General features: G+C 38.8%; 2 protein-coding genes across 6 annotated transcripts; one reads left to right on the top strand and one right to left on the bottom strand.

Moving 5' to 3' along the window:
• Positions 1–23,304: 23,304 nt before the first annotated feature.
• On the bottom strand, positions 23,305–37,580 carry BLVRA (biliverdin reductase A). The gene is made up of 7 exons (XM_075212526.1): positions 37,500–37,580; positions 33,027–33,154; positions 31,606–31,725; positions 30,220–30,317; positions 27,895–28,002; positions 27,128–27,299; positions 23,305–26,039 (listed from the first exon to the last, which is right to left on the bottom strand). Exons 2-7 carry the CDS (start codon positions 33,143–33,145, stop codon positions 25,784–25,786), a joined length of 873 nt encoding a protein of 290 aa, XP_075068627.1. The 5' UTR covers positions 33,146–33,154; positions 37,500–37,580; the 3' UTR covers positions 23,305–25,783.
• Positions 37,581–37,680: 100 nt separating this feature from the next.
• On the top strand, positions 37,681–119,931 carry COA1 (cytochrome c oxidase assembly factor 1). Of its 5 annotated transcripts, none has more exons than XM_075212528.1 (7): positions 37,681–37,822; positions 44,284–44,355; positions 110,846–110,946; positions 111,633–111,731; positions 113,089–113,240; positions 113,972–114,048; positions 119,581–119,931. In XM_075212528.1, exons 4-7 carry the CDS (start codon positions 111,638–111,640, stop codon positions 119,696–119,698), a joined length of 441 nt encoding a protein of 146 aa, XP_075068629.1. In that variant the 5' UTR covers positions 37,681–37,822; positions 44,284–44,355; positions 110,846–110,946; positions 111,633–111,637; the 3' UTR covers positions 119,699–119,931. The 5 variants fall into 5 exon arrangements, with proteins under 5 accessions (XP_075068629.1, XP_075068628.1, XP_075068630.1 ...); XM_075212532.1 differs by having other exon boundaries at positions 37,706–37,732; XM_075212527.1 differs by lacking the exon at positions 110,846–110,946.
• The last annotated feature ends 1,965 nt before the right edge of the window (positions 119,932–121,896 follow it).

A 121,896-nucleotide genomic window follows, 5' to 3' on the forward strand; every position in this document is an offset into this window, starting at 1 on the left:
ATTCTGTTCACTTGCTATTCAGTTATATACTGGAAGCTAGTTTTAACTCATTGCACTCAGTGGGCTGATCACAGAGACTTGAGATCTAAACTGTTAAAAGGAAAACCAAAATGATGAACAAAGTTTAACATTGAAGTGTACTAATGACAACTTTCTCTGTGTGCTCCCTTTACTCTACCTTGTTTACATGGCAGGGTTAGAAGTACAAATATCCAACCACTTTCATCTGAATTTTACTGAATGAAAATTGGTGAACATACTGAAATAGTACCAAGCTTCCAGTGTTGTGCATAATTAAACTGATAACAAATGAATTAGCCATTTAATTAATGACTACTGAATGTCTATTAATGGTGCTGGGTGCTCTGCAGACATGGATAAATAAAACATTGGCAACTGGAATTTTCCTGGCAACTCAAAAGGGGTTTTTAAATATCAGACTATTCTATATGTAGAATGCTTGGCTAGTAATGAAAAACTCCATAGACAGAGCTTCTCCCAGTCATTTCAATGCATTCAATTACTTCAACTATGTGGAAACACCATTGAAATTAATGGACACATTGAAATGAATGGGAAAAGCTCTGAGATCTTTAAACTTGGATGGTGAATTCACATTTTTATAAATCTTTGAAAAAGCTAAAAATTGCTGCTTCATTTATTAGAGCATTGTAATAATGAATTGTCTGTTTTTTTAGTGATTTATATCGATTTTGATTGAGCTAAAAAAAGGTTGTAAAATTGACCTTTAGCAGATCCCCCTTAGTGTGTCTAAGCCTGCGACTTGTGAGTTGGAGCAATATAACCATGTTACCTGAATACAATACAAACACGTTTACCACATTTACTAAATTTGATTAAAATGTACATTTTGAATCAATAAATACTTATTAAGAATGGATGGTAATATGAATCTAACATGCAGAAACACATACGTATATTGTACTGTGCAGTTGGACAGTACTGAAAAGCAGCAATATTGCAGGGAAAAATCTTTGAAACTTTGGAATGTTCCTGGAAATTAGGGACAGTTGGCAACCATAATATATGTGTGTGGTACAGTGTAAGGTTAATTACTGTGTTTTTGACCTGGGCGTATCTTAATTTTCTTGGCAGTATGTACCCTGTTTATTACCCAATCAAAAACTGGAGAGGAAAGAACAAAGGGAGTTGTAGCTAGAGGAGCAAGGGCACTCTGGTTTCCAAAGAAAATTAATTATAATGAAATTATCATATGTAATGGGGCCATAGCCTTTACTAAGCCAATTTAATGATACCTGGGGAAATATAGAGTTAAAAACAGATAGAAAAGATAGAGAAAGCAAATTAAAAATTGAATAAGCCCTTCAGTGATCACCGCTAAAGTAACTTGATAATTCTTAGATGGTTGATAAATAGTGGGATAAATAGAGCTGATATAGTATATTGTAGGATATGTGATCATCATAATTGGATCACTCTTATTTCTGTAGCTAATGCTACAACATAATATCTATCCGATATAGCTCTATTATGGTGTTGTATAATAGTCAAAAATAGTCAATCTAACACCATTCCTCTTATCCCCTAGAGCTAGAGCTTAGTGAAGCCTATTGTGTAAACCTATTAAGATCACCAAGTAAATCAAATGCAATGTAGAAGTATATTTATATATCTACAGGAGGTTTCTTACAGTGTTTTTCTGAATACGGTATCATTGGATCTCTATTATTTTTTATTTATCTTCTACCCTTTGATTTACACTGCTAAATCTACATAAGACACATTACTTTGGTATATGCTTCACTAAGCTCTAGCTCTAGGGGATAAAAGGAATGGTGTTAGATTGACTATTTTTGACTATTATACAACACCATAATAGAGCTATATCGGATATATATCATGTTGTAGCATTAGCTACAGAAATAAGAATGATCCAATTATGATGTTCACATATCCTACAATATACTATATCAGCTCTATTTATCCCACTATTTATCAACCATCTAAGAATTATCAAGTTACTTTAGCGGTGATCACTGAAGGTCTTATTCAATTTTTAATTTGCTTTCTCTATCTTTTCTATCTGTTTTTAACTCTATATTTTGCCAAGTATCATCATATGGCTTAATAAAGGCTATGGCCCCGTTACATATGATATATTCATTATAATTAATTTTCTTTGGAAACCAGAGTGCCCTTGCTCCTTTAGCCACAACTCCCTTTGTTCTTTCCTCTCCAGTTTTTGATCCTTCATCTGAGTCGTTGGTGCACCCCTCTAGATATTAAAATTCTATTTGTGATGATAATTAGGGATGTGCACCAGCCACTTTTGGTGTCTCCTGTTTTGGATTCGGATTTGCTTGAGGTTTTGGGTTCGGATTTGTTTCACAAAACACCTGACGAAAGGTTTTGGTTCGGATTTAAGGTTTTGGATTCGGATTTATTTTGAAAAAAACTTAAAAAGTGTTAAAAACAAGTTTTTTGGTTTATTTTCACTCCTACGCTATTATTAACCTCAATAACATTCAATAACAATCATTTCCACTAATTCCCAGTCTATTCTGAACACCTCACACCTCACAATATTGTTTTTAGTCCAAAACGTTTAATCGAGGTAGCTTTCTGGACTGCATAGTGCAGTGGTCCCGGTACACAATTTGGTACCGGGGCCACAATACCTCCGCCTTCAAATGGTCTGAATTCCACTGCACAGCTGCCTGCTCCTACATCCTCTGCAGCATATACAGGGTGTAGTTCGAGCGTGTCAATGCCTCTTGTTTTTGACGATGACAGGTCATTTTCATTAATTTATGATTTGGCAGCAACAGTCAACGTTGTTTAATATCTGATATGCCTCTATCGGGACTGCATAGTGGAGTGGCCCCGATACCCAATTTGGTACCGGGGCCACAATACCTCCTCCAACTTTCAAGTGTAGTGTTTATAATTTATAAAAACTACAGTAGTTATAGCACGTCAATAACTCTTGTTTTAGACGACCATGGTACAGAGCATTCATCATTGAGATCCCATCAAGTATGTGAAAGACAGACAGCGTCGAAGTGTTATTTGCTGACTTTGTTAACCAAAAAATTGTTGCTGTTACAAATATTCGTGCAATGAAGAGTGACTTTTTCATTTAAAGGCTCAAGCTTTCAAGTGTAGTGTTTATAACTTATAAACACTACAGTAGTTCAAGCACGTCAATACCTCTTGTTTTTGATTATAATAGGGCATTTTACTTTTGGTTTAATTTATTGAATTTGTTTTAATTTTGTTTTACTTTGTGCTCATGGCAAACGACTGTTGAATGGTCACATAATGGCAATAAAAGAGTTGCAAGATGGAATTGTCCTTGGGCCCTCCCACCCACCCTTATGTTGTTGAAATAGGACATGCACACTTTAACAAACCAATCATTTCAGCGACAGGGCCTACCAAACAACTGTGGCTGAAATGATTGGTTTGTTTGGACCCCACACCAAAAAAGCTATTCATCTCTCCCTGTACAAACTAAACAGGCTCTACTGAGGCAAGATGTCGTCCTCATCCTCAACCCCTGATTCCTCTCCCCCTACAGTGTGTACTTCCTCCTCCTCACACATTATCAATTCGTCCCCGCTGGACTCCACAACCACAGGTCCCTCTGTACTATCTGGAGGGCAGTGCTGTACTTGATTGAGGAATTGATAATTCATTTTTATGAACATCATTTTTTCAACGTTCTGAGGAAGCAACCTCCTTCGCCGCTCACTGACCAGGTTCCCCGCTGCACTAAAAACTCTTTCCGAGTACACACTGGAGGGGGGACAACTCAGGTAAAATATATCCAGTTTGTACAGGGGCTTCCAAACTGCCTTTTTTTCCTGCCAGTAACAATATGGACTGTCTGACATGTCTATTTGGATGGTGTCAGCAAAATAATCCTCCACCATTTTTTCTATTGTGACAGCATCCAATGCAGCAACAGTAGACATGTCTGCAATGGTTGGCAGGTCCTTCAGTCCGGCCCAGATGTTATCAGCATCCCCACCAGCGGCTCTTTTAGGAAAACTGAGCTTTTTCCTCGCAGCCACAGATGTGGAAGAAAATGAGGGTGGAGCTGTTGGCATGTCACGGTCCTCTTCAGAGGACAATCTCCTGACCAGCAGGTCTTTGCACCGCTGCAGACTTGTGTCCGCCGGAAACAAAGACAAAACATACGCTTTAAAACGAGGATCGAGAACGGTGGCCAGAATGTATTCCTCTGCCTTTAAAATAGTGACCACCCTCGGGTCCTGGCAAAGCGTACGAAGGGCTTCATCCACAAGAGCTACATGCTTGGTGGAATCGCAATGGTTTACCAGCTCCTCCCTCACTTTCTCCAGCTGCTTCTGCAACAGCCTGATCAGGGGAATCACCTGACTCAAGCTGGCAGTGTCGGAATGTAATTCTCGTGTGGCAAGTTCAAACGGCTGGAGAACCTTGCACAACACGGAAATCAGTCTCCACTGCACTTGACTCAGGCGCATCCCCACTCCTTTGCCTATGTCGTAGGTGGCTGTGTAGGCCTGAATGGCCTTTTGCTGCTCCTCCATCCTCTGCAGCATATAGAGGGTGGAGTTCCAGCGCGTCACAACCTCTTGTTTGAGGTGATGGCAGGGCAGGTTCAGGCTTTTTTGATGTGCCTCGAGCCTGCGGTAGGCACTGGCAGAATGCCGAAAGTGTCCAGCAATTTTGCGGGCCACCGCAAGCATCTCCTGCACACCCCTGTCACTCTTGAGGTAGTGCTCCACCACCAAATTAACGGTGTGGGCAAAACATGGGACGTGCTGGAATTTGCCCATATGCAATGCCCGCATAATGTTACTGGCATTGTCTGACACCACAAATCCCCAGGACAGTCTAAGTGGGGTAAGCCACTGCGAAATAATTACCCTCATTTTCTCTAAAAGGTTGTCAGCGTTGTGCCTCTTATTAAAGCCTGTAATACACAATGTTGCCTGCCTTGGCACGAGCAGACGTTGTGTAGATGCTGCTACTGATGCAGCTGATGCTGTTGCTGCGGAAGGGGATGCATCTACCCAGTGGGCTATCACAGTCATATAGTCCTTCATTTGCCCAGAACCACTTGTCCACATGTCCGTGGTTAAGTGGACAGTGGGTACAACCGCATTTTTAAGAGCACTGAGGACACTTGCTCGTACTTCTCTGTACATCTTTGGTATCTCCTGCCTAGTGAAGTGGAATCTCAACGGGATTTGGTACCGGGGACACAATACCTCCATCAACCCTCTAAATCCCACTTCACTGATGGCGGACACCGGGCGCACGTCTAACACCAACATAGCAGTTACAGCCGCAGTTATACGCTTTGCAATAGGGTGACTACTATCGTATTTTGTGGTCATGGCAAACGACTGTTGGACGGTCAATTGTTTTTTGAAAGACGTAGCGATCTTACGACTTCCCCTCTGGGAAGATGACCGACTAACAGCAGCAACAGCAGCAGTGGCAGTAGTAGGCGTACCGCTGCAGGATTCCTCGGATGAATCCCGTATAGAAGAGGACTCAGTCTGGCTGGTGACATGGCCTGCAGTACTAAATCTGATGGAGATCGTGGAGGAAGTTGACGAGGAGGGTGTTGGTGGTGTGTATCCAACAGGACCAAGGGATTTAGGTGTCCCTGTACTGATGACGGTTCTAGGCCCAGTTCCTGAACTAACCACTGAACTATGAAGGTTATTCAGGTGACGTATAAGGGAGGATGTCCCTAGGTGGGCAAAATCCTTACCCCTGCTTATTTGAGATTTACATAAGCTACATATGGCCATACATTGGTTGTCCGGATTTGGATAAAAATAACTCCAGACTGAAGCTGTTTCCCCCCCTGGTGCCTCATTTACAATAACCACATCACCATCCTCATCATCAAGTTCCTCCACAGCGCCAGCTACATCAATAGCCTCCTCCCGGTGTACAACATTGACACCTTGATTATCCAAATCTGGATCTACACTGTGGGTGATCCTTCCAACATATGCAGAGGGTGTGCTGCAAATGCTGGATGGAGTCACCTCTTCCCATAGAGTGATGTGAAGGTCAGGCTTCACAACCACCAACACCCTTGGACTCGCCTTGGGGATTTGTGATGTCATCTGTTTAGAAGGCAGAGTTATTTGCGGTTTTGTTGTTGTTGCTGACAGCATAACTCTCTTAAATTTTTTGTAGGGGGGGGGGAGGAGGAGGGCTTATATCCTTGGGTGAAGCTGGACCACTAGTCATGAACACGGGCCAGGGCCTAAGCCATTCCTTGCCACTACGTGTCGTAAATGGCATATTGCCAACTTTACGTTTCTCCTCAGATGATTTTAAGTTTCTCTTTTTGCTACTTTTTGAGAACTTGGGCTTTTTGGATTTTACATGCCCTGTACTAGGAGATTGGGCATCGGGCTTGCCAGACGACGTTGATGGCATTTCATCGTCTATGTCATGACTAGTGGCAGCAGATTCAGCATTAGGAGGAAGTGGGTCTTGATCTTTCCCTACTTTATCCTCCAAATTTTTGTTTTCCATTATATGTAGCACAAGAGAGCGTACCCCTAAGCCACACACACTTGGCAAAGCCTTTAAAAATTATATGCGGCACAGGAGAGTACCACTGGACTTATACTGCTGAATCAGTGAACTTTGTAATATATCAGTACCACTGGACTTATACTGCTGAATCAGTGAACTTTGTAATATAGCAGTACCAATGGACTTATACTGCAGAATCAGTGAACTTTGTAATATTGCAGTACCAATGGACTTATACTGCAGGATTGTTTTGGATATTATTTTTTTTTTATAATTTTTTTTTTTTTTATAACTTTTTTAAAAAAAATTTATAACTTGGGAATAATGGGGAAATAACAATGCCCTTAGAAGGACAGAGCACAGGACACAGCACCACTGGACTGAACAGGACACAGCACAGGACCCAGCAGCACCACTGAACTCAGAAGGACAGAGCACAGGACACAGCACCACTAGACTGAGCAGAACACAGCACAGCACAATACAGAACTGAACAGCACAGTACAGCACAGCACGAGATATAGCAGGACAGAGGACCACCTAACACAACCTCCCTCTACCCTGATCAATGCCCGAGTTAAGATGGCGGCGACTAGCGGGGAATTTATAGGATCCGAGTATCGCGAGATCCATCAGCGGGATTATGACTCAGAGCCTTGGTTTCAATTTTGCAATTGGCGGGAATACCCGGATCTGTCTCGGATCCGGCTTGGATCGGCAACATTCGGGTGGGCTCGGATTTCAGATATCCGAGCCCGCTCATCTCTAATGATAATACACAAGAATACTCTTATATATAGAGTATATAGTTCATGTTCAGACCAAATACCAGAATGAAGAAGAAGTGTGAATGGGGTGTTTTGAGTATCACAGGAATAACTGATGTTCTGGGATTTTCATACACAGCAGTCTGAAAGGTTTACAGAGAGTGGCTATTTTATAAAGAATTGGGGCAAACTTTATTATTTTATTTAATATTGGGGGCAAATATTATTCTTTCATTTACCAATAGGGCAATCATTAATCATTTAGTTAAGAATGGGGCAATATTCTCTCATTTTAACAGATGTAACACTTGTAGTACACAGTTTTGGCACTAGAAGTGATAGTATGTACTGGCAGCCAGGTTCTATGGGAGCCATAGTTCTACAAGGTACAGCATGCAAAACACTCATGGACGCTTGCACTGTATTTGGACACTATTACCCCGGTACCAACCGGCCAGAGGTAACAGGAGGGCTCAGGACTACTCAGCACTGGACAGGTACTGTCTAAGATAATGTAAGGAAGTTTGTTTTCTTTTAACTTTAGTTATTTATTTTCTCTATTTTTTTCTCAGTCTGTCAGTCAAGACAGCTCAAACGGTATGCATCTGTGTGAACCATGTTCTTTTTCTTTTTACTGAAAACTGTAGATTTGCCATGCTGTTGGGCCAAATGCTGCTTATACATTGAGCAGTTTCTGTACCACTCATGTAAAAAAAATCAGGATGGCGGTTTTGGTTTAAAACGACGTGTTTTGACTTGTGGTTTGCCCTTTGGTAAATCTTTCAGTTTACAAACCGGACATCAGATCGTCAGAAAACCTGCGGTTTAAACAAATAGCATGTTAGTTATTCTACTCACTAATCTCACTAATTCCTCATTCCTCTATGCCTGCAGTCTCCAAACTGTGCGCCGGCAGCTCCCTGGGGTGCCGCAGAAATCACACAGGGGTTCCGCAGCCAGGGCCGGCTGTGAGTGCAGTAGGCAAGATGGAGGAGGGAGATGGCCAGGAGCCCCCCTCTACCAGTCTCCCCCAGTTTCTCTGCCTGCCTGCCAGCCAGCCAGCCAGCCAGGCGCCCCCCCCCAAGAAAAAAAATTACATTTCCGGCATGTTATATTGTGAAGGGGCACATTGTGAAAGGGCACACTGTGATATTGTGAAGGGGTCCATTGTGATATTGTGAAGGGGCACATTGTGAAGGGGCACATTGTGATATTGTGAAGGGGCACATTGTGAAGGGGCACACTGTGATATTGTGAAGGGGTCCATTGTGATATTGTGAAGGGGCACATTGTGAAGGGGACCATGTTATATTGTGAAGGGGCACATTGTGATATTGTAAAGGCGCACATGTGATATTGTGAAGGGGCACATGGTGAAGGGGCACATTGTGAAGGGGCACACTGTGATATTGTGAAGGGGTCCATTGTGATATTGTAAAGGGGCACATTGCATTGTGAAGGGGACCATGTGATATTGTGAAGGGGCACATTGTGATATTGTGAAGGGTCACATGGTGAAGGGGCATACTGTGATATTGTGAAGGGGCACATTGTGAAGGGGCATACAGTGATATTGTGAAGGGGCACATTGTGAAGGGGCACATTGTGAAGGGGCCCATGTGATATGATGAAGGGGCGCAGTGATATGGCGAAGAGGCGTAAATACTTGTTACGTTATTTTGACCCAACTACTTAAAAAAACTTGTCTACCCAGTAATTATATTGGCTTAGGGATGCCTTGGGAAAATTATGGAGGCTCTAAGGGTGCCTTAAACTGAGAAGGTTTGAGAACCACTACCCTATGCTATTTTAGTATATTCTATTCACAGTGAAACATTGTGCTGAATCAATTTAATTTTTGTCTTATTGATCAGTAAATTGTTCGCAAGCCGTATGTTTGCTGCAGGGAAAATCTGAAAACAGAAAAGTATCAGAATAACAGGATCTTTTATGTTTATTTTTAAACAAAAATAAATCCATTTGGAAAACCAGCACTCATGCTTGCAATCCAATGTGACTAATGTGATATTGCTGAAACTCACAGTGTGCAGTCCCGCTAGTCACGTTGGATGCCTCAGGTGATAGAAAGGAGACACTTTTCTTTTTAGCTCCATCCCCTACTAAGGACATTTAGCCTGGATGCTGATTCGTTTGATTAGGATGCAGCTCATATTCTAGGGTTCCAGGAAATCAGATTAGTAAATAAGTCAGCTTTTTTGACAAAAATGCCTATGCCATTTCCATTGCAGCGCAGTATCCACCTACCAATGCCACTCCGACCAATAAACATTGAGTACCCTCGATCACATTGTCAGGGCCATTCCTGCTATGAGCTTAGTTTTGTGTCTCTAGCAGCACAATTATAGGGGAGCAGAGGCAATGTTATCACCTAGCCTCCTAGCTCCCAGACTGCTCCTGCTCCCCTTTCTTCCATTCCTCCCTAGTGCCTCCTGTAGAGATGAACATGGACGAGGCAGTGCAGTGATATATAGACAGCTTTCCTGCACTCCCTGACTGTATGAGCAGCACAGTGACTGACAGCAGAAGTACATGTATCTGGGAGGAATATTTCACACCAGAGTACAGAGGGATGTTGCATTTTTCAATAGTTTGATATTGGAGTAACTGACTTATAAGAATTAGTTAGCGTCTTCAATCCATCTTCAATCCATTTGAAATACAATGATGTAGAAAAACACTTGCAAATAAGCACAGTGTGTTACATATTTAATGCAGGTTGTTGCTCCACCAGAGACAGATGTACTATAAGTGGTCATACAGAGTGAGGAAATATCTACCATTTCTGTTAATATGGATAAAGTAAGGTACATACACGAAAAATATCAATATCAAAATATCAATATCAATACATCTTAAAAATTCTTATAAAAAGCCAAGTGTGAAAGAGAACAAAATATTTGTTTTTTGTAGGTAAGTAATGATGTTAACACACAACTGCTGCTGCTTGAAGTGGGGTTGTGAAATATGTGAATAAGAATATCCAGCAGTGCTGACAGTACATTGCTGCCAACTGTTTTCCTTCTCCATATAAATATCTGTAAATATCTCAATCATTTACCTAATAAGTCCATTTAAGCATTTCATCGTATTAGGTGACTATGTGCAGAGAACAAACATGTAGTTTAAATGCTGTAAAACCACTTATGGTACTGTGAGCTCTGCTGTAGTGTTACACCTTCACAAAGTTTAAATTGGCTTAATGGAGCTGTTAAGTAATATTATATGTTAATAGATCTAATAGTCCATTGCTCAAATGGTAAAACCTTAGGTGTGACACTGATATCAAAGGAGGGGTGAATTGGCCAAAACTCTGCCTCTGACAAAGCACCATTAGTTAATTTAATAGTGAAAATTAGATAAGCTCCCACCGGTCGGTTGGTATCGTCATTCAGCTACAAAACTGAAATTTTCAAATTCAAATTAATATTTTTCTGAACCTCTGATTTTCTTCTAAACTTGCAAGCAGACATGAGAGCGCTGATATGGTCAGACTCAGTGTAAGAGCAGCAGAGGTTGCTGCAGAATTAGCCATTTGGCTGATTCTTCATTAGGTACAGAAGTTCGTCAACACTATCTAAAGAGCCAACAGAGCTAGTGAGCAATTGTAGTGCAGAGCTACAGTACCTAACACCATTAAAAACATTCAAGCACACAAGTCGAACCACATTTTTTAGAAATTAATCTGTGTTTAGTATGGTTAAGCCTACTGCTGCTGATGAGTGTGCTGAGCTCAATTAGTCATGCACAGGTCTACTACTCTTGCCTGCATTTATGAACTTCCAAGGACTTCGTGTAATAACACCAATCGGCAACTGGTTACTGATGGGCATTTTCTGAACAGTTAACATTTATTATAAGCAAAAGCGCATATAAAGGATTACACTAAGGGAACATGCAAAAGTGCTCTATTGTGATGTTGCACATATGTTGGCACTGAACAATAGGAAGCGGTGGGAAGCTCAGTACTTTCTCTGGTTACTGCAGATTAAGCTCATGAGTGCTCCTAGTTTTGTACCTGTGAAAAAAAACATACTCCATCTTGGAGAATTTGATTATTTAAATGAGTTATTGGGGAATGGGGTAAGGTGCATTTAGTGGATTTAGGGAGGTTTTCCTGTTTTACAGGTAGCCGCACAGCCATTTCTTTCCCATAAAAAGAAATGCATTTTGCCCCTTGAGTTGCACTTTTGCGGATGCACTTCAACCAATGTAATAAAAACCTTTATGAACATATAATTGACACTTTGTTCTCATGATCAATTTAAAAATGAGGCTCAACCAAGAACTATTTTAGGAGAAAAATGTAAAAGTTTAAAGCAGCAAGCCTCAGAAAAAAATTAAATTGTTTTTGTTCTTTAACATAAATCACTGCGGTAGTCTATAAGATGAATGTTGGTATTTACAGCTTCCCTTTGTTTTGTTTTTTACTTAGGCTATTAATGATTTATAATTCTGAATTACCATTAATTTCAGTGTACAAATAAGCTATCAAGTATTTGTGTGCTACATGAAAAAACACTCAGTATTTAACTTATGTGCAAAACAGAATACTAATTTGTAACATGGTTTTGTCCAGGAAACTGAAATAAGAAGTTTCTTCAGTTAAGATCCTTAATGAATCAGGCCCAAAGTTCCTATATGTAAAATCCAGAGAGATTATTTTTGTCTTTATACTTTTAAACAATCTCCCCCCCCCTATGTCTCAGTTATACACCTTCTATTCCTTGGCAGTTTAAGAATGATGCATAAAAATTATGTATATGGTTACAATGTCTGTACAAGCCCTTTTTATGGTCTACTGATGTTCATATAGCTTCCGTTTAAAAAGACATTTAGCTCTTGGAACATATTGAATATTACAGTTACATAACAACAGAGCCACAACATAGCCACAAAGTAAAGGATACGATGGGGATAGATTGGTTAAAAATGACATTTTCTCTATGGGACCTAAGACTTGTCACTCCAAAGGCTGCAGTATTTCATGCACAGGTTACATCTATTGCTGCTTTTTGATTACTGGGGACCCCTTCACACATCATGAAAGTGTCTTAATCTACAGGATCTTGAAAAGAATAACTTGTGATAGTAACATTCTGGTTTAATTAGTCATATATACGTGCCAAACGTAATATGTGGGAAATGTGAACATATTGCACTCCATCATTTATCAATTAAAAAACGCTTTATGCAATACTGCTTCATTACTAGACAAAATGCACCACTGATTGCTAGTCATTTTGTCCAAATGGGACAATCATTTGATTGACATCATTTATGAGACTTTCGCTGTCTCCTGTAGAGCAACCCAAGAGGGGGCATTTTATTACAAAAGGAAGGATACAGGATGCATTGCTTGAACTCTTTTACACCAGTGGGACTGGAATTCAGCCTATCATTCTCTCTATTTTAACTCATTTTAGTGAAATTAATTATTTATTTTTCCCTTTTAACTTTTCTGTAATTTAAATTTTTCTCTCAACTCTTACTTATAAAAGTATATATATTTTATGTTTTGCTCTTTATCTGTTGTAGCCATACATGATTTTTTTTTTTCTATTTAGCCCTATATCTGTTTGAAGCGTGTGTGTGTGTGTGTGTGTGTGTGTGTGTGTGTGTGTGTGTGTGTGTGTGTGTGTGTGTGTGTAAACAGAAGGGGCATTTCATGGTGCATAAAAATAGTTATTCCACAGATTGCTTTTTTTTTTTTAAACACAGTATTTGTCAGGCGCCTTCCCGACTTGTCCTCTTCTGCCGGGGATGGACTGCGTTCTGTGATCCCTGTGCACCCCATTGCTAGGCAACAGGGCGCCTCCGCTCTCATCTTCCGGGCCCGGCATTAGGGGCACATGCGCGTCCGTTGCTATGGCAATGGGACACTTTTACTCCGTTTCCTGTCTGCGGTCAGCTAGTCTGACCGCCGAACCACTGTCCACCAATCACATTTTAGTGGCCTCTATTTCAGCAAGGCTCAGGCACCATTAGGGTGTCAGAGTATCTAGGTCTCCATGTGCTCCTGCACTCCTGTATATGTTACAGCCTCCTGCTGATTTCCTGTGTAGCGACCCGGCTTCCCTGACTCTGCTTTGGATATCCCTTTGGCATGTTCCTGCTATCTGGTTTTGACTCCTGGCCTCCTGACCTCACTTGTCCACACGGTTAGACCCCCGCCACCTTGCTGGTAGCTATCTTGGAGGGCCCCAACCTGCACACCTCTTGCTGCGAACCCCAAATTCCCTTGCGGGGGTCCTTGGTGAAGACCAGAGGCGTGTTAGACTTCACGTCTCCTTGGTTAGCAGCGCCAATACCTGCAGGTGATCTTCAGCCAGAAACACTCCGTGACAGTATTGTTCCTGATACAGGAAAATTCACTCCCACCAGACCCTCATGCCCTAATATGTTATGTAAAACCTGGATATAGAATTACTAAAAAAAAACATGTTTGGTAGCAGGTTTAAACCGCCACACATTGCCAGCGGTTTAATACTCCAAATCTTTGCATTTACTATAGAGCGATTAGAGGCCAGGATGTTACATGTCTGGCGATGTGTGGTGGATTGAAAACAGCTAAACCACCGGTTTAGTCAAAACTGTCATCAAAAACACCAGAAAAACGGTCAAGTTTTTTTTATCCCTGCTTCTGAAAGGCTAGATTGCTCAAACATGCTGTTTCAGCTATCTTGCCATTCAGAACATAAGAGGAGGCATTTATAATTAACTTATAGATGCATATTTTATTTTCCATTAAATAAAGTGGGCAATATTATTGTATTATTTTATTATGGGGGGTACTATGCCACATGTGTGTATTATTAATAATTATAATCCCCATTAGCAATCAAACAGTATTGCTTAGTTAATGGTATTATTATATTTACCCATAATATTGCATCCTTAATATAATGACAATTTCAATTTGCTACATAAGTTAATTATAAATTCAGGCCGACGTACAAAATTGCACCGACGTACATTTCCTCACTTGTCTCAAAATATCTCCCAACTCTGTTCTGCACAAGATGTGCGTCTCTCTTCTACTCGCATCACATCCTCCCATTCTCAGTTACTGGACTTATGATATTCCTCATCCACCATCTTAATCTCCCTAGGTTACCCTATTACCACCCTCTACACAGCTAACACAAGACAACAACCCTCTGACCAACATTGCCACACACAGAGCCCACTCAGTACTGTTACCTTTGTATTCTAGCTGGTCCATTGTGCAATATACTGTACCACATGCCCTTGTGTTTCTAACTCCCATTGTCCTATAGATTGTAAGCTTGCGAGCAGGGTTCTCTTACCTGTCTGTCTGTATGTATTACCCAGTATTGTCTTATTAATGTTTGCTCCCAATTGTAAACCGCTACGGAATTTGCTGGTGCTATATAAATAAATGTTGATGATTATGATTTTGCCCCTTAATCAGCATGCAGTTTGAGCAATCTTGCTTCTTACAACCACCTCTTTTTTCTGGCTGTTTTTTTTCTTTCAGTTTTCCCAGCGGTTTGTCAAACAGCAGCTTAGTAAATTTGGTTGTTTGTATATTGATTATGTTAAAAATCGTGATGGCGATCTCTATAGTGGTAATTTGCTAATCTGTGGCTTTCAGACTTTTAACTGCTGGTTTGGCTTCTGGTAAATCCAGCAGTTTTAGAAACTCCCAGTCAGAGACCAAATTTCCCAAATGAAGTTAAAAGTGTATTGAACAATGATAGAGGAAATATATGAAGGTCTGTTGACCTCCATTATAGCATGGGGATGGTGAACTGGGCAAGTTGAATGTAAACTGTACTGAAATAGGAATCACAGGTTCAAAAGCTGGAGTGGCACTAAAACCTGAAATACCAGGGAGTATATTTACTAAACTGCGAGTTTGAAAAAGTGGAGATGTTGCCTATAGCAACCAATCAGATTCTAGTTATCATTTAGTACATTCTACAAAATGACAGCTAGAATCTGATTGGTTGCTATACGCAACATCTCCACTTTTTCAAACCCGCAGTTAAGCAAATATACTCCCAGGAATGAGGGCCAGGGAGGCTTGAAATGTATCCATTGGACTAGAAAGATGATAAATAATAAATAATCAGGTCCTCTTTATTATCCTGCTTTTCTACTCATTCAGAGAGATCCTATACTGTACGGACCAGTAATGAAATGTCAATGTGGTCCACTGCCTAAGCCCAAGCATCCAAAAGTGTTATGACTGGTTTTCCAGGGGCAGTTACAAAGGCCAAGCAGTGAGTGTGCACTTTAAAATACATCAGGGGGTAAATGTATTAATGTCCGGATTCTTCAACTCCGGCGTGTTCAGCGTCTTTGGCGATTAAATTTAAAGCGGCGCTGCATTGTAAAGGGAAGTTTCCCTTTACAATGCAGCGCCGCTTTAAATTTAATCGCCGAAGACGCTGAACACGCCGGAGTTGAAGAAGCCGGACATTAATACATTTACCCCCAGGTGTTCTTGTGCAAATGAAGCAGTCACATTTGTGGAAATGGTCATATACCCTGTATAATTAGACCTTAGTCATCGATGTTTAAAAAAAAAAAAAAAACCTGTTTGATTCTATATCATAAACAATGTTCTCTGGTAGAACATACATTTATTAAACCCATTATACAAGGTTGTTCCTTGCCTTTTTCTTTACATGTTCAATGAAACAAAAATAATATTCTACACAGAAAACCTTATTTCTATGCATATTTTATTAATCTAAATAAGAACAAGAATACTCTAGGGAATGCATTCATGACAAATGGAACAATAATTGCATTGTGTTTCTAAGCACTAACTTTGAAAACAAGCTTCAAACAGGGCACAAACAGGGCACACAGCTTTTGTAGATTGTTACAATCATGGCTAATGTTTATTATTACTCTTGCACAAACAATATTTCAGCAGAAGAAGAGACCTGCCAACCTAAGCAGTAACACTCAAATAATATTTTAAAAGACAATGATTAAAGAGGACTATCATAAAGCACAATTGCAATGTGATATAGGTATTGTTACAAAAACTAATTTTGTAACATTATAAAACTACATTATAAGAAAAGGCAGAATTCTGCCACATTCATATCCTAGTCAGAACATGGGCGCACATACTTGTTTTTTTTAAGCATTTTATTTAATTTTGACATATAATAATTCACAAAACATCATCAATTGGGAAAAAGGGTCAGACAAGACAGAACGGGAAGTTCCAGTGAACTGTAAATATAGTGTTACTAAATATTCTCTCCAGGAATAACATTAACATTTGTTCTATTTAATCTATTTACTATTCAAACATTCATGTATTTTAATATATACAATTGAGCATCATCGAATAAAATGATCTTTGCACCTTCAAGCTGCATCATAGTGTGACTATTTTGAAATACAGTGGCTCCACCAGTCAATCAGTTGGAATAAAAAGGGTGCTATACACATAGACTAGACTGCAGCCTAGGGCACAAGGCTTTTGGGGGGGGGGGGGGGGGGGGGGAAGGAGCAACATTTTTTTGGGGTGGAAAATTGTGACACGGAGAAGTTTATATTAATTTTAAAATAGAAGAAAATAGTTTTCTACAAAGTAAAAAAGAAAGCATGAAAGAAAATTGCGGTAAAGTTTTAATCTTGATATGGTAAAGGCTGAAGATAATGAGTCCTCCTTGGGCAGGCACTTGAGGATATGCGAGTAGGAGAGACAAAGATGGCAAAAGGCGAAGACATGACAGACCCTTCACATCTTCACCCTTAGTAGCACTTGTTCATGCCTCCGTTTTCAGTTTAATGAAATCTAAATGAGTTACAAAGTCTGACGTGACCCTCTTAAAAAGCCAAGTGAAGCTGAGTGTTGAAAACCCAGTACCAAACACTGAGGGTTGGGGTGAAGGAAGCTTGATTTTAAATGCTGGACAAGTTCACTTTTATCTACCATGTATAAGTCAGGCATGGAAGGATTGGGAGGTGCTACAAGCATATTAGCCTAGGGTGATCTGAACCTTTAATCAGGGCCTGCCATCTCACTTTAGTATTCATTAATCCATTAAACTGCATGATGCGAAAACCATTAGCAAATCTATCACACCCATATTAAAGTCTCACCCATAGCGAGAGTGGCCAGGAGTGTTCAGATATAAAGTCAGCGCATCTTTCTGGAACTTTTATATCAAAAAGTGAAAAGATCCACCACCAACATTCACCAGCAGTTCCCAAAGTGTGCACAGCAGCTCCCTGAGGTCACAGAGTTGCTGTAGCCAGGACAAAAATAAAATAAAAGATTACTTACCAATCCGGCAGCGCCTGGCACCCAGCATCCTCCTCCTTGTCACATATTCAGTAAGGAGCCACGCAGAGAGGAGCCAGAACAAAGAAGATAGAAGAAAAAGAAAGAAAGAAAGCCAAGTAAAGCGAGTAAAGGAACAGAGGGGAAATAGTGATAGGAAACAGTGCTGGAGGGGAAAAGAAAGAAGAGGGTGCAGTGTAATGGTGAAGGGGCAGTGTGATTATGAAGGGGCACAGTGTAATGGTGAAGGGGCAGTGCGATTATGAAGAGGCACAGTGTAATGGTGAAGGGGCAGTGTGATTATGAAGAGGCACAGTGTAATGGTGAAGGGGCAGTGTGATTATGAAGGGGCACAGTGTAATGGTGAAGGAGCAGTGTGATTATGAAGGGGCACATTGTAATGGTGAAGGGGCAGTGTGATTATGAAGAGGCACAGTGTAATGGTGAAGGGGCAGTGTGATTATGAAGGGGCACCATGTAATGGTGAAGTGACACTGTGATCCAGAAGGGGCACAGTGTAATGGTGAAAGGGCACAGTGTGTTGATTTCTGTACACATTGTTTTATTTTGTTTGATCTTATTCCTCTTAATTATAGCTGTAAATTTTTCTTTGCAGAAATATAATTTAAATATCTAAAAATATCCTTTTCCCTTGGATTTATGTATATTATTTATGCACTTAATAAGTATTTTCTTCCTGACCTAAATACTTATTATTTATTTTGACCCAACTACTTATAAAACAGGACTGCTCGGTAAATATTTTGGAGGGGTGCCTTGAAAAATTTATGGGTGTCCCGAACTGATAAAGTTTGGGAACCACCGACCTACACATTATAAATATGAGTGTGTTTATCTGGTATTGTACACAGCGTAGGCACGTATCTTTCTTGCAGGTCTATTTTAACCTGGTGTAAATAAAACCTTAATGTTTTGTTTTTTTTAACCAATATAGTTACACCCCTAGAATAAGTTAAGGAGGAAGAATGAAGAATGTACCCCACTCCAAGGGATGCCTTATAGATGCCAGATATGAGCTGGGGATTTGTTAAATGCTTCTCCTGCAAACAAAGTATATCTGGGAATATTGTTTTAGGAGCTGAAACATTAAAGATCTTTTCACTTTATTATTCAGACTGCTAATATTCCATTGTATAATACTTACCTGTAATCCCCTCTGATGCCCGTCTACGTCACCTCTGCCTGCCATGTCCGTTTAGGCATCCAATGTACCTAATACACCATATTTTGCTTTTTTGCATTGAATAACTGAGCCATACAGTTACATATAAGGGTAACATCGTAGGAGTAGAGCACATAGCAACATAACACAGTTGTGACTTGATAGTACATTCAGCTGCATCTTGCACAAATGTACCAGGAGGGCTCTTGGCCCCAGCTACCTTCCTGATCTGCACCACAACACACAAGGGGGTAAATGTATCATACTCCGGTTTCTTCAACTCGTGGGAGTTCGGCGAGATGACAGCTAAAATTTAAAGCGGCACTGCCTTGTAAAAGGAAACTTGCCTTTACAAGGCAGCATCACTTTAAATTTTAGCTGTCATCTCGCCGAACTCCCGCGAGTTGAAGAAACCGGAGTGTGATACATTTACCCCCAGGACTGCAGATGAGGCAGGTGTCAGAATAACACACTGTCCGGGCATGTGGTAGGTTAAAGAACTTGCACACAAAGGAGGTGGTGCACTGTGAATAAATGTATTTAAAATTTTGAAAGGTACAACAGTGAAATAAATCTAGACCATCTCTATTATATATTTCACTGTTGTGCGTTTGAAAGTTTTAAATTCATTGAAAGTATCTGATGAAATCCAATTTCCACCACCTTAGAGGTGGAAAAATCAAGTCCTTTCGCGAAGAGAAAAAGGCTGTGCGCCCTCACTTAAACCAGGGAACACGCCGCATGCATGCTTATCCCACCCCCTGATCTCACCCATCAAAACCAAACCTTGTTTTTGTGCGGACACAAAAGAAGTAGCACTGCAGTCATGGCCAACTGGAACTGCAAATCCATGCCACAAACAGTAACTAATGTAAAAGTAGGTGATAACGCATGCACTGCACTTTAACAAGTTCAGAAATAAAATTTACTGTCCCATAATCCCCTTAATCCTCCCAACGCCTACATTTGACCAAAAATGTTGAAGTAAGAATGTCTTTATACACACATACGCTACATCTCTTAAAAGAAAGGCACTAAATTGTATCAGTCACAGTATGCTCACAGTACACTCAATATCATTGGTTCTTCCAGTAATGGAAAAAAGTAATTTTAGCCAAGACTATTTGTGCAGTGACTCAGTAGGCAGAGTACTGTGCTCGCCTCAGCCAGACTCTTACAGATTTCATTATTCTGTAGGTCTTATGCCAAGGAAACGCTTTGTGTGCTCATGTTCTGTCCAGCACCGACTCCAAGTCAAGATTTAAGAGCTGAAAAAAGCTACCAAGGGTTAGGACGTCTTAATCAGTAAAATCCGCTTTCAGGATTACATCTAATGGTAAGAAGAGCTCAAAATAACAACTGCCCTGAGATAGCCAAGTTTGCAAGGAAAACAAAGATAACTGGATAATGACAGTTAAAATAAAAGAATGCAATTCATGAAGCAACTGTAATTTGGAGTTTTACAGTCTGGGGGTAGCAGGATCATTGTTTTCTGAGTTAATTTAGACCCAGTAAGAATTATATAGAACCCTAGAGTCACAGTTCGGTAACTAAAGCTGCCATCTATTACCGATTTATTAATAAAATGCAGAAGTCTTAGTTACAAATATTTGCATATGATAAGCTCTCTGCCACTACAGAGCACTTCTACTAATAATATAGTCTTAATAAAACCTACTGGGAAGTATCCTGAAGCCACAGAAAGGGCCAGCACTCTCATACAGGCCACACCTATTTACATAAAGTGATTAAGCAACTTTCATTTTGTGCATCATACTAGAACTACTAAAACATTAATACCCACTAATATCTATCTATCTTTAGGTACATTGGCTAACTGGGTCCTGGGGTTAGCCCAGCCCTGTAATTTACCTGCACAAAACCCCTCTGCACAGATCTATTACACCCACACAGCTTCCATCACTGTACAGAAATGCCCCCCCCCATCCCCCCAATACAGAGTGCACACTCACATGCTGTACTCCATCTTACAGCGGCAATATAGAAATCCACTCAGTTGAGCATTCACACATAAAAATGTTCCCCTAAGCTGACACACACACACACACACACACACAGAGAGCGACCCTTAATTTAGACATACAGGGTAGGGTTATGTTTGATCCCCAAGGAAATGCTAATGCCACTGAGGAAGGGACTTATTTTAACATATTATCTATACACCACTGTTTAATATGTTGCCACTATATACATAAAAGGATGATAAACCAATACTCATTATCCGGTATAAAAAAGTAAAGGGTATAATTATCCTTTACCTTGTGTGCTACAGAAATAAGGATATACTTGGGGTACAGCAAATTAAATATTTAGCATTCATGGAATGGTCAATAAATAATGTGCACATTAGACACACCTGCCTTGCCTGTCCAACATATTAGTCCAAAGCCCACCATATACACTTACCTGACAACCCTATGCCCATGATATACAACCTCATTATGCCACCGGCTAGCCTGCTAATGTAGCCACAGCCCTCACCCATACTGTGACCGGTCCCATAGTGGGCTACCTTGTGCTGGGTCACCTGCATTTTTTTCGCTTTAAAATGTTCTTAAAAGCTGCTGAGCCGAGTCTTGCCCCCCAGGCTAAAATTTGCCAGCCCTCCCCTTTCCCCCCTGGAGCTGTAGCCTAAGGAGGTCATGTCAGCTCCCATTGCGAGGAAAAATAGGTGGTGGCTGTCTGGGATCGCCAAAAAGTAATTTAGCCTCAATATTGGCACATATGTCACAACACCACAGAGGATCTGACCAGCTAATTTACAACATTAAATTACTGCATTTGAATTAACAATGAAATATTTCAGTATTCTACTCCCACCTAGTGGTGGAATAAGAAGCATTCAGTTTAAAAAAAAAACAAAAACTGTGCTGTAGGTTTACAGATTGTCAACCAATAAGTGGCATTTAGCCCATAAACCTCTGGAAAGACTTGTTCTTATTTCTAGACTTTTGCTACTTCATCCTCATCTTTTATTTGTAAGGTATCTCAAAACTCTGCAGCTCCAGAAAGTTGGTCTAAAAAAAAAAATCACTCAAAAACAAATACATAGACACAGAACAAGTGAATATAAGGTTGATGAAAAAGGTGCTGGCGTGAGAGAGAGGATAGAGAGAGCCCTGCTCCTCCTTAGAGCATACAGTCTAGGGCAGGGTTTCCCAAACCCGGTCCTCAGGGCTCCCCAACAGTGCTGGTTTCCCATATCTCCTTGCTGGAGTACAGGTGTACTCATTACTGACTGACACATTGTAACAGATCCACAGGTGGTCCTAATTATGTCACATGTGATCCAGAAAACCTGCACTGTTGGGAAACCCTGGTCTAGGGGTAGTGCCAAGACCTTAAGAGGTACTGGACTTGGAGCGGAGAATGGACTGCAGCTGGTAGTACATAGAGAGAGTAGTAATGGCTGGATCTACTTACAGTTACACTACATAAACAAGACATTTATTAGTTAGGACAGTTAATTAAACATTGAGCCTACACCTTATATTTTGCAACAATGCCTGCTGTGCAACCATTATAAAAAAATAAAAGATATAATACGTAGTGCATTGCAAAAACAAAAGGCAGGTCCTATATGTAATAGTACATTGTGAAATATACTGCATCTCCTTTGTTTCACAGAAACCCATAATGTGCGCTGCCCTCCCTCCCAAAGAGACGTTGTCAAGACAGCAGTAAGACTATAAATCCTAAATATATCAGTAGGCCAGGACTAAGGCACTGGCAGTTTTAGTTTATTTGCCATGGAAACTGCTCCACTTACTAGACACGTTTTTTTACCATCACAATTTTAAATTGCAGTTTCTGCTAAACGCAGGGAGGGAACTGGCATCAATATATGATAATACAAAAAGCAATTGGCTTTTGTGCTCTTTGAAAATACATGTGATATTTTATAGGAAAGATGTGTATAGATCCTTTGTAAGCATGGCACAATAGTTGAGGTTCTATAAAGCTGGAAAGAAAGAGCTCTGATTGTTAGTAACCTTGTCCATTGCCTGAACACGGTTCTTGTTGAATAGATAAGTAGCAATGTAGTAAATGCAATATTATCTAACACACATATTGCTTCATGCTGTATCTAATACTACCATTCCAGGAGATAGGTTAGCTCATTAAAAATTGTATCATACAATACAGATCTCATGAACATTGTTCTGGAAAAATTAGTGACAAATTAGGTCCTAAGAAAAATCTATACATTCCAAACCCGCTACTGAACAAAGGCACAGCTGTTAAAACTCTAATGGAACTATAGATTTGGCCAGATTAAATGGCATTATAAAAGAGGTGGGGAAAAAACAAACGCATTATTTTACCACGGGACGTGAGACAAAATGATGCGATTCCCTCACATCATGGAGGCTCAAAATCCTAGTGAAGTGGGCAGATGCGGGAGAATTGCCAGGTCTCCTGTGAATCTGGGAGACCTACCTGGAATTCGGGAGAGTTGGCAAGTAACATAACAAAATAAGACCAAGAATACAGTGTATCTTAATTATATATTGCATTTCCTGAAAGAACTTACACATCATATTATACAGTAACATTACAGATCTACACTATTACATTCATGTATTATAATTCAAAATAAGGCAACAATTAAAATACAATCAAGTACTTGGACAATTTTCTTTGTGCTAACAACCGAAAAAGCATTAAATAGGCTTTTATATATAGTTATTATTAAATGCATTTTTGTGGCAATAGGTAGAATATTTTTCCTGAGATACTGGTTGTTAACATCCACTGTAAAAGTATTGGCAATAACTAATTAATAAAAAGAGCCAGGTACTCTGTGGCTCTCTAGCTGCTTGCTCACCAGAACTTACAGAGCTAAGGGCTGTGAAAGCTTACATTTGGGTGTAAAAAATAATGAGGTAGACAGATAGCTGTTCCTAACCCCAAGACACCTTAAACACAGCATTTGCCAACATGTCATAATAATTATAATAATCAATTTTGACTATATCATCATCCATGGTCACTTCTGGGCCACACATGCTGTAATATAGCATGTATGGCCCAGAAGTGACCATGGATCATGTGTGGCAAGCATTACTCTACTGAGCACATGTACACACATCTTCATCAATTATTTATATAGCGCCAGAAAATTCCGTAGCGCTTTACAATTGGCAACAAACAGTGATAAAACAATACTGGGTAATACAGACTGACAGAGAGGTAAGAGGGCCCTGCTCGTAAGCTTACAATCTACACACACACACAATTTAATGAGTGATTCGCTTATTTAAGATAAAGCACTGCATATAGCCATACTTATCTTTTTCTCACGTCAACAATTTTTAATTATACTTTGTCTTATTAATTGAGGGCAAGATGGGAAGCTTACCCTGAGCCACAGACACTCACTGAACCCATGCTGGGCTTACTCACCTCATTAGGCCACTACTTGTACTGCTGAAACACATTTCCACCCCCTACACTTTCATAAATCCTTTAATACACTTGAAAGATTACATTATACTTTAACATCTGGTGACGCACTACATGTCATTATCATGGAAAGTGCAGTCCATTATGAAGTAAGCTCTTGACTAGGTAAAAAAAATCCCAGATCACTTCATTGCTGACACAAAATGGGCGATGGCTGTGCTTGCCACAGTATCATTTTATAGGCGAGTGCAGATGATTTAACATGCTGAGTCACAGTTCTCACTAAACAAAATAGCGATAGACTGCAGTACATCAAAAAGGCAGCACGGTGGCTTAGTGGTTAACACTTCTGTTAATTGGCTGCTATCAAAATTGACCCTAGTCTGTGTGTGTGTGTGTCTGTTAGGGAATTTAGACTGTAAGCTCCAATGGGGCAGGGACTGATGTGAATGAGTTCTCTGTACAGCGCTGCGGAATCAGTGGCGCCATATAAATAAATGGTGATGATGAAAGCAAACCAATGGATGGTGTAACATGGAGTGTGGCACCAACACACACACATATATGTGTATTATATATATATATATATATATACACACGGGTTTGTTTTGCCACTTGGTGGCATAAACTTTATCACACTAAAGTATGAAATCTGAAATCATCAAGATAAGCTTCTCAAAACATATCTGACATCCATATTTCTTAAAGTGTAGTCATCTTGTAAAGGCTAAAGCACCGAAAACTCAAACTGTAAAACAATTGCACTTAATAACAATAGGTTAAATAACATGTTTACAGAAATATCACAATTTGAACTTTGTTCAATTTCTATAAAAGTGTTAAGATTATTTAACAAGAAAATATTTATTATGTTCACAAGTTTAAACAGAAATAGGATACTAACATAATTACTAATATTAAATTGGCAGTTTCACAACCCGGGCTACAGAAATCATGAACCATAACGTGGACAAGAAGTTGATAATGCATTAAGCGCCTTATTTATCAAGTCCAAAACCATGCAGAAACTTTTCCCACATGTTTTAGGCATTTTTAAATAACTTGACTATAATAAAAGGCTAATGCAGGCGATATCGGAGACTGGTGGGGACTGCGGTGTGGGCAAATGAATTAAGCTCCGTTAGCCATTCCATCCTATGGGGATCCGAGGATCCCTCTCCGGCAGGATTCCAGCTCTGCCCCGTGTTAATTGACATAAAACAACTTCTGCGCATGCACAACCCTAGGTCCTGCATGTGCAGTAAAGACTGGTCGGAACCCGGAGAGGAGGTTAGAGAGGAGTCATTGCAGGGACAGCCTCCTATTGGATGCACTGTCCCGACATGACTTGCCTGCTGCGATGACAGATGATAATTAACAGGGCAAAAGTCAGATTGATAATAAATAGGCCCCCAAGTCCCTAATTTGGCCTGGCTAGAGACTTTAGAAGCCCCCTCTGCCCCGCAAAGAGCTTAATCCTTCAGAGTCAAAAATAACATCAAGCTAGAAGTACAATCTCATTCAGCAGTATCAATCAGTGTTGAGATAATAGGCAATGTAGCTATAGCCTCAGTGCTCACAAAACTGCTTTATCTTCTCAGCCAGGTCAATGCAGTGTAGTATTCGTTTCTTCTCTGCCCTCAGTTCTTCCTTGGATACCTGTCCCAGGAGCTTACGTGCAAAGAGGTTCATATCCTGCATAAAGGGCCTCACAGGTGCACTAGGGGCTGCAGGTAAAACGTCTAGGATGCCAGATGTAAACGTAAACTTTACTCTTTTGTTACGCTTCAAGCCTGGGGCCCTTTCCTCAATCCAAGTTAATGGTCTGAGGAATAAAGAAAAAGCACATTGTATTATCTTAAACTGACCTTAATGAAGGTGTACAGAATTGAAAACGAGTGGAAGGATTTATATAAAAGGTTCTCATCTACAGTATCTGAGCTTTAGTGATCTTTGTAAAAGAGCTACTAATAAAACAAGCAGCAGTATTCAGGGGCGCACGGAGGATTTTTCAGGGGGGGGTTTCCTCCACCCCCGAAAAAAAAACAACAAAACCCTAGAGAGCTGCCGCGCATGCGCAGCAGCTCCATTTCGGCTGCACTGTACTATACAGTAGCCGCGGCGCTGTCAAAGAAGCGTCCGCGGCGGTGCTGTATTGTATACAATACAGCACCGCCGCGGATGCTTCTTTGACAGTGCCGCGGCTGCTGTATAGTATAGTGCCGATATGTAGGGCACTTTTTTAGCGGAGGGGGTGGGGGTTCTGGAGACCCAGAAACCCCCCCTGCGTGCGCCACTGGTATTTAAGTATTATTTTCTACATGTAGTATATATGGAACCTACAGCTATGTGGTTTGTTATACAACCTCTGAAAAATTGGGACTGTATGGGGGGTATTCAATTGTTGCTTTTAACGCACTAAAACCAAAAAAAACGAGCGCTCTAAAAATATTAGCGTTAATACGGTAATATGCGCGTAAATACCGTTAATACGGTAGTTTAGTCGCTGAATTTCATCTCGCAGCTCAGGGAGCTGCGAGATGAAATTTAGCGAGTAATTACCGTATTAACGCTAATATTTTTAGAGCGCTCGTTTTTTTTTGTTTTAGCGCGTTAACGGCAACAATTGAATACCCCCCTATGTATGATTTAATTTGTAGGTGTAGAACATTACATTCTACCTGATGACTTGAATATAACACCCTTCTACATAGGCCATTTATAGGGTATGCAAGTAATTATAATTTGTATGCATTCAAGTGCAAGCTACAATATCGTTCAATGTTTCCAGCCGTCTCAGACAAAGATGGCTATCTACAGTGTCATTCAATAGGCTTACAAACATGAAACAAACCATGCGAAGGAATAAAAAAATATTCCCCAACAAAATATTATTATTAAATTGATACTGACCTGTTATCGGTAGTTGTCAAATGTGCTGTGACCTTGGAATAATGCTCTCCCTTATTCTCTTCCTTAGTGGCTGAGGTAACAGTCAAGTCTCCGAAAAGGTGAACCAGCCAACTCACCCGGGCAATGCCACTGAAAGAAGGGAATCCAGATCGCTGCTCATCTAGAGGTCCACCTAAATAGAATTAGAAATAAGAAAAAGAAAATAACACAAATACAAAGAAACATTTGCACAAAAAGTAGATTACATTCCATGCAGTTACTCCTGTTAACATTTTCTAAGGCTGGGTACACACTACAGTGTTTTCAACTGACCATCAGGCCAATGAAACGGTAAACAACGTTCGGTCCGATATCGCATTACTGTCTGTGTACACTGCAATGATGAACGATTATTGTTCCAAAGCACACTGTAATGTTTCATTTGATTTTTAAACCAGACTAAAAATCATGTTCATTGATGGAACAATGTCGTTCCAATTCTGCAGTGTCCATAGATCTCTATGGGGTGTGCAGAGTCATGATCTTTCAGCCGATGGTTATGACAGATGAAGAGCACAGATCTTAAGGTAAATCGTGTAAAATATGTTTAGTGTGTACACATGAATCGGCATGTAGATCGGGACTTTTTTTCTTTCTTTTTTTAATCGTTGGTAAAATCGTTAAGGATATCGCAGTGGGAGAAATGTTGTATAGTGTGTACCCAGCCTAAGCCGATTTTGGAGTCCATAGATGTGAGAAACCCGTGACTTGTACTGTACAGTTATTACCAGTAAAATGGAGGACTCCTTCCACCAGCTTCTTCCCATCTACTTCCTTTTTCAACTGACTGTATTCCTCTGTGAGAAGCTCAATGTGCTCCACATGTAAGACTTTACCTGCATACATAGATAATTAAAATGCCAGATGAGTAAGTATTCACACAGACCGACACATTAGAGACTTGCTAGATAAATTTGCATAGTGAAGTGCAAGTAGGGCAGAGATACCATCTTCCAAAACACAACACCCGTGTTTAAGCTTAATTATGCAATATAGTGCGTTTGTTATACTGCTGTGAGATTTTAAAGCAGGGCTCTATTAATCATACCAGCCGTATGATTAATAGAGCGACACGATTTAAGGCATCCATGAACAGCAATACCCTATTTACCTTGATAAAGACATTCGTCAAAATGCGTTGGTATTAGGAGTGGGAATAGGAGGAACAACCCACAGAAGAACGTGGAACATATCAACTATAACCCTGGAAGTTACCACCCCTATCCTGGAAGTTACCACCCCTATCCTGGAAGTTACCACCCCTATCCTCGAACTTACCACCCCTATCCTCGAACTTACCACCCCTATCCTCGAACTTACCACCCCTATCCTCGAACTTACCACCCCTATCCTCGAACTTACCACCCCTATCCTCGAACTTACCACCCCTATCCTCGAACTTACCACCCCTATCCTCGAACTTACCACCCCTATCCTCGAACTTACCACCCCTATCCTCGAACTTACCACCCCTATCCTCATATGCTTGATTAAATTCTTCCAGAGGATGAGGCATCTGCAATACCACAGAACGTTTTTTCATTCATTATGTATATGGATTGTTTTTATTCTATGTGAAAGAAGTTGTTCTATTTGTGAGTAGACTACTATATGTGTAATAAATACCATCCTCTAAGGATAATATGCTATGTGAGATCTTCTTACTTTTTATGAATAGTTGAATTTTTATGTTAGCTGAATGATACAAGCAAGAACCAGTGTTTAAACATAACACTACATGGAAACATTATACATTCATTGAAGGCGCTGAATTTGTCCACTTCTTCTTGTATGTGGATACAAAATTGAGGGTGGAGCAGCACTATTTAAATCTTTATAAATACGTCAAGGTGTCATTATGGTTTCGAGATTTCTCCAAAATACACCATATTATATTTATTTTGCTGTATTCTCTTTTCTTTTTGAGTGACGCAACAGGAAAAACTAAGTAATCTTATCGTGTGCTTCCCGAGACTGGGAACATTATTCACAATCTCTCCCGTGTATAAGTAAATATATGAGAAGTGTGTATTTTCTCCATTTCCCAATGAAAATTAAATCTACAGTATATCAATGGTTCTTTTCTCCAAATGTATGTTTTGTGGACAAAAGGTTCCATTTTGCTTCATCTGCCCACTGCAGTTTCTTCCAGAAAGTTTGTGGCTTATCTGTGCATTGTTTTGGATACTGCAGACGTCAGCTCTTCCATTCAGATAATTTTCATGAAAGCAATGCTGTATTGCAAACCAATATTCCTTTGTCAGCTTAATCTGTCTGCAAGGAGGAGTAATATATGGTTTCTGCTTTGCATGTATCACCATTTTAGGACAAGTTATATCACAGATTTTGCTGGGTATTCCAGATCAACAGCTCCCCCTTAAATATAAATTCCTAATGATATTTCATTAAGTGGAAAATCTGAGCAGCAAATGTTTTGCTATCTATGTATAGCTTTCCCTGTTGTGCAACAGACAATTATCTTTATTCAGAAGTTCTCAGCCAGTTGTTTAGAGGAGCCCATGGTTGAGAGTAGGCACCACAGCCTGCGAGGTTAGAAGGAGCAGGATATTTTTTCCAACTCTGGCGTGGTCTTTACCTGGCTTACTTTAAGGCCTAATGAGCCAATCAAGTTTTGAGGACTTAACAAAATAAATGAATCAAAAGGAAGGGTGGCCAATACTTTCCATGGTTTGATTTTTTCCAACCTGTTAAATTCAGCAAATAAACAGTAATTGTAATTAAAAGGTGTAGACCCATGTCATGTTAAGTTTGTATCCTGAACAACCTCCTCTTCTTTCTATTTATCAAATGTGCAATTTGACTAGGGGTCCAAACCGGGAGGCGGAACTAGCGAGCTGTGGGCCCCGGTGCAGGGAGGTGAGGAGGAGGGAGCTGGGGCCCTCGACCCTCTGTATCTGCCATGCAGCGGGCCCCATTATCTCCATGGGCCCCAGTGCAAGGCACTTGCCGCACCAATGGTAGTTCCACCACTGGTCCACACGCTTTCACATTTTTCTTCTTACATATAAAATGAAACTAATAAGTGTCCTCACCCTTTTGCTCAGCCAGCTGCCACAATTCATGTGCGGTATGTGCACACAGCGCCATCGGGTACTCCACAAGAACATGCTTACCAGCCTCAAGGAAACGCCTTTCAAAAGAGTATAAAAGATGAAAAGAATGTTCATATTTTTAACCAAAATATTTTTCGTCACAGAGCAGTAAACATAAAGCTTTTGTCCCTATATAACAAAAATGGCATCATCAGCAACACTGTCAGTAACGGACAGATACAATATGTATTGTACAATAATCTCATTTACACTTGTTCTTTCCATAAACCGATAGTACTGTAGTGGATAACAGGCCTATATACCCAACAAAACTCCCTTGTAATTTAGAGTGGTGACCAATTACCGGTAAGTAAAGAGTTACAGATGTGATGTAGAGCAGCTCAGCCAATACAAAAGTTAAGGCATTTAAAGTGTAACGCTTTAACTCTCCCAACACTTTTTGATATCTACTTGGTATGTTGCCTTTGTGTACTTTAGCCATTCATGTACGAGTAGTGTTATTCTAACAAAGATTTGTAATGATTACAGCATCTGCAATACAGTAAAAAAGCAAACTGAAATTGAACAGTGGAGCAATTTTTTCTGCAAATCTATTGCTAGCATACAGAAGGTCCCATGTCACCATAAATTGCTACTGCTGCAATGCCGCACAAGTCATTTTCTACTACACTACACCAAGATCTCATCATGCATTAAAAATGGAAAAAAAAAATAAAAAAATAAAAATCAATGAATAATTCTCCAGTAACTCCAATCGTCTGATTTAATTAAACATCTATTATTAATGGGTAATTTTAACAATAGATTAAATCAGGAATAAATAAAAAAAAATGGTACTTATTGAATGTCAAATGATGTAGTCTCCTTATGAATTTGGCATGCATAAGTAAAATGCAATAACTGAAATGCACATCTTTGGAACATGAAAAAAAAAAATAAGCTGTGATTCGGCATGGAGTGACGATATGGGGCAGGCAGCAAAAAAATAAATAAACATGAGACATTGTTGTGATAAACATGCTCCAGTGTCTCCAGTTATATCAAGTATGTGAACTCCATAGGGTCAAGAGGAGAGTAATATTTTATGTTTATTTTTTTTTTTTTTAAAAAAAGCAGATGATCCCCACATGTAAGTTAAACTTCTGTCTGTCCTCCCCTATTTCAGCAACAATGTAACATCAATTGTCCAACTTTTCATGGGATGGATCAGGTGACATATTTTTGGATATACTGAAAATAAATTACAGGGAGGTAATTAGGTTTTTCTAGTAGCCTGAAGGCAGAATACATCCTAAAGCCCACATCGTCCCAGTCAGCTGTCAGTTCTGCACTATGTTATGCTCCCCGTGTCACAATAACAATTACCTGACACTTTCCTCATGGTTTTGATTATCAGTGCAAATGAGAGCGGCATCAACCTCGGTACTCTGTAATGCCTCTTCCAGGCTGATTTGTTTCACACCATTGTACTGACCAAGATCCCTCCTGAGGCATAGAACAAAATAATTATTAGTTTGTGCTAGAAGCCAAAACATTATGTGCTGCCCGCACGCTGTAAGGGTGTGGTGACAATCCATTTCTAATTTACAAGACAACTCTAGATATTTGGCGCACAGAGCAAGGGTCACAAGGGGACCAGTTAGTGTTGTAGGAGGATTAAAACACACACACACACACACACACACACACACACACACACACTGAATAAACTATATTATTGATGTGCTGGTTATTTTGTGGAAATGAATGTGGCTTTAGCCCATTTTAGGTTTGTGAGAGTTCAGAGATAAAATTTGGCTTGTTTAGTGAAAATATATATTTTTTTTAATAAAAGTTAAGAGGAAAGTAAGCCCACACACACACATATATATATATATATATATATATATATATATATATATATATATATATATATATCAGAAAGCACATTGGGCCTGATTCATTAAGGAAAGTTAAAGTAAAAAAATTAGTTTTCTATTCTGCACAAAAGTTAAATACTGACTGTTTTTTCATGTAGCACACAGATACTTGACAGCTTATTTGTACACTGAAAGTTAAAGTTGATATTTGTGTGCTACATGAAAAAACAGACAGTATTCAAGTTATGTGCAAAATAGAAAACTATTTTGCACCCCTTGTATTGTAACATGGTTTTGTTCAGGAGAGAACTTACTCAATTTTTTAGTTAACTTTCCTTAATGAATCAGGCCCATTGTGTGTGTGTGCTAATTAATAAATTAACTCTATTTAGATTGCCCGTTCTCTGAAACACTAATAGTGGCAAGCACTTCTAGCTATCATACTGTAAAACAATGCAAGATATTATCAGAAACCCATAAGAAAATTTAAAAGCTCTTAGCATTTTGTACCAGTAAATGCATTTTCAACCTATTTTTCTCCCTTTCCCTATGGAATTATCTCCGTCTTTCAGGGGGCTTCTATTTCTACATCACCATGGTAAATGCTTCTAATGGCTTTCTACAGATTAAAGGGGGCTATCAATTTTAGGGAAACAGCCTTATTAGTTTATGTACCACCCACCATTATAAGTAGGTCCTTTCTGTGAGTGGCGCCGTTATCTGCTATTTGGAAGCATGGGATAAATGTCAGAGAAATACACTTGTGGGTTAAAATTCAAAACCATTTATACTATTTGACAATATCTTACTACTACTGGCTACATCTAAAAGTCCCTTTAAATGAGAACAAAAACATAACAAAACAAATGTCCTTACAACAGCATGATTCTCTACTTTTCCCACAAAATTGACACTGTTAAAACAGACCTAGACACAAAGCCTTTAAGTTTCAGACTCTCCGAGGGGCTGGACTGCAGTGGCTTAAGAAGGTCTCTGATCCTCACAGAACCAGCAATGCCAATTCCCACGACCACCACACCGAACATTGTGCTACTTTGCAAGACAAAGGAAAGAAGAGGTGAGCGGTTAGATTGATAATAAAACATTTAAGCAGTAATAACCAAAGCAGTCAATCAGTTTATAAAAGAAGTACAGCACCCTAACCAGCAAAACGCACTTTCACCACAGCATCACTTATCACTACTTGCAAGTCACTTCTAAGTATAGCGCAAAATACTTTTTTAGGTATTGTGATGTGCTCATTGCAGATACACCATCCAACTGACAGAAGAAAATGTTCACCAAGCCTGGCATTGGAATAATTCTCCTATGAAACAGTTACCACTGACAGGCTGGCTCTAAGGGGCATATTGAATTGTCCGCGGTTTCCGCCGCGGAAAAACTATTACCAGTATTACGGTAATAGTAAGCTGGATTTCAGCTCGCAGCTCCCTGAGCCGCGAGCTGAAATTCAGCGAGAAAAGTACCGTAATACAGGTATTTACGGTAATAGTGCGTGCACCGCAAGATTTTTGGCTATAACGCCAACAATTGAATATGCCCCTAAATGACCAAATGCAATGGATTTTAAACCATATGGTGGAGAATTACCATTAGCATAATGAAAAAAAAGAACATTTGATCTTAACCACGGTCACAAAATGACATGCGAATATTCTACAATTTTTTTTAGTCATACAGTTGGAAAATACAAGTGGTCTACAGCTTCTAGAAAAAAAACAAAAAAAAAAAAAAACGACCTATGAAAGGCATATTTTCTGCATCTTACATGCGTGTTTAACTGCAAACCACCACACAGAATAAGTTCATATAACAGTGCTTCACTATAAACATTTTATTATTTTATTCTATGCCTGGGGTCCCCAAGGACTTTCAGAGTCATCTCAAGAGATGTCCGGCTCTGTATTTGTAGAATATGCACCAGGCTTACGGCAGGTGTACTTACATAGATATACACAGAACCATAAAATGAAGCTTTGTAAAGAAATGTTTTCATAGGGAATACTGCATTTCCTATTAGCTTCATATAAAACAGCAGATATAACCTTCCTTTTCGCATACGAATTAAAAGCAAAAACAAAAAAATATACACATTCAATAACCTAAAATATTTGCACGATCAAAGAAGAAAGCACCAGGCAGCGTCAGAAGTGATACCATAATCAGCCAATCAGAAGCTGTAGCTAGTGTTGGCGATCATCATCAGCGTGTAAATAATATGGCTGCAAAGGACATAGCTGCATCAGTTTGCAATTCCGCAAGGAAACCCTTACTGTACCCTTCTTTCTTTTTTTAACTGTGCAATGCCTACACATGGATGTTTCCTAAGGAAAACCCAGGCTAAAGATAGATTTCTATGTGAGTATTTTCCCCAATGCTGTATGTAATATATTCTTGACCACATGATGCTGTGTATGTATGCAACGTGCCTGTGCTGTAAGCAAACAACTAACAGTCACCAACTAGATTTATCTAATACTGGTGCTGCTATAGGATGAAACGGTTACATTTATGTTTTAGTGCAATTCCCATGTTTTATCTTTAGGTCATTTAAAGGTCACTGTATTTTATTAACAATATATATATTTCTGTCGTGATATTTCAGTTTGTTGCTTAGGGCACCCACAATCCTAGTGCCGCCCGTGGTTAGCAGTATCTATGATATAAAAGCCTGGCGGCGTGTGTTAGTCTGTGTGAAAAAAAAAAAAAACAAGCTGCAGTGACACCTGCTGGGTGGAGTTATACATTGACCTACTAAATTCTTAGCATTATCTAATATATAAAAGTAAAAGCCTAGCGGCGTGTGTTAGTGTGTGTGTGTCTGTGGAAAAAACTATTTTCTCAGAAAGGGCTCGTCCAATTGACCTGAAATTTGGTAAACTGACATTATTTGACAAAAAAATTAGAATAGTGAAGTCAGTTAACTTCCATCATCCCCCTTTTCCCCCGTGGGAGGGGTAGTAAAGGCTACATTTACGAGTTGAGGGCTCAAACTCATTTTCGTGAGGTAATTTTACCTCCCGAACACACATTAAAAAGGGCGCTTGCATCGGGAAGTAACGCTCTTCCCCTGAGGAGGCCTGGGCTAGGCCCAAATGCATGACAAGAACCTTTTTAAGACCTTAAGGGGGGTATTCAATTGTTAGCGAGATCCCCGGAAACCGAGCGCTCGAAAAATATTAGCGTTAATACGGTAATTACTCGCTGAATTTCATCTCGCAGCTCCCTGAGCTGAGAGATGAAATTCAGCGAGTAAACTACCGTATTAACGGTATTTACGCGCATATTACCGTATTAATGGTAATATTTTTCCAGCGCTCGTTTTTCCAGGGATCTCGCTAACAATTGAATACCCCCCTAAGTAGCTTGATTTGACTAAAATGCATAAGTATCATGTACTGGTCAACTTGTACTATATATCATGTCCTGTGACAAAACCATTTTGTTCATGCTCGGAGTCTGCTCAAATATGCACGTTTTCATTTGCCTAAGGCAATTATTCAGCAAAATGGGTGTTATCTGAACCGGTATGTGTGGTAAAGATAAAGGGGCAGGAGTCACACCCTGCAGCATATGGTCATAAGATGTGGCTGCACTTCTCTTCCATCTGCATTCAAGGACATAAATAGACTAGGACCGCCTGACGTTTCAAGCTCAGGGTGTGAGGGGAGGGTGGAGGACATGTTCAGTTACCATGCTGAAGGCACACATTGTGAATATATACTAAACTAAAAATGGCAATATTTTCTTCATGTTAACATTATGTAATTATCCAGGTATAATAAGCAATAGACATGACCATATTCCTTTTGTCAATCTCTGTGACATACACTTACCTGGCAAACAGGGACCAATATAGGGACTCACATTTGTTGGCACATCTTATAGCTTAAAAGACAAGTGGGTATATTTACTAAACTGCAGGTTTCAAAAAGGGGAGATGTTGCCTATAGCAACCAATCAGATTCTATTTGTCATTTATTTAGTACATTCTACAAAATGACAGCTAGAATCTGATTGGTTGCTATAGGCAACATCTCCCCTTTTTGAAACCCGCAGTTTAGTAAATACACCCCAAAAGCTTATCTGAATCCCTCACTTGCTGGTTTCTATGAATTTTTCACCATTATTGCCACTTATTCTATATGCTGAACACCATGGTTTCATGTTGAAATACCAAATAAATTTGAAGGGGTATTTCAACAAGTTAAATTAAACTCAAAATAACAGTACAATGTTAGCAATAGATAAAACTTTTTAAAAACAAAAGAGAAGACATTAATGCACATTTGGGGGGTACTTGGGATACATTGGTAATTTATGTTACTGAATGCAGGGGAGAGCAGGAAGGCTGCTGGAGAGGTATCTGATGATCCCTGAATGAATTTTACAAATTGTCCCATCATACATAGTTTGTTGAGGAGAGGTGAGGAAGTGAAGCACATAATCAAATGAGGTCTTTTATTCTAAGAGTGTCAACCAAAGTATTACAACAGTGATGGGCAACCCGATACTCTTCGGGGGTCGCATAGTGCAGCCCTCTAATCTTAAAAAGGGCCACATCCACCTCAATCACAGTAATAAGTTAAAACAATACATTTAAATCAAAGAAAGAGACACCTATCTGTAATAACATATCAGCAGGCATTTCAAACATGTGTTAGAAGCTCTAACAAGTATCTGGGTGCTGAAACAAATCTGGCAAGAAGGAAGGGGCTGGGGTCACTGGTGAAGGCACCTAGTGCGGCCTGTTGCCCCCCATCCCCATGTGTTACAAGCACTCTGCTAGGTGGTTTTCCAATGTCAAACATGCATTATGAAAACATTAAATAGAACAACTGCTAATTACACAACCATGAAAATTAACAGTGTTCAATAAATGTAATTAAATATAGCTCTTATACTAATGACACCGATTAACAGAACATGACTTTATAAAAACAAATGCAGTAATAGTTTATTAATTTATTATTATTTACAAATGCAGTTTATTTCTACAGAATATGACTTGTGGTTAAATGTTGACTTTTCTCGGGTACTATAGTTTACATTGAGTTTATCACTGTTTTATATTCTTGCCATGACTTTTAAGGTGCTCATTGTCAAAAGTGCTATACACCACTGTTCAGTTTAACGTTCCAGAATATGTTAACTCTCTTTTGGTTGTGCACTGAGCATGATGTAAAACTCTGAGTCTTACCCATATATTACCAATACACTTCACTTGTGCTCACTAGGTATGCCCTTTGCAGCTTTCAAAGTCACGTCTCATGAAATATGCAATGTTAATTATACGTCTGCAGTGCCCAGCTACATCTAATAATAGATAATAAGAGGAAGATGCCCATTATTGGGTCAGTACGTACAGCGACCACTCACCTCTCTCGCTCAGGACTGCAGTCGCTGTCCAGCTCTAATGAACACGAGAGCGCGCTTAGCACAGGCTGGGGTTGACAATCGCGCACTCGTGCGATACCAATGTCTACAGCTGGGCGACAAGTCGCGCGGCCATTTATAGAGGTTCTGATTGGTCGCTGCCCTTTGCTTGTCATAACCCAGCGCCAACGTTCAGCCTTCAGTTTCTATTGGGAAAGAAACCGCTTGTAATGTGTGTGAGTGTGTTAAAGGATGATATCTGTATAGAACATGCAAATGTGAAAGGGGTTTGCATAGTTAAGTGAATCGTTTGTTCCTTATATATGGTAATCATTATATATTCAATTTACAAAACAAAGATTATTTAATCTTCTATGTGCTAGCAATCACAAATGTGTCTGGGTTTGCACTTGTGAGTTATTATTTAGAATGTTGTTAGGGGGGGGGGGGAGATTGTTAAAGTATCGATTTATATATTGTGTTGCCATGATTGAATATGACCAAATTGTGCTCAGTCTCTGGGGTATATTTACTAAACTGTGGGTTTGAAAAAGTGGAGAAGTTGCCTATAGCAACCAATCAGATTCTAGTTGTCATTTTGGAGAATGTACTAAATAAATGAAAGCTAGAATCTGACCGGTTCCTATAGGCAACATCTCCACTTTTTCAAACCCGCAGTTTAGTAAATATACCCCTTTGTGTCTATAAAATGCTGTCCTTCAAAGAGAAGCTCGGAGTGGGTGGTTATGCTGAGGCTGCCTGCGAACACTTCTTTTGCTCCCCTCACACCAATGTGGTTATGCTGAAGTTAGGCAACTTGTGGCTTGTCTGCTGTTGTGGAACTACAGGTCAAAGCATACATTGTCATTCAGGACTTTTTCCACAGCTAGAGAGCATCACTGGTTGTCTAACCCTGGTGATCATGTTAAGTAGTACAATGCATACTACAACCTGACTGTGATTTAGGAAAATGTGACTTTTTGACAGAGAACTTGAAAGGAGTGCAAGAGAGGTGGGAAAAAATAAAAACTGCAATACTAAAAGCAACAGACCTTTGTACCAAAATGGTTAGGAAAAGGAAGCCAGTGTGGTTTGCAAAAGAAGTAGCAAGTCATAGGCAAACCGAGGGGGGTTTCCTAGTGCCTGGAAACCCCCCATCCAAGCCTAGGACACTGAATTATTGAGGTGGCTAGACCCTGCCCCCGCTTCACACGGCTCTGCTTGAAAAGGAAGAGATGTGTGCACCTAACAGTAGGGCAAGCAGGATTGCCCATGTATATTATGGGGATATGAAGAGTTGGAGAGCAGCCAAGCACTGTCTAAAATTATAGCCACGCCCCCATGCATGCTTGTCACGCCCACTGGCGGCGTGGTGTGGAAACCCCCCTCTACAAATCCTGCGTTTGCCCCTGCAAGTATTGTGAAAGCAAAAAAAGATGGCCTATAAGAAATATAGGCAGACTCAGAATAATAAAGACAAAAAGGTATAGCTTGTTAGAGGCTGCTTATTAATCTGTTTTTTCAGCAAAATCCCCTGAAAGCAGCCGCATTTTAAAGTAAAGTTGAAATTTATTAATAGGGCATCGCAGCAGATATCTTAGATACCTGGTGCTTTGCCTTTTTCTTCGCACTTCTAAGCAGTCCCCATTGATGTCCATTGGGAACTTGTGCCAGCTGGCATTAGCCATTGAAGCCTTTGGGGAGAGCATCGTGGTAGAGGGAACTTCTGTTCCCTCGCTGCTACTTACCTGCTCTTCCTTCCAGGCACTATCGCAAAGGTGGCCACTTTGCAATAGTAACAATAGAGGACATAGAACACAGGTCTTTGCAGGAACAGCAGTTTATTGTGACTGCTGTTCTAGTGGAGATTTTTAATGAATAGTTATATTTAAATCCATATCTTTGCAATAAGGATTGAAATGGATCGTGTTTAAGAAGTGGTTAATGATAAATATGACGCTAAGACGGTAATCAGATGTGCAAAGGCACAGGCTGAAGAGAAAATGGACCAGTCAGTAGGTAAAGAGGACACAACTTATTTTAGGTATATAAGTGAAAGGAGAAAGACAAAAAGGAGGAATAATAAGACTGAGTGTGAGAGTTGTTGAGGGAGACAAGGTAATAGCAGATAATCTTAATAATTATTTTTGCTCATTGTTCACTACAGAAAGAGAGGGGAGGGGCACAGTTAAGTTGCAAGTATATTCATAAAAATGAGGTAGATACAAGTACATTTACAGAAGAGAAGGTCCTAACAGAACTCTCAAAACTGAAAGGGGATAAATTAATGGGGCCATATGGTATACATTCAAGAGATACATCTAAAAGAGTGTAAAGGGGTGCTGGTAATGCCAATAACAGAATTATTTAATCAGTCACTAGCTACAGGAGTAATTGCAGAGGACTGGAAAGGAGCACACCAGTATGGTTAAAAAAAAATGACTGATGATCTAGGTAGACTAGAGGAATGGCCAAGAGTGTGGAAACTACAGTCTAATGCCCAAAAATGCAAAATCATGCAGTTGGATCTCAAAAACCCCAAAGGCTAAATATAGTATTAACGGCTTTATAATAGAAACTAATGAGGAGGAAAGGGGTCTAGGAGTCACTATTTCAGGTGACTTAAAGGCCGGTTAGCAATGTAACAAAGCAATGAGGAAGGTAAGTCAGATGATTGGTTGCAGAGGAAGAGGAATCGGTAGCAGAAAGAAAGAAGTAATAATGCCAATGTATAGGTGTTTGATATGACCTCATCTAGAATACTGTGTTCAGTTCTGGAGGCCATATCTCCAGAAGGATATAAATATATTAGAGACTGTACAAAAAAGGGCAGCTAAAATGGTGCATGGCCTACAGCACAAAACTTACATGGAAAGACTAAAAGATCTTAATATGTATAGCATGAAGCAAAGAAGGAAACGGGGGACATGATAGAAACTTTCAAATATATGAAGGGTTCTAAAAAGGTACAGGAGGGAAACATTCTTTACAGGAAGAGAAGTATTAGAACACGAGGACATCCACTGAAACTGGCGGGAAGTAAGTTCAGAGGAAATTTCAGGAAACAGTACTTCATAGAAAGGGTAGTGGATAGACATAAGGATATCCTTACAAAGTATAAAGGATCAAATAGAGTTTGAGGTTATCGTAGGTTAAAAAAAATGGTCAGACTAGATGGGCCATGTGGTTCTTATCTGCCGTCAAATTCTGGGTTTCTGTGACTACCTCCATCCCACTGATCAGGACTTTTATCTTGATTCCAAGACAGTTGGGAGGCGAGCCCCTTCAATGTGTGTGTATCAGCAACAGGTGCCTGCAGCATTGACGGGATTTTTTTTATTGGATGGGGGGGGGGGGGCCAGCTCTTTGGAAGTACTGTGAACGACCCCAGAGAACTCCCCTTCTTGAGCATGAGGTGATTCTGCACGGTTCCTTGTTCACTCCGGAAAACTTTTAAGTTGGCAGATATGTACATTGTTTTTGGCATCTTTGGGGGACATTTACCCTATGGTATTTTGTACTGTATCGTTCCCTGTCCCCTGGGCACGCTACTCTTCCTGAGATGGAGAAGCTGTTAGCAAGGCTACAGCACCCATCAAATTTGAGTACTAATGTATGCTCTGAGAGAAAAGCTACTACTTACTAACATCTATAATTATATTATATTATGGCAGCCCCTGGTAAATAAAATATGCCCCCCAGGAATCCCAGCTTTTACCTTAAGCTGGATTGCACCACAACCTGTTCTTCATGTTTGCAAAACCGCTAGTACTACAAGCTGACCATAGCTCTTTTATAGCGGTCTATGCAAGTGTTACCATAGAGCTACGGTGAAGCAGTGGAGACAAGTGACGTCTTGTGTCATGTTGTGTGATGATGTCATAGCATCTGTCCTCCCACTATACTGCAGGAAAACAAGCCTTGATCACTCTTCTCCACCCTGTCTCCTACAGGCATTAGGGTACTCATTCTATCCCTAAGCAGATAACCCACTACACTACAGAAATGAAAAAGAGTCAATTAATACAAATATGCATACAACAAAAAAGGAAAACCAGATATATATATATATATATATATATATATATATATATATATATATATATATATAATGTATATGTATATTTTTTTTACAAATTCTTTTAGCTATTCAGACAATCCTTGTTATATAAACATTTTAAAAGTGTATTTGGTAGATGAATGAATCATGTGCTCCCCCCTCTTTCACCAGTTATCACGTTATTAAGGTAAGTTACCTCTAAATGAAGACAGTATCATGTCTAGTTTCTTAAATAGTGTGCCTTGTTGGCCTACCCATATAATTCCTATACATTTTATGCATTATACTTTAAATAGTGCAAACTAGCAAAACAGTGGGGAAACTACTGAAAGGTATTTTAAGGGACAGTATTCAGGATTACTTGGTACGCAATAAAATTATTAGTGGGAATCAACATGGATTTGTGAGGGATAGGTCATGTCAAACTAATCTAATTAGTTTCTACGAGGAAGTTAGTGGGAACTTAGACCAGGGCAGGACAGTAGATGTGGTCTACTTAGATTTTGCAAAGGCCTTTGATACAGTGCCACACAAGAGGTTGGTTTACAAAATAAGGGAACTGGGTCTAGAAATCAAAATTTGTACTTGGATCGAAAACTGGTTAGAGAATAGGGAACAGAGAGTTGTGATAAATGGAACATTTTCTAATTGGTCAAAGGTCTTAAGTGGAGTTCCTCAAGGTTCCGTGCTGGGACCACTCCTTTTTAATATATTTAATAATGACCTTGGTGATGGTTTAGAGAGTAAAGTTTCTATTTTTGCAGATGACACTAAACTCTGTAAGGTAATAAAATCAGAGCAAGATGTAGCTTCTCTACAGAGGGACTTAAATAAACTGGAGGATTGGGCGGCTAAATGGAATATGAGGTTTAACACAGATAAATGTAAGGTTATGCATTCAGGGATCAAAAACAAGAACGCAATCAATAAATTAAATGGAATTAATTTGGGAGAATCTATAATGGAAAAGGATTTGGGAGTGCTCGTAGACAGTAGACTTAGCAATAGTGCTCAATGTCAAGCAGCAGCTGCAAGGGCAAACAAAGTATTGGCATGCATAAAAAGGGGCATAGATGCAAGGGAAGACAGTGTAATTTTGCCACTGTATAAATCATTGGTAAGACCTCATCTTGAATATGCAGTACAGTTCTGGGCACCACTCTATAAAAAAGATAATTTGGAACTAGAAAGGGTTCAGAGAAGGGCGACAAAATTGATAAAGGGTATGGAGTCATTAAGTTATGAGGAAAGGTTAGCCAGTTTAGGCATGTTTACTTTAGAAAAGAGGCGTCTAAGGGGAGATATGATTACTATGTACAAATACATTAGGGGTCAATACAGAGAGCTTTCATGGGAACTTTTTACCCCAAGGACCATAACCCCTAAGGTTAGAGGAGAGGAAATTTCACAACCAGCAAAGGAAGGGGTTCTTTACAGTAAGGGCAGTCAAGATATGGAATTCATTGCCAGGGAAGGTTGTGATGGCAGATTCAATATATATGTTTAAGAAAGGGCTAGACAAATTTTTAGCAGAAAGGTGTATCCAGGGATACGACCGTTAATTTAAAATAAAGGATAGTAGTGGATATAGGGTAAAAATTGGATTGCAATATTGAGTCTGGGGGTTTTTTCAAAATTGAAACAGATGGGCGGTTGCCTACTCTGGATTAATTTCAAATATAAGTGCAGGATCGCAGGAGATCCAAAATAGGTTGAACTTGATGGACTGGTGTCTTTTTTCAACCTCATCAACTATGTTACTATGTTACTATGTAAATTTAAATATGCCTTATCATTTTCAAGTGCTATAATTCTGATTTTGCTGTTTTGGAAAGGTAGATTTAGGCCAAACCTGTTACCACAAAGTGTTTCTTGGTAGAGTTTTGTAAAAAAAAAAAAAAGGGAAAAGGTTACATGAATAGGTAATTTGGTATATTTTCTGCATGTTGTTTATATTTCAGCAAACTCCTAAATCTCAAACTTTATGGATAAAAGATGTAATAGCTCAATCTAAATTGCAAGTGTACGTGATATGTTTCGTATGGTTGAACTTCTATTCTGTGTCTATAGACAACTTAGGTGGTTTGCATTGGTTCAGAATTCAGCTGGCACAACCCAGTGTTTCTGGACCATATAGAAAAGATTTCGCCAGAGCCCTCACATAATGTTACCATTTTGTGGTATTGGATTTTTTGCACACTTTATAACTATTCATATTTTGTCATCTGATCACAGGTGTGGACAGAAAAGAGGGAGCAACTGTTCTGATAGAAACCCCTGGCAGTGCCACTTTTTTTTAGCAATTTGTTGCTTAGTTGGCAATAACCATGTTCTGTTGATGTGCAAAATTTGGAAACGGGGATAATAATGGGATGGTGATGATGGGAGCAGGGTTCATTTTTTTCCCAGCCTCCTGAGGTTGAGGAAAGAGATAAGTCACTTTAGAAGGTCTTTAAATTCATGCACAGATTGGATGACCATTATGAAAATGGGTGTAAGGGGAAAAAAATTGGTGTTGCCCAGAGTGGCCAATCAGGTTCCGTTATATTTCTAGTGCTTTTTAGAAACTGAACACAAACATTTGATTTATTGGTATGTGTAACACGACAATTTTTTTCCCCCAGAGTTTCATAAATGTCATCCAATGTTACATATTGTATTTAATATCTAAATAATTTGAATATTTGTGTGTCAATGCTGCTTTTTCACCGTTATCTGTACCCCTAGGTGTCCAGTCTGGATGAACGCTGTTTCTCCGGTTTCCTGTGTGCATTTATAACCGAAGTTACCTACTCAACTGTGAGTGTAATTATTTATACATATTGGGACATTATTCTTACTCCCTTCTTTTTGATGATATATTAATCTAGGGCTCAAGAGAACATGGTTGCCATGGTGACTAAAATACATCCTGGTGATGGAGAAGAGCATTGATCACTGGTGATCTTTGATCTTTTCTAAGAGCAAGTTGTTACAGACTGGAGACGAGGGAGCTCAACTATTGTGAGTTTGAGGCGGCCGTCTCGTCCTCAAAGCACAAAACATAGTTGCCCTGCCAGCACAGTTCTCTTTTATGAGTTAAATCACACACACTTTATGTGGTATAGACATTTATCAGCATTTGTGTTTTTTACAAACATGAAAATGAGAAGTAGAAGTTGCTACATATAATGACGCACAAATTGTTTTTCAGAATTGGCAATTGATATACATAGATCAATGATCTCAAATTAAATAATTACTGAATGAGCGTCGCTGTAGTAAATAATATCACTTAAAGGTTTTATTTATTCTTTGACATGTGTAGAGACATGTATAGAGACCTTATTATAAGTAGAGGCTTGCTTTAGCCATACGGTAATGATACGAATAGCACATGTATACTCTAGTAGAGAAGAGTAAGGAACTCTAAGCAGACAATGAGAGGAACATAAAGTCATGTCAAAAATCCACCCAAATCTGTGGTTTTGCATAACAAGAGATAATTAACAATCATCTAGTACAAGTCCTAAGAGTAAATGTATCAATCTGCGGTTTTTGCAAGTCATCGATAATCAGCGACTTTGCAGGGCAGATTTCAAATGGCAATATATTTAAAGGCTAAACTTGCCTTTAAAGACATTGCCATTTTAAATCTGGCCTGTAAAGTCGCTGATTATCGGCGACCTGCATAAACCGCAGATTAATACATTTATTCCTTAAAATTTGAGAATTTTGTGACAAATAGCAGCAATAACATTAAGTAGTCATTTTCTGTATATGTTTATCAGTCTTACATTACATTTGAGGCATTTTGGGCTACTCCTCCTTACAACACTGTTTCAGTTCATTAATATTTGAGGGTATTGGTTTATGCACAACTTTCTTAAGGTCACACATTAGCATTTCACTGGGGTTGAGGTCTAAACTTTGACTTTACCTTTCCAAAACCATGACTGTTTTCTTTATCAGCTATAGATTTGCTGGTGTGGTTAGGATAATTTGTCCTATAGCATGATCCAATATCAGCTGAGCTTCAGTTGTCAGATATATGACATCACATTTACCTCTAAAATACTTTGGTATAAGTGGAGATCATGATGGGTACTTTGATTATGAAGCGTCCAGGTCCCGTGGCTGCAAAACAATCCCAGATCATCACCCCACCACCAGCTTGTTTGGCGGTTTTTAAAAGGTTCTCATCTGTCCAGAGACCATTGTTCCAGAAGTCTTGTGTTACAGTCAGAGGCAACTTTCCAAATCTAAGCCATACGACAATGTGTTTTTTTTTATTTTTAACATAGGCCTATGTAGATTTCAGATGCAATGCAATTTATCTGAGTACAGACTGATCTTTGGTTACATTTGCTGGATGCCCACTTTTGGGAAGATTGGCAGTGGTCTTCAGTGTTCTCCATTTGTGAATAATTTTCTAATCACTGTAGAATGATAGACCTTAGATTGTTTGGAAAAAACACTTTCCAGACCAATAAGCAGCAACAATTGCTTCTCTGAGATAATTGCAGATGTCTTTTCTCCTTTGCATGATGTTAACACAACCCTGAATGCCCCAGACTGAACCGCCAAAGTTTCTTCTTCTATATAGAGGTGGTAGCACTTCCTGAAGTTCAAATAATGATGCACACCTGATTAGCAGCAACTGTCTGTTAAGGCCGTGTTAATGACCTTATTTGACCACTTGACAGTACCAATAATTACAAGCACATCAAACACATGGTAATGTGCCAAGAAATTTAATAGCCCACATGATAAACACGAATGAGTAACTGAATTACATAAAATAGGTTATAATAGGATGATTATTCTAATGGAGAGTAATGTCTTTCTTGATATAATTGCACTCATTATTCTTTCACTCTTTCCTAATTATTTTCCCTAGCTTGGGCTTTACAGTAAAGCAAGTTGTCTACTGCATTGAAGAATTTAGTAGTAAAAAACAAAATCTATAATAACAAAAGATTTAAATACGGAAAAGCTTAAGTTTCTCCTAGCCATGACCAGTGGTGGAAGTGGGAGTGTATACAGTGTTATGCATACTGCCACTTCTCCTACTGCCTTCCTTGTAACACTGTCAGATTCTATTCACTTACATCAATACCACCAATTCTAAATTAACACTTCGACCACTGCCTATGACGTAGCTATAATATTTTCAGCATTGCTTTAAGGCCTGTGTTCTATACATGTAAGGTCTCTGTCATCATTTGTATTACTCATTTAATGAAATCAGATGTTATCTGTACTTCTTATATATGTAGTTTGTATATGTATTTTTGTATATGTAGTTTTTAAGGTGGTGCAACCTGCACACTGCAGGCATGCCTGGGTTCCAGTATCTATAGAGACTGATCAACAGGAATAAAAAAAGGAACTGGTTGCCTAGCATGCAAAACAAATTATTCCAGATATTACAGTAAAACGTAAGCTTTAACTATATATACCCTAAAATACGCAAATTTGTAATAAGTAGAACTATACTTTTGTTTAAGGCTCCATAGCTAACTCATTGCAGAGCACACAAGAAATATGTTTGTTCTTTACAACATATGATTATTACTTAATACCAACCCTTACAAGTATGTGCAGCTGTGGCTTGTAAGCCTTCCACTTCATAATGACTCCCAAATATTATGTTTGACTCTTGATGGTGACCCATATTTCCTATAACAATATGCAGAATTCATACTGATGTATGTGGATTATCATCCTAGTGTGTATATTCAGAGCTGCTTAGAGGTGTCCCGGGACCGGGTGTGTCCACCTCTGAGATCTCCCTTAAACTGGGGAGGGGCTCTGGGGACTTAGGAGGGGTGTGGCCGGACAATCAGTAGAGAGATATTTAACTTCACCACAATAGCCACCTTACTTTGAACCCGACCTAGTCCTCTCATGGCTCCCCTGTATTATTGTCTTTCATTATACTTTATTTATTATTTTAATTTGCCTGTTTTTAGACTGTTCTTACTACTTCAGAATTGGGCAACTGCCGTTGGTTCTCTAGTAGGGGAACTACAAGTATCAGCGTGATGTGTAGCTGACAGAGCATGCTGGAACTTGTAGTGTCACCGAAGCTGAAGAGCTGCAGGCTGCTTACTTCTGCCTTGTATTGTACCTACGTTAAATTCTGTGTATATGTGGCAGAATCAACCCATAACCATATTGCATCTTCTACTGGACTTTTTTTTTCCATATTCTTTCATTTAGTAACTTTCCTACATTGTCCGTTAGGTGGCAGTAGAAAGCTCTTCTTTATGTGTCTACCTTTCTAGTTTGGTTCCCATATACTGTAGAACTTCACACATGATTCACTTCTCTAATGGGCTGCTATATGAATTCATAAAGACACACAGATTGATTATAATAGAATGATTATTATTACTTCTTCCATACTGAAGGTTTCCAATGTTCATTGAATTTAGCGTCCTTGCTAGAAAAAAACATGCAGCTTGGTGTAGCATAGTAATATGATTATATTTAAGTATATAAACTTTGCAATATTCATGCACTTCTTGTAATTAAGGTCCTATAGTCACACAATATTTTAATTGAATATGACAGAATTTGTATTATATTTTAATAAAAATTACTTATATCAAGAGATTCTAATGGGTTCACGCAACACACAATCTTAAAAGCAAGAAATGTCACCATGCTATGTTCATGTGTATAGGAAGAGGCCCTACCCAGGTCCATCTTGGGTGGCTATGCACCCTATCTCAGATTTGGGAAACCGGTTGGTTTCAGCCTTATATATTTTTTCAGTGGTTTAATTGGTTGTGTTGTAATAAAGAGACTAGCATTATTTGTAGTACATTAAAGTAAATGGGAAAGGTTAATATGCTAATAAAATCAGAACCAAGCAAGACCAATATATTTGTTCGACAACATTTATACCTTGCATAATAATTTTGCTGTCTAAACATGTGAGTAAACATGTGATGCATCTTTCATTTATGTAATTTATGCTGAACTAGGTACATTACAGGGCAGTTACAGAAAGCCAGGTAAAGCAGACACCTCTGGTTCAACCGGTTTCTGTACAAGTCTTTTGAATACCAGAGACTTGAAGTTGTTGTGAGCTTCTTAAGACATCAGGAGTTACACCTTGTTCTTTTTTGCAAGTATCTGAACATTGTCACTGCTGCCCTAATCTCTGCTTCTGAGTCTTCTTTTCTGCAAACATGGTGGCACAATTTGCTGTTAGGTACTTAGTATAATCTAGCCATTGGAGGCTTGTTTAAACTCTCCCTGGGAAATGGATTGAAATGCATTCTTTTCTTTTTTTTTTTAACTACTTTTGAGTTATTGATTTTTCGTCTTCGAAAACTAGGATATAACAGGTTCAATTGAAGTATAGTATCATTCACCAATATAAAACCTCAATAAATCAACACATAAACTTAAAGGAAACAAATGCAAATAAGTTAAAGAATGTTTTAAATTGCACAAAACAGTGCAGCTTTAATTCAAAGTAGTAATCTGCAATTATATTCAACAAATGAACTTGCTATTTAAACATGGAATTATAACAGTGTCACCCACAAGTTTTGTACAAAACAAGACTTGTAAGCCCATATGACAAGGTGTTCCACTGGTCCCGACCATATCCCCTCCTTGACATAATATGCTGTCCGGCTTGTGGGCAATCCGTGGGACAAGAGACTAATGGCGGCTTTCCCTGTAGTCACGGCAGTGAATGTTTATGTGTTTTCTAACAACTACTGCAGATGCTTGTGAGTCACTCTGCAAAATGCAGTCACTACATTGGTATTCCTGTTCTGGCCACAGTTCATAGAGGAATCTGGGTGCAGTACCTACCTACAAATTCCTCTGAAGCTCATGTCAGCTTTTGTTAAAGAGCATTTATTTTATGTGTGCAATAATTGTTGATTGCTGTTTGCGTTCCAGTTTAATACCTTTTTTGTAAATGTGATTACTCTAAGTGCAAAGGCGTAACGACCATGATAGCAGGGGGTGCAGCTGGGGCAAGGCACACAGCTAGGGGATGCCCATCCCCCTATCAAAGTTCATATGTGTTTTTGTATTTCATCCTTGTGAGGGCCCTTAAATATCATGCTATGATCCTACCAATGTCTTCTTACGCCTTACCAAGAATCTGGTTTAATTTATATTTTTACAGACCTGCTACGTATAAACATAGTGTTAATCAATACTAGTTTTCAAGCTGCAAAATTTGACTATAACACAGATTCCTAAATCTGAATCTGACCATCCACAGTTTAGTATAACAATCACTATATTTAGTAGAGATGAGCGGGCTCGGATTCCGCTAATCCGAGCCCACCCGAACAGTGCGGATCCGAACAGGATCCGAGCACTGTTCGGATATTTCCGGCGGGCAAAAAATTGAAAACGAGGCTCTGTCGTCCAAGTCTAGCATCGAATCTCGCGAGGGGTGGGAGGGAGAGCCCAGAACAATTCCATCTTGTACCTCTTTTTTTGGCATTATGTGCTCAAGCTACCTCGGTGCAACCTTTTGGCCTAAAAACAATATTGTGAGGTGTTCAGAATAGACTGGAAATTAGTGGAAATGATTGTTATTGAATGTTATTGAGGTTAATAATAGCGTAGGAGTGAAAAAAAAAACCACAAAACTGTTTTTTAGCACTTTTTATGCTTTTTTAAAAATAAATTAGAACCAAAACCTTTCGTCAGGTGTTTTGCGAAACAAATCCGAACCCAAAACCTCAAGCAAATCCGAATCCAAAACACGAGACACCAAAAGGGGCCGGTGCACATCCCTAATATTTAGGAAGTAATAAAGTACATGGTAAAGATGTATGTTTGCTCCAAGCTAACAGTGTTTGGAGTGGTTGGTTCCGCTAGCCCTGCACTGAGAGCCTATTTTAAGCAATTAATTTTCTTATACAGCAATATGTGCAATAGTTAATGAGCATGTACTCATTGTATTGGGAGAGTAGGATATTTTAAGATGACCATGGGGTATATTTACTAAACTGCGGGTTTGAAAAGTGGAGATGTTGCCTATAGCAACCAATCAGATTCTAGTTATTTATTTAGTACATTCTACAAAATGATAGCTAAAATATGATTGGTTGCTATAGGCAACATCTACACTTTTTAAAACCTGCAGTTTAGTAGCTCAGTTATTTAATATATGTGCACTTGAATCATGCTGCAAAAGTAGAGCAATGTTATGCAATCATAATGTCTTTGTCGTAATTGAAAATGTATCTAATTGTATATATAAAACTAATCGTTCATTCTACAACATGAAAAACTCTTGTATCTATTAACAGCTATAGTTAGATTCTTGTGGATTTCAAGTTTAAATAAGGTGTTTGTTTGTTTTTTTTCAAATGTAGCATATTATACTGATAAAATTGTCTCAGAATGATTAAATGTAGTAATAAAAATAAATTTCTAAAGTACAAAATGTTATGCCACTTGCGCTTATATTTGGGTGAAAGGCCGTGCCCTAGACCATTGTTAAGGGGAAGGGCGTGGTCTTGCAGCCAAGGTGGCAGTGTCTCTGCAGGGATGTAATATTTTGTATCTTCTGATGGGAGAACCTGGGTGGATCAGTGGTGTTGCATTTAGTAGGAGTTCCCTGTTTAATGGGGTGGGGAGGATAGGGATTTATCTCCCTGAAAAGGACTTGTATTTTACAGGTACTTAATAGAGTAGTCCTAGGGCATATTCAAATAAGCCGACTAGGCACGGCTAGTGTCAAGATGTTGCTGCAACTCTGCAGATTTACGTTCACACCCCATAGGGTTGCGAAGGGAAATCCACAATGCTGCGGTACCTTATTGACACTTTAAATGCGCAGCCGCGATGTGCTGGCTTAATTGAATATGCCCCCTATACTATTAATGTGGTGCCTTTTGCGTCTTGCACATGCTTTTTTTTTTATAGGAAAGAACATTACTAGGGGCACTTTGTAAGATCAACCTTCCTACATCTTACCGTTGTACACCCTGTGCAATTATCTGACTCTTTGTTTCTGACAAAAAAATGAATCGGAAGGGAGACAGAGAGATGGCAGTGGGCGGACGGCCTAACACTATTCAGTTCTGTCCCCCTTGCATTTGTGTGTCAGCCAATACCAGTGCAGCATTTTGTCACAGGCTATGATATAGAGTTTTCTTTGAACAACCCGTGCACATGGGAAGAACACCTGTCATATAGTAAGTGGGACTGAGCAATACGTTGATATACAGACATTCACTACACACACATGCGGCAGACATGTATTTGTTTATTTCTCATAGCAATACACTAACACCAGAATTAATTTCCAATGGCCGTTATCCTGACTCTAATATTTTTCTTTAATTACAGTAATGGCTGTCTTCCTTCCTATAGCTGGTTGTAGCTTCTCATGTCTTTAATTACCTTCATCTGCAATTATTATTATCATATGTTTTAATTACACTAATTGACACTGATAATTATAATTACGTGAGCTAAAACAAGCACAGCCTATTCTATGCCTGAAAACAAAGTTTAATGGTTTCTCAAGTTTAATTGCTATGTTATTATTACCTATTCATAAAGCGACGATGTATTTTGCAGAGCTGTAAAGACCATATGTACCAAACGGTGTAGAAGAATATTTCTCATTGAGTCTGTGTACAGATCAGTCACAGACAATGGGTGACTTTGCAGCGTTGGTGCTCTACAATACAAATTAAGCCTACCACCAGAATCGTAGTTCTGAAATTTATGCTAGTGCACTTTTAACTTGGTAAGTTTAAAATTAGGGCCACATAATCCATGCACCCATTGCACTAGGACCCACCAAACCACTTCCACATTATTATTATTATTATTATTATTATCATAGATTTGTAAGGCGCCACAGTGCTCCGCAGCGCCGTACAGTAGGGATAACATTACATACATAAATCAAGGACATACAAGGCAGACAAAACAAATGCAGACATGAAAACAAAGGGTATGAGGACCCTGCTCATTAGAGAGCTTACATTGTAAGTGGAAGAGGGCACAGCTGAAACAAGAGGAGCGAGTATGGCTTACATTCCTGCAAGGTCACACTCACTTTCTGATGTGGGGCCATACATGTTGTAAGTTGGAAATGTCTGCAAGTGAACATTTTATTTGTAAAAATATACACTGCTCACCTATAGTTTACATTGAATATTACTAATATGCAGTGCTGTACTCTGCAAGCCAGGTCTATTTGCAATTCTAATTAGAATTAGAATCGAGCTCTGTGTCACATGGGCGCAGCTAAGTCTTTCCGAGGACAGAAACCTGTATTAACATGCACAAGTGGGAATGATAAACAGCTTACTCAACCAACCATTGGAACACATTACAAACTTCTAGGGTTCTTTGCCCTGTACTCTTTTTGGGCTGAATCTTCAGTCAGTTGCCAGGAATTCCAATATGTAATTTAGTTTGTGTACATTTTTAGAGATTTCTAAACATACTGAATATGAACACTGATTTCCTACTGCAGCTCTTAATGTGACTCGTCTTTAATAAATTAAATCGTTTTTCTGGAACAAAGCCCTTGTAATTACTGAATAGGAATGAAACTAAAGTAATGCAACTGATTGAGCAAATACATTAAGCGGTAGATACTATTACAAGTATAATGTCAATACTCCTGATGAGAGAGGATATAACTCAAATAGAAATATGCAATATGTTGAGTTATGCTAAAGTCTACCTCTAGGTGGAGACATCGTACATGCGATAGGCAACACACAAGAATACATTGTGGCATGTGAACCCATTTACATTTTAAAACCAAATAGATTGGTTCAAGTATTATGTGGACAATGCAGGTAGACCTTAGCTGGTATCTAGGTTTTACAAAATGACCAGTAGTTGCTGATGAGAACTTTTTACTTAGGGGGGACTTTATGAAGCACATAACATGATGAAATAGAGACTATTTTCTTTTGTATTCTTTCTGAAACTCTCTGAAATAGGCAGTGGGATACGCTTTTCCAATACTGATATTGTCGACACTGACTAGTGCGACATCAAAATCCCGAAGACGAACAGGGCCACATGTCAAAAATACAGACTTATCGCCAGATACAGACAGAACATTTCCGACAAGGCTTGAATAAATTGAGACTACAGAAAAGGCCGGCAGTTGAAATTGACGCGACTTCAAAAGGCGACACTGACATTTCCTGTTTTAAAGCGGCAATGCCAGGATCCGGCACTTAACCCTAAACCTAACCCCTAAATTAGATTATACTGCTCTAGGTTCTGGCATTGCTGTTTTAAAACCATGGAGTGGAGATGTTGCTTATAGCAACCAATCAGATTCTTGCTGTCATTTTGTAGAATGCACTAAATAGAAAAATGAAAACTAGAATCTGATTGGTTGCTATAGGTAACATTTCCACTTTTTCAAACCCTCAAAATATCCTCCCTGGATTCTCTTTGAATTTTTTTTTTCAATGTTTCAGAGAAAAATATGTACAATATCCTCCCACAAATATGTTGACTGTATGTTTAAATAGTACAATGAAAGCAGCGTGTGGAAAGGCTGACCCATGAAAAGGAGTTGACACACACAATCAGACGGTTGACATGTTTGCTTTTATGATACTTTCCACATATCAAAGCTTTCATGTGCTTGATCATCTGCAAATGAAAAGCAGTTAAAAAAAAAAAAAAATGCTGTTAATTATAGCCAGTGTTATTTTACAGCATAGAGCAATACAAAGCTTTCAATGCACACTCCATTTAATGTAAAAAGGCAGTGAATGAATTCCAAGTAGCTTTGTGCAAAATACAAAATACAAAAACCCCAGTACGTAATCATGTCTTGTGCTTATTGTGTTGAACAATGGCTGTTGAAAACATTTTTGTGTTAAACTAACCGAGCAGTTTTATCTCTGTGGGCCTTTTCCACAAATATTATTAGTCTGAGGATTGTGGGAACTTTTCTCATTTTAACTTAGGAAATCATGCCGGAGAGATTTCCCTCTGATACAGCCAGACCGTATTACAAGGCTTAGCCCTGGAAACAGAAAATACAAAGTCAATTGACTAAACCATAGAAATATATTATACTTCTTAATCCTAATTACTGCTGCTTATCCCATGTCTGGTATAACAAAAACTGCTAGTGGATTTCCAACCTGCCTGCACGACTCACACACTCACGTTCATGCTGTGTTTATTCAGATCCTGATAGCATACAGTTCTCGGATGCATGAAGATTTATTTTTATTTACTGTTTTATTACTAACTCATTTATGGATAATTTCCAAATTTGTCTCTGGAAAAACATGTGACATGCAAATGACTGTTCAAAGCTATAAAATGAAATATGTTAAGGAAGGCATGTCACTTGTACACATGAAACATAGCCACCATGCTTTACCCTCTGGTTAGATCATACTTACCAACTTTAGAAAGTTGGTTTCCGGGAGCCTGCCGGGGGAGGTGGGCGTGATGGGGGGCGGGACTCCAACATGCGCGTCATTTTGGACCCGTGACGCAAACACGTCATTTGACAGCGGGGGTGGGGCCAAACGCCGCGATTCACCAGGAATCGTGGCGTTTGGGACCTAATTCTGCCCACTTCACTAGGAAGTGGGCACTTCCTAGTGAAGTGGGCAGATCCGGGAGATTGCCACACTCTCCCGGGAGTCTCCCAGACATTCCAGGAGAGTTGGCAAGTATGGGTTAGATCTCTGAATACTATATATTACATTTGTAATACATGTGAGCTTTGTCACAAAGGAGCTGTAGTGTATGTATACCATGACTCTTTTTAACAGCCAAGAGAGTAAGTATAGTACATCCATAAATATTCAATCTGTTTCCATAAATATGCAGATTCAAAGTATAGATGTTCAACACCCAACATGTTTCTCTCTCAGTAGGGCTTTCTTAGGGACAATTAATGGTTATGCAGTATAATTAATTAATTACTTTGCTCGTCATCAAAAAGGTTAACTTCAGAAAATCAATGAGAATCGTTATGGATGTTTCCAAGCTACACTCCCCAAGGACAATATGCATACAAGCAACTCCAAAGGAGAACGGACTTCTCAGTAATGGGGGTTATAACTGTGAACCCTTTTGTTAGCTAATTTCCCACTGAGTTCCCCATGCTGTATACCAGAGCACAGACTTATACTAAAGTACTCCAGTAGTTCTAGTCTAAATGCTACTTCACCGCTATGGAAAAAGAAATCCAACATCTCCATTGGTGTGTCATACTAAGATATAGCCTACAGATCCAGGAGGTCAGCTTTTGGACTTAGTGGCCAGGTCACTTCTGGATTCACTGCAACCTGTTGGTGTGATTGAAGTTGACTACACACATCCACATCCAAGGAAGATTGTATGCATAAGAGTCATCAGCAGACATGGGTGCACTGGTTCATCTACTTGAGTGATACCGGTACTCAATTATGTGGCGCACCATAATAGGTGCATTACACCATACACCATACAACCGCTCTTTTAAAAGTCGGGTCAGTGTGTGTAGTGACATGATGGCCGAAAGTCTGCCCAAATGGACGATTGTCGCCTCATTTGGTTGGCCGTACAGTTTAATACTTTCGTTCCAATCTCGTTTCCGTTGTGTAGTGTGTATAAACTTCCAACCGATATGTGCGAAATTGCAATCATTGCCCACGACAACATGGCTGTAAAAAGTCGCTAAAGGGACGTCCGCTCTTCCCTTTATCTTCTAAAACAAGGCTAGTGTGTATGCAGTCCATGGACCGAGCGATCGGACCATTGAGCGCATGTAAAGTCGATCGGCATAAAAAGTTGGTGGAATATTCTGTAGTGTGTACCCAGCTTAAGATTGCTTGGCTTCATAACAGGCTGATTGCAGACTCAGCACTGAAACGGGGTCTGTGGGTTTGCCAGATTAACAGCACCAATGCAGTCTAAAAATCTGCTTGTAAAAGTGGTAACTATAACTACATTTTGATAAATTTGTCAGCAAAATATTTTCAAAACTGGGTTGCGTATTTGCTGACATGTCTCTGTGCCTTTATGTGCATACATGTCTCTTGGTATATTACATTTTCATCTAATTCTATTTTTACTAGAAAAAAGATTGTTGTGGATAACTGGTAGATATACATTATCAGTGCATACATCTGCTAGATATCCAGCATCATACTGTTCAGGGAGAGGAAGTGGTCTGCTTGTGACTCACCACCGGTTTTCATGACTGAAATATTTTATGCCCAATATCAAAGAAATCTGTTTGTTTGGGTATCTACATTCTTGCATAAATACTTGTTAGCATGTGTTCTGAGTCTGCAGCTAGGCTGTGGTTTAAGATCAGTTTGAAGCACCAGTCGAGAGTTACTTAGAGACTGTAGACCACAGCTATGAACATTACAATGCAGAGATTGGTTTCCGCTATTTTTACCAGTAGCGTGAAATCTCTATTTACATTTCTCAGCACTAATATTCTTCGTTAAAGAACTAAATGTACCTATTTATGTTTTTGGCATTTGTTTGCTGGAGTAATCAGGACAAATGTTCAGCTTTTTGCTGCATCTAACTTAAACCCGTGGAAGAATACATTCCCCCAATGCAGTGGTTAAGGCGAGCAAGAGGAGAAGTTGTTTATGATTTTTGGATTAGTTTGAATTCTATATTTCCTTGTTATGTTTACATGAAATCTGGCTATGAAATTGAGCCCAGGCAGAAGTTGTTTCTTTTGTATATTGCCAGTGACCTATGACTGAAAAGGTGGGCGTAAAAAAAGTAGAGTAAATGTCATTGCAAATTTTAGAGTTAATTCATTACTGCTCATTTCATGTGGAGGTTCATCATAAAAAACATTTATTTTTGTTTTGTTACATCATGCTTCTTTTGCTTACTATCACATACGTGTTAGGACATCAAGATGGCATCTATAGCAGGGAAGAGCTGGCAGGGCTTGTGTGGATAGAAGATATTCAAGGGGTATAAACAATATGAGGTTCCCAGGTTCAGCGGATCGTCTTCAGAGGTTCTTCAAAACTATCTGATTTCTACATTCCTCTGAGGCTGTATTTATCTAGCGCCAACCATTACTTTCATTGGGATTCTATATTGATATATACACACAAAAAACAATATAAATAGTACATAAAAATATGTTTGTGCCACTGTGACAAGTTCAATGTGCTCCTGCAAAGTCATGCCAGATCCTTCTGTGCTTCTTCTGCCCTTAGCTCACTTCTTAATCTCTCCCACTTTTCATACCTCATACCAATTATACCTTCCATTCCTTTGTCCACTCTTACACCAACCCCACTGTGAGTGGCCATTATTGCAAGGGAACTGCTGCTTGGATCTCTGTGATAGAAGAGTTTTTGTGTTTCCTGGGATTCTCAATTTAGTCTTTATTTTTGATGGGCTTGGGACATTTAGTACATATTATTCAGCCTGGTGCATCGTTTTTGAAGTTTGAACCCCACAACAGATATACGTAAAGACGCATACATCAAGTGCATGCACCGATGACGAATAGATGCATCTGCGAAAATAAAATAAACTGTACTTGTGCAATTTTCAGTATATGTAAATTATTCTCGTTTTATAGAATTCTGCTGCTATATATTGTTAGAATATGTGCAAGGTATACATCCAATATATTTTACACATATTGTAGTGTAAATATAAAAACAGAGGATCAGCATAGGTAGCAGCTTCAGCCCCGTGATTCAGACTGGATGATCATGTATCATTTAGCAATACTGTTAGTAATGCACCTGAGTGTACAGATGATTGCATGCAAACAATGTGACCACAAGTTTCTAAACACTGCTTTTACAGGATGTGGCACAACACAAATGCTCTTAAATTGTTAAGAAAGAAACACTGAGAAACCATATAGAAACATGAACACGGTGAACAATGCTGTACAAATGAACAAAGTGATATAAAGTATCTGCAATATAAATACACATATATATATACCTTTCTAGAAGCACGCAAAGCAATGTTAAAGTGGACCTGTCATTATATCACTAAACTGACACTATAAAAGAATTAAAAAAATAATAATAAAACATAATTACCTATTTGTAGTGCACACCTCACAGGGCTGTTTTGGATGTCCCATGATGGCCACACTGGGAGCAGTTGGCGGCACCATGTTCTCTGAAACTATAGCTGGATGGATATCTTCTGTGCCCAATTAGATACTTTCCCAATTGTCCAGACTGTCCTTCTCTCCCCGAACCGGGGAACCACTGGCTATAGCAAGACTCTAAGAGGCGGTGAGACTTCAGTAATGACAAAGCAGAGACAACGGTAAAAGTGAGTTAGAAGCCAGATTGATTGGAAGAAGAACAGCTTTTACTGCAAATCACTTTAAATTATTAAGGCAAATATTACATAATATACATTATTGTGCAGATATGGGGCAGCACTACACTATATTAGAATTTAGTTGTCACATGACTTGGCTGCATTACAGTTCCCTACATCCCAATAATCATTTAGAATGCAATGACAGTCTACAGTCATATCATTTTAAATGGGCTATTCACTTTCAGAAAACATTGCCATTTGTTTGCACTGCAGATATTATTTAATCTTTCTAGCTTATTTCTGCGATATTTAATCGTTCTAGCTACTCTCTGAGATAATATTAGGCACTCCCAGGCAAGACCAACATTTTTGTACTGGTCACTGTCACCAGAGAAGAATAATCAGTTGCAGGTGCCCCCGCTCCCATCCTATCTGTCATGTGGAGAGACAGATACTGTTCATTTCTGCTAATAGATATGTGCCTGCAATGGATGATGGGAGTTGTGTACCGCGATGCCGTTATGTCACCACAGGCCTTCCTTCATCTATCACTACTACTTCTTGAAAAGACACAAAGCCAAACAACTTACTGGGATTTGGTAAGTTCCTACAAAAAGGTTTGTCACATATATAAAACCAAAAGAGATATGTTTCTTGGATAAATATTAGCTACTAAATATTATATTAAAGGGGAATTGATCTTAATTTCTTTTTAGTCACCACTAATAAACACCAGCACATAATGGCCCTGATTCATTAAGGAGAGCAAAGTATAAAAAATGAGTAACTTTGCACCTTGGCAAATCCATATTGCATTGAAGGAGGAGGTAAATTTAAAATGTGGGGACAGATTTATAGTTGGCAGTGGCGCACGCAGGGGGGGGGGGTTCTGGGTCTCCAGAAACCCCCCCCCGTCCGCTAAAAAGTGCCCTACATATCGGCACTGTAGTATACAGCAGCCGAAACGGAGCGCATGCGCGGCAGGTCTCTAGGATTTATTTTTTTCCGGGGGCGGAGGAAACCCCCCCCCTCAAAATTCCTCCGTGCACCCCTGGTTGGGGTAGGGCTTGTTCTAGATCAACTTTAAATTTCAGTGTAAAAATATAGCTATCAAGTATTTGTGTGCTACATGACAAAATTGGCCAGTATTTAACTTATGTTTAAAATAATAATCTAATATACACCCCTTGTGTTGTAACATGGTTTAGTCCAGGAGAAAACTAATTTTTTTGCCTTACTTTCCTAAATGAATCAAGCCCAATGTCTCTACATAAAATTATAAAAGAAAAAACCATGACAAGCCAATAAAAACACTACAAGGAAAGAAAAAATTGAATCTAATGCATTTTAACTAATTACACGATTAGGAATGCAGAACATACATTTTGGAACATTTTGTTACCAGAATAACAATGTCATCTTATTCTGCTTAACATAAACCTCATTCAGCACTTCAAGCTAACACATTCTTTTCATCAGCATTTGCTATGGTTTTTTTTCCTAATGTCCCTTTCCTTTGAATACGTCTGCACTTCTCTTTTAGAAGTACAAGTTTTTTTTGCTTTTCTCAGAGAGGCTGTGCAAGCATTATCTGAAACTCTTATCCTCATTAACAGATAATCTGATGTGTTTTCTTTCCAGTAATGATTCATGTCTCACAAGGCCCTTTTAAGTGCCACAGAGTTTAACGTTTTCTGAAGTTTCTGTCCCTCCAAGTAATCCCTGTCCCATTATTACAGTGAATGTATCAACATGAAGTAGCGTTTGTAGTTGCAGATCAACATTCTGATATGTTCTAAAGCATCTTCATTACATATAGAAAGTACCTTTTATCTTTCAGCAAATGTCCACTGGCTGCAAAGCTCTTAGTTTTCCTGATTGTGTACAGTGTTGAAATAGTATATGAGCTAATGCATTTATTCTGTTTTCTGATCGCATAAAAGCACAAGACTATATGCTGAGTTACAGCAAACTTATGGCTTTTAATATCTATACAAAATTTATAGTTGGGAGTGCGTTATTACTTATAATACACAAGTATTCACTTATTATAAGCGATCATGTCAGAACTGTTTATGCAAATATTATTGATAGGAGTTTATACACGTATTAACACCACAAATTCTTGGGTAGAGTAAGAATTTCCGTTTTTCCCAGCGAATCGACACAAATAAGTGAAAAATAGGCTAGATAAGGCTTACCTCCCAACCAACCTAATTCCAGTGGGACAATTTCTACTTTGGTGGACTGTCCCACTGTCCCACTCGTCACTTTAGCTTATCCCGATCAGATTTTTTTTTTTTAATGAATATGTAACTAGCCATTTAGCAACAGCGCCACCTCCTGGACAGAAAAATCGATAAATTCTGTGAACACTATTTAGGTGAGTGTGTTGGGGGATAATATAATATTGTGATATTATTGTTTCAGGGTACCTGAGTAGTTGTTTTGGGGTGAGTGAGAGAGAATATGTGGTGTTTGAGTATTTTGTGGTGATGAGGCATTTGAGCTGTGCATTTAGGTTTTTTGGGGTGACTAAAAGTGATTTGGGGGTAAATGTATCATACTCCGGTTTCTTCAACTCACAGGAGTTCGTCGAGATGACAGCTAAAATTTAGAGCGGCGCTGCCTTTAAACTTTAAACTTTAGCTGTCATCTCGCCGAACTCCAGCAAGTTGAAGAAACCGGAGTATGATACATTTGCCCCTTGGTGTGAGTGGGGGTGACTAAAGGTGATCTGGTGTTTTGGGGTCACTTGGGCTAGACACACCCAATCAACACAAAAGCCTAATGCCCAATGGGCAAAACAAGGCACGCCCCCTCCAGCGCTTTTGTCTCTCTCCATTTTCAGATGTTGAGAGGTATGCAAGAGATACAGTATCCCCACGCACATCTGCCAGTGAAAGTAGAGGGACGATAGAGGAAAGAGAGCAATGAAAGTTAATAGGTATCATCAAAGATTGTGTGGTTTAAAAGCAATGTATTCTAAAAGATTTTCTAGTAGTGCAACTTGTTTTTGATTTGAGGTCCCTCTTAATGTGTCTGCAGGCCTGGGTGAAATCTTTGAAGTGGTCAACTAATTTCCAGTGCCAAAAAATCTGGCACTGGACGGATAGCCTGTTCTTTTACTCATCTTTTGTAGCACTAAATGAAGGATTTCCTTTTTGTAAATGGTGTATACTATGACAGCTGCCATTATCGGCATATGGATTTGATCCTTGACTCTAGTTCGGTTACGGCTTTTCTGTGTGGGTTGAATGTGTCTTCATACATATATGATTCTATTATGCTCTTTTCACTATTTAATCTTTAAATAAGGCTCTCGTAAACTTGAAATGAAAACTCAGAGCACCTGTGTGACCTGAAGTTTGGTCAGGCCAAAAAGTTGATATAGTTATATGAACCTATTCCTACTTGTCCTGTTAACTTGAGATCACCAGGGCGTAAATGTATCAAGCTGCGAGTATCTGGCGGGTTTGAAAAGTGGAGATCATTTTATTTAGCACATTCTACCAAATGATAACTAGAATCTGATTGGTTGCTATAGGCAACATCTCCACTTTTCAAACTCACCGGAAACTCTCAGCTTGATACATTTAACCCCAGGAGTTTAAATTATGTAAAAATATTTTTTGTGATTTAAATATTTGGGGTGAAAACCAGGACACAAGGGAACCCTATGAATAAGTATAATTCATGATCATAAAAAGTAGTGTTGCAAATCTGTTAATCCTCTGAAGAGCTTAATTTCTCCAATTTTGCTACATAATGTTTATATTAGTCATTAGTCCTATTAGTGTTGTAATAGTTAGGGCAAGTACAAAAAGGGTAGGAGAGCAAATCACCCCACTATTGATTTTACATGTGGGTGCTGGTACTGTAAGAGACTGTTTTCTCCAGTCTTTTCTAATATTTCTTTGAAACAACCACAGGTACATAACAGTTTTTCAGTTTTTATGAGGACAACAAACTATCTTAAGAATGCTGTCAATGAAATAATTAATTAACCATTATATGCGCAATTTTTGGAATTGCAAATGTAATAATAAATATGCATAAAAAGACTTTATATATGAACATCAATCTGTTAGAAACTGCTCTACAACCCTTTGAAATAGCCTCCTTTTTGGCCATGTGAATTGGTTGCCTATTTGATGAATGGAGCTGAGATGCTATTGGATCACCAGGTGCACATGTGATAAACATGGACATGCCAAGATTTAACTTATTTTCTGCTGTTCATCCATGTCCAATACCTGTAATTGCTACCAAGGTCCATGGTCCTTAACTACTACCACATGACATCTATATAAAATGAATATATTCTACCTGTAATTAAAAATGATCATAGCAACCACACCTAAGAAAAACATATAGTTAAGGTGATAAGCCAAAGGGCATCCTGCTGCCCTGGGTCCAGGTTATTGGGTCTTTCCACATCAAATCAACACAGGGTTTCAAACTGACCGTTTCAGATTGTAATGAAATTTGGTATAGTAAATAAGTGTAAAGAATACCCCCAAATGGTAGGCTGATATGTAAACTGGTTTTGAAGTTATATGCCTTTAAAGTTGCACTTTTTTTTAATGAAAATTTTGCTTTCAACATTTTTAAAATTGCATTTGTAGCTCACCTGATTGAGCTAGAGAGTTGGGCAACGTCTCATTTAAAACCTATTTTTATGGGCTTTCGTATGATATAAAACCCAGCAGTATGTTTCAATCAAAATTAATTGATTTTCTCAAAAAGCCATATTTTATTTTATTTTCTTTACAGACATTTTTTTACACCCATGGCAGCATTTATTATACCAAATTTAATTTAAATTAGAGAATGTAAAGTAGAATGTTTTTTTAAAAAAATTGATGGTTTGATGTGGAATGACCCTAAGGCCTTTTGGCCTTGCCACAATCCCAGGCGTGAACGTGTAAAAGATTTGACAAAATATACAGTAAACTATTTGGTGAGCTGCCAACTTGATGGATTCTTTTCACGGTAACACTGTTGCAAATTTAGAATATAAACTAAAATGTGGTGTTTGGCTGTGTGCCGTGAAATCGGTGTATTAAGTTAGCTCCAACACGTTAAAATAACACAGCATTAGAGTAACTATATATGTAGTACACTGAACACTGCAAAATGAACTTAAGTGGTGTGACATGCAAGGCACACTATGAAATATTAATCATCATGCTGTTACAGCACAAATGTATTTAGTGGGAAGGCTGGAAAATGCGTTAGTCAGCAAAAAAAATGTATTTGTTGCAGAATTATGTACTTACCAATTACACTGTGGAAAAAAAGGTATGCTCTTTTATTTAAAGTGCACAATATGGTAAAATTAAAACCGTGAAAAGCAGAATTATCCCTTCTTTTGCTGCCATATAGTTTCATATACCCCATATAGCCAATGTGCTAATATAGATAACTATTATAGCCCCATATGTCCTACATCACCTCATATGCTTTCATATAATATATAGGAGCATAGAAGACTATAAGGGGCCATATGAGCCTATATGGTATAGGTCCATATGTTCCTGTATAGCCTCCATATAGGATATGCCTCTATATAGTATAGCCTTGTGCTGTCTGACACTCCGCACTATTCCCCACTCTCCCCATGGCCCAGGGTACTCGCCATCTCCACAGCTGACCAAAACAACCATTCAGCAATTAGGTTTTATCAGTGTAGTGCAAGTTAGACAATGAAAGCAAGTGTCTGACTGGTTGCTATGGTTTTATGTAAAAAATGCAGCGTTTGTAAATGAGCCCTAATGTCTAGTGTGGAAGAGATAGGAAAGTGTTAATCAGTATAAACAGGTTTGCCTTGTCATACAAGTAAGCTTACTTTTGGCAAGGTATTCACAGTGTATAGGTGTACCGTGTACGCAAATACTTATCTGCAGTGGCTTAGAAAAAGTTACATGTTTCTGCATTGAAAAATACTAGAGTTGTTTACTGACCCCCGAGTTCTGGTTTTGGTTTTGGATCTGAATTAACTTTGCGTTTTGGTAAAACCATCCTTGCGTGTTTTTGTTTTAGATCCCTATTTTTTTCTAAAATCCCTATCGGTTTTTGCTAAAATCACATAAATTTGCTTTCCCCCCCCTACATTCTTATTAACCTTAATAACACTCATTTCAAGTCATTTGCAGTCACTTTGGACCATCTCACAGGTCACAATATTATTTTCATACACTTTCAAACAAAGACTGCAGCGACCTGGCTGGATGCTAAGCGACAGAGCAATGACTCAAACACACGGCAGTTCTAGCTTATCTAGGAAACATTTCCACACAGCAGTGTCAGTAAAGAAAAGTGGTGCAAGATGGAATTGTCCTTGGGGTCTTCCACCCACCCTTATGTTGAATCTTAAAAAGGACATGCACACTTTAACAAACCAAGCACTTCAACGACAAGGAGTGCCACTTTTGAGGCTGATGTGCTTGGTTTGTTTGGGCCCCCACAAAACATGCTAACAATGGGCTTAAGGCACCTAAGGTAACAGTGCTGTTAAAGAACTCTACTGTGGCAAGATGTTGTTGTATTCATCCTCAGCCTCATCCTCATCCTTACCCTCATCAATTTGTACATTATCCTCACACATTATTAATTCATCACCGCTGGAATCCACCATTACAGAAGTCTCAGTAGGTTGATGTAATTGGCGGGAACTTCAATTTCCTCATGGAAATTTAAGTTAATTTTTATTAACATCATCTTTTCCACATTTTGAGGAAGTAGCCTCCTATGCCGATCGCTGACAAAGTTCCCGGCTGTGCTGAAAACTCTTTCCGAGTACACACTGGAGGGTGGGCAGCTTAGGCAGTTAATTGCAAGGAAGGAAGCGCACTACAGGGTAAGATAGGTAAGCAGCAGAATAGCAGGGAAATCCAACCTGATATCATGCATAAATACAAAGTATTCCGCGCTTAAACCTAAATAATGAGATGATTGGTAAATTGAAAAAGAAATATTTATCGAAAAAATGCAACAATACGTCATGTGTTAACATGAGCACATGTAAATTGAATAAAATCAATAAGCTAGATATGTCATGTACATAATGACAAACATTAGGCAGTGCAAAGTGAGTTGGTACATGGGTCTCCAAATTCCCTTGTTTTCCTCCCAGTATGTAAAGGGACTGCCTGATGTGTCTATTTCTATGCTGTTGTGAAAATAATCCTCCACCATCCTTTGGATGTTGATAGTAGGATCAGGTGGAGTTACGGCAAAGGGTGTCACGTTTTTTGGTCAATTCTTTTAGACCAGATCAGATGTTAAAAAGTTGTGCTGTGTCATCTGCATCATCCCTGGTCTCTTGGGAAAGCTAATATTTTTCCTAGCAGCAGTTGAGTGGGAAACTGGAGGAGTAGACACCGTTCTGTCACTTAACTCTTGAGCTGTCATCTTGCTCACCAGGAGCTCCTTGCATCTCTTCAGATCGTGGTCAGTTGGAAAGAGTTGCAAAAGTTGGAAGAGAAGACATAGCTCGTACACGGAGGATCAAGCACAGTCGCCAAAATGTAGTGATCCGATTTTGATAACTCTTGGATCCTGGTGAAGCGAATAAAGTAATTGATCTACAAGTCCAACATACTTATTGTAATTGCTTTGTTTAATCTCCTTCAGTTTCTCAATCTGCTTTTCCAAAAGTCTAATTAAGGGAATCACTTGACTCAAGCTAGCAGTGTCTGAACTCACTTGTGTCTACTTCGAATGGTTTCAACACCTGGCACAACACAGAAAGTATTCTCCACTGCGCTTGACTAAAATACATCCCTCCTCCTTTCCCAATGTCATGACTTGTGGAGTAAGCGTGAATGGCTTTTCGCTGTTCCTCCATCCGCAGAGGCATATACAGGGTGGAATTCCACCTTGTCAACACCTCTTGCTTCAGTTGGTGGCAGGGCAAATTAAATTGCTCTTGTAGCTATTGCAATCTCCTACATGCTGTTGCCAAATGCTGAAAATGTCCAGATATTTTACAAGCCACTGACAGCATCTCATACACGTCCCTGCAAAGCTCTGCACCACCAAGTTTGTGTGAGAAAAAACAGGGAATGTGATGGACTTCACCCAGCTGTAATGCTCTCCCAATATTGGTGGTGTTATCAGAAATGACATATCCTGAGGAGAGTCCAAGTGGGATAAGCCATGTTGCAATGACATCTCGTTTTTGTAACCGATTGTCAGCTGTATGCCTCTTAGTAAAGCCGGTGATACAGAGTAGCCTGCCTCTGACAAATGTCACGTATTTGGGTACATGCTGCTGCTGTTCCTGCTGGTGAAGGTGAATCACCAACCCAGTTGGCTGTCAGTCATATAATCTTTAGTTTGCCCAGTTCCGCTTGTCCACATATCTGTGGTTAAGTGTACAGTAGGTAGAGGGGTATTTTGTAGCCCAATCATTACATTTTTTACAAACCTTCTGGTAGAGGTGAGCAATAGCTTTTCTAGTAAATTGTGTCGTGATGGAATTTGGTAACAGGGACACAAGACCTCAAGTAATTGTTTAACACTGCATTAATAGTGGTTATTGGACGCAGATATAATACTAGCATAGTCGCCATGGCGTCTGTGATCCGCTTTGCGACTGGGTGACCGCTTTCATACTTACTTCTTCTTGCAAAGGATTGTTTAACAGTCAATTGTTGTAAACTACTAGTAGTCTTTTTCTTGGTCTGCTTCTAGGATGAAGATTCACCCCCAGCAGCAGTAGCATTGGGACTAACGCTCAAGAATTCTTCTGAGGAATCCAGGATAGTTGAGGAGTCATCTAGTCTTAGCAACTTTGATGCAGGATTATCTCCGATCGCTACCGAGGATATTGATGAGGACGGTGTTGTGGGTGTAGATTGCAGGGGTCGGGATCTAGCTGAGAGATGGGACCTAGCTGATGATGGACTGCTTGATGTTGTTTTTTTAACATAAGTTTCTGATTTTCCCAACAGCTTGCCATGAACTTGCTTCAAATGGTTCCTAGATGGTTAAGGTCCCTTCCTCTACTGACTGTGGCTTTATAAATGGCTAGACTACTGTTGTCAGGATTTGGGTAAAAATAATTCCACACATAAGTGGTGGATTTTTTGGTCTTATGCCCAGACATGACAATGGCCTTCTTATCACGTGCAAGAACTGCTTCCACTGGTGCAGGACTTACACAAACAACATCATCCTCATCAACATCCTCATTAGTGCCCTCATCAGCTACACAAATATCCCCCTCATCCTGTTGCAATTCCAAAGTGGCATCCTCAATTTGTGTATCACCGGCTACACTTGGGCTGTTCATGCACAGATCTGCAGAAATGCTGAAAGGGGCCTTCTTTATGGGTACACTATCAGAAAGGTCAGGCTTACACATAGCACTCATGGATATACTCTCCTCAGGGATTTGTGTCATTTTTTAATCTGAATATACATTTTCCTCTAATTCCTTACTGTTTTCTTCCAGATCGACTTTTACACGTAAAAGTATTTGCACACCGTTTTTGGAGTCCGAATGATAAGGTCTTGCTTGGTCATGACTGACCTTACAAGAAGATGTCTCAATGACAGTTGCAGAACTAGCACTCATAGGGGCATATTAAATTCTTGGCGTTATAGCCAAAAATCTCACGGCGCGCGCACTATTACCGTAATAGTGCGCGTAAATACTGTTATGACGGTAATTTTCTCGCTGGATTTCAGCTCGCAGATCCCTGAGCCATGAGCTGAAATCCAGCTTACTATTAATTATTACGGTAATAGTTTTAACGCCGCGGGGAATTCAAAGAATTGAATATGCCCCATAGAGTGCCACTCATACACTGCGTGTGTAGAATGGCATTTTGGCAATTGTATTTTTTTCTGCAGATAACTTTGCCTTAATTACATGTCTTTTTTTCTTGACCAAGGTAAAAGGTGTTTTTTTACATTTTTGTTTCCCTGACTTAAAAACACTATGCACTTTAACATAGGCTTTAGCAGATCACATAGAGGGATTACTATCATCGTGACTGGTGCTAGCAGATGCTTGGTGCTCCTGGTCTTCTGTGTACTGCTGTGAATCCATTTTGATAACACAGTACAATGTGACTGCAGATTAAGAACCACACTTCCAGCCCTATTATTTCTATTTCAACAATGACAATTAGCAATGGAGCTCTCCTCTTTGTGCTTTACATATATAACACAGTACAATGTGACTGCAGATTTCGAAGACCAAGTCTGCCAACCCTATTGTTTCCATTTTAGCAATGACAATTAGCAATGGAGTTCTCCTGAATGTCACTGGAGACTTTGAAGGACACTGCTACCCCTCCTCTTTCTTTTCTGCCTATGACGCTGCCCAACTGCACTAGAGACTGCCAAGAACTGTGCTACTCCTTCTGTGTCCCTCTTTGAAATGGCGCTGGATCGCCGTGGAGGGCAGTACTTATAGAATCCAAAATTCGCGAGATTAGAAAACGTAACAATGACGTTTTGCCTCGTTTTCAATTATGAGGGCACGCGAAAGTACTCATACATAGAAGAAAGTGCTAGACACCAGGCTGGTTTCAGAAATTCTGACTTTCTGAAGGCAGAATAGATTATTAACTAGTACACAAGTTTTATTTAGGTATTAACTTACAAAATGTAATAATCCTAAACTCATTACTGTATGTTTACTAAAGGCCAAACTAGTAAACAGACTCATGAAATCAGTTATGCTGGGAATATATTAACTTGCCAACTCAATACCAGCTGGATGTGCATTTGCCACCACAATATTCCTGCAGCACTATGACAGGAGTCTTCCATCATTACTCTATTCTATGGGGGACCATGCTCCTTCTACTATCTGACTCTGTAGCTGTGTCCTTGTATCCGTTTCCTTTCTCCTGTTATGACACTGCATCTGTCACATGTAGTACTGTCCTCACTAATCACCAATGTGGACAGATCCTTGCCCCTGACATGACCAGCACACTTTTATTGCTGCTGTGAACATTCAAAATGATCTGATTGGCCATGCTGTGAACATCCTGATGATCTGATTTGCTAATAAACAGGGTACATATTATCATGATGTTTACTTTGTGGGTTAGAGTCCAGTGGACAGTATAGCTACTCAATAAACAAAATATGAAAGTACCACATTGTCTTACATGTAGGAATACCATTCTGATATCATGGACTTCCAACACACATGACCCATTTTATATCTTCATTGGCAACTTGACTAATTTTATCGCTACATGTTACCACTGTCGTGCCTAGTCATATTCCTAATAAGCTGGGTTATATTACCTAGGGTAACTTCCATTTTAAATCTTGACTGTTTTGTTTGGTTCATCTTCATTGATTTATAACGTCTGTAAGTTTGCAAATATAATGGTTCCCACAGCAACTTCTCAGCTTTGCTGTAGCAACGGGTTCACTTTGTGGACAACAATTGGGTTAAAATGAAGTATTTACATCCGCAGTCTTCACATCTCACAGACATTGTTTCCTGCTTGTTCTTCTTTGTATAACATGCAGCATGTTAAATCATTGCGTGTGAAAAACTGGGGCATTTGCCTGTTGTCTGCATCTGTGAACTGTGTGTAAGAGGCTTATTGGAAGATACAACAGCTGACAAGTGAATCTTTTAAATCTACTGAAAATCCCCATGCTTTTAGCTAGTGTACTCTGCCATTCATTTCAGAGTTCTCTTCATTGCATTGGAATTCATCTAATTTGAAGCAATACTTTCTTAAAGTGGAATGTGTCAATCTGCACATCATGAGCAGCTGCTAGCAGGTTGATATCTTGGCACACCATTCTCCTCACATATTGTTTAATTGAATACACATTTATATAGATTCATTATGTAATGTTGCTTCCACTAGCCACTTGTGTGATTGTTATTTTTCAAAATAATTGGAAATAGGTGCACCATGAATTCCCTTATAACATTTCAAACCAGCTCATGAACTTGCCAGCTGGAGTTGACTAGTTTGATAGAACTTATATAGAGACACATAACTAGATGTTTTAAAACTCTGTGTTGGGAACTCCGTGCCCAGCTGGTAAGTTGCAAAAAGGTTAAATATGTAGAGATTTAAATGTGTAGAAAATATGCATTTCTTGTTTATAGAAATCTGATTGTCTTATTGGTTGACTGGAAGTACAAAAATAAATATTTAGTGTACAGTATTTTATCCTTTGGACTTAAAGGCTGTACATAAAATGAGATAATGTTGATTTATGTAGTAGGGAATCCATACAGGTGAGATTTCTAAAACCATCTTTGAAACCATTGTATATGGTGGCATGCTAAGAGAATTTTGGTTTATCATAGTGCTATTCTATAATGTTAAAGCCTTAATCTCTTTTAACCTTTTATTATATTAACATACAAGCCAGGGTCCATTTTAGTGCCAAAGGCTCCCTGAAAGCCAAGTTGGAAATTATGTCTTGAAGAGACAACTCCCACGTCTAAAGTGTGTTATTTTTGGGTAGCAGATGAAACCACTCTTAGTAGTCCCAGTGATAGTACAGAAAAGCTGCCATCCAAAGTTAAGTTGTCATCATCCAAGGACTTTATGTTCCCCATGATGGTCCGCATTGGATGTATTTGTGTAAGTGCAGTAAGAAGATCTATATATTCCTGGGAAATCTTCATTCATCTATGGAAGGATGGTAATAGAAAAATTGGGACTACAATCATCAAACTCTCTTTTTTTTTTTTTTTTTTTTTTTATATATTCAGTGCATTACTGACAGCAGATATTGCACACACAAATTGTTTTTAGGCAGATAAACAATGGAGAAAAGTTGCACAGACCACTGACATTACGAGATTCAATCATTTAAATGTCAGCACACTGGATAAAGGGCAAAATTACCATGATAACATGCATGTTTCTGATAATTTAAGGAATGATATTTAAATTTTTACAAAATAATGTTAATTCTTAGAACATGTTATTTATTCAAATTGAAGTGTAATTTATAGGAAAGGACTTAGCAACGTTAATGGTATTAAGTTTCAGAATGAAAATTTGTGAGTAAAGGGTAACAGATTAAATTAGGGTAATAATGGTTCTTCAATTGCAGCCAAAAGGCAAAATTTAGTACAATTGAAATGGATTGTAGAAAAGGTGATCTATAAAAAGAATGAGGTGAGAAAGCATTGTCACTGAGTTTTCTGCCCATCAGGTTTTTTTTCTATTCACCCTGTAGAACCACCTAAATATGATGACTGCTTTGCTTGCCCACAGGAACTGGAAAAATGTTGTGTGACCAAGGCTGGCATGTATGGAGGAATGGGAGAAAATATTTTTTCCCCACAAGATGTAAAGATAGTTACAGTCCTAGTCTGTAGTGATTTGATTCGCACATGCTCATAATGTCATAGGGCATCTGGTGGATCATGTGTGCAGATCTGGTGTAATTTGTCAGATATATCGGTCATGCTCATGGTAAATGTCAATATTAAGGCAGCATTCCTCATTTAGATGAGGAATGCTGAGATGCGGGCCTTCTATTGGGCCTCATCAGGAAACTCTACTACCATATAATGATCTACAGAGCAAGTTCAAATAGATTGGGCAGCACGGTGGCGAAGTGGTAAGCACGTCTGCCTCACAGCGCTGGGGTCATGAGTTCAATTCCCGACCATGGCCTTCTCTGTGAAGAGTTTGTATGTTCTCCCTGTGTTTGCGTGGGTTTCCTCCGGGTGCTCCGGTTTCCTCCCACACTCCAAAAACATATTGGTAGGTTAATTGGCTGCTATAAAAAAGAAAAATTGACCCTAGTCTGTGTGTGTGTTAGGGGATTTAGACTGTAAGCTCCAATGGGGCAGGGACTGATGTGAATGAGTTCTCTGTACAGCGCTGCGGAATCAGTGGCGCTATATAGTAGTGTGTCCTTCCCTGCACTCATCTGTGTAGACTTGGAGCAACCCAAAGAACAGCTTCTTGTGAAAGGGAAAGATGGAAAGGAAAGATTTTATGTGGAAACTTATTAAATCTAACAAGAAGAGGGAGGAGACTAGATAAGGGCAGTGGGAGGAGTGAGTTGGCATCTAGTTGACATTTCCTCCCAGTCTAATCCTATCACTCTCAAGAAGTTCCTGGCACCTTCTAAACTATTTACAGGATATGTTGACTTGATAAATCCATCAGATTCTAGAAACAAATCCTCTCATTATATTTGCTCTTGTAATTACCACTTCCAATAGTTTTTCTGGCTCTCTTTGGTGGAGCATATGAAGGAGGAGAACAGACTTAAGAGAGTTTGTTTACTTCTAAATGTATAACCTATTGTAAATCATTTTGTGTTAGATATTAGGGAAGCTAGTATGCTTTTTGGTGGGATTTTGGCTAAGCAACGGAAAGATGATGATGATAGATGAATTAAACGGCAGGCTAGAACCTAATTCTTCACCAACCCTAATTGGCAATTCCCCCTTTGATTACATTTGCTATCATTATTGTCTCAAATATAAAAGCTGATACAGTAACTGTCACATGGCATATGCAGAGAGATGAGGAGATCCACAATACTTCATGCTATGATGAAGGAGCAGAGACTTTGATAAATATTTATGGGGATCAGATGGAGTCTGGTAGGAAACGTCTTTTAGCATTTTTAAGCCATTTAATTTTACTTCAGCTCACGTTATTTTTGGGTTAATGTTATCACCATTATTAGGACCTATAACAGGAAAGGTACTGGAGGTTAATTGCAGTATTATAACATATTTCTCAGTGGTATGGCTGGGGACACCAGGCTGGTTAATGTGCACATTAACCATTTCCCAGACCACACCAGGTTCATGCCTTGTAGAACTACAGGTAGTTCTAAGATAGTGTTTTTTGAAGAGCAGAAAAGCAGTGATGCTTCCAAAATCACCTCCTGATTACTTTGGGCTATAAATATCTCTAGATGTGGCAGAAATACTCAAGGGGAGCAGCCTCAAGGATCTTATGTACAAAAAAGTAGGACGCAGCCTCAAGAAAATACACACCTCCACAGGGGCAACACTGAAACCAGCTACTGGTGCAGCTTCTGTAGCTAGACTACTGAGACTTTTGGTAGGCAAATTTAAGGCAGAAATACAGGAGGGAATCAGTTTGCATGGTGCTATTTATGGCAGTGGAAAATATGCAGGGAGGAATAGAGTACCTTTGTGAGGCATCTTACTACCCTCCCCTTTTAGAAGACTAAATCTTGTAGAAAATCTGGACACCAACATCAAGAAACTTTTAAGAGGCAAGTCTACTGCCATAGGATTGGAGAAGCTGGCAGAGCTAACAGCAATCTGTCCCTAGACCTAGCTTCATAAAAGCAAAATCTAGGCTGGACAAAGGATACAGCGACAGTATCGGAGAGGCATAATTTTTGTACCTTTAACATTAAGGATTACAAAACGTAATAGAAGTACTTTTCGCAATGAAGAAAAGTGGTCCAGGGCTTGGAAGATCAACAAGTAGGGGACAGACTAGCTATGTTCTTGAAAACCTAGACCTAGATGACTGGAGACCAGTCAGTTCAGGAGGTCATCAATGTGGCATGCTCAGAATGATACTAAAAAGAATATATTTTTAGTCTTGCAGACCCCAGAAGAATGGGGAAAGCAAGCAGCACTCAGACAGTTTTCAGCGTCTGCTAAGGAGCAAAGTGATCACAGAAGTCCCTCAGCAAGAAAGAAGGTAAGCCATCTTCCTCATAAGAAAGAATACTATGGGCCTCAAGATAATATTGGATCTCAGGCAATTCAATTACACTATCAAAGCAAAAAGATTTCCATCGGAATCCCTCAGATCTATCCTTGTTACCATGGAGTTGGGAGATTTTATTACTTCTATAAAACTCGGAGGATGCCTACTTTTTATTTCCTGTTTTAAGAGCCCATAAAAGATTCCTTAGGTTATGCATAATGGGTCAACACTTTAAGTTCACAAGTATTCCCCGTGGGCTCCTGACAGTTCCCCACCAAGTGGTACTGACACATGTTGCAGGGGATTAAACAATATTCTTATGAGGACAATATTGTTAACAAAGGGAAGTGCCGACACAGCAAGTCCAAGAACAGCCAAGGCGAATGGTGGAGCCCTGTAGGATCATGGATGGCTAATCATTTGGGAGAATAACAAGCTTACAACAAGGAGGTTTTTCGGAGTAATAATAGACAGATTAATGGTCAGATTCACAACCCTGAGGATGAATAAAGGTCAAAAGGGCATTCAAGGACTTAAAAAAAAAAAGTATCCCTCAGGAAATGTCTAGCAGTAATATGGATGTTTTCTTCAACATTGAAGGCATTACCATGGGCCCAGTTACCATATGAGATAAATGCAGAAAGTGTAATCTCAGAATGGAACCAGACAAAGAAACATCTGGACAGACTTTGTTACATAATGACACCAGCAAGAGAATCTCTACCTTGGTGGTATTTCTCAGCAATATGGAAGCAAAGAGTCTATAGAAACCAGATTATGCTTAAACATACATGTGAGCAGATGCGGCTGGGTTGTTGTTGTTAGTTTATGCTGGGGAAAATTCAAAAGACACCGGAGAAGGGTAGGAGCTGAGCTTGTATACTTCTAGTGCAAAATTTCTTTCCTGTCTAGTCCGCTAAATCACTGATTAAACTATTAGTATCTGTTGTCATGGAAGGTTTCAAGGAAAACAATTAACATGCTTTAACTTTCCCATTTAATGTCTGTTGTATTTTATAAACTATTAATTGGCATATACATTTTCAATTTTAAATCTTTTAATATACATTTTTCTGCTCCTTATCGTTTGTTAACCCCCTATTATATCCAGTAAAAAGAAAGAGAAAGGGGTTGGGACAGAAGGGATGAGTATGTGTGGATCACCAGAGGGATACCATGTGACACCTTTTTCACCACTTTTGGTATAAGGTATTTGTGTAAGTGGGCACTGCTTTTATAATGATGTGGGGGTCACGTGTGATATGGAATCTAGATTGTAAGCTCCACTGGGCGGGGACTGATGTGAATGATATAAGTATTCTCTGTAAAACACTTTGCAATATCTATTCGCTATATAAATAACTTAATAATAATAATATCGTGGGGTGGGATGTACTTTTGGTAGAATATCCTTCTTGTTCTTAATCTTTTCAGTAAAAATGCAATATGTGTGTATTACTGCCTGTGTTGTAGAGCATGTATCTGTGACGCAAGCATTTATTTTTATTGCCATATGTAAGTATGATCACTGCTGACTAGCCCTGTAATAAAGCAAATTTGCAACAGTATTCATTAGATTTGTTTTCCTTAGTAGACTAAAATTAGGTCATATGGCTGTATACGCATACTTTCATTCCTGGTCATTACAAGAACATTCCTTTTTTATTACAACAACGTTCATGCTAGAAGTGTAGGAATGACCTTCATTAGTTTTATTGGTGTGTTTATTTAACTCCCTATACCAGTCTGGTATTAGTTGTGACCTCACTGGCCTTCTATAACATAGAATTTTTTTTATCTCCTGCAATTTATCAAGTAAGATTTGGATTTTAAGTGTTTAATACTATTTTTATTTTATTTTTTTAGATTTGTCTTTTTGTAGTTATCTAATGTAAATATTTTCAGCTGATTGCATAATAAAATTATCATTATTAGACCATACCTATTTCCTATTGAGTTGTTACCATATCTGATTGCAGAGTTCACCGTTCAGTAGGATACTATTCTTTCTATCTCTTTTTTTCCTTGCATTCCATCCGGTTAATCTTATTCTTTTCTGATAATCCTCACACAAATACAATAGCTTGGGTACCTGGCTTAATGGTAGACTAAATATGGCATAATTGATATTGGGTATAATATCATTGAGGTTTTGGTCATATCCTGGAGTTCTAGAAATACAATAAAGAACGTATTAAGTGCTGTCATCTGTCAGGAAAGATACACTTGGCTTGGGTAGCTATCTGAGACGCACCACATCCAGCCAAGCCACTTAGACCTGAGAGAAATGGTAGTGAGGTACAAGCTGAAATCAATGGATTGAAGAAGATAGAAAAGTGTTGACGAAGCCAAAGTGAAGGGATTGGAGAAGGTAGTATATTGGAGGTCGAAAGATTGGAGAAGTTACAATCTCTTTGTACAGTCCAACAAAATAATTCTTCTTCAAAGCACAAACAGAAAAATCCAAAACTAAACTTTGCTCCTGCTAGAATGGAGGGACTTATAAAAGCTACAAACAGGTGAGCAGAATTGTCCTCATTCACTTGACCTTTTCACTTAAGGGTTGAATCCAGAGTAGGGAAAGCTGTGCAGTAGTCCAGGTGAGGTGACTAGTTAGATTGTTGTTCTTAGCAGAGTGCTGCTTACAGGAATTGAGAAAAGTTGTGTATAGCTGTCATTGTGAACAGTTATCTGACAGCTGTCATCTGGAGCTAGTATTGTGAATCCTCAAACAAAAATATGAAAGACATAACTCTCTAGAGGAGTGCAAAATATCGTGCTTAGAATATACTTTAACCTGTATTAGGCACAATAAAGCAAACTAAAAATGTCAGGTTCCAATGCCTGTAAAGAACCACTAAACCTAAATAACATTACGGGGAGCCTATCATACACAACATGGATATGTACAATATCGCACACCTGCAGTTTAGGTATAAATCTCCCACTTGGAGGGAGTAAAATGTTTGCAAATATGTTACAATGTTTTGTAGTTAAATGTGTGCTAAAGTGTATAACTAACTGTACATGTAGAAAATAAGATGTCATGAATTCAAAAGACTGAGAACCCCCTCTTTAATACCATATATTTTAACATTACAAGAAGTCCATATTAGGCATAGGGTGGTGATCTAAAGTAATTATTTAGTGGAGCATAGTACTTTGAGGTAGTAGTGTTAGTGCTGTGAGTAACATATGTTATAGTCAGCTGGAATTTATGAGATTAAGGGGCATATTCAATTCTTTTGAATCCCTGCGGCGTTAAAACTATTACCGTTATTATGGTAATAGTAAGCTGGATTTCAGCTCGCGGCTTAGGGAGCTGTGAGCTGAAATCCAGCAAGAAAAGTACTGCAACAACGGTATATACACGCACTATTACCGTAATAACCGTAATAGTGCGCACGCCGCAAGATTTTTGCCGTTTTCGGGGGTGCGGGGGTGCTGCGAGGGGTGGGGCATTGTCGACGATCAAATCATTGGTGGTCAGTGGTAGCAACAGGCAGCCAATCATGAGGCTGCCTGTTGCTGATTGGCTTCAGACAGGAAGTGCTCACTTCACTTCCTGTCTGAGCAGTGAGGAGCGATGCAACAGAGGTGCACTTAATGGTAAGTTAGAGGTGCTGATGTCAGTGTTGTGTGTGTAATTCTCTAGTTGTGATTTGAGCTGGGATACTATGTCCAGAGAAGTCAATAGAAATAGAGGAGTGGTCAGACCAAATCAAAGGATGGATCCGGGCCTCCTGGAGGTTTAAAGCAAAGTCATGGTAGAGTAGGATCATGTCTATGTGGGAGTAAGAATGGTGGGGTGAGGAGTAAAACATGTAGTCCTGGGCTGTTGGATCCTTCACTCTCCAAGAATCATAGAGAAGCTGGGATTTCATGAGACTGAGGAGGGATTTAGAGGAGAGTGGATCTGAAATAGGTAGGGCTGCAGCCACAGGGGAAGAGCGTTCAAGAGAACTATTTAAAACGGTATTGACGTCTCCCGCTACGATGAGGTCTCCCTGGCGGAGTCGTGTCAACAAAGTATCTAGTTTTGAGAAAAAACGATGTTGGTGTTGATTGGGGGCATAAATGTTAACCAGGGTACAGAGCTTGTTAAGTTTACCTACTAGGATGAGGAAGTGGTCCTCTTTATCAGCGAGCTAATGAGTTCAAAGGTAAGGTGACGCAAAAACATAATCGCCACTGTGGTCACATGCATGGTGAGTATGGTGGAACTTTTTGGAGCATAACTCGGGGTGGGAGATGTGTAGAAAGAGCATTTCTTGTAAAAAAAAAAAATTAGATCACCTCTGTGGAGTTTGAGAGTAGCGAAAAGTTTACAGCGCTTCTGGGGGGGTGTTAAGGCCTTATACATTAAAGTATTTCCCGTGACCGTAAAGGGAAATAGGCATAATTTGGGTGAGGGTAGATTCAGACAAAATAATAATCTACTTGTTTGGTGGCCTCAAAATATCTCCTGACACTGTTATTCTATTTATGTATTTAGTTTTTTTAGGCATAAGGAAATTCAGAATAAAATAATACATAATTCATGACAGTTACAACATAACCTTTTGTGCAGCTAATTACATTAAGTTAAATCCTTAGTCCATCTAAGAGTTGTTCATGTCATACCTTAATGTAATTTTCTTGTGAATGAGAAACACAAGACTGTTTTGTTTGGAGTTGTCCATATATAATGGACAAATACATTTTAGTAAATCAAATAACATGTTTTAAGTGACCATAACTCATTTTTCTGAATAATAGTATGAATAATGGATGTGACAGAAAATAGTAGCTGCCAACAGTCTGCGGAATGCTTATTTCAGAACTTGAGGTGTGGTGGATTTATCCAGTAGCGATCAGTAGCACGGTGGTGAAGTGGTAGCACTTCTGCTTCACAGAGCTGGGGTCATGAGTTCATTTCCCAACCATGGCCTTATCTGTGTGGAGTTTGTATGTTCTCCCTGTGTTTGCGTGGGTTTCCTCCGGGTGCTCCGGTTTCCTCCCACATTCCAAAAACATACTAGTAGGTTAATTGGCTGCTATCAAAAATTGACCCTAGTCTCTCTCTCTGTCTCTCTCTCTCTCTCTCCTGTCTGTCTCTCTGTGTGTGTATGTTAGGGAATTTAGACTGTAAGCTTCAATGGGGCAGGGACTGATGTGAATGAGTTCTCTGTACAGTGCTGCGGAATCAGTGGCGCTATATAAATAAATGATGATGATGATGATGATGAATGAACTCACCAAACTTCACAACTGCCAATCCAGTGACAGACAACCTGATACACTTCAGTGGTCGCATGGACAGCCCTCTAACCTTCAAAAGGGCCACACATTACCCTTAATCTCAGTAATAAGTTAAGTTAAGGGTAGTAATGATAACTTTGATAACTAATGATAACTTTGTTTATAAAATAGGATATATTATTAAAATTCAGAACATTGTAACACTTGTAGGCAGCTACTTTTTCATTCTAGTCATCAATCTGTATATCTTGAATTATTATAGACCTTTCCCAAATAATAATACAAGTTGCTCAATTTATACATTACTATTAAAAGGTGTAAAAAGGGGGGGGGGGGCAATGCACTACAAGCACAGAAACATCAGGATCCTCGTGAACTCTTCTGACCTCCAGCAGCAAAAAAAAACCTCATTTGAAAGCTGCCTTTAATATATTTATATTATTATTATTATTATTATTGTTGTTGATTTGTAAGGTGCCACAGTGCTCAGCTTCACCAGACATGAGAAAGCAGAGCATACATAAAACATGGAAATAAAAGATAAAATAAGGGTAGATTGGGCCCTGCTCATGATAGAGCTCACAATCTAATGGGAAAAAGGCACAGATGAGACAAGAGGTGTGAGTGCACTCAGAGTGAAGTTTGAGAGTAACACTAGGTTAAGTTCTAATAAGTGGGAGTAAGGTAAGCTCTAATAAGGAGATGGGTTTTTATAGGCATTTAAATATTTGAAAGCTGTGAAGAGTTTGATCGGATGCGGTATGAAATGCTATGAGTGGGTAGCGGCACGAGAGAAGTCTTGTAGGCAGGAGTGAGAGGTGGCCACCAGAGCAGAGGCTAGGTATAGGTCAGAGGTAGGTACGTGTGTGTGTGTGTGTGTGTATATATATATATATATATATATATATATAAGTTAACCCGTGCATGATACTCATGCATTCTAGTCAAATCAAGCTACTTAAGGTGTTAAAAAGGTTCTTGTCATGCATTTGGGCCTAGCCCAGGCCTCCTCAGGGGAAGAGCGTTACTTCCCGACGCAAGCGCCCTTTTTTAACGTGGTTTTGTCCACATGTCACCACCTCATCATTTTTCTCCATCACCTCATCCTTCATCTTCATCGCCACATCCTTCATCTTCATCGCCACATCCTTCATCAAGCTACTTAAGGTGTTAAAAACTCCCCACTGTCACCCCCGGCAACCACCAACCACTCCCAACTGTCACTTCTCCTTCAAGAAATATATAGGTCAGTGTATAACTCTGCCCAGCAGGTGGCGCTGCAGCTTGGGGTTTTTTTTTCACACACGCCACTAGGCATTTATATACATAATATATTATATTATAGAGAGAGATATAGATCTCTCTCTCAGGGGATGTTGGTTCCACATATTGCAATATATGTTAGGCTGACCAACTCACGCCAAAGTCTTCCCTTTCTGGTCAGAACTAGCATGATCTACATATAATACAACTACATTAGACACGCTAGATGGGAACTAGATATGATCTCACTTTTAACATCTGTTGGTGACACCAATTTTCTTTCTATAGCTGAAGTACAAGCCCAGCTCTCTACAGATCAAGCCTCTAAGCTTGCTTCCTGTAAGCTGCAAATCATTTACATAGTCACTGCTATTATTACTGTCAAGAAATGACTTGCATAAACCACAATTCTGCACTTAACAGCACTAAATGATACAATAAAAAGCATTCACAAATTTGCATTATATAATGCAACATATGAGAAACACTTTCTTTTATTTGTTATACTGCTGTTGAATAAGCTGTTGTGCTGATTGTATTGGGAAAAACTTGGCACCAGAAAGGAATTTTTGTGTTAATATTGGAAGATCGATTTCCTATGATACATGAAAACATGATACATGTGTGTGCCTTCGCTTCAAGTCAAAGCAAGTTTTAACTCTGTTTTTAAGGTTGTTTTACATGCATAATATCTAAAAAGCGGTGTGTTTTCATTAATACTATGTTCACACTGCTGCCCGGCAATATCCTGAGTATATGAACCCGGGATATTGCCAGGTGACAGAGCCTCCCACCTCGGCAGATTCCCAGGTCGACCGGGTTCACACTGAACCCGGGGCTCCCTGACAACATCACAGGAGGAGCTTTGATTGCCGCCTCTTGTGATGTTGATTTTTGTTTTTCTTTTACTTTTCAATAACTTTATGTTGCAGACAACCTGGGTCTCACCATTCAGACTGGCATCTACCCGGGTAGGACCTGGGAATAACCCTGCAAAAGACCCGTGTTCAATTCTTGGGTCATCCGACCTGGGTAGATGCAGGGGACCCCGTTCACACTCGGCCTTGACCCAGATTGATGGTGCTCGCCCCGGCAGTCAACCGGGTTTTTGAGGCAGTGTGAATGGGGTATTAGTTTGTCATTGATCTGCAGTATTTAATCAGCGACATATATGAAAATAGTGTTTCTTCTTGCTTTGGAAGTTGAAAATTATCTCTTTGCGCTTATTATGCTTTTGTCCATAAGATGTAGGGTCCAGAGGAAAGTGTGTCTTAGCCAAACTCCAAAACTAGACTTTTCAAAACAGGACTTTTAAAATTCAGCGAGTGTCTGATTTGCCTCCATATGGCTGTCTCAGCATGTTACAGTGACAATAGAAGATGCCCTAGAAGTAGAATGGAAAGTTAATGATTCATGGCTGAGAGCTGTGGTGCTACACCAAAGCCATCCACATAGTAACAATTAAAGGCGAAGTCCACCGTCAGAGAATTTGTTAAGGCAGATTTATTTATTTCCCTTACGCTTGGATACAGCTAAATATCATCTCAGGTCGCTGCTTTTGTTGAATTGTATCTGCACAATCGCTTAATCTGAGGGCAACAACAGATAAATACATCTAGCTGGAGACTATAATTAGATGAAGTTGGGCTTCTCCTTTAAGGCAAAACGAATCCCTCTCAGAAAACGCTCAACTGAATTATTAACAAATGTAAGCAGATTGTATGAAGTATGCAAATGTTTCTCCTGCTGGTGATGTGGGAAGTTGATGTAAGATATATAAATGATATGGACTTGCTTTATTATGTTGAAAAATAAGTTGTGCTCTGGCATTTTATGTCCATAAGCACGGAAGCAGCTGCTGGTGACTGAATGCTAGAATAGATTCAAGCCAAAATGAAGACATTTCAGAAGCTTAAAATATTTAAGAAAGCAGTCTGCAATTGTAAATGTATAATAAAAACTAAGAATAATAATTGTGACATATAAATTAAAATCATAGATACCCTCCTTTTGGAAAAAGGACAGTCATATGGTGAGTTGCAGTGGTCGAAGTGAACATTTTGAAGTGGCGGTCTGAAAAATATAGTGGTAATATAAGTAAATGGAATTTGATAGTTTGATCATGAAGGCAGTAGGAGAAGTGTCGGTATGGCATACCACCGTATACACCCCCACTTCCACCACTGTTGTAGTCTACACATTAAGGGACCGATGGCATTTGATTTCAGGCACTGGTTGTGGCGCTAATGGTAACTTAGCCAGATAACAATTCTCTGTTCGGTGTCTCTGGCATTAACCTCAAAAGATAAAATAACAAATCATAAACTGCATGTAAATATGAATTTTAGAGGATGAAATGTATACATGTATTTGTGTGTGTATATAGATACTTTTTTAATCAATTCAATAAGGTACTGCATACATTTGTTTAAATATAGTATTGCCTTATCTGGAAATTCTGTAAATATATCAAACTCTTCATGAATCCAGTGGCTCCGTTGGTGATAACCGATTCCTGTTCCTCTACTGTTTTATATTACAAGCTCTTACCATCAAAGTTCTCTCTACAATTTCTTATAGCTTGTCTATACCTATTTTTTTCATTGTTTATTACATTCATTTAGAAAACAATAAGAAATGGATGGCTTTTTACAGGGCCACTCAAGGCTGATACGCTCATAGCGCCCACTTGCCTTCTTGGCTGGGCTAATATGTTGTAGATAAAAACAAACTTGTCCTTAATTTAAAATTTGATTTCTTCACCAATGTTTATGTTCCTGTGTTTTCAGAACTCGGCTGCAATTGGCTTTTTAAAAGGGCCATGGCAATCTTTGTCGCTTACCGTATATACTCGAGTATAAGCCGACCTGAATATAAGCCGAGGACCACAGAAAACTGGGAAAACTTATTGACTCAAGTATAAGCCATGGGGGGGCTTTTTCAGCATAAAAATGTGCTGAAAAGCTCAGCTTATACACGAATATATATGGTATTTAGTTTTCATTAAAATCAGAACAGTATAGTAGAATGAAGGCATGCACAAGCGCTACTGAGGGTGAAGATGTGAAGGGGGAGGGGGCCGTCACGACTGCACTTGTCACCATCCTTGTCTCTCCTACTTTCTTATCCGCAAGAATCAACCCAAGGATGACTCATGGGAAATGCATTAAAACTTTACTACAGGACAACTATTCTCTTGTATTTTTTAAAAATGAATTTCAATAAATAGCTTCTTCTGTCACAATTTTGCTTGCCAAATATACCCCCCCCCCATACCCAAAAACACCTTGCACCCTAAGCTGCAGCCTGCTCAGCCTTATTGGATAATCAGGCCCTGGCTTTTAATAACAAATCACTATATGATGTGGCAGAGCCATGTCTAGTTGTGGCAGGTACTCATTTAATATAATGTGGTCTGTCGATGTAACTCTCCTAATAAAAGCAGACATTGCTGGTGTTTTGATCCCATTTTACATGTGGTTTAAAGGACTAATGTCTTTTCCAAGCTGTTATATTTTACAAATGCTATGTGGAACTGTGGTAGAGGGAGGAAGGCATTGTGGATCCGTAATGTGAGATGCAGTGTGAATGCATTGTAATAGAGCACATGGAACACTATGGATGGAAAAGTTGAGCATGTCCTGATTTCTTTCCCTGGGCCATTATGTGTTGTTATAATACTTAGAAGCATAATGCTGCATCTCCCCTTAAGGATCAATGATCCCTTTAAGCAATGACATCCTTCCTCCACCCTATGGAAACCCTATGTGCAACACAGCTTGAGCATCAGTCAAAGGCACATAACTTATTAAATCCCAACTGTTGAGCAGCCTTTAGCTATACCTTCATTTATATTAAGAAATTATACTTTTCATATAAGATACAATGGGGCTGTTGGTTACAGTTTCAGTCTTTTTGTGCCTCATAGAAATAACCAGTTAATCTCATCTGGAAGTATATGGAATGACTTCCAGAAAAGCAGGATCATGTTTGGTGCTGAAACTTAAAATCTGAATCATAGACCCCACCTTTTATGACTCCTCTATCAGTGGGCATTTTGCCGTTTTAGACTTTCAGAGCAAGTCCAGACTAGCTTGCTGACGTCTTTTAGAAATCTGATTTGTTTCATTAGTACTTGTTAATAATATAAGTGAAATGGATTTTTGGCAGTTCAAGTAATCTATATCTCTTACAAGTACTGAATAAACAAATCGGCACAGACTCCTTTGTACTATATCACATCTACTGTTGGTACGTATGAACAACTGATATTCTGCTGCCATTGTAGAGGTCTTCATAGTACTCATTGTTCCCTTTATAGCCAGTCTGGTACATGTTGATATGTTGTAGAACTGCTGACCTAGCTGTTTGATATATGCATATCACGGTTGTATTGGCCTTTTCTATAGAGGAACTTATAATTGCTCCAGATATAGTCTGATCAAATGGCTTAGGTACAAATATGACGGCAACCTTTGCTGTTATAGGGGCAAAGCCTGTAAATACAGTACAGGTCAGATGACCGCTTTAATTCTGATGGGATCCTTCCATTGGACCCAAGACATTCATTTTATAGTTGCAAGCTCTTTTCTTTTTTTTATAGACAGTCCTGCTTTTTGTCCTCATCACCTTTGTCTCTAGAAATATCCCTGTTATTAATGCTCCCTAACTAGATAATTAAAACAGAAACTTTTCAGTGTTTTATTTATTTGGTACATTGTTTTAATACATCATGGACTCCTGTCAATCCTGAGCATATTCGCGTGCACCTGACCACATATTTTACATTTCTTTTGAATTTAATACTGATAAAAAGCTCAGTACCACTTATGTACTGTGTATACCGGATTACATTCTGAGTGTCTTCTTATACTGTGTATGCTGTGGTCATAGTGTTGTCCAGCTGGAGGTCTGCTGACCTGGTGAGACCCTCCATAGCTTTATGGCAATCTATATCTTTCCCAACAACCTCAAAAGACTCATTTTTAGTATATATAATTATTTATTAGTATTTTGTCCACATTATGTAACCCCGTCCAACCATATATTTGAACAGTACTGGGTTATTTATTAAAGATGATATATTGTTGACTTTATTTTGTTCATTGTTGAATGCTATGACTGTATGGTAATTTACTTTATTCTGAGGTAAAATTTCATTTTTAGGCAGCTTCTGCAAAATCAGTGTATCCACTACATGCTGTCCGACCTGGACAGTATTATACACACACTATCTGAGAATGCTAGTTGTCACTGACGGCCTACGATAGGTCAGCATGTTCTATGTACTTTTCCAGGGACCCTATGTTTGCAGGATGATGAGATGAATGTTACCATAATAGCAAGTCATGCATTCTTACCAAACAAAATTACAGTGCAAACACTGACGATGAGCAGTTACTAGTCAGGAAATCGAAATATCCTGAGAGGCAAATTTTCGGTTAAGGAAAATTTTATTTATGGGGCAATTATGAGATCTAAGAGAATATATGTTAATGAAAGCAAACAACTGCTAACATAAATTAGTACATAGTGACACTGCTTTGAAAAATAAATATAGTAATTGAATTAACTGCATACACAACAAATAAAAATATATTAAAAAATGACCCAGTCCTCTGCTCCAGAGGAATGTACGAGAAATGAAAAAGGTGGTTTCAAATAAAGGTGAATATTTGTAATTGCTAAAAACAGTACTTTTAGTGCCCTTACCTACTGGCATTTAAATGCTGTGCCTGATTTGCTTTTTGAACCCAATTGCAAACCATTTCCACTCATAGATGCATTGCAGCATGTTGTTTTGCACTCAGATTCCCCATTTAAGTGTGTTCAAAGCATGTCACTAAACATGAAAAAGTCCATTCTTTTCTATGGGAGTGTATTGTGCACATGCCCAATAAGGGTTAATAAGAGCAGTTATATCAGTGTGCTGTATTTTTACCCCTCAATCCAACTGCCTACCTGTAGAAAATTTAAATGAATAGGCCATGATGAGAATAAAGCTACCCATCATTGTTAGTATGTTTGTTTTTACCCCACATCAATAGATACTCAATTCGTCAAAGCAAGGAGTCTCCATTGACCCCAGCCAATTAAATTACGGATGGCACATGTAACCGTTTATGATTGGCTGAGCGACTGCAGGGAGTCCTGGCCAATTCTGTTTAGTCATTCGACGGTGGGGCTCCTAGCAGAGCAGTTCACATCACCTATTTTGTTAGGGGGAGAGAAACTCTCACATAGATTGCAAAGTAAGAAACTGATTTAGATTACAGATTAGGAAGAATCCCTGTGGGATACAAAAAGAAGATTCCATTGGATTACAAATTATGAACATTTCCTATTGAACTACAAATAAAGCAGGATTGCAAGAAAAAGATTCTATTGGATTACAACAGTCCCCCACAGCCCAGGGGAACCAGGACGAGCCGCAGCACTTTTTAGCGCAAGTGGTAGTCTCTTGAATGGGAGGACCACTCCATTGTTTGCACCCCCCAGCCTAATCTATCCAGTCTAGGGAATAAATGAATTAAAGAGCGATTTTTGCAAATCGCTGATATTCGGCGACTTTGACAGCTAAATTTAAAACAACAGTGTGTTTAAAGGCAAATCTTGAATTTAAACACATTGCCGTTTTAAATTAAGCCGTCATAATTGCTAAATCATCATCAGCATTTGTTTATATAGCGCCAGCAATTTCCATAGCGCTTTACAATTGGGGACAAACACAGTAATAATCAATACTGGGTAAAACAGATAAAGGTAAGAGGGCCCTGCTCGCAAGCTTACGATCTATAGGTCAGTGGGAGTCGGTTCATGAGGTTAACTCTACATACTGCATATTGGTCCAGTCAGATTACAAAGGTAAAAAGTGATTCGTATGCCATGTGATCCAGTCACACAGCAGTGTTGATCTGGGTTCAGAGGGTTTTTTTCTAGTGTGAATGACACACGCCAGCCCCGCAAACGGGCACTGGCGCCTTTACCACCTTCCTGCAGGCGGTAAATCTAGCGTTCCGGCCACAGCCTCGGATGGCGGCTGCCATATTGCCATCTGGTCTGCGCATGTGCAGATCTGCTCTTCCTTCTTCAGACCTCCCACTCACTCCTCATTGGCCACAGTATCATAGGGTATTTAAACCACCTGTTTTCTCCTGTCAGATGCCTGTTCTTCATGCTCACTCCAGCAGTAGTAAGGACCTGGCTCTCTTCTGTCTAGATAGAACTCCGTTGCCTATATTGAACTACCGCTGCTTCAGTGACTCTACTGCCGTTGCCCTGAGTTACCATCATCGTGTCAGCTATATTTCTACATCTCTACTCCGTTGCCTATATTGAACTACCACTGTTCCAGTGACTCTGTTACTATTATCCTGAGTTACCATCATCGTGTCAGCTATAGTAGTACTTCTCCTCTTCACTGCCTATATTGAACCACCGCTGTACCAGCGTTTCTATTGCCACTATTCCAACATACCTCCTAGTGTCCAATTATCAACTGTCTCCTCCGCTTCTGGCTCCTCCTACCACTCTGCCCGGTACACTCTCAGTGGACCGCGATCTGTGGGATAGGGGCTACTAAGACCATACATCCTTGCGGGGGTCCCTGGTGAATACCACCTACCTGTTAGACTCCGCACCCCTGAGTGAGCCGTGTCAAAACCCGGCAGATCCAGGGGATCCTTTAAACATCCTCGGATTTCGTGACCGTGAATTTTGTAAGGGATCGGTAATGGGGTAACCTAGTGGGATTAAGATAGTGATTGAGGAATAATATAATCTTGCCTGAAGAGGTGGGCGTTCAGAGAATGCTGGAAGGTTTGTAGACCATATTAAAGTCTTGTTGTGCAAGGGAGGGAATTTCACAGAGTGGGTGCAGGTCAAAAAAGTCCTGTAAATGGGAATGGGAGGATGTAATATGAGTGAATGAGAGACGCAAATCTTGTACAGAATGGCGTTGTCGAGTTGGGCAATTTGCAAACATCGCTCCTTAATACATTTACCCCTAGGGCTGGTTTCCAGTATGATAGGGGGACACCTCTCTTCAGTTTCCCTGTTGATTGTGGGAAGCAGCCAAGACAGTAATGTGGGGTTAGTTTCCATTGTAGCAGGGGGATCCCATGTTCACTGTCCTCCTGTTTTAGTGGGAACCAGCCGAGGCTGTTTCGTGTTGGGTCTGGTTCTGAAATTTGATGGAGGCAATACTGCCTATTTTTATTTATGAAAGCATTGTTTCCCATTCATTTTAATAGCTTATTCATTTCATTGGGGTTTATGTAACCTGTAGTGAACATGCTGGAAACCCCATTGAAATAAATGGGCTATTGAATTGAATGTGAAAATGTCCATACCGCTTAGGTTGTGGACTCATTCGCAAATGCATGTGAATGCATCCACCGCATATCAACTGTATGTACAATGCCTTTCAAAGGCTTATTTGATGCATAACCTTTTATATACATTTTTATATGCAGTTTTCACTTGCTATTTTGGCACAAATGAAATGTCAGTGGGTAAGGTCTCTTAATATGAACACATTCTCAATTTTGTACTTAAATTATACTTGGCATTGTATTGAAGATGAAAGGTTATTATTTCTGGCTTCATGCTTTTTGTCTTTATCATGTGTACTGTCCTCCTGTTTTAGTGCTGTCTGTTCTTCGTGAAGACAAAAACAATTAAACAAATTGTTATTACTATGAAGGTGTTAGCATGCGTATGTTGCAACTTATGCTGTATAACTAAACATCCTTTGTACTCTTGGCTTAATAGCACTACCTGATCCTCAGGCTTCAGCATAACACCACCTCTACCCAATGTTCTTTATTAAGTCTCTGACAATGTTGTGTCTAGGGTGTGGTTAATTCATAATCCTCTGCTGAAATCCTTTGCCTTTCTCTCTCCCACTCTGTCAGTTGTTGCCATGCTTGTTGATGTCTCCCTTCCGCTCTTTACATAATAGTGTCTGCACCTGTCAGTCTTATGTCATCACAAAACAGCATAACAAGCAATAAATTAAATGGCCAGCTTCTCAACATTTCTGTAACATGAAAAAAAAACCTGTTGTTGGTGTGAAAACTAGATGCATTTACGAGTTGTTATAAAACAAAACTTTTAACAAAGAAAGATTAAAACATTTGTTTTGTTTTTCCAATGTTGATAAGCATCTTTTGCGCTCATGCAATTTTGAATCTAAAAAATTAGCGTTGTGTAAAGAACCCACCTGGTTACATTTAAGAACAGTGTGCATCAAACATAAAAACCACATATTATACAATGTGTAAACGTCAGAGATGTGTATGGGTGAGAGTGGATGCCAAGTGGCCTTAACCTTTATTTTAGCTCAAATGTTACTGTAAAATAAAATACACCACCCCTTCACAACTCCACCCTCGCTTACCACTAGGGATATGTACAAAAGTTCATTAAAATTAACTATTTATATTTCATTATATTATATGAAACCCTGTTTGTAACGCTACCCACATTATAGCTCGTTTTGTATTTATAATATTTTTTCTGCCAACGAGTATGTAGACTCCTCAGGTCCCTAGGCTGCTGAAACCACCTTCTTCCTTTCAGTTGCTTTGCTGTGCTGGCAACAATAGCGGAGTAGATTGATCTCCCAGGGAACTGAATAATTGTCTTTCAGGGTGGTTCAGCAGTGTGGGTGTGTGTCTTAAGATCTACCCATTGAGAACATGTAGTAATTGTTTATTTGTTTTAATTTTCTTGCGTTTAAAACCCAAGATACTAACCCCACCCAACTTGAAGTGTTCCATGGTGGAATGTATAACAATAAGTGAAGGTAAACACATTTGCTGGTAAAATTGGATGAACTACACCATAATAATTATGTTAACAGGAGCTATACAGAAAAAAAAAATTGGGGCACACTATTTTATGATATCAGAAAATGGAAAATTAAAGATCTGAATCCGAATTTAATGACAACAGATATATAGAAAGGAGTTCCTTTCTCACTTCTCTCTCTTTGCTGCCCACTTCATCTACAAAATTGAGCCTATACGTCATGACTTCTCCTTCCATCAGTCCCTTCACAATTTACCTTCTCTCCATTCTCAACCCACCTTGTGCCCTCCTCCCACCCTCCTCTGTGGATTGTTTTTCCACCCCTCGCTAATCCACACACACCCACCCCCTTTACTCCGGTATCTGTAAAGAAAGTCTGTGCTCTTCGATTCTCTGCATCCCTTGCAGGTGCCGCCTTGACCCCATTCACTCTCATTTCCTCCTCTCCCACTTTCTCATGGCCTGCTCCCATCTTGCCCACCCCCTCAGCATATGCCTCCCCTCTGGTACTTTCCCCTCCTCCTTCAAACATTCTCTCGCCTCCCCCATACTTGAAAAACTGTCCTTTGACCCTGCCTCTCTCGCTAATTAACGCTATATCTCCCTCTGTCCGTTCGCCAAACTTCTTGAACGAGTTGTTTACAACCATCTCACCTCTTTCCTCTCCTCTCACTCACTCCTTGACCCACTGCAATCTAAATTTCACTCCCTTCTCTCCACTGAAACTGCCCACACTAAAGTTACTTATGACCTTCTCTCCGCTAAATCTAAGGGACACTTCCTTCTCATTCTTCTTGACCTCACTGCTGCCTTCAATTCTGTTGACCACCCCCTCCTTTTACAAACTCTCTAATCTATAGGTCTCCATAACACTGTCCTCTCCCAAGTATTCCTCTTACCTCTCCAAACACACCTTTTCGGTCTCCACACCAAGTCCACTCCCCCCCCCCCCCCTTTCCTTTATCTGTCAGAGATCCCCAATATTCCCTTCTTGGCTCACTGCTATTTTCTCTTTATACCTCCTCCCATGGTGTCCTCATCAGCTCCTTTGCTCTCTTTCTTCCTGTTGAGGGACAGAGAGGAGGGTAATGTTATCAAGTCCACTGCCTGTGGATCATCCTTGACTCCTCCCTCTCCTTTAAACCTCACATTCAGTCCCTCTCTAAATCCTGCCACTTCCACCTCCAGAATATATCCATCCCTTTCTCACCATGGAAGCTAGTCTTATTCACTCTTATAATCTCTGGCTTTGATTACTGTAACCTCCTCCTCTCTAGTCCCTCTTTAATCTTTCCTCAATGCTGCTGCCCACATTATTTTTATCTCCCGCTGCTCTCTCTGCTTTCTCCTACTACCAGGCACTACACTGGCTGCCCATGGCCTACACTGCTAAAGGCAATGCGGAGAAAGATCATATATTTTAGGCACTGTGCTCCAAAACTCTTATATGGTAAACCCTAGATCCAAAGTGTTCTGGATAATAAATCTCATATATGTAGTAATTGCTAGTTTTAATAGCAAAAGAAGCCAGTGAAGAATAATGCAATCTACCAGTCAATATCATGCTATGATTAAAGCTGATCATACACAGATGATTGTATTCATCAATGAAGGAAAGAAAAGCAGAAAAAGCTGGATCTAAGTTTGGTGCACACTACAGTCCATGTTTAAATATGTTGATCCATATTTTACATGTAAACCCAAAGTTTCCTATTATAATATAACTTTTATTGATTATTAATAAAATGTATTTAAATTAAAAGCAATGAAATTTGTAAGTGGTAGATGAATATAAAATGTGATTTAAATTCGCTGTGTGTGACTCTTGATCTGTATATTCTCATATAATTTAATAGGAATTGGAACGGTTAAAGCATTTGAATATATTGTGTATGTCTGTTCATTCCTACTTTAGCCTGAATCACCTGCTAGTACTAAGTACCTCAATAGTAATAGAGATGGAAAGATCTCCTAGGGTCCCAGTTTAAATTTTAATTTGTCAGACCTCTCAGGATTGGTATTGCAGAACATGCTAAAAGTAAGGAGCTCCTGTCGAGGTTGCATCCTGTGATATATATTTTTTACTCCAGGTCAATGTTTTATGTAATTAATTGCACTTGTTATCATGCAAGAATAACACTGTAGTTATTAAATCCTATTGTAGAGTTCAAATTTTAAATCAACATGTGTGTGAGTATTTTATGACTCAACAGCATTAGCTGAAGTGCCAGATGTCCTATTCTTGACTATTTCTAAATATTTTTTCCCATCTTAGACATATATCATAGTATATAAAGGTTTATAAGTGGATAAACTAGATATACGGTATATTTTATCATATAACACTGGGCTGACTTACAGAGCAGCATATTGTGTTAAAGCACAATACATAGTGGTACAAGTTAAGAGAGAGCAGAATTGTAGATATTATCTAGGTTGCCTATCTTGCTCCTACTGTAATTACGTCCTTGCGGTTAGACCGTATTGTACTTCACCTTGCCACACCGCTGCCACATAATCTTGCTCCCTTTATCAATCCATTATATGCAACAGCAAAAAAATATCAGTTGCTTAATACATTAATCTTAATTATACACCTAAAAATGTTATTCATGCTGCTGTTCAGCCTTACCTCAATGAGATGCTTCTGTTATTATTGGCGACACTCCCTGTACATTATAAATACTTGTCATTTGCTTTTTCCATGGTGGGAATTTCGAGTTACTTGCCAATTTATCCAGCAATGATAATTATATGTCTGTTCAGGCATAAACAAAATAAGGAAGAGTTTATTCATTGTCACTATTGCTGTTGCATCCTTAATCATCTTCTCTGAAACATAATCCCATTTAAATGTTTTGGTGATTAATAGAACTGTCTGGCACTATAACCATGTGACCCACATTTTATAAGCTACAGCCAAATGATGATCATGTCACACCTTACATCAGTGATGGGCAACTTGATACAGTTCATAGGCCACATTGGCAGCTCTCTAACCTTCAAAAGGGCCTCACATGAGCCTTCATTTCAGTAATATGCTAAAATAGTAAGTTTAATCAAAGAAAGAGACCTATATCTATAATAACCTATCAGCAGATGTAGATAGCCAGCTAGATTATATAGAAGGAGAGAATGGGTGAGCATATTTAACGTATCGCCTCCCATACACTGCCTGTCCCTGTATTCCAGCCACTGGTAAGAGACTGTTAACATGTAGATTTCTGTGTATCTCAGAATTCCATTTGCTTTATTATTGAATTATATTTTGTACCAACTTGTACAACTAGCTACAGACATTTAGGGCTTGAGGGCACCAAGCTTAACGAATGGCTGTGCACATGATCAGAGGTTGAAATAGATAATGTTTGTTCCACACTGTATGACCACACAGGAGGCCTCTGTTTGAGAAAATCCTGTAATTTAGTAATGGGTATGCAGTGTTCAGTTCTTTCCAACTTGGAAAAATGTTTCCATTCTTAAAAAAAATTAGCTTTTTTATGATGAATGTTCCCTCTAAGTTTGTGCACTAGTTTTTGTCTCTGCACATGGCTCCACATATTGCCTGCTGTCTGGTGACAGAGGATATGTGCCACAATTAAGCTGGGTACACACTATGGAAAATTTCTCCCGATGCGATTTTAGCAACGATTGATAGTCCAGATCAGCATGCCCATTCATTCGTACACACCAACACAATTTACCGTTGGATTTGTCATAAGCACTGGCTCAACCTATCGTTATTCCATACACACTCTACACATATCTGCTCTCCCTGCAGCAATATGCAAACATCATTTAAATAAAGGTCTGAACCTCAGCACACTGTCATGATCAATATACTTCCGTCCACTTCACAGGTGCTATAGTACAGACGCAGGTTGTACACAGGCGTGCTGAACCTATGGACTTGTCCACATATTTGATAATAGACATATAAGTTATAAAATTTAGATTCAGATGAAAAATATATAGTGTGCATCTCTCCCTCTCACTCTCCCCCCACACACACTATATGGACAAAAGTATTTGGCTACACCTGTTAATTATTGAATTGAGCTGTATCAATCAGAACTGTTGCCAGAGGTGTATAAAATCAAGCACCTAGCCTTGCAGTCTCCATTTGCAAACATTTGTGATACAAAATGGGTTGTTCTGAAGAGCTCAGTGACTTCAAGCATGGTCCTGTGATATGATGCCACAATAAGACAGTTTGTGAATTTTCATCCTGCTGGATATTCCACGGTCAACTGTAAGTGATATTATTAGAAAGTGGAAGCATTTAGGTACAACAGCAATCAGCCACGAAGTAGAAGACAACGTAAAATCACCAGAGCGGGATCAGCGACTGCTAAGGCGCATGGTGCGTAAAAGTCGCCAACACTCTGCTGATTTCATAGCTGAAGAGTTCCGAATTTCCACTGGTATTAATGTAAGCACAAGAACTCTGTGGTGGGAGATTAATGAAATGGGTTTCCATGGCCTCACATCACCAATGCCAAGCGTTGGATGGAGTAGTGTAAAGCACACTGTCACAAACACACTCCCAGCTTTTGTGACTTTGGGGTGTTTGCTGTATGAGGATACACACTATTCCAACCCACAGTCTCTTTTGTGGCTTCAACTTCAAATCTCTACATCTGACAGTCCATTAAATGTATAGTTTCATTGGTGTTTATGAAAATATGACTAAATTAAAATAATCATGTTTGTTGAGTTCATATTGATACAGTCCTTGCATGTCTTGGATGAGCATGGTGTATACAAATTGTAAATCTGACACAGATGCCTTTGGATATTTTAGGCAGCTGTCAGAATAATTATGAAAGAGCTTGAGCTTTACAATCATTTTTACAGAGCACTTGCTATCCATCTCTCAGATACAGCAACATTTTCTTCCGCTCCATTTGTGCTGACATCTAATCCTTAGCATGGAGCAAACACTGCTAGAGTACACAGTGCCATAACTTGTTAGCAAACATGACATTAATAAAATACTCATTTTCACAACTTCACTCTGATTATTAGAAATTGGTGCTGATGTTCAAGAATACAGGATCTAGTACACAAGCATGATTGTTCTAACCAATGACCAAGCTTATCATTGAAACATTTTTTATAATACAAGATTTCGTCCAGTGCAAATTAGTCTAATGTTGTATAAATGTTGAACTACACATGCTATTTGATGGGCTACTCCACTCATCCGATGTTACCGAATTAAAATTATTACGCTGGGTACTACAACTTATTGGAAAACAATCCTGGTACTTGAAATATAACTTATGCCTGAAATTGCCTGTCACGAACACGCTCCCAGCTTTCGTGACTTTGAGATGTTTGCTGTGTGAGGTCACAAACGATTCCAGCCCACAGTCTCTCTCTACCTATCACACAGGTTATAGACCTACTGAATCGCCCCCCACATAGCGCTCTCACATCCCCACACACTACAGGTTTGCCACCACCTGTTGAATACGGGCAGTAGGACCCCAATATACTGTCCCACACTGGCACACAAGGCTTCTGGCTACCCACAGGCTAGCAAGGCCCACACCAGCAAACAAAGGGTTAACTCTTCGCTCCTCCAGACTGTTACACAAATGTAAATGCAAGCATACACTAGGCTTGTTAATCAAATGTATTAACGAATCACACACCAGCATTCAAAGGGTTAACTTGGTCAAGCTATATTCTTCTTAACAGGCTAATGGATTCGTTAGAGGATCAAGGACTTAACTTACTAAATTTATAGATTTAATATACAAAGGAACAGGGCATTCAGATATAAAAAAAAACAATAAACAATTGACATAACATAAACCAGCAAAAACAGTTAAAATAAAAGGGGTTACATTCAGAGCATATCTTACATCGAAGTGGTATATTCGGAGCCGAGTGAAATTGGCTTGAAGATGGACAGCTTATCAATGAATGATTGATTTGCCAAAAGACTGACAGTTTGTGGTAACTGGTTTCAGATTTTTTAAAGACCCTTCCATACCTGTTCCTACCTTCCCAGGGTTGTGGTCTGTGACATTTTTTTCAATCACCATTTCATGTTGTCTGATTTTACTACCCAATTTTCTATGTGACCTAACTTTTCTGTGGAGCGTCACCTAGAATCAATTTTAATATTAATAAATCCCCTATATCTTGTTTGGGAAGGCCCTTTTCTATTTCAACATGATTGTGCCCCAGTACACAAAGCAAGGACTAGAAAGACATGGTTTGGTGAGTTTGGTGTGGAAGAAGTTGACTGGCCTGTACAGAGCCCTGACCGAACCCCATCGAACACCTTTGGGATGAACTGGAGATTGCGAGCCTGGTCTTCTCATCCAATATCAGTGCCTGACCTCATAAATGCTCTACAGAACGAATGGGCACAAATTCCCACAGAAACACTCCAAAATGTTGTGGAAAGCCTTCCAAGAAGAGTGGAAGCTGTTATCGCTGCAAAAAGAAGGATCATCTCCGTATTAAAGTATTTGTATTTGAATACAATGTCATTATAGTCCCTGTTGGTGTAATGGTCAAGCGTCCAAATTATTTTGTCTGTATGTGTGTGTGTGTATATATGTATATATATATATATATATGTGTGTACATCGTGTGTGTGTGTATATGTATATATATATATATATATATATATATATATATATATATATATATAAATATATGTATATATATATATATATATATATATATATATATATATATATATAATTAAAACACAAAAAGACAATAGTGTAATACAGTCTAGCAGAGAGTCATACTATGGACTCATAATTCATATAAAATAATTTTTTTAATAATTGGTAGAAAAAGCGCCTAGGTTGCGGCTAAAAAGCATATTAATAACCGTACATGATATCAAATTTAAAACAGCTTATCTGTCCACATGGAAAGCAAGTGACACCAGAGCGAAGTTCCGGCCGGATGAACAACCACACTCCAGGTACCGAACACAAGACAAGGAACCCACAGTATCTCCTTGACGCGTCCTCCAAAAAGAACTTTCTCAAGAGGTCATACGCGGCTTCCATATTTACTAAAATAAATACCGAGGCCTCCTTTCCAATAGCCAATCACATCCGGATACTTCCGTCCCCACAGATCCACTTCCGATAATGACGATACCTCACTTCCGTTCGAGGTTACCATGGAAATAGCTTCACAATCACTATATCATTACATACATAGGACCAATACCGACCTTCAACACATAACTAGGAATAGAATAATTGGATCGTACTACCCATCATCTAAATAATATGGAGACCTTCCAACTGTCTATATATATCAATATATCCCCGTGAGGAAACTTCCTATAATAGGGATACCTCACTTCCGGTAAGAGTTACCATGGAGATGTAAACATAATGTAAAACATAAACGAGGTCCATCTAAGGGAGGTTCGTTCGTTTTATCATGTTGATACTAACTTAGTTGATCTTTGTATTAGCTAATTTGGTTCCATATTGTTGATACATCCTATGTTTTACATTTTGGAGCTTGCAATGGGTGCCTTTCTCTGCAATATATAACTTTCAGTGATGGATAGAGGTATTTCTCTGCAATATGTGGCTTTTAGTGATGGATATGTGTATATCTCTGCAATATGTGGCTTTTAGTGATGGATAGGTGTATATCTATGCAATATGTGGCTTTTAGTGGGGGATAAGTCTCTGCAATACATGGCTTGCAGTGAGTGAAGGGGAATATTTTTCTACAATATGTGGCTTATAATTTGAGGGTATTTTTTTATTTTGCTGGATTATGGTTTAGTTATCTGTGCAATGTACATCTGCCAGTTGGGTATATATGTAATATATGTCTGGTGATAATGGATAATGTGCTATATTATGCTGTATCATATATATGGTTCTTAAAGAAAGCACATCCCAAGTAAATCCATACCCATTTTTCCATAACAGTACATGCTTAAAATCAATATTTTACGTGAAACCAATTCTAAAAAAATAGAGGGAACATTTACATAAGGTTATTTTGAGTATCACATAGAGCAAATTGTCTCATAAAGTAACTTGGCCTTTTGAAAGTGAACTAAAAGCCTTTATTTACTAATGACAAATGTTTAGCGGATTACTGAACATCATTCAACACCTGACATAGTGTCTTAATTGGCCTATGTCTTCTACTTTTACTGCCTGTACATATAGATCATTTTCTGGAGAATTTTTTTATGCTCACGATCATACAAAGCATACATCCCAACATTTGGGTATCCAGCATCGGGACAGGGGGCGTGACCAGCGATGTTGAAGTGCTAGACAGACCGATACCCCCCCTTCAATCACCTCCATTACCCACAGCACCCGTTCACTGCTATTCTGCCGTGCAGAGCAGCAGTGTATGAGACATGACTCCAAAATTTCCCACCTGCTGGACAAAGCTGTACCGATTGGGATAACAGGACATAGCCCTCAAACCAGGGCTGTCCTGACTAAATTGGGACAGTTGGGAGGTATGCAAAGTAATATTCAGAAGTTAGAAAAAAAAGTATAGGTATGGGGAGATCGGACTGCTTGACCAAAACTACCAAATCTGAGTCCAGTTTGGCCACACATACAAATATCCGATCATTTAGCATTTTGGTCACACTGCTGGTTTTGTATGATTGGATTTTGATTGACAGACATTGTGGGCCCATACAAGCTGCAATTTAAGGTCAGCTAGGCCTAAAATAACGTAATTGGCAAAAACTGCTGTGTGTATTTTCTTTTTGGAATAATATGCCAACATGGAGGGGGGTATTTGCTAAAATTCTGCAATAAATGCTGTAGCCCATAGCACCATATAAAATGGTGAAAAAAAACAATGCTTTGGCTTTGCAGAGGGATGGCAGTGTGTTGTTGCACAGGTCTAAGACATACATAGCTACCATTTTCAAAGCTGTGTTATCAACCAAAAAATTACATAATCTATTTTAAAATGCTGGTGGTGGCCCAGGCTGTGTTAAAATTGATTCTGTGACAGCTGCAATAGAATCATTTATTGACATTTTTTTTAGTAAGAAGTTCATGTCCTTTCATTTAAATGCCGGTAGGATGTTTTTTGTTTTTTTTTATCAATCAGTACAAGCTTGAATTTGTTTGTGTTTTAGGTTTGGCTGCCCTTTAAGTTAAGTTTAAATTTTTATAGGAAAAGAATACTTTGTTACATCAGCATGCAATTCTAAAGGTACTGTAACTCATTTGGAAAGGGACGTACCTGGTGAGGAGGAATGCGGGTGGGCAAGCATAGTCCAAGTACAGTAAGGATATGTTCATATAATTGGGACATGTGTTTCCGTGGCGTCTTTCTTGTAGGTGCTGGAGGGCTATTGTAACAATACGCAATGATGACTATGACAATCAGCAGCACTATCCTGTCGCTTCTGGATTGGCTAATTGTGTATTGATAGCACTGAAGCCTTTAGCATTGCTTCTATATCATATCAAGTTGTGGCTGTCTATTCACATTATTTAATTAACATTTTCTTTGGACTACTGCAATATTTGATTTTAAAAAGGGAAAAGAATAAATGTTTGTATTCAATTTAATGTGGATTTCTGTTTGTGGTTGATTACATTATGGGGCGTATTCAATTGTTAGCGTTAACGCTAACAAACGAGCGCTCGAAAAATCTTACCGTTAATACGGTAATTACTCGCGGAATTTCAGCTCGCTGCTCCCTGAGCGGCGAGCTGAAATTCCGCGAGTAAACTACCGTATAACGGTTTTCGCGCGCAATATTACCGTATAAATGGTAATATTTTCCAAACGCTCGTTTTTCAGCGTTAACGCTGACAATTGAATACGCCCCTTTATATTTAAAATGCAATTTTCAAATTCATGAATAACTGTCAAGACAATTTTCTTCTTGTGTATATGACATTTTTATTACACTATTATATTATGTACAAAAGGGTAATAAGACGTTAGCATTGGCTGCCAAGCCACATATCTATGCTTTATGTATGCACATGTCTTCCATATGTCTGGTGCAAATGCTACTGCTTTACAGCTGTCCACAACTCGAGATGCGTCCAACTAAATATATGCATGTAAATACTCCTTTACCTTTGTGTGTCTTTCCCTATGTATATTCACGGCGCAAATGAACCCTACTTAGAAATAAGGAACTATTAAGAGAAAAGAAAATAGCAATTCCTTCTGACACTTTAAACATGAAAGAATGATTGGTATCACAGGTGTGAAATTCCCCTTGTTGTCTCCAAGTAGAGATTGACAGAACTGGATTTATTACTAATGCAGACTCCACCTTCATGACTGGTTAAAGCAGAGCCTTTGTAAACTTCTTGATACCCACTGGATAAAATTAAACCGCACAGCAGATTTCCATGCAAATACAGGGAAGCCATCAAGCAGGACGATGAAACTGTTTCATTTATGTTGATAAACTTGAACAATTGTATCCACTCCACCCTGTTGCAAAATTACTTTCTCAGGTTAATTAAACATGACTAATAATAGCTTGGAATTAATTTGCGATAGTGAGCTTATAACCATCTTGTGAATGCAAATCTATACCAGTAATTACAATGAAAGTTTCTGTGGTTTCAGTGTAAGGAAAGATGCTCTTGGGAAAGCCACAAGTTTGATTCATTATTACACTTTATATCCAGTGCCAGGGTCATATTGGCTTATTGTGACAGATTGCTCAGTGCAGGTCAGTTCATTGGTCTCATGTTATCCATTTGCTCACCTGTCAATCATGCAGAGATGTAAGCATTTTAGGGGAGATTAAAATCAGCACGAGGAGTTGCAAGCAAAAATGAGTGTAATCCAGCCCTATTTCCAGTGCCCTGGATTGAATAGTTCCCCGGCATTCAGTGAATATAAATGAAATATGAGGCAAATTGTGCCCCACCCCCACCCCCCATGTGTGCATTTCAAAACTGCTCACCGAAGAGTGGACATTTGTTCTGGGGCCCGAAACAGATTATCTCGGAGGGATTATATTGTAAACATTTGGCTTGAGTTGTATTATATTTCACTAATATATGTTAAGCTACAGTTGAGTAAGAGGAAAGTTTTGGTGGAGAATTCTACTTTCCCATAAAAGTAAAAATAGTTACGATGCCAGAAACTAAAGATTATGTAAAGGTTATATGATCATTGCAAATATATTTCACTTTTTCCTTTCCTTTAAGTTTTGCATCAATATATAAGTTGAGGTTAGGGTGGGTCTCTAGTTGTTATCTGTTCGTTTTCCTTGACTGTATGGTATCTTACATTGCTTAGATTGCAGCGTGCAAAGTAGTGAATTTATCTGTTTACTTTATCACCAAAAGATGTCTGGTAGTTTCCCCACGTCACTGTTCTAAAATCAACACCGAACTGTACTACAAAGAATGTCTTACTAACATTTGTTAAGATTTTGTTTCCTTGCTTCCTTTCATGTACATTACCAGTGACCTGGGCGGACAGAATATTTATTATGGGGCTTCTCCTTCATAGGGGACTTATTGCTCAATGAAGATATGCTTTCATTATTATCATCGGAAATCACATTATTTGTTTGTTTTGTCTTCTGCTCTGGGAGCCTTGTTTATTACTCTGACCCTATGCTAGTCCAACCAGGACAGTGGCCCATCGGCTGACGCACCCGGGCTGTTGCCGGCCCGATTGGAATGTGTGTAGCAGGTTCACCTGTAGAGGTTTACTCAAGGAGAAGCCCAATCTGGACAGCAACAGCCCGTGTGTGTCAGCCCCTTGTTTGGACACTCTTTAACTTTTTCCATCTGGTATGAGTTTACCTACATAGTGTGCTGTATATTTCAATATATGTTTTTAAAAAAACTGAATAAATGTGACTTGAATTATACATAGAAGCTATTTATTTGGATTATACGGAATTACGCTATGTTTTTCTATTTTTCCTTCTTTTCTTATATATGACCATCTGTCTGGATTCATGTGAGAATACTCCATATACCTCACATACAGAGGCGAATACTTGGAAACTATACTATCATATGGATATATGAAACATTCATTGTGTATACGCAACAGACAGTGACTGCATTTTTGTGGAGCGCCTGTGTAACTGTTACACCATATTTTGTTAAGTGAAAAAAATAGTATTACACTTTAAAAGGTGCCAGTGGTTTGTGGCAGAACAGTTCCAAACAACATACACATTTCAGCAAATTTTTTCTCAAGGTTTTTAATTTTTTTCTTGATGTCGCTTGGGTTTCTATTCCCTTTGATTTCTTCACCTACGAAACAAGGAAATAAAAATTGTTTACCAATAAACTTCTATATCTGTAATTTATATCCAACACCAGAAATACTCTCATTTCCTCACGTTGCACACTGCTTGAGATCAGTTTATGTTGTGGTCCCTGTGGCGCAATCGCAATAATAGCGGGCTTAACTTCCATATATTCTGGAAAACAGGCGCCATTTTGGTTAATTATAACGGTACAGGTATGTGACCAAAGCATTTAGTTGTCTATACATGTTCACTGAAATAGCTTCATGTATAACTTCTTTCATATCTTGGGATTCAACATCAATTTTTTTTTGTTTGATAACAGGTGTTACATTAGTGGTATCAGTGGTATCTAAACACCTTCTCACCGTTAATTCTTCGTTCTGACAAAAAAAAAATCTATGTTACAAATTAGTCGTTTACATTGCTTCGTCTGAAACTAGAATAAAATAAAATCCTTCAAACAGGTACACTGCATGTGCTGCTCACTTTTTTTAATGTTGTAGTCGTACTGGTCCAGTACTTTTACCATCATCTCCACCTCTCTTGGGCTCATTGGCTTTACTCTTTGCTCTTTTTGAGCATCTCCATCCCCCACCTTAACTTTTTCAACATTTTGTTGTCCCTTCCAGCACCATCTCTGTCTCCATCTCCATAGCTGCAACCCCCACTGACACCTTCTCCTCACCCGCAACCCCCACTGACACCTTCTCCTCACCCGCAAACCCCCACTGACACCTTTTCCTCACTCACCATCTTCTCACGCTCCTCAGCACCAGACAGGCTCCTGTCATTTTATACACTCAGACATGGGCGTTTGTTTCTGCTGTGGACCAATCAGTGATGATGCCCGCAGAGAATGGAGCATTCCATTACATACGAAGGGATTTTATTATTAGGGAATAATTATTGCATTGCACTTTACAAGTTAAATGTTTTTTCTAAATTTTATGTATGGTAATAAACTTCTATTTTAATGGAATGAATGAACAGACAGTGTTGTCTTCTCTTTTTATTCGGCTTTGGGTGTTAACTATAGTGAAAGCTCTGCCCCTTTATGCTAATGTCTTCATTACATGCCCCGCAAATGATGCTTCAGTGTGTACAAAATTAAAATCATTGCTCACGACAACATGGCTGTAAAAAATCGCTAACGGGACGGCCGCTATTCCCTTTATTGTCTAAAACAAGGCTAGTGTGTATGCAGTCCATGGACCGAGCGATCGGACCATCGAGCGCATGTAAAAACGAACGGCATAAAAAGTTGGTGGAAAATTCTGTAGTGTGTACCCAGCTTTAGTGCGCTATGATGACAGCCTAATTTGGAGGTATGGCCACCTTAATACATTGAAAGCCACAGTTTTCTCGTTAGTCTGTGAAAATCTTGTGAATGCCAATGTATCTAAATACAAGGATGAGTCATGAAATTCCTTCACTCGGTGTCATTTTAAAAACATTGATTTCATCACCATCACCATTTATTTATTTGCTTGATTAATAAACTTATCTGCCCAGACTCTTATTCTGTTCTTCTCACAGGAGAGTGAAATAACATTGTGAAAAATCATAAAATGTCCTTATAAATTTCACTACTGTAGAAAATAAGTTTTGTGATGTTTTTAATGTAGTTTTACATATCATCTTCCATTTGTTGTTTCTGCTCGTCTGAGACTACAAAGCTGGTAAGGTCAGGTCCTTGTCATTATCTTTTAGTGCAATTACTGATAACGAAGTGTAAATTAGTGTAGATTTTGCTAATCCCATCAAGGCTTTAAGGTTCTGCAAACCATCACCATGTGCTTGAGAGAAAATCCTGTAAAGACAACTAAAAGTAAAATATATGGAGTCTCCGGCGCTAATTGGTATGTGAAAAAATAAAACAAAACAACAAATGCAGCAAATCAATAAAGGAACTGCCAATCCTCTAAAACCACACATATAATACAAAAAACAGATTGCGCAAATGATGTTTATATATAAAAATATATGTACATATAATAAAAACCAGACAGAAATTCAGCTATCCAACAAACTGATTCTCAACTGGATACATGTGTAAACAATAATAGAGTATTCCAAATATTATCACATATGGCTGTGAGCAGACACAAGGCGGTCTATAGATATATAATCAGCGAATATCATATGCATGAAAAAACTCTCAAATAGTTCCACAATTTGAACAGATCCGCAACCAAACAGATTGATATAAGGTTGTTTCTTAATATTGTGAACACAGATTCCGTTCCAAGTTCTTATTCCAGTGGATTAGTTCACTAATTCTGATAATAATGTTCCATAAAACAGATATATTGATGCATAAATTCACACATGTTTTGCATACTTCTGTTTTGTAAACTAGTCGTGCGATGTAAGCATATGCAGCTCATCCGCCGTATAAAAGGTTAATGCGGCTAATATAGTAATCACCACTCTACCGGTCATAGATGAAAATGTAGGGCTTACCCGCCTCAAGAAAGATATAGATCCTGGACACCTATCCGGTGATATGAGCAGCTTGTTAGAGTCCGGGCTGTGCCTGGGTATGGTCTTGTCTCCGACCGCATAAGCGGCTTTCTGATCCAGGCTGTGCCTGTGTGTGGTGCGCACCACAAAAAAGTATCCGGACTGCAAATCAGATGTAGGAATGTGCATCCTCTAAATATACAAATAGCGCCTCTTAGAGACAATGTTACAGAGTCTTCATAATAACAATGAGGCTAAGGATGAGCACATACTCATAAGGTAGAGAGTAAACTTGCAACGCGTTTCGTCTGTCTGAGCAGACTTTTTCAAGCAGTATAGCTAACTCTCATCTTGTAGTCTTTTTATAAAGGAAATGGTAAGTTCATCAGATTGATCGCATCCATGTGTTGAGTGGACTAAATTAATGAGACCTGCATATCAATTAGTAAAGCTTAGAGCTCCAAGCCATTACTAGTAAAATACATTCACACTAATATGAATATATACATATACATAATCTATCAAAGAAACATTTATTCACAAACACAGCCATATGAGACTTATAAATCAATATATACTGAACACATCATACAAACAAATAATATAATAATAAAAGTTTAATAACAATAAAATTGAATAATAATAATAAACAAAATTAAAATAAATTTAATTATAAGGCCGTTTACAAATACCAATCATTAAACTCCATAGTTTCGTTCAGGCCCTCTGGGTACATGGTTTGGAGTTTGAACATCCATGAGACTTCTCCTCTACAGAGTCTCTTGTACCTATCTCCTCCTCTTTGGGTATAGTCAAATTTCTCAACCCCGGTAACTGATAAACCTCTAGGGTCACTATTGTGTCTCTCATAAAAATGTCTAGGCACACTATGATTTTGTATGCCTTTAAGGATATTTAGTCTATGCTCCCTAAATCGACATTTTAGAGAGCGAGTGGTTCTACCTACGTACTGGAGTCCACACGGGCACTCCAGCACGTAGATAACATAGGTAGAGTCACAATTGATGAACTGGGAAATAGGGTATATAGACCCATTGATATTAGATTTAACACTGGAGGTACCTTTCCCAACAAATTCACAGGTAAGACATACCGTTTTTCCACATTTAAAACAACCTAGAGGTTTAGATGGTAGCCATGAGGAATCTTTAATGGGCTTCTTCACACTTTTCAAAACACTAGGTGCTAGCAGATTCTGTAAATTACTGTTTTTCTTGTATACTATCTTAGGAACCTGTTCAAGAACATCATTTAGTATCGTGTTCTGTTGTAAAATTCTATGATTATTTGTGATAATTTTCTTAATCAGATGAGATTTATTGTTGAATTTGGATACATAAACTAAAGAATTATTATTCTTGTTATTGTTTTTATTTTTATTTTTATTAGTACTTACAAATGGTCTGTCTAATCCAGTTTTACTATGTGAAATTAGCATATCATATCTATCCTGTTTAAATGCAAAGTCTCGTGCTTCGTGGACTAGATTTTGGGGATACCCTCTTTCTAGAAAATCATTTGTCATCTTTTTTGCTTGTGTTGTAAAATCTTCATCGGGGCGAACCTGGTGCTCTATGGCCGATATATAGACGATTTGTTTATTATTTGGGATGGAGGTGCACAGTTGGCGTCGGATTTTGTTTCATTCCTTAACACCAATGATTATAATTTAACATTCACGCATCACTTTAGTTTTTTTTCAATTAATTTCTTGGACATCACACTCTCAGTGGATGTAGTTAAGAATACAATTATTTGTACAAATTACAACAAACCAGTTGACGCAAATACATATTTGCACTATAAAAGTGCGCATCACAAACCATGGATAAATAATATCCCTAAGGGACAGCTATGTAGAATGAGGCGAAATTGCACTAAAGATGAAGATTTTACAATACAAGCAAAAAAGATGACAAATGATTTTCTAGAAAGAGGGTATCCCCAAAATCTAGTCCACGAAGCACGAGACTTTGCATTTAAACAGGATAGATATGATATGCTAATTTCACATAGTAAAACTGGATTAGACAGACCATTTGTAAGTACTAATAAAAATAAAAACAATAACAAGAATAATAATTCTTTAGTTTATGTATCCAAATTCAACAATAAATCTCATTTGATTAAGAAAATTATCACGAATAATCATAGAATTTTACAACAGAACACGATACTAAATGATGTTCTTGAACAGGTTCCTAAGATAGTATACAAGAAAGACAGTAATTTACAGAATCTGCTAGCACCCAGTGTTCTGAAAAGTGTGAAGAAGCCCATTAAAGATTCCTCATGGCTACCATCTAAACCTCTAGGTTGTTTTAAATGTGGAAAAACGGTATGTCTTACCTGTGAATTTGTTGGGAAAGGTACCTCCAGTGTTAAATCTAATATCAATAGGTCTATATACCCTATTTCCCAGTTCATCAATTGTGACTCTACCTATGTTATCTACGTGCTGGAGTGCCCGTGTGGACTCCAGTACGTAGGTAGAACCACTCGCTCTCTAAAATGTCGATTTAGGGAGCATAGACTAAATATCCTTAAAGGCATACAAAATCATAGTGTGCCTAGACATTTTTATGAGAGACACAATAGTGACCCTAGAGGTTTATCAGTTACCGGGGTTGAGAAATTTGACTATACCCAAAGAGGAGGAGATAGGTACAAGAGACTCTGTAGAGGAGAAGTCTCATGGATGTTCAAACTCCAAACCATGTACCCAGAGGGCCTGAACGAAACTATGGAGTTTAATGATTGGTATTTGTAAACGGCCTTATAATTTAATTTATTTTAATTTTGTTTATTATTATTATTATTCAATTTTATTGTTATTAAACTTTTATTATTATTATATTATTTGTTTGTATGATGTGTTCAGTATATATTGATTTATAAGTCTCATATGGCTGTGTTTGTGAATAAATGTTTCTTTGATAGATTATGTATATGTATATATTCATATTAGTGTGAATGTATTTTACTAGTAATGGCTTGGAGCTCTAAGCTTTACTAATTGATATGCAGGTCTCATTAATTTAGTCCACTCAACACATGGATGCGATCAATCTGATGAACTTACCATTTCCTCTATAAAAAGACTACAAGATGAGAGTTAGCTATACTGCTTGAAAAAGTCTGCTCAGACAGACGAAACGCGTTGCAAGTTTACTCTCTACCTTATGAGTATGTGCTCATCCTTAGCCTCATTGTTATTATGAAGACTCTGTAACATTGTCTCTAAGAGGCGCTATTTGTATATTTAGAGGATGCACATTCCTACATCTGATTTGCAGTCCGGATACTTTTTTGTGGTGCGCACCACACACAGGCACAGCCTGGATCAGAAAGCCGCTTATGCGGTCGGAGACAAGACCATACCCAGGCACAGCCCGGACTCTAACAAGCTGCTCATATCACCGGATAGGTGTCCAGGATCTATATCTTTCTTGAGGCGGGTAAGCCCTACATTTTCATCTATGACCGGTAGAGTGGTGATTACTATATTAGCTGCATTAACCTTTTATACGGCGGATGAGCTGCATATGCTTACATCGCACGACTAGTTTACAAAACAGAAGTATGCAAAACGTGTAAATTTATGCATCAATATATCTGTTTTATGGAACATTATTATCAGAATTAGTGAACTAATCCACTGGAATAAGAACTTGGAACGGAATCTGTGTTCACAATATTAAGAAACAACCTTATATCAATCTGTTTGGTTGCGGATCTGTTCAAATTGTGGAACTATTTGAGAGTTTTTTTCATGCATATGATATTCGCTGATTATATATCTATAGACCGCCTTGTGTCTGCTCACAGCCATATGTGATAATATTTGGAATACTCTATTATTGTTTACACATGTATCCAGTTGAGAATCAGTTTGTTGGATAGCTGAATTTCTGTCTGGTTTTTTATTATATGTACATATATTTTTATATATAAACATCATTTGCGCAATCTGTTTTTTGTATTAAAGACAACTAAAAGATCTACAGATCTGGCATTTTTAGTGTTTGCCAGTGGGGCAGTGCCAATAACAATTTATGCAAGCTTATGTTATTTGCTACATGTGGATTTTCTCCTATTGCACAGATAGGGCTGACATGATTTTATTATTCTGTATATACATTGTGGCATATATAAGTTATTTGAATGTAAGTAAAACACTGGACTCCCCCTTCTTGTGTGGTGCCCTTTCCCTGTGTAGTAGGTGCCACAGATGTGCCACCTTAACTATACACCACCCATTCACAGCAGTTTAAATGTTTTACATCTGGAGGTTTCCAAGGCTCCTTGCGAGGACCACTGGTGATGTAACAGTACATTGTGGAACCAGAGGAGGGATCCTGCTGCATGTATGGAAGGAACACTACCTAGGACTTTTCCATGTGTGAAAGTAGGCATAAATTTTTCTGACAAGTTTTTATCAAGTAGTAGCTTTTATTCCTCATACATGCTATTAGTTGGCATAACATGCTGACCAATCAGTTGCAGTTGGCATGAGAGTGTTGACATCACTGGGATTTAAAATTGGTCATAGGCTGCATTTTAGACAAGGTGGGCCCAAAATCACAGCACGTTTGAACCCACAACGAGATTTGGTAAGATAGTGGCACATGGCCGCTTTGTATACCCACATATTGAAATGTATATTCACATAACAGGCAGTTTAAACTAACAAGTTTCTGTCACTGTAGCAGTGATGCCCTCTGTGAATGGTGCAGGCAGCATTCATAAACATATCAGTACTGGTATGATGGGATCAGTGTGGGATCTGTCTATAAGGTAGGTATCTAGATTACTTGTTCTAGGCACAGGACTTACTTGACCTAAAATACAAGTTTATCAAATACATAACAACATGTTGTAAATGCAAAATATATAATCCTCCAAACCATATACGCAAAGCTGTTGGACACTGTATCCAACTTTAATATCTTCCACTTTGCTACCATTTTCCTAAATATATATATATATATATATATATATATATATATATATATATATATATATATATATATATATATATATATATATATATATATATATATTCAGACATTCTTCAGTCCTTGAAAAGACACAAGATCTCAGGTAGGCAGCTTCATCCTGGGGGTGTGACCACGTGATTTGTGTCTTTAGGCCCCGATCCTCCGTTGAACTTTACCAATTTCGTCCTATTACAGCAGGGGGTGGAGTCAGGATGACACATAATAATATCACCTATTTTTTGGGATTATACCCTGAAAATACTACAATAACAGGCGCCGTGTTCCAATTTTTTTCTTTGTAGATTTTTTGCAGAATTACCAAAGCCTTATGAATTTGGCAGCAACCCGCACCTTAGGAAGTGTAAAAAAGGTTATTATTATCATCAATGGACTTTTTCCAAAGGTATTGAGCATAGCATCACTTTTGTATCTGTATTTGATAATATATTTATTACTTCTAACACTTATATAAAACATTTAGGTGTAGTGGTTTAAATGCTTTCCCCATTATGGTATAGTTCGCCATGTGTGTGAGAAGTGTGTGGCATCACTAACAGTGAGGCAACAGGAATGGCCCTTGCTGAAGAGTAATATATTACAGAGCAATATTTACAATAAAATCGAATACGAGGAAATGTTAACTTAGAGAAAACAATGTGAAATGGGTATGTAGAAGCAGCATTGAGTAACATTTGGATTCATGATTAATGCCCATTATAGACCTGTGTTGATTTGAAAATGTGTTCGTTATTTTGCATATTACAAAAGAAAAACACTCACAAAAGTGCTACGTAGCTATAAATATAGAATGCAGAACAGAGGACTAAACAAACACCTTCCCACCTACAGACAGGTGTCTCTTTGTTTTGTATAGATGGTGAACTAGTCACCCCGGTGTGGCCTCCTAACATGTAATTTTTCTGTCCAGTTTGGTTACTTCAATTGTAAAATATTCATGTAGATAAATAACAGTTAAAAATGTTATTTAAACACAAAACAAAAATGTGAACATGACCCAATCTTTCACCCAAGACACCTACAAAACGGGTGACATAGGAGGAATGAACAGCTGTGTTTTTGTTTCTGCAGGAAGGATGCCAGTACCTTTGAGAAACTTGCAACAAATGGCTCTTTATCTGGGTGTGGTGTCTGGAGGAGGATGTGCCATGATGTATTATTTAATTCAGAGTAAGTACCCAGGAATGTGTAGAGTATACTATATGCATACTCTAGGCTGATTATCTGTCTGCATTAAAATGAATCTGTTAGTACTATATTTAGCCTGAAGTTTCCTTCCTGAAACCTTCTTTGCTGTTTGCTATTTTAATCCTTCCCCTATATAAGTGATACGCATCAACAGCTTCTACATTACATGTGTATTTTCTTATTACATAGTATCTTGTGTCTCAGCAGTAAAACATCAATATCTTGGAAACACATTTGTTTCATTCCCACAATGAGGGGAAAATATGACAAAGTCACTGGTTTGAATGGCAGGTATTCATGTCCCAGGCTGTTAAACATGCATGCTTTTAAACCCATGGAGATTGCTCTGTATAGTAAGCAGCATCCAAAGGAGTGTGTTCAGCTTCAGGAAAAGCTGTTAAGGGTCCCTGGTGTTTTGTATGGAGAGAGCAGAGTGGGCTCCATGCAAAAGGCCGAGTCTGGGTCTTCTGGTCTGCAGGCTCACAGCAGACTAATTAGGAGCTGCACCTGAGTGATGGCTGTAAAAAGGCTGCAGCTCTCCCTCATTCTCTCTCTCTCAGACCTGGGGAGGAGGTTGGTTGTCTCCTGAGAGACTCTGCTGTCGTGAGCAATAAGATGTGTACATGATTTGTGTGTGGGACATAAGGTCCTGCACAGGAGAGAGGGTCTCCACAAATGTTTAAAAGTAAGTTGTTTTTTTTCATGTTTTGTTTATTTTGAGTATGCTAATAAAACTGGTTGAGGCCATTTAAACTGAAAACTCTGCATTCATGTAACTTATTGCTGTTCGTCGCCATCTACCCCAGGAAATGGTACCTACTCCTCTCACACAGTCACTATATATATATATATATATATATATATATATATATATATATATATATATATATATATATATACCGCAGTCCATGTAGGGTTGTATATGCAATGATGCAGGTAGTTAACTCTACCTGCATCATTGCATATATAACCCTACATGGCGGCTTAGTGGTCCTACATCTAACCTTCTCCCCTGTTCACCTATGTACTGAACTTCCTAGTTCATTTCTCCACCATATGAGATCATCAATACCCTCCTACATGTTACAGCCAGACCCACCCATAGCACATTGACACAGATGCTAGATGATGGATCATTATAAACAAAATTATGAAAACATTTAACATAATAATATCACACTACATGTGAACAGAAACAAAGATCTGATACATATTTTGTAATCAGGAAAAATACAATCCCTGTAAGAAGTGACAACTTGGACTCTGTTATTTAAATGTACAAACTTGTTTAGAAGAAATGAGTCATAGAACATAAACAATATTTTTTACTATATTGTAGAGTCTTTTGCTAGCAAAGAATACTACTTGGCTGCTCTTGAGAAACTTGAGTCTGAGTCAAAAGTTCTAGACATGATAGGAGCACCACCCCTTAAAGTCCACTATCTTCGACTGTTGGACAAATACAACCATGTTGACCAATCAACAGCACAGGTAGGTTGTATATAGTGTTGATATTGACAGTTGAAAGTATAAACAAAAGAGTGCAACAAAATAAATTTTACATGCCAATATTTCCCCACTGTAATGCAACCTATTTTCATTTCTTTTTTTATTGGGTTCTTGTTAAACCAAGGGCAATTGTTTTATTTCTTTGGTTATCCAGGTCTATTTTGTTTTTTTATAGATAGTTTTTACTTCGTATCATGTTAATAAATATGCTTTTATTTTAAATTAATCTAGTATGGAATAATCTAGCGCTGTTTATATCTCATATAAACATGTGCAAAAACATGTTCAAAGTGATTTAAGATAAATTATACTTATATTTGGATATAATGAATCCCCATTTTACTCCATTGATGAATGCAGGATACAAACTTATAAAGGATATATTGGACATGAATAAATGAGCAGTTTGTTGAGGAGTACATGGATTATTTCTGTATGTGAGGAGTAGGTACTGTATCCTAGATATGACAAGTAAAATGAAAATAACACTGATAGTAGTATTTTATGATTACTTTATGAAGAAATAGTAGTTTCAAACACTCCACACACAGAGGAACTCTAATATCCTATTATGAATTACATCAAGCACACGTAAATTTAAAATTCCTATTGGCAACTATGACCATTTTGACTGATGTCATGTCATGGGAATCTGTTAATAGCATTGAAGCCCTCTCCATAAAACAGTCATTTGTTTTGTACTTTGTTTCCAGATCAAGATACCAGTATCCGGGACCATATTAGCTGGGTATCTCTATACTACAGCTGTGAAAGACCACTTTAACAAAAGGTGTGTACAGGGAGAGCATGATATATATATCAACAATAAATAATCCAACGTGAAAAGTGTGTCCACCCTATGATTCAGTAGATGATAAAACCACCTTCAGCAGTAATAACTTGAGGTAATCGTTTTCTATATGAGTTGGTGAGTCTACTGTACATTGTATTTGAGGAACTTTTGCATGTTCCTTACATGTTTTAGGGCATTAATTTATACATAGTTATCTGGAGATCCTGCCATAGCATGTCAATGAGGTTTAGGTTTGGACATTGACAAAATCTCGATTCTTTTATATTTAAGCCGTTCAGTTTTAAATTTGCGTTTATTAGTGTTTAAGACCATTGTCCTGTTGGATAATACTATTTCAGCCAAGCTTAAATTGTCGGACAGATGGCCTCACATTTTCCTCTAGAACAGTCTGGTATAAAGTTCATGGTGCACTCCATGATTACAAGGTGTCCAGGTCCTGTGGTGGCAAACAACCCCCCACAACCAAGCATGACGGTTGGTATCTTGTGGTGATACGCTGTGTGGTTAAGGTTAGGATTAACTCTAACCCTAACCCCTAAAATAATACTTACATTACATCAATGACAGCCGGGTCCATCCATCACCGCTTTAACACATTTTGCAGAGTCGGCTACAGAGGAAGTCGTCCCATCAACTCATCTGCATCCTGGTAAGTATTTTTTTTTTTTTGCAGGTCGCTCTAGTATGCACTCGGAGTCCTCATGTCGTCTTTTTCTGTGTTGGGGTAGTCAGTACCGTTAAACTGACTACGACTGGTAACTATTGGGTCCTTTGCGATTTTTCGGAGCATCATACAATCTGATTTTTGGGTACATTTGCTGGAATGCCTACTCCTGGTAGATTGGCAAATGTCTTTAGTGTCCTTCATTGTGATACTCTTTCTTACATTAAAATGGAGGACTTCAAATGGCTTTATACCACCTTCCACGTTAAGGAGAAGCAACAAATGCTTCTCCAAGACCATTAACAGGTGTATTTTCCCCTTATCACGGTGTAACACAAAACTTAATATTCCATCCCAAATTTCCAAAGGTTTTGCTTTTATATAGAGGTGGTAGCACGTCTTGATGATCAAATAATGATGTACACTTAATTATCAGCACCTAGCTCACATTACCTTCTTTATTTATATGGTAAACTTTTTAACATATGGTTTATTTTTGAAGAATAAATAGTGACAAAGTAAACTATGTTATGGGTAATTTAAAATGAGATTAGATGGGGGAAGTGGCCTGGCAGCCATTCGGCACGGATGTGTCTTGTCGCAGCTCCTCACCCGAGATTATCACCACGATCAGGCCTCCTGATGGCAAATATCTGCCTCCAACATTGTGCATACACAAAGCCTGTGTGTTCGGGTGCCCCAAAACTACGTATTCAGCCAAACTGAGGACTCTAATAGTACCAGGTCCTATCCGCATGCTACTCATGCGGATCTTGTCGGCTCCACAATAGCACTTTCAGAGCAGCCTCTCTTAACGCTCTGCATTCGATTGATTCATCTCTGTCAGCCTGCCTTAAGTGAGCCACAGCTAAGGGTCCCACTAGTGCTTCCTCTTGCGCTGAACTGCCGCTGACGGCTGGGAGTTGCCATGCCAGACTCTGGGGGAGCGTCCACCATCTGGTGGAACCTGGGTAAATGATAAGCCTGTCTGCTTTCCCTACTGGACAAAACCCCCTACTGAAAGGCTGTTAGCGCTATCATTTTTTCACAAGCAAAAAGCTGATGTTGTAGTAGTACAAGAAATGCACTTTTTAGCTAAAGCTCCTCCTATTTTTAAAGACAATTGATTTCCGTTGTGCTTTACCGCCAATGCTCCTTTTACACGAAATGGGGTGGCCTTTTTGTTTAGTTCCAATTCTAACTTTACTCTTAGCTCTAGCATTGATTAAAATGGTAGATATTTAATTGTGATAGGATCACTTGATGGCAAACTAGTTACGATTGTATTGTTATATGTTCCCAATTTGCGACAAGTCCCTTTCTTAGGTCCACTTTGCGCGATATTGATAAACATAAACAGGGCACCCTTATTCTCATGGGAGATTTTAACATTGTAGTAGACCCCAAACTAGATAGATCCTCTCAGACCTCTCCCCGTACAATAGACACTTCAGCAGGTCCCTCAGCTGCCTTTGCTAGGTTGCTTGCAGAGTTCAGACTTTACGATGTCTGGAGGACCCAAGCCCCGCTGGAACGCGAATATACGTACTACTTTTCAGTGCATAACTCTTATTCTCAAATTGATCTGATACTGTCAGATAAATTGTCTCTACATAATACTAAATCAGTTGGGATCATCCCGATATCATGGTGCGACCATGCCCCTGTGGTTTGGACTTGGCGGTTCCCCCATCAGGTGATTCTCCCCGGTCCTTGGTGAATGGCCCCATATCTTCTGACGCTACCGGAAGGTTGCCCTTAAAGAGATGCTTGATATGTATACTGCTACTAATTCACTGGGGGACACGTCTGTCTTTAACTTCTGGTGTATGCTCAAAGCTGTCATGTGTGGCTCAGACTCAAACGTGCGACTCTTAGCTACCAAGTGAAGCTGGAGGTAGAACTTTTCTCCCTCGAGTCCCTTAATAAAACTCATCCCTCTGTAGACCTTAAGTCCCAAATAACCCAAATTAGAAGTCAATTACAAAAACTATTACCCGAACTAAGCAAGCTTTAAAGACTTCAGAAATATTATTTATCAGGAAACAGAGCGGGGAGATTGCTTGCCAGAAAGTTGCGAGGTCAAAGGGCCCAAAATCGTATTAAATATTTGGTTGAAGATTCAGGAGCCAGAATCTCTAACCCCTGAAATATAGCTAATAAAATTGCGGCCTACTATTCCAAATTGTACAATCTCTATGACTGTGATTCCACTCCCCAACCGACCCCTGGCCTGATTAAGAACTTTTTAGGTGAGCTAAATTTACCAAAATCTGGACTCTGTATCCAAGGAGCATTCAAGTCTACTTTGGAATCAATTTGATATTATGTATGTTATTAAATCCTTACCTAAAGACAAAGTCCTGGAACCTGATGGATTTATTAATAACTTCTATTCTATGTTTCAGACTGAGCTTACTCCAATCTTAGAGCGATTATTTAACTCTGGTACCCAACAAGGGAGTTTCCCTACTGAAATGCTGGAGTCTCGAATTCTAACGATACCTAAGCCGGGTAAGGACCGACCCTCTGCCAGAACTACGGACCATTTGCCCTTCTTAATTCGGACATAAAATTTTATGCTAAACTGATCGCTAATAGACTTATTCCGTCTTTGATCCACCCGGATCAGGTGGGCTTTGTCTTCAGACGGCAAGCATCCGATAATACACGTAGAACAATCAATATTATCGAGCAAGCAAAAAAATTGCATCATGTATTGTTAATTATGTCATTGGTCGCAGAAAAGGCCTTTGACAGGCTACATTGGGGTTATATGAGTGGGGTGCTGGTCCTTGCCCGGTTTGGATTCGGTGGTGAAATACTCAATTCTATATTCGCTTTATATAAGGTGCCTTCAGCAATGGTTTTACATCAGATAAGTTTACAATTTCAAATTGCACCAGACATGTTTGCCCCCTTTCGCCCCTCATTTACCTCTTAGCTATTGAAACTCTGGCAGAGCGAGTTAGACAACATCCTCAGCTCCCAGTCATTACCCTAGCCTCGACTATCCACAAAATATGTTTTTTTGCAGATGACATTTTGCTATATGTCACTTGCCCAGGGGCCTCGTTACCAATCTTACATGATTTGCTACAGAAATATGGATGGCTTCTTATTACAAATTAAACACGTCCAAAACAGACAACCTCCCTATTAACTTATCGGACACTCTCCTGGTGCATCTGAAGGCAGCCTTCCCGTACTCCGGAAGAACCTCTTTTATGGCATATCTAGGGATTATGTTTACTCTCCATATAGAATTCTTGCGCGAGACTAATTATATTCCTCTATTGATACATTTGACAACTCTAGCAAAGTCGTGGTAATGTCACGAGGTTTCCCTTGGTGAGCAAAATTGATGCATTTAAAACGTCTCTCTTACCCATAATGATGTACCTATTTAGGATGCTTTCTTTTACTCTCTCCAAGTCCTATATGGATAAGATCCGCCTCGTACTTACTTCCTATGTCTGGAAGGGCAAACCACCTAAACTTGCCCACTCTATTATGTCTCATCCAAGAAAGACAGGAAGTCTAGCCTTACCCGATATAGTTAAATATCAGGAAGCGGTCATATTAGCACAGCTACGAGATTGGTCTCTCCCAGATCTCCATAAACCGTGGCTTGATCTTGAGAGAGGCCTTAACCATACATTCCCATTGTCCGATCTCCTGTGGATTCCTAAGTCCTTGCGGCCCCCACAGTCTGACCTACCCCACCTCACAAGAGATGCTCTTCTAATTTGGGACAAGACTCTAAAGACAATGGACCTTGTCACTTTCCCCACTCACAATCTCTCCCTCCTTGCCTTAGCTAAACTTATACCTAATCTAAATCTGTCCTTGTGGTATTCTAGGGGTATTACCAATATCAAAACGCTTAATTCTGACCTGTCTTCTTCGCGCAAATGCGAGAGCAATTCCAGATCCCAAATCAAGACTTTTAAAAGTACCTTCAAGTTCGACATTAAAATTTGGCTGACTCAGACCAGGGCTTGTTGGCGAGAGTGTGAGGAGATAGGTGACATTTTTCATATTTTCTGGAGCTGTCCGGTTGTCCATACTCTCTGGTCCGCAGTTTTTACCTAATATCAAAAATCACTCAAACTCCTGTTCCTAATAACCCGGAGGTAGCACTGTTACACTTTTTTCACCCACAAGTCTCATCAGGAGACCGTTATGTTATAAGCCACCTTTTTATAGCTACTCGTGTGGTGATAGCCCAGGCATGGAGAAATCCCACTCTGCCAACCATTGCTAAGATAATTACTAAAGTCCATTTAAGTTGCGATATGGAGACCATGGGAGTGCCCTATGCTTCCACTGCTTGTTCTCCCCACATGAAGTGGTTTGCTTGGAATCAATATGTCGCCAAAATCTCAGTGTCTCCAGACCTCCCGAATATTTCTCAAAACTCTTCTCAGTACCCCTTAGAGATTGTTTTCCCAATGTAAACTCCTAATGATTTTCAATATGTGAATTTACTGTGATTTGCAACTTTTGTTTGTATGTATATGTACTGCCTTTTTCCCTCCCCTATTACCCTCTCCTTTCCCCCCTTCCCCATACAGTTTGCTGTTTATTTTTTTTACCCTGTAATTAAAAACTTTAGTAAAAAGTATTATTGAAAAAAAAAATGAGATTAGATGTATAACAATTTCCACTTGGTATTAATTATATGATTGTTAATTATTTTATGATATGAAACAAGGTGGCCATTTATGTATTTGGTAGTGGTAACCTCAGTAGTTATGAATACTTAATTGTAAATTAGAAAATATTCCCTCTTCTAGAGATATCAGTAAAACATATGAATATATATTTTTTTTGTTCTATAGGTGGAACCTTCAGGATGTGATTCTAAAGTTAAATAACGGACACAGTGTCCCAATTTATAATTCCAGTATGCCTGGTGAAAAGGAAGAAAATGCAGCCACAAATCCTGATGTATGTTGAATCTATTGATTGAAATCACAAACATCACCTATATGATCTTTTAAACAAACTTCTTGCATCTACGTGAAATATTTCAGTGATATGCGTGTAATCACCTGTTATATAACAGGTCTGTTGACTCCTAGCAAGGCCTGTGTTTTTGCTATAAACTATTGTTTATATTACTGTGTAAGAAAAATAAATCCTACTTGTAAAAAGTGCTTTCAATAAACTTTATAATTATGAAATCATCACCCATTGCTATTGTACAATGCTATTTTAAATAAATAAAAACAAAATGATGTTACACAACATTAATGATCAGCTTCGCCTTTGTAGTAGAAGCTGACAATAAAACGAGTGTAGAAGAGAATGCTGTAATACAAACTCCTTCATGTGGTCCTGATAGTAGCAGAGGCATCCGACGTAGAACCTACATTGATGACACTGTGTTAGGAACAGTGAATGGATTAAATATAAGTCATACATAATTCGTGACAATATTCCTGTGCCTTGTATTTTGTGGGAATAAACTTATAAAAGTCAAAAAATAAATTGTTTACTTATCACAGCAAAAACATCAGCGTACTCCTGTCTTGTAACTTTGTGCTGTGACTTGCTAAGACTAAAATAAATGAATTGAATAGGAAAAAGCAAGTTTCACAAATATTTCACATACAATGATCGAGATGTTTCATGTCGTGCACACAATTATCATGTGGCACAGTACAAGATATTGTTCTTGTTATTGAAGCTCGTTACACTGTCTTTCAATAGTCCTACTGACAGGCAATAAATATTTATACCTATCTCAAAATACTTTAGTTCTTGTAAGGTTTCTGAAACTATTGAATATACCTTGCGCATGTAATATATATATATATATATATATATATATATACCTACACACACACACTTTGTGAATGCTACTACTGACAGCTCTTTATTGTAAAGTTTACTTCCCACCCCTCCCATTATTAAACTGATGCTATCCAGAAAAGGAGAGAGTTGGTAGTTAAAAGTGGATAAGAGATTAAAACAATCATTATGTATTTCATGAATCTAGCTCTTCATTGAACTGAAACTGCAGCCAATCATGTACAATCAGGAGCCGCATTACACACCCAAGCTGATTGAACAGTCCTGACGACTCTCTGTCCTCTCCAGGGTGTCAGCGCTGATGGCACTTTCTGCAATCAAACTTAGTGATACTTCTAGTTGGTGATTTATTGTATGTGCAGATAGGTAGGTGGCTCAGACAACAGGATGGGGATTTGTTGTCTGGTAAAATGTCTAAATAGGGTTCTAGGACAATTTCATACATCCAGTTAACAATTATAGAATGCCTTTTGGATTAAATGTGGATTTGTCTAGGTTCACACAATAAATATGTCCTACATTTACTTACAGTATAGATTTTTCATTATGTAACATTTACCAACATTTAAATGATAATGTTACAATTATTGACAATAGATATGAAAGGTTGTACGTACTTATGCAGACGCATAGCAAAGTGAGTTTGGTGGGAATTCATTGATTTGTTATTGTACAATGCTATTTTAATTGACTTGACATTTCACTTTTCAATGCTATTTTAAAACTATTGAAATTAGTCTGTTAATAGCATTTGCAGTCTTGGCCAGGTTAATTATCACAACGAGAGACTTAAATTGAGTTATAAATGTAAACTGTGCATTCTCCTTCCATGCTGATATCACATTAGACAGCGTTGCTCGTGAAACATAAGAAAATTGAGTGGTCTGGGTTGCTAATAGTCCTACTAAACCTGCCCTAACAATCGCCCTTCTTTCAAAGTCAGTGATGTCCTCTTAACAAAAGCCAACCAGACTAGGTTTAAACCATTACAAGTGGACTATCTGACTGTGAATGCCGCTAAAATCTGCTCAGTCTACCTGAAAAGGAGCTAAAACCCCACAATATATATGTATATATTGCAAAATGTTTATGCACCACTGGTAAAGTTGCATGTAATAACAGAAGCTAATGCAACCTCTGCAGGGTACAGACATTACCATTACATATTATATCACAATAATTATATATTTGCTGAATTTAAAAGATTGGAAAAAAATAACACAGAGTGCATGTGGCAGATGCAAAAGTTTGGGCACCTTGCCAGTTGATTCAAACATACTAAATGCAAAGCCTCAAAACTTGACAATTGACCTTTCTGACTCAGTGGATGTTATGCCCAC

The sequence above is a fragment of the Mixophyes fleayi genome, chromosome 5, assembly GCF_038048845.1.
Source record: "Mixophyes fleayi isolate aMixFle1 chromosome 5, aMixFle1.hap1, whole genome shotgun sequence".
Taxonomy (NCBI): domain Eukaryota; kingdom Metazoa; phylum Chordata; class Amphibia; order Anura; family Limnodynastidae; genus Mixophyes; species Mixophyes fleayi.

Bases quoted from the DNA above. Each gene is read 5' to 3' on its own strand.
- COA1 (XM_075212528.1), top strand. From the start codon at position 111,638: ATGCCAGTACCTTTGAGAAACTTGCAACAAATGGCTCTTTATCTGGGT. The intron at 113,241-113,971 runs GTAGGTTGTATA...CTTTGTTTCCAG, and splicing joins TTGACCAATCAACAGCACAG to ATCAAGATACCAGTATCCGG. The intron at 114,049-119,580 runs GTGTGTACAGGG...TTTGTTCTATAG, and splicing joins AAAGACCACTTTAACAAAAG to GTGGAACCTTCAGGATGTGA.
- BLVRA (XM_075212526.1), bottom strand. From the start codon at position 33,145: ATGTTCGGTGTGGTGGTCGTGGGAATTGGCATTGCTGGTTCTGTGAGG. The intron at 30,318-31,605 runs GTAATTGTTATT...CTCTTTTGAAAG, and splicing joins AACCATGAGGAAAGTGTCAG to GCGTTTCCTTGAGGCTGGTA. The intron at 26,040-27,127 runs GTCAGTATCAAT...TTTATTCCTCAG, and splicing joins TTGACAACTACCGATAACAG to ACCATTAACTTGGATTGAGG.